Source organism: Oncorhynchus masou, chromosome 17, assembly GCF_036934945.1.
Source record: "Oncorhynchus masou masou isolate Uvic2021 chromosome 17, UVic_Omas_1.1, whole genome shotgun sequence".
Taxonomy (NCBI): domain Eukaryota; kingdom Metazoa; phylum Chordata; class Actinopteri; order Salmoniformes; family Salmonidae; genus Oncorhynchus; species Oncorhynchus masou.
Genome location: NC_088228.1, coordinates 7,520,682 through 7,642,577, shown reverse-complemented (window position 1 = coordinate 7,642,577; position 121,896 = coordinate 7,520,682). Strand labels below are relative to the sequence as shown.

General features: G+C 42.3%; 6 protein-coding genes and 2 long non-coding RNA genes across 8 annotated transcripts; 3 read left to right on the top strand and 5 right to left on the bottom strand.

Annotated features, from left to right (window-relative positions):
- Positions 1-19,471: 19,471 nt before the first annotated feature.
- Positions 19,472-27,512, bottom strand: LOC135558131 (uncharacterized). Its single transcript, XR_010458310.1, has 3 exons — positions 27,490-27,512; positions 26,829-27,100; positions 19,472-19,829 (listed from the first exon to the last, which is right to left on the bottom strand). It is a non-coding gene; the product is annotated as an uncharacterized LOC135558131 (long non-coding RNA).
- A 5,147-nt stretch (positions 27,513-32,659) lies between these two features.
- LOC135558130 (uncharacterized) lies at positions 32,660-51,928 on the bottom strand. Its single transcript, XR_010458309.1, has 4 exons — positions 51,783-51,928; positions 51,167-51,312; positions 50,958-51,061; positions 32,660-32,953 (listed from the first exon to the last, which is right to left on the bottom strand). It is a non-coding gene; the product is annotated as an uncharacterized LOC135558130 (long non-coding RNA).
- Positions 49,486-51,250, top strand: LOC135558129 (B-type lectin plumieribetin-like). Its single transcript, XM_064991868.1, has 3 exons — positions 49,486-49,601; positions 50,534-50,627; positions 50,984-51,250. The coding sequence occupies exons 2-3, from the start codon at positions 50,538-50,540 to the stop codon at positions 51,248-51,250; spliced, it is 357 nt and encodes a 118-aa protein (XP_064847940.1). The 5' UTR covers positions 49,486-49,601; positions 50,534-50,537.
- Positions 51,929-58,959: 7,031 nt separating the features above from the next.
- On the top strand, positions 58,960-71,363 carry LOC135558372 (chromodomain Y-like protein). Its single transcript, XM_064992124.1, has 7 exons — positions 58,960-61,003; positions 65,472-66,291; positions 66,952-67,217; positions 67,589-67,761; positions 68,397-68,607; positions 70,265-70,408; positions 70,925-71,363. The coding sequence occupies exons 1-7, from the start codon at positions 60,803-60,805 to the stop codon at positions 71,081-71,083; spliced, it is 1,974 nt and encodes a 657-aa protein (XP_064848196.1). The 5' UTR covers positions 58,960-60,802; the 3' UTR covers positions 71,084-71,363.
- Positions 71,364-79,840: 8,477 nt separating this feature from the next.
- On the bottom strand, positions 79,841-88,245 carry rpp40 (ribonuclease P/MRP 40 subunit). Its single transcript, XM_064992123.1, has 8 exons — positions 88,006-88,245; positions 87,624-87,768; positions 87,429-87,497; positions 85,454-85,549; positions 85,168-85,293; positions 84,707-84,905; positions 80,363-80,497; positions 79,841-80,244 (listed from the first exon to the last, which is right to left on the bottom strand). Exons 1-8 carry the CDS (start codon positions 88,120-88,122, stop codon positions 80,046-80,048), a joined length of 1,086 nt encoding a protein of 361 aa, XP_064848195.1. The 5' UTR covers positions 88,123-88,245; the 3' UTR covers positions 79,841-80,045.
- A 3,590-nt stretch (positions 88,246-91,835) lies between these two features.
- lyrm4 (LYR motif containing 4) lies at positions 91,836-93,561 on the bottom strand. The gene is made up of 3 exons (XM_064991867.1): positions 93,435-93,561; positions 92,592-92,712; positions 91,836-92,186 (listed from the first exon to the last, which is right to left on the bottom strand). Exons 1-3 carry the CDS (start codon positions 93,518-93,520, stop codon positions 92,115-92,117), a joined length of 279 nt encoding a protein of 92 aa, XP_064847939.1. The 5' UTR covers positions 93,521-93,561; the 3' UTR covers positions 91,836-92,114.
- A 4,399-nt stretch (positions 93,562-97,960) lies between these two features.
- Positions 97,961-108,555, top strand: riok1 (RIO kinase 1 (yeast)). The gene is made up of 17 exons (XM_064992121.1): positions 97,961-98,092; positions 99,012-99,219; positions 99,461-99,551; positions 100,243-100,312; positions 100,426-100,468; positions 102,242-102,334; positions 102,691-102,803; positions 103,271-103,351; positions 104,866-104,952; positions 105,422-105,559; positions 105,891-105,994; positions 106,503-106,609; positions 106,812-106,877; positions 106,983-107,102; positions 107,330-107,383; positions 107,670-107,783; positions 108,132-108,555. The coding sequence occupies exons 1-17, from the start codon at positions 98,037-98,039 to the stop codon at positions 108,240-108,242; spliced, it is 1,656 nt and encodes a 551-aa protein (XP_064848193.1). The 5' UTR covers positions 97,961-98,036; the 3' UTR covers positions 108,243-108,555.
- Positions 108,556-113,284: 4,729 nt separating this feature from the next.
- Positions 113,285-120,510, bottom strand: LOC135558369 (dnaJ homolog subfamily C member 1-like). Its single transcript, XM_064992120.1, has 12 exons — positions 120,193-120,510; positions 119,280-119,381; positions 118,468-118,514; positions 117,905-118,070; positions 117,255-117,352; positions 116,881-116,974; positions 116,535-116,634; positions 115,709-115,881; positions 115,197-115,316; positions 114,971-115,019; positions 114,116-114,582; positions 113,285-113,819 (listed from the first exon to the last, which is right to left on the bottom strand). The coding sequence occupies exons 1-12, from the start codon at positions 120,346-120,348 to the stop codon at positions 113,751-113,753; spliced, it is 1,641 nt and encodes a 546-aa protein (XP_064848192.1). The 5' UTR covers positions 120,349-120,510; the 3' UTR covers positions 113,285-113,750.
- Positions 120,511-121,896: the final 1,386 nt, after the last annotated feature.

Sequence of the window (121,896 nt, the reverse complement as noted above, 5' to 3'; positions counted from 1 at the left end):
GTAGGGGAGGTCTTTTGCCTTTTGATTGGCCGCCATTGTAAAAAAAAAAAAATTGTTCTTAAGCACGATTCATCACGACAGAGAACGCGTTTTTCCAATGCCGCAGAGTGCAATGGTGGAGAGCTTGACACCACTCCAGCCAACTCTTGGCATTGCTCATGGTGATCCGGACGAACAGTTTTCTTGTGCTGACGTTGCTTCCAGAGGCAGTTTGGAACTCGGTTGGGAGTGTTGCAAGTGAGTACAGACAATTTATATGCACTAGTTGTTGCTCCTATATGTTTTCCACTTCACAATAACAGCACTTACAGTTGACCGGGGCAGCTCTAGCAGGGCAGAAATTTGACAAACTGACTTGTTGGAAAATGGGGCATCCTATGACGGTGCCACGTTGAAAGTCACTGAGCTCTTCAGTAGGGCTATTCTACTGCCAATATTTGTCTATGTAGATTGCATGGATGTGTGCTCGATTGTATGCACCTGTCAGCAACGGGTGTGGCTGAAATAGCCGAATCCACTCATTTGAAGGGGTGGCTACATACCAAGTTTATGTACTTTTTACTCTTTATACATTTTCCCTGACACCAAAAAGTATTTGTTACATTTCAATTGCTCGGGCAGGACGGAATTATGGTCCAATTCATGCAATTATCAATTGTCATCGCTACTGCCACTGAATAGTGTGTTTGTAAATTATGTCTAAGTGTTGGAGTGCTGTCTGGTTTGCTTAATGTAAGGAATTTGATGTTTAGCATAAAATAAAATAAACTTTTACTCAAGTATGACAACTGGGTCCTTTTTTCCCCACCACTGTACTTAAGTATATTTAAAACCAGATACTCAATTAGTATTTTACTGGGTGACTTTTACTTGAGTAATTTTCTATGAAGGTATTTAAAAAATAATAATAATAATTAAATGTCACCTTTATTTAACCAGGTAGGCCAGTTGAGAACATGTTCTCATTTACAACTGCATCCTGGCCAAGATAAAGCAAAGCAGTGCAACACCCACTACAATTTACATACCGCCTCAACAGGTCCACAAACAACACAGTCGCCGTAGCACTGTACACTGCCCACCCTACCTCAACAAGAGGAATACCTACAGTGAGCTCCAAAAGTATTGGGGCAGTGATACATTTTTAAAATTTCTCTATACCACCTTTACCTTGTCACAACTGATTGGCTAAAACGCATTAAGAAATTCCACAAATTAGCTTTTAACAACGCACACCTGTTAATTGAAATGCATTCCAGGTGACTACCTTATGAAGCTGGTTGAGAGAATGCCAAGAGTGTGCAAAGCTGTCTTCAAGATGAAGGGTAGCTACTTTGAAAAATCTAAAATATATTTTGATTTGTTTAACACTTTTTTGGTTACTACATGATTCTATATGTGTTATTTCATAGTTTTGATCTCTTCACTATTATTAGACAATATATAAAATAGTACAAATAAAGAAAAACCCTGGAATGAGTAGGCGTGTCCAAACTTTTGACTGGCACTGTACAGTATGTTACACCGTGGCTGCCATGGCATTTCTCTTTAAAACCAAAATAGGGGGGAGCAGAGGAGTGTGTGTTGAGAAAGAACTGCAGCATGTAGCTGAGTCACGTGAGTGAGAGGACAGAGCAGAACCAACACATGTAGTGACATATATATATTTTTTTACCACAAATATAACAACGGGACGTTTCACTGGATGTATAAATGTGAAACATCCACTTGGCGTTTTCCCTCACTACCAAATATGGGAGAAGAAGGATTTTGGCCGAAATTCAGCATATGTTCTCATCGGTGAAACAATTTTTGTTCACAGTACAGTTTTCGGTTCCCAAAACTAGAATCTGTTATGAACAGAGTGGACTAAGTTTTGTAGACTTTGCCTTCCCAAAATGTTCTTATTATTTTTTGTAATCGCGTTGTTTAGAAGATGCGCAAAGGCGAATTGAGTTATTGCACACGCACACTTCAGAGTAGTCGATCCCTAACGGAAATAAGCAGATGACGCTAGAACACGCTAATGCTTGGCTCTGCCCACATCCTTGCTTGTTCTGCCCACTATGACAAATGTATACCCAGTTATAAATATCTTATAAGGTAAGCTATTTAGATTGTCATAATGGCGACAATTTCTTCCCCAACCCCCTTTTCTATAAAACATTAACACGCTATGAACTGATGCGCATAAATAAATAACTGCAGCAAAACACTGGAGAAAAAAAAGATGCGCATAGTAGAGCGCATTAGATACATCAACTCGGACGTGTTTAAAATCGATTCTAATCTCATGTCGACTTTGCTTCTGGAAAACGGTATCAAGCTACTGTAAGTGTTTTTTTTTTTTTTTACGCATGTTCAGTTCTTGGTTCTTGGGCTGCACGAGTGGAATTTTGATATGGATGTTATGGAAGTCCCTAGCGTGTTTCTGTTATGGGGAAAAGGCCTCAATGAAATTGACATTAAATGTAGTGGAATGAAACATTTGCATCTGTTGGCCATTATTAAGTAGCCTATTCATTTCCATACCATTGTAGGTTACTGTAGGCTACTATTTGATACAATAAATATGTTGACAGGACTATTTCACTGGAGTCATCGCAAATCACTTGTGTAGCCTACCTGGAACTGGCAAACGGATTTAATAAATAGCCTAAAACTTCAATGTATTGTTGGAGCCGTGTGTTACTTAAGCAATAAGGTCCGAGGAGGTGTGGTACATGGCCAATATACCATGGTTAAGGGCTGTTCTTAAGCACGACGAAACACAGAGTGCCTGGACACAGCCCTTAGCCGTGGTATATTGGCAATATACCACAAAACCCCCAAGGTGCCTTATTTCTATTATAAACTGGTTACCAACTTAATTAGAGCAGTAATAATGACGGTCTGATATACCACGGCTGTCAGCCAATTAGAATTCAGGGCTTGAACCACCCAGTTTATAATAAGCAATTATTAATGGCCATGTGTGTTAATTTGAACTAAGCAAGCTGCTAAATTGTTCGGTTCACATTTTGCCTAGGCTACTGTAGACTATCTGAAATGAGATGAAGGCCTATCAAGGGCTATAGGCTACCTGCATCTACAGTTGAAGTCGGAAGTTTACATTCAGTCAATTTGTATTTGGTAGCATTGCCTTTAATTTGTTCAACTTGGGTCAAACGTTTCGGGTAGCCTTCCACAAGCTTCCCCCAATAAGTTAGGTGAATTTTGGCCCATTCCTCCTGACAGAGCTGGTGCAACTGAGTCAGGTTTGAAGGCCTCCTTGCCCTCACAACTTTTTCGTGTCTGCCCACAAATGTTCTATAGGATTGAAGTCAGGGCTTTGTTATGGCCACTCCAATACCTTGACTTTGTTGTCCTTCCCTCATGTGTTATCTATTTTGTGAAGTGCACCAGTCCCTCCTGCTTGCAAGCCTCCCACTTTTTCCTCCAAACAAAACAATGGTCATTATGGCCAAACAGTTCTATTTTTGTTTCATCAGACCAGAGGACATTTCTCCAAAAAGTACAATCTTTGTCCCCATGTGCAGTTGCAAACCGTAGTCTGGCTTTTTTATTCTGGTTTTGGAGCAGTGGCTTCTTCCTTGCTGAGCGGCCTTTCAGGTTATGTAGATATAGGACTCGTTTTACTGTGGATATAGATACTTTTGTTTCTTCCAGCATCTTCACAAGGTCTTTTGCTGTTGTTCTGGGATTGATTTGCACTTTTTCACCAAAGTATGTTCATCTCTAGGAGACAGAACGTGTCTCCTTCCTGAGCGGTATGACGGCTGCTTGGTCCCATGGTGTTTATATTTGCATACTATTGTTTGTACAGATGAACGTGATACGTTCAGGCATTTGGAAATTGCTCCCAAGGATGAACCAGACTTGTGGAGGTCTACAATTTTTTTTCTGAGGTCTTGGTTGATTTCTTTTGATTTTCCCATGATTTTATGGAATTGTCCAAGCTGTTTAAAGGCACAGTCAACTTAGTGTATGTAATCTTCTGACCCACTGGAATTGTGATACAGTGAATTATAAGTGAAATAATCTGTCTGTAAACAATTTGTGTCATACACAAAGTAGATGTCCTAACCGACTTGCCAAAACTATAGTTTGTTAACAAGAAATGTGTGGAGTGGTTGAAAAACAAGTGTTAATGACTCCAACCTAAGTATGTAAACTTCCGACTTCAACTGTATCTTTCTAAGCAAACCATGTCATATTTGAATTACAATCATAAACCTAGATTTTAGTCTGTAGCTTATGCCTATTGAAATGCCAAGTTAATCTCGCAAATGGGCAATTTATACAAGTTTATAGTGTAATGACCTGGCTAGATCATAAAGGAACAATTGTACAGACAGAGGGTTGAGTTTACGAATTCACGATTTATTAACCCAACTCCACACAGGCTACTGTTTGGGCGTAGTCCACGCCAAATACATTTAGGATACCCGTATAAAACAACCATGAACATCTCTTGTGAAGACCAGACGTAAGAGAGAGAACAATGGCTAAACATGCCCTTAAACTTGCGATGGCGCCCACCCGCCCCGCTCCACCAACCACCAGAACATTCCAGGCATTCCCGTGGTTGGCAGATAGCAGGTTGATTGGCATGTCGAACCCCGCGAACACTGGCTACAGGTAAGTACAACACAACCAACGAACAGCATAACACACACGCTTGCAGTGCGGGTCTGGCACATTATAGGGACACAATTGCTAGAAATAACCCAACATTAGTTTTTTGAAGTTGGACAAAGTGTTTCTTGCTCAGAGATTTTGAGATCCTCTGTCCCACTTTCATCACTTAAACTCTCCTGTCGGTTTTATTTATAGGCTATGCTCATGCCCAAAATGGATTTGTTTATAAATATAAACCGGGTTTGAGCCCTGAATTGGCTGAAAGCCGTGGACTGATTGTATCCCAGGGTTCTGACAAAACATTTATTTTTAATATTCTAATTACGTTGGTAACCAGTTTATAATAGTAATAAGTCACCCAGGAGGTTTGCCTAATATGGTCAATAAACCACAGCTGTATCCAGGCAGTCCGCATTACTTACTCCATGCTTAAGAACAGCCCTTAGCCGTGGTATATTGCCAATAAACCATGCCCCCCCTTGTGCCTTATTGCTTAATCATAGCAGTCAAAACTAGTTTAATCGACATCCATTGATGGAAAATTATCTGGCGAGTTTAATAAGGGCACATTAACTTTTCTCTTGCGACATATTGAATATTTGTTACCTCATGTCATAGTTCGCAATGATTATAATTTTTTATGAAAACCTATTTTTTTCCCCTTCTTAATTACCTCGATAGCGTAATGGAACAAATGGTTTATTGTATAAATGTGGCAACTCCTCTCTTGCTGTGGGGGGGAACAAAAATGTGAGCTGATTTTCAGGCTTTTTGTGCGGCTTGAATGGTCATTGGACTATAATTTACCTGTTAGACCTGGCAACCCTGCTATCGGAACCCTGTGATGACAATTGTTCCATTCTTAAAACCATGGACTGACATGTGCATGTGGTGTCAGTGTTGTATTGGTTTTGATATTTACAGTGCATTCGAAAAGTATTCAGACCCCTTGACTTTTTCCACATTTACATGTAATGACACTACTGTTGAAAAGTTTGGGGTCACAAATAAATGTCCTTGTTTTTGAAAGAAAAGCAAATGTTTTGTCCATTAAATTAACATCAAATTGATCAGAAATACAGTGTAGACATGGTTAATGTTGTAAGTGACTATTGTAGCTGGAAATGGCAGATTTTTTTATGGAATATCTACATAGGTGTACAGAGGCCCATTATCAGCAACCATCACTCCTGTGTTCCAATGGCACATTGTGTTAGCTAATCCAAGTTGATTATTTTAAAAGGCTAATTGATCATTGTAAAACTATTTTGTAATTATATTAGCACAGCTGAAAACTATTGTTCTGATTAAAGAAGCAATAAACTTGCCTTCTTTAGACTAGTTGAGAATCTGGAGCATCTGCATTTGTGGGTTCGATTACAGGCTCAAAATGGCCAGAAACAAATAACTTTCTTCTGAAACTAATCAGTCTATTCTTGTTCTGAGAAAAGAAAGCTATGCCATGCGAAGAAATTGCCAAGAAACTGAAGATCTTGTACAACACTGTGTACTACACCCTTCACATTACAGCGCAAACTGTCTCTAACCAGAATAGAAAGAGTGGGAGGCACCGGTGCACAACTGAGCAAGAGGACAAGTATTTTAAAGTGAGAAACAGACACCTCACAAGTCTTCAACTGGCAGCTTCAATAAATAGTACCCGCTAAACACCAGTCTCAATGTAATCAGTTTACTTGTTGGTTATTGGGGCGGCAGGGTAGCCTAGTGGTTAGAGCGTTGGACCGGCAACCGAAAGGTTGCAAGTTCAAATCCCTGAGCTGACAAGGTACAAATCTGTCATTCTGCCCCTGAACAGGCAGTTAAAACCTCTTGGAACTCCCCATCCGGGATCGTGACTAAAGCCTCAGGCTCATTAGCATAACGCAACGTTAACGATTTCTGAAAATCGCAAATAAAATGAAAATAATGCGTCTGCTCTCAAGCTTAGCCTTTTCTTAACAACACTGTCATCTCAGATTTTCAAAATATGCTTTTGAACCATAGAAATTGACTAATTTGTGTAAGAGTATGCAAAGCTAGCATAGCATTTTGAGTAGCATTTAGCACGCAACATTTTCACAAAAACCAGATAACCAAATAAATAAAATCATTTACCTTTGAAGAGCTTCTGATGTTTTCAATGAGGAGACTCTCAGTTACATACCAAATGCGCAGTTTTTCCTGAAAGCGTCTGTGTGTAGGAGAAATCGTTCCGTTTTCTACATTGCGTCTGGCTACCGAAACGAACCGAAAATTCAGTCACCTACAACGTAAAACTTTTTCCGAATTAACTACATAATATCGACCGAAACATGGCAAACGTTGTTTGGAATCAATCCTCAAGGTGTTTTTTCACATATCTCTTCATTGATATGCAGTTCGTGGAAGCTTGCTTTCCTCTCTGTATCCCATGGAAAAATACTGGCAGCTGACTTTTGCGCACCAATTTCGGCGCAGGACACCGGGCGGACACCTGGTAAATGTGGTCTCTTATGGTCAATCTTCCAATGATCTGCCTACAAATACGTCACAATGCTGCAGACACCTTGGGAAAACGACAGAAAGGGCAGGCTCATTCCTCTCGCATTCACAGCCATATAAGGAGACAATGGAAAACAGAGCCTCAAAAATCCTGCTCATTTCCTGGATGCCGTCTCATCTTGGTTTTGCCTGAAGCTCACGTTCTAGGGCACGCACAGAAAATATCTTGGTAGTTCTGGACACGTCAGTCTTTTCTTTCGAAAGCTATCAATTATATGCATAGTCGAGCATCTTTTTGTGACAAAATATCTTGTTTAAAACGGGAACGTTTTTCATCCAAAAATGAAATAGCGCCCCCAGAGCATCAACAGGTTAACCCACTGTTCCCAGGCCATCATTGAAAATAAGAATTTGTTCTTAAAACTTGATGGGGCTCGGGGAAATACTGCCCCCTTTGGATGAATTGTGTGCCCAAAGTAAACTTTTAAAAAAACTGTCAAAAATTGCTAATATATGCATATAATAATTATTATTGAATAGAAAACACTCTAAAGCTTCTAAAACCGTTCGAATTATGTCTGTATGTAAAGCAGAACTCACAGGGCAGCCATTCTCCCAAACTCTCTCTCTCTCTCCTAAGAAAGTTGCTCCAACTTTGACCGTCATCGCCCCCACCCTTCCCAACCAGCTACGGATCTGGGAACAGTTTCTATTTCTTCAGCGGGCTCTCGTCTTTCAATGAGACGTGGAACGGAGAAAATAGCACGAGCTTTGACTGCTTGGCGGGCAAAATACTGAGGTGTCACGAGTTTTCAGGTGCACGCTCTGTGAAAAGGGTCTTTTTTTTCCAGCTTGGCTGAAGAGAGTTCGTTATGTTTGATTTAATCGCCAATTGTTTTGTACGTTAAAAACATCCTAAAGCTTGATTCTGCACTTAGTTTGACCAGTTTAGTCGACATATAATATGTAAATTTGAAGTTTTGATGCGCAATTTTCGTGATCAGAAGTCCTTTTTGGGGTAATTCACCTGAAGATGTTAGCTTTTGCTAATACAAAGACACACCAACAGCAACCAAACGTTATATTAGGTAAGTATAACTCCTTCCACGACATTCTTGTCGAAGACCATCAAAGGTAAGGGAATATTTATGTTATAAAATTGTATTTTTGTCGAATCCAACATAGAGAAATAATGCTAATGGCTGAGCGCCGTCTCAGATTATTGAATAGTGAATGAATTCTGTAACGTTAAAAATAAATGTAACACAGCGTTTGCATTAAGAAGAAGTGTATCTTTCTAAATATATGTAGAACATGTATATTTAGTCAAAGTTTATGATGTTTATTGCTGTTATCTGGCGTTAGCTGCCGGAGATATTTATAATTCCTCCGGTCATTTCTGCTGCATTTTTTGAACATGGCTCAATGTAAATGGAGATTTATGGATATAAATTGCATATTATTGAAAAAAACATAAATGTACTGTGTAACATGTGCTATTACTGTCATCTGATGAAGATTTTCAAAAGGTTAGTGAATTATTTTTCTTTTAATCCTGCATTTGTGATTGTGCTATTTTGCATAGCCATGTGGCTACATATTGTATGTTTTCCTAGTGGTGGTTTAACATAAATATGTGCTATGTTTTCACTGTAAAACATTTTAAAATTCTGACATGCTGGGTAGATGAACAAGGTGTTTATCTTTCATTTAAGCTATTGGACTTGTTAATGTGTGGAGGTTAAATATTTGTAAGAATATTTTTGCATTCCCTGCGCCACCGTTTGGGCTGAAGGGGGGGGGGTGTTCCCAGTTGGGAACCTGTAGTTAACTGACTTGCCTAGTAAAATAAAAAAAAAAAAATTGTCGGAACTAGAAGCACAAGCATTTCGCTACACTCGCATTAACATCTGCTAACCATGTGTATGTGACAAATAAAATTTGATTTGATGTCAACAGTGAAGAGGCAACTCCAGGCCTTCTAGCATAAACCAAAACTAAAGTATAAAGTACATCTCTTAACCTCTCCTTAAACCCCAAAATGCAAGGGACCTATTAAGGTATTATTAAGGATATGTTTTCTGATATCCTTGATATGCCCTTAAATTGAAAAATAAAGGGCACTGGACCAATAATTCAAATTAAGGTATGTTTAATGGGTCCCCCTTTTGCCTTTTAAAATTAAGGGACATTTAAGAGGCCAATTGTTTAATTTAAGGCTGATTTAATTCACATTCAGGGGTCTTGGCAGTCCTGTTTCTTTGTGAGTCATTGGGGTATGTTGTGGTGGACTGTCATTACAATTGCTTCACAGGAACCTGGCAAAATTACGTTTGTAGTGTAGCTAGCCACTGAATGGGCCTCAATTCACTGTCAGCATGCAGTTAAAGCTATAACCACTTTTGGTGATAACTAGTGCCCTCAACCACAGCAAGAACTGGCAAATCTGGTGCAGTCCATGAGGATGAGATACACTGCAGTACTTAATGCAGCTGGTGGCCACACCAGATACTGAATGTTACTTTTGATTTTCACCCCTCCCCCTTTGTTCAGGGACAAATTATTCAATTTCTGTGGAACTTGTTCAGTTTATGTCTCAGTTGTTGAATCTTGTTATGTTAACACACAAAAATAAATGCAGTTGACAGTGAGAAGGTGTTTATTTACTAGCTAGTAAGACTAAAGACATGAATACATTTTTTGGATACATTAGCAAGCCAGCATTTTAATAACAATAACATGTTTCTGGCTGTCATTAGCTAAATTATTGCTAATGTAGCTAGCTAGCTTGTTTGCTAGCTACCCAACTGTTCATGTGGTGAGTGCCTTATACAGTTACTGTTATCTGTGATTACATTACCTTGAATAATGCCTGGGTATAAAAGTAACGTTAAACCACTTAAAATGCAATGGTGTAGCTGTTACCTAGCGAGCTAACTTGTTCAATATGGAGGGCAGTGAAGTTGGCTAATGTTGTGGTGCAGTGAGTTTGTCCTTGGGAAAACTGTAGGTTGGAAATTAACATGAATTACTGTTGAATAAATTTAATTCCTCTGTTTTAATTCCCAATTAAAATTAAACACTGTCAATTCATAAGAATTTGTAAGACCTTTACTTTATAGGAAAGGACAGAGCCCGGTCTTAATGTCAAGTAACAGCCTTTATTCAAGAGAGTACTGAGTACACACACATTTTACCACAGGTTATAAAATGAAAATGACGTCAGCGTATTCTAAATGTTCTGTCTCTTCTTGACACTAGTAGAAAGGCTCTATAGCTCTCAAGCCTTCCCTCCTCGCCTAGAGCCAAGGTCAGTCAGTGTAGATAAGCATTCTAGTCAGTCTGGAGATATAGTTCATTCATTTGTACCAAGGAACAGACCGTCATTGTTCTAAACTCTTGACCACATTCACACACACATTATCTTCAGTACTGGGATCAAGAAAGAAAACTCATACATATATAGTATTCTGATTAGTACATATACAGTAACACACTAGTCAGTCCTGATTGAAATGTATACATAATAAGTCATTATAGGTAAAAAGTCCCTTAAAAATTACTAAGAGACACAAGACATTAGCTACTAGCTAACCTGTAGTTAGGCATAAATGTTATATTTAACCAAATGCTGATGTTAACAAAACTAGTAGCTAATAATATATCAAATACTATAAATACAAATGCAATCATTGCCTGGGGGAGAAGGCACCACAAGGAGCCAACTAGTCAGGGTTGCAATGTCTGCGGTTTTACGGGAATGGGCTACTTAGAAAACAATGTCGTGGGTGAAAATGCATTGGTCGTGGGTTGCTGATTCTTTTTCCAAGTTGCACCGCACCTGGCCAACATTTGTCCCAGCACACCAGATCTAAACACGTCTAGCAGCCGGATCCGGCCAGAGTCCGAAATTAATGACTGTACAGACTCGGTACGAGTCGGGAGTAATATTGCAGCTATCAACCGAACTATGAACAACTTAAACATAAAAAAAGACATGACATTTTCTCCTTTTAAAACTTTTATTTAAATAGATGCAATTGACTGTGGGTGTCCTCCCTCAACATGTACTACGTACACTATCGTTCAAAAGTTTTTTTATTGTAGCTGGAAACGGTAGATAAAAAATAAAAAAATATATCTCCATAGGCGTACAGAGGCCCATTATCCGCAACCATCACTCCTGTGTTCCAATGGCACGTTGTGTTAGCTAATCCAAGTTAATCATTTTAAAAGGCTAATTGATAATTAGTAAACCCTTTTTGCAATTATATTAGCACGGCTAAAAACTGTTGTGCTCATTAAAGAAGCAATACAACGCCTTCTTTAGACTAGTTGAGTATCTGGAGCATTTGTGGGTTCGGTTACAGCCTCAAAATGTCCAGAAAAAAATAACTTTCTTCTGAAATTGTCAGTCTACTCTTGTTCTGAGAAATGACGGCTATTCCATGCGAGAAATTGCCAAGAAACTGAAGATCTGGTACAAGGCTGTGTACTGCTCCCTTCACAGAACAGCGCAAACTGGCTCTAACCAGAATAGAAAGAGTGGGAGGCCCCGGTGCACAACTGAGCAAGGGGACAAGTGTATTAAAGTGTCTAGTTGAAGTCCTCAACTGGTAGCTCCATTAAATAGTACCCGCAAATCAGCCGTCTCAACATCAACAAGTGAAGAAGTGATTCTGGCAATCTAGGCAGAGTTCCTCTGTCCAGTGTCTGTGTTCTTTTGCCCATCTTAATTAATCTTTTATTTTTATTGGCCAGTCTGAGATATGGCTTTTTCTTTGCAACTCTGCCAAGAAAGCCAGCATCACAGAGTTGCATTTTCACTGTTGACATTGAGACTTTGATGATAATCAATGTCCCCCCACCAGACTTATCAAGCAAACGTAAGTTTCTTATATGTATCTATTACATATGTATCTATTACGGTTATGCTGTCACTTGTCATTGCACTCCTCAGTCATGTTAATAGTTTTTACTTGCCTCCAAAGATGGAAAAGCCTAGGTTCCGTTTTACGCCCTTACATGAGTTGATCCTCAGGCCCACACCCCAGGCAGTGAAAGTGGCCGCTGGCACTCCCCTGCATCGGGTGCTCAGGGCCCTTCTGTGAGGGCTAAGAATTGGGTGGATGCAGATGCTCGAGCTCACGTCATCTCCAACAAAGATGGTCGTCCTGAGCTTGGGGACGGTTCAGTTTGGCAAGTACCTGTGTCAGACCTTCAAGTGTGTGATGGAGAACAAAGTGGGCACCTGGTAACGGTGCATCAGAGGGAGAGGGAGCGAGAGCGCAGCATCCCCTAATGGCCAACAAGGACGCCATGACTCGATACTCATGCTATCCGGTCTTTGCAGCGATGGTCAGGTTAAACCGGGCGCACAAGGAAGCTAGAGTCCTGTCCACCAGGCCAGGTGAGTTTGTTTAATTCTCCTCATTTTATGTACGATGTAACTCTTTGTCTCTGAGGTAATTGGTTCCCATGCTGATTTCAGGCTAGGAGGGGCAAGGCTCTTGTTGGCATCGGGAAGTACAAGTGGGACACGCTGTAGGACCTATAGGAGACTAAGGATGCGGACATGATTCATAAGGGGAACGCGTCTTCTATGTTCATGTCAGTTAAATCTGAAAACTTTCCTCGTTGTCCTGGGCCAGTACATTCAGAGCAGAGACAAGGAGGGGGCAGCTGCTGTGGCCAGCCCCGCGGCAGCCAGCACCACCCTCGCCAGTAACACCCGGCCCAAAAGTGCAGCAAGGTAACTGTTACACATCATCTTACAGGAATTCTACTTGTTCCACACAGTTGCAAATGGCCACATGTGTGGTACGTTTTGTTGTCAAAGGCCTCTTGGTCTTGTGATCTCGACGTTCCTGTCAAGGCACTCTCTCGCTCCTGGTGAACTGCAGGCGAAGATGAAGAAGCTCATGGCTTCTCAGCCTGCAGGTCAAGGTGAGTGTCTAGGTAGCAAACACACACAAAAGGGTTTCCGGATTCCAAATTGAGCAGCAGCTGCTGAAAAAATTAGCTCCTACAAATATTGCAATTAACATGGTTTTTAGAGAAAACTGCAAGACTGAATTGGAGACAAAACAAGCAACAAACAAAGAAGATAGGCTTTGGAAAAAATAACTATTTTTCATAAAATTGTAGTTATCTTAGCTAGCTGAATTGTTTACCAGTTGCTAGGCAATTGCTAGGAACTCTCCTGAAAGAAGCTAGCTAACAAAGTATAACAATGAACATCTAGTTAACAGAAGAAAAGAAAGACAAAATAAGGACAAAGAAAAAGTGAAACTGTCCTCTAAAGACACAAGAGACAATAGTATAAGAAACAACGCATCTATTGTGTTTATATTCTATCGCTTCTTCAAGGTTTCCAAGATGGCGTAGCAGTCAGACGTCCTTTGTCCTCAACCGCAAGCTCTGGACATTTACACCTGGATCTTGCAGCTAACTAGCTGCTATCAGAGTGACTATTGGCTAACGTCGATTCCGGAGCAAACACCAATTATCCTGTAGCTAGCCAGCTGAAGAGTTCCATCAGCCACTCCTGGGCTACAATCACCTATCCGGACCCGTTTTTACCGCCGATGCGGAGCCCCACCGGGTCTTCACGACTGGAATACCGACGTTCTCTGCCCGAGGGAGTCATTCAACTGGCCCCTCCATCGCAACGTAACCTGAACGCCCATCTGCTAACTGCGGCCCGCTAATCGTTAGCTGTCTTGAGCATATCGGAACAGGTCTATCGAACAATCTTCTTGGGCCACTATAACTATTTTGACAATTGGATTGGTCCCCTCTACCACACGGAACCCACTAATCTACCGACGGAAACGCACGGGTGGGTAAAAACAGACCTCCATCTTCTGCGAGCTTGCAACCCATGGCTCGGTTAGCTGTCTGAATCGCCGTGACCCCAACCATCCTCACTACTCACTGGACCTTTATAATCACTCGGCTAAGCATGCCTCTCCTTAACCTCTCTGAGCACGGAATCCGGTAGCGGGCTAAAATTCCACAACATACGGTGATCGCTACATAAATCGTTATATTAAACATTGATGAAAATACAAGTGTCTCAGCTCCGGCGTAAAGAGAGTAATTCGCTATTGAAGTTTCATACCGGAAGGAGCAACACATATTACACACAGCGTTGTTTTGGTAAAGCGCATATTCAGCTGTTTATATATCAATCATTATGGCGACTAAGACAGGGAACGCTAAATCTAAGTCAAATATAGATGTACACACAATTTTAGAATAAATTGATTGGGAAAGTGAGACAGAGATTGTTGTAGGACGATTCATTTAGCGAATGTGGAGGAATATTTTTTGAACGGGAGAGGACATCGTTTTGGACTGGTAAGTTCTTCTCATGCTAATGCCCTTGTTTGAAATTAATAAAATAAGACATTATTTGTGATTTATTTATTTATTTTAGAAGCACTATATAAACATGTAATGTCATGAAATGTGAGATGCGTGTGTCTGCGCCCAACCCACATGAAATAGCCTATTTGAGGCTGTTGAGGGGTGGGCAGGCCCACAACAATGGCCAAAGTGAAATGGAGACAGTAGATACAGCTGGTCTGTTGTAATATAATATAATAAAGATAGTAGATCTAGCTGGTCTGTCATAATATATTCAACCTTATGTTCCCTGTACTCTATTTATGTATATATATATGTTTATTATACCTGTTGATACAGGGCTCATATGTGAAACTATTCTAACTGAACATTTTCTTTCACAGTGACACTGACTCCGAATGGCAGCACCCAGGGCCAAGGTGTCCATCCCCCACTGAAGCTGATTCATACAGCTCCTGCCACAAGTGGTGTTCATCTGCCCAAATGTATTTCTGCAGGCATGGATGTGCCTCAGGGCCAAAAGGGCACAGCATGGAGGCGTTGCTGTGTTCTTTGCAAAATTAAGTCCCCCATCACATGCGCCACATACTTGGTGACCCTCTGCTTTACAGCAGAAAGAGACCCGCTAACAGAGGGACAGGACAGAAGGGCGTTGGCACACCGTCCTAGAAGATGATATGGAGCCACCCCAGCCAGGACCTCAGGTGAACCCGACCGCAACTTACACCCCCCTTCAGCTTTTTCGGCTGTTTTTCACACAATCTGTTGTAGATTCGCTCATGGGAAGAAGAAGCAAGCAGGCAAAAAGGTAGCATGGAAGCCCATATCCAGGTCAGACTTTTTCTGCTACCTTTCACTGTTCATCTACATGGGACTGGTGAGGCTGAAAAGCCTGAAGGACTACTGAAAAACGTCATCTCTCTACCAACTGCCTTTCCCCATGACTGCTAAGTCCTGCAAAAGGTTTCTGGTTATTTCACAGGCGCTTCATATCAGTGACCCAAAGGTTGATGAAGAGAGGCACAGCAACGTTTGATAGACTGTGCAAAATCAAACCTGTCTACCACATTGTTGAGGCCTGCAAGACGTACTTTCAGCCAGCCCAGAACGTGTCAATCGATGTGAGGATGGTAGCCAGAATTGGCCTCAAACAATACATGAGAAACAAACCAAACCAAGTGGGGTGACAAGCTGTTTGTGTTGGCTGATTCTGTGTGTGCCTACACATGCAATTTCTTTGTCTACGAGGGGAAGAACAGTTTTGCTACCGGTAAGGGACTTAGCTATGACTCTGTAATGGAGTTATTGGATTTTGAACTACTAGGGAAGGGCTACACAAGCCCTACCCTGTTTGCAGACCTATGGAAGCTGGATGTGTGGGCTTGTGGCACCATTCGTACCAACAGGGTGGGCTTTCCGAAGATGAAGGTGAACGACATGCCTAAGCGGGCTGAGCGGGGGACCATGCGATGGATCTGTGAAGATGGCCTGCTGTTTGTAAAGTGGTTGGACACCAGAGAGGTGTTGATGTGCACAACAATCCACAAGTCCTTCAATGGGAATCATGTTGTCAGGCGTGTGAAGGACGGTGCCGGGGCATGGACCACCAAACTACTGCAATGTTCTACACAAGACAATGAAATGGTACAAAACCTTCTTCTATTTCATCGACATTGCTGTGGTGAATGAATTCATCCTACACAAGGAAATGGCTAAGAGCTGTGGAAAGCCCAACCTCTCACAGAAAGCAGCTCATCAAGGAGCTTGCTGGCTTCAGCACCACTGCACCAAGCCCTGTCCCTTCTGCTCCTGCCACAAGTGTTCATCTGCCCAAATATATTTGTGCAGGCATGGATGTGCCTAAGGGCCAAAAGGGCACAGCATGGAGGCATTGCTGTGTTGTTTGCAAGATGAAGTCTCCCATCGCATGCAGCACATGCTCAGTGACCCTCTGCTTTACATCAGAAAGAGACTGCTATGGCATCTGGCCTCAGCAGCAGAATATTGTCTAGAGTTTTGGCAAAGTTGGTGGGGTTATTTGGCAAAGTTGGTGGGGGCTAGGGTCAGTATGTTATATCTGGAGTACTTTTCCTGTCTTATCTGGTGTTTTGTGTGAATTTAAGTCTGCTCTCTCTTTCTCTCGGAGGACCTGAGCCCTTGGACCATGCTTCAGGCCTACCTGCCACGATGACTCCTTGCTGTCCCCAGTCCACCCGGCCTTGCTGCTGTTCCAGTTTCAACTGTTCTGCCTGCGGCTATGGAACCCTAAACTGTTCATTTTTACTCTCAAGTTGCTGTCCTGTTGCACCCTCTACAACCACTGTGATCTCCACCCGCCACAGCCAGAAGAGGACTGGACACCCCTCATAGCCTGGTTCCTCTCTAGGTTTCTTCCTCGGTTTTGTGTATAGTTATTTGTTTCAAAATGTATACCTTCACCAATTTGGTCACTTGGGTACTTTTGGGCTACTTGTGTGGGACACCTGGGTGACTTCATGATAAATGTAATGTAGCACACTCATTTTGCCATTAACACGGAAGCACCCATCTGCAGGTCCCTGCTGTTCCTAAAAGAAAGATTAAGGATAGATTTGAGTTATGGAGTGATCTTCCATGCGGCTCCGGCCCATGGAGGATGCAGAGCATCACATAAGCTCAAACGTTGATAAACAAGTACTTTACCAGCGTTTTATCAATAACTTTAAAGGACGAGGAGTTTTTGCCACTGAATTCATATCCAAAGGAGACTTTGTTGTGGAGTACCGAGGTGAACTGCTTACACAACAGGAGGGCGAGGTCCGAGCTGATCAGTACAATGATTCTGCAAAGGTGTTTATTTTCGATTTCCAATGGAAAGCATCTGAAGAAGACTCCTCTCTTGGGAGACTCGTTAATAATACTCACAGTTATCATTCACTAAACAAAATAGTTTAACTTGAAACATGTTACATTTTGACTAAATGTGTGATTTTCTAGTTAGGAACAGGGGTTCCGCTAGCGGAATGTTTTGACAAAATTGTAGATATTTAATTATTATAAATATTTAACTTTAATTAAATCAGAAGTGGAATATGCCAAATGAAACCTAAACCTCTTGTTAATCTAGCCACCATGTCAGATTTCAAAAAGTTTTTACTGCGAAAGCAAACCATGCGATTATCGATCAGCAGACAAAACATTACGTACAGTTACAGCCAAGTAGATTAGTCACGAAAGTCAGAAATAGCAATAAAATTCATCAATTACCTTTCAAGATCTTCTTTTGGCAATACTAAAGGTTACGATGAAACAATAAATTGTTGTTTTGTTCGATATAATTGATTTTTATAGCCTAACACGAAACATTTTGTAAACGGCTTCTGTCGTAAATTCCGTGCCCTTCAACTTTGGACATAACATTCAATGTAATTACTCACTCTAAACAGACATTTATCGAGCCATGTTTGGTTTCATTGCAATCCTCCGTTTGTTAGTAACACAGCCAAACGTCATGGTTCTTTTCCCAGGACATATTGACCGAAAGGAACTGATTTGAACACACCAAACAATGACCTCATTGCGCACCAATGATATGACCAGTTCTTCGTTGATTGACTGTATTTCGGACCAATGACCACGGATCATCTTGAAATCTAGCTTGGTAGATAGCCAATGAGCTGATGTAAAAGGGGTCCAGGCACCCTTCCCCCCCCTCCCCGATCACACGCCAGGCCATCCAACAAGGTTGGCTCGCCCACACACCCATTCTAACAGCCCACCTGGAGCAAAAACAGCCCCGCATTTCTGGGCCCCACCCAAGCCTTGCCAGCCCAAGGACCACCCCCGGCTTTCTCTTTACCTTCTCCGGATCCAAGGACAACAGCTTGGCGGAGGACAAGGATGGGACAGCCGGGAAGGGAAGGCAGCAGTACGTCTGCTCCAAATGCGGGTTGCCGAAGCGGCGGGTGACGGGGCACAGCTGCTTTGGTGGAGTGGCGTTCTGCTCTGTTGCTGCGGGGTGTAAGACTGTGGCCCATTGGTTGGCGGAAATTAAGGACGCTAAAGGGGCGAGGTGACGGAGACACTGAGCACATGGCTACTTAATATGCATTGTTGACCAATTGCTTCTGTCACCAAGAACCCCCCCCTCCCCTATTCCTGGGACGGAGAAGATTACGGGATCGAGAAATCGCCCAGAGGTTTAATCAGAATTTGAAATCTTGGAACACATCTTGGTGAATGATAGTGAAATTTAACCACGGGCGGCCAATCTGATCTTCAATTAGCTTTGCGAATCGTTTATGCTTCCTCAGCAAAGTCAGTTATAATAGCAAACTGACTATGCTGACTAGTCACCTCGCCTCAAAATGATCTGTGAAGACTTTTGCTACATCTTCCCCTTTAGTAGTACCATGCATGGGTTTTAGACCTAGCACCTCATGTACCTCTGAGTCACAGTATCTTGCAACAACTGCCAGACGTGAAATGTCATTCACATCCACACTCTCTCAAGAGCCACACTAAACAGGTGTATCTTAACGCTAAAGTTTGCCGTTCCTTTACATTTACAAACATCTTGGTAACGTGCCTTTCAACAGGTTCTGTCAGACGCATGCATGTCTTTTAGCTTTGTTAGGCAATGTCAGGACCCGGTTTCGAACCTGGGTCTCCGGAGTGAGAAACAGTCACTTAACCAACTGAGCCACGAATAGACAGCAGAACCCAGAAGATGAGGCAGACACAGCAGTACTTAAGACGGTGTATTTAATAAAGAAAAAATCCTAAAATACAAAAAATGGCAAATCCAAAAGGTGGTAGGAAAAACACAAAAAGACCTCAAAAGAAACTCACCAAAAATAAACAAAAACAAAAAACAGAATACCACAAGAACGTCACCCGGAATCGACAAGAGCACACAGAACACTAGGGCAGGGTGCTAACATACAAACACAGAGCACAGAACTGAGGGAAACAAAGGGTTTAAATACAATCAGGGGAAACGAGACACAGGTGCAAATAATAATGGGGATCAAGGGAAAAACATAGGGACAAAAAGCACAATGGGGACATCTACTGACCAAAACCCGGAACAACCCTGGCCAAATCCTGACAGAATCCCCCCTAGGAACGGCTCCTGACGTTCCTACCAGCTCTCTCAGGGTGGAGGACCCTGAACTGACGAATGAGGTCAGGGTCCAGGATGTCTTTGGCAGGAACCCAGGAGCGCTCCTCAGGACCGTAGCCTTCCCAGTCCACCAGATACTGCCAGGACCGCTGCACCCGGCGGGAATCCAGTATCCGGTGGACGGTATAAGCCGGCTGGCCTCCAATGACACGAGGCGGAGAGGGAGGTCTGTCTGCCGGGACAAGGGGAGAAAAAACAACAGGTTTTAACAATGACACATGAAATGTGGGATTAATCTTAAGGGATCTGGGTAAGTGTAGGCGATAAGAAACTGGGTTAACTCTCCTGGCAACCTTGAAGGGACCGATGTATTTTGGGACAGCTTGCGAGACTCCACCCGTAGAGGTAAGTCTCTTGTGGAAAGCCAGACTCTCTGGCCGGGCGCAGGGTAGGCCCGGACGGCGACGTCTGTTGGCTTGTTGTTGATACCTCTGTGAGGAACGCATCAGATTAAGACGGGTCTTCCTCCACATAAGCCGACAGCGTCTGACGAACCTCAAGGCTGAAGGCACTCTGACTTCTGCCTCCTGGTCCGGGAACAATGGAGGAGCATAGCCAAACTGACACTCGTGCGGGGACATACCAGTGGAGGAGGAGCGCAAGGTGTTGTGCGCGTATTCGGCCCAAACAATAAAGGATGACCATGTGGACGGGTTGTCACGAGTCATACATCGGAGGGTGGTTTCCAGCTCTTGATTCATCCTCTCTGTTTGGCCGTTGGACTCCGGATGGTACCCTGAAGATAGACTGGCAGAAGCCCCCATGAGTTGGCAGAAGGCCTTCCAAAACCTTGAGGCGAACTGGGGACCTCTGTCAGAAACCACATCTTGAGGAATGCCGAAGACTCGGAACACATGATTAATTACCAACTCAGCCGTTTCCTTGGCAGAAGGTAACTTAGTCAGAGGGACGAACCTGGCCGCCTTTGAAAACCTGTCGATTATGACTAGGATAGTAGTATTGCCATGGGATGGAGGAAGTCCAGTAATAAAGTCCAATGAGATATGGGACCAGGGTCTGTGGGGAACAGGTAATGGGTGAAGGAGTCCTTGAGGGCGGAGGTGAGAAGATTTGCCCTGGCAGCACACGGGGCAGGCATTGACGAAAGTGGCAACGTCTTCTCTTATGGTAAGCCACCAGAACTTACGCTGGATGAACTCCAAGGTGCGACCTACGCCCGGATGACAGGTGAGGCGAGAGGAGTGCCCCCACAGAAGGACCTGAGTCCTCACTGCCTTGGGGACAAACAACCGATTGGCAGGGCCTCCTTTAGGGTCCGGTTCGCTAGCTTGAGCACGTCTCACGGTATCCTCAACTTGCCACGAGATCGGAGCCACAATCTTAGCAGCAGGAAGGACAGGCATGTCCGTGTCATCTCGAATGGCAGGAGCGTAGACTCGGGACAGGGCATCCGGTTTGAGATTCTTCGACCCGGGCCGATAGGTGAGGATAAACTGGAATCGATTGAAGAAAAGAGACCATCTAGCTTGTCTAGAGTTCAATCGCTTCGCCTGCTGGATATACTCCAGATTTTTGTGGTCCGTAAGCACTTGAAACGGGTGAGAAGCCCCCTCGAGCCAGTGTCTCCATTCCTTCAATGCCATCTTAACCGCTAGGAGTTCACGATCCCCCACATCGTAGTTCCTCTCAGGAAAGCCGGTGTGAGAAGAAAGCGCACGGTGTGAGAAGAAAGCGCACGGATGAAGCTTCTTGTCTTCACCCCTCTGAGACAGGACAGCTCCAACACCAACCTCTGATGCGTCTACCTCCACCACAAATGGTTCATCCGTAGTCGGTAGTATCAGGATGGGAGCAGAGAGGACGCGCTGCTTGAGTCCTTGGAAGGCCGTCTCAGCTTCTCTTCCCCACAAAAACCTTGCATTGCCACCTTTGGTTAAAGCTGAGAGAGGAGCTGCCACCAAACTGAAGTTCTTGATGAACTTGCGGTAAAAGTTTGTGAAGCCCAGGAAACGCTGAACATCCTTAACGGATTTGGGGGTGGGCCAATCCGCTACCGCCCCTACCTTCCTAGGGTCCATTTGGACTCGACCGGGTTCCACTACAAATCCCAGGAATTGTACTCGGGATGAATGGATTCCGGCTTAACGTACAGATGGCTGTCCAGGAGGCGTTTGAGGACTTGTCTGACATGCTTAGTGTGTTCTTGAAGGGAGCTCGAAAAGATGAGGATGTCATCCAAGTAAACGAACACAAATATGTTAAGCATATCCCTAAGCACATCGTTTATGAGCGCTTGGAACACCGCTGGGGCGTTGGTCAGGCCGAAGGGCATCACCAAGTATTCATAGTGACCAGTAGGCGTGTTGAAAGCGGTCTTCCACTCGTCACCAGGTCTGATCCGCACAAGATGATATGCGTTCCGCAGGTCAAGCTTAGTGAAAACAACTGCTTCCTGGAGCAGCTCGAAGGCTGTGGCCATAAGGGGTAGCGGGTAACGGTTACGGACGGTTATGTCATTGAGTCCCCGGTAGTCGATGCAAGGACGTAATCCACCATCTTTCTTGGCCACAAAGAAAAACCCTGCTCCCGCCGGGGAGGTTGATGGACGCATGAGGCCTGCTTCCAGAGAGTCCTTGATGTAGGTATCCATAGCAGCTCGTTCGGGTGGAGATAGGGAAAAGATCCGACCCCTGGGGGCAAGTGCCCGGAAACAGGTCGATGGGGCAATCGTAAGATCTATGGGGTGGTAGCATGGTGGCCCTCTGTTTGCTAAACACCAGTTTGAGGTCATGGTAACACTCGGGAACTCGGGTCAGGTCGATGGATTCTAAAGACTCGGGAGTAGAACTCGGGAATTCTGGAAAATACAAGTAGCTTGGCACGTAGGACCCCACTGCTTGATAGTGCCCACAGACCAGTCGATGTGAGGGTTATGGCTGTGAAGCCAGGGGTATCCAAGGACGAGAGGGAACTCGGAACAGGAGATCAAATGAAAGTTCATCAATTCCTGGTGTTGTGAAACTGAAAGTCTCAAGGAGGTAGTGACATGAGTGACAAGTCCAGATCCCAAAGGGCTTCCATCCAATGTAGCAACCCTCATGGGGTCACTTAGAGGTTCAGAGGGAACGCCATTCTCCTTCGCCCAGACACCATCCATGAAGTTACCTGCGGCTCCAGAGTCTACCAAGGCTTGAAGGTGAAGCTTGTGGTTGTCCCAGGAGAGGGTGACTGGAATGAGCAGACGGGAGTTGGACGGATGGGAGGAGGTTATGTTTCCCGTTACAGTTCCCCCCGGTCTGTACGGGACAGAGCGTTTCCCTGGAGCCCGGGACACGTGGAACGGAAATGGCCCGGTTTGCCGCAATATAGACAGCGTCGCTCCCTCATCCGGCGGTCTCTCTCAGCCTGGGAGATGCGTCCAATCTGCATGGGTTCCGGTGGAGCCAGCGATGATAAAGGTGGGGACTCGGAGCTGGGACTGATAGGGGCTAGAGGTCTACGGTTGAGTTCTCTCTCTCAGACGCTGGTCAATGCGTGAGGCCAACTTGATCAGGGACTCGAGATTGTCCGGTGGTTCCAGAGTGGCCAGTTCATCTTGGATAGTGTCGGAAAGGCCTTTCAGAAAGCACACCGTGAGCGCCTCGTTGTTCCAGCCACTCGCTGCTGCCACCGTGCGGAACTGGATGGCATAGTCCGTCACGCTGCGCCAACCTTGATGGAGAGTCAGGAGCTGTTTGGCTGAGTCAGAACCACTGCTTGGGCCTTGAAACACTTGTTTGAATTCCTCAGCAAAGGCAGAGTAGCTGGCACAGCAGGAACTATGGGCATCCCACACAGCAGTAGCGCAGGCCAGGGCTTTTTCCGACAGCAGGGTGATGTATATGCGATCTTAGACCGGTCGGTGGGAAACGACGAGGGTTGCAGCTCAAAGGAGAGAGATCATTGAGTGAGAAAGCCTTTACAAGCACTTGGATCACCTGAGAACCGTTGGGGAGGTGGAAGACGAGGTTCAGCCAGGGGGTTAACTGCCATGGGTACGTGAACCTGAGGTACTGGGACGGAAACTGTTGCCGGGGTAAGTCGATCAGATATTTGCTTAATGGAAGTCAGCATCTCCGACAGAAGATGAGAATGTCTAGCCATTAAGGCCTCTTGCTGAACCAGGGCGGCTTCGTGGCGTTGGACAGTCTCCTGGTGGTGGGACAGCGTGGCAAAAAGGTCCTGGGAACTGGCTGCCTCTGGGTTCATTCTTGGCTCTGTGTTTCTGTCAGGACCCGGTTTCGAACCTGGGTCTCCGGAGTGAGAAACAGTCACTTAACCAACTGAGCCACGAATAGACAGCAGAACCCAGAAGATGAGGCAGACACAGCAGTACTTAAGACGGTGTATTTAATAAAGAAAAAATCCTAAAATACAAAAAATGGCAAATCCAAAAGGTGGTAGGAAAAACACAAAAAGACCTCAAAAGAAACTCACCAAAAATAAACAAAAAACAGAATACCACAAGAACGTCACCCAGAATCGACAAGAGCACACAGAACACTAGGGCAGGGTGCTAACATACAAACACAGAGCACAGAACTGAGGGAAACAAAGGGTTTAAATACAATCAGGGGAAACGAGACACAGGTGCAAATAATAATGGGGATCAAGGGAAAAACATAGGGACAAAAAGTACAATGGGGACATCTACTGACCAAAACCCGGAACAACCCTGGCCAAATCCTGACAGGCAGTCCATCAAATGAAACCTGCAAACTGAGGAAAGCCTCCTTGATATATTCCCCGTTAGTAAATGGTTTAGCACTGTGCAACTTTGTAGCTCCCCGCTGTAGCTTGATTTTTGTTGTTGTTTTAAACAGCATGTAAACGCACCGCTTTTGCTTTTCATACCTGGACACGGCCCTCTTGATTCCTTTAGTTTTATTCGCCTCATCCATGGAAGCTTTTCTCATGTGTCGTTTAAAACTTACGCTGTACACTTGACTTCCAACAAACAACCGTTTTTACCACAGAGAGCGCAAACAGCCCGGCTCTTCAGTCAAATGAATACATATTCCTTTGTCCAAGACGCAATAAATGAGCAGACATCTGTCTTATTTTATTTTTTTCTTGCTGATGACATTTTTGCACCCTGAACTTGTTTAAATAACAAAAGAAAGCTTGCTAGCCATGTAAAGATGTTTTGTTTCATCTTCAGTGCTGCCTTGGTTTTAAATTTGGCAGGAGAGGCGAGGAGGGTTGTCTTGCGCTTAATATGAAACTCCTGCAAAATCATGAAAGCCCATTGGCTAATCAGGATTGACGTACCTTGGGAACTACAACATTGCAGTGAATACCAATTCAATTTCAACTGGAAAAATGTAATTAGATAAACATCAAGCCAAGGCTTAGCACACCATGCAAAAAATTATAATAAAATAAATATCCAAACGTTTTTATTTATTTTTAGGGGGTGGCTTGCCAAGGCTGGTATGCCTGCCTTAATTTGCCGACTCATCTCACGGGGTAACTGACAATTCTTACCTTCACCTTATCGGGCAAAGAATCTGAATCAACACTCAGCATGACGTTTTCTCAGTTTTCCCACTAGATCTACGTCTCACCAAACGGTGGGCGCCAGTCACCTGGAATCTTCAATTTCAACTGCTCCTCCTTATCACTTAATGCCACCCCATTACCACTCCTTTCAACGGTGCCTTGCACTGGAGAGCAAAGAACGTCACAATTCATGTCCTTAAAGGCGTAATCAACAGTTAATTCATCCTCACTCTCATCACGTTCAACTTAGTCCTCAAGAAGCTCTTCCAAATGTTCTGTGACATATTCCACTTTTCTCTTCCAGAAGGCTAGTGAAATCCCCCACCCCATGTTTATTCATATGTTCAACTTTCTTCCTTGCCTGCCATCTTACCGTGTGTCTCAAGTTCATCCTGCCATGGAACGTCACCTCGTAACTTCATGGGAGTCATGTGGAAAGGTTATGTGTTATTTTGGGTGTTTTGAGTGATATTGTCAACATTTACAGAATATTCCTGTAATGTTTTCTCCTCGTCAGACAGCAGAACAGTGGCTTGCGTAAGTATTCACCCCCCTCGTTATTTTTCCTATTTTGTTGCTTTACAACCTGGAATTAAAATGGATTTTTGGGAGGTTTGTATCATTTGATTTACACAACATGCCTACCACTTTGAAGATGCAAACAATTTATTGTAAAACAAGAAATGAGACAAAAAAACTGAAAATATTCACCCCCACAAAGTCTATACTTTGTAGAGCCACCATTTGCAGCAATTACCGCTGCAAGTATCTTGGGGTATGTCTCTATAACCTTGGCACATCTAGCCAGTGGGATTTTTGACCATTCTTCCAAGGCAAAACTGCTCCAGCAAGTTGGATGGGTTCCGCTGGTGTACAGCAATCTTTATGTCATTCCACAGATTCTCAATTGGATTGAGATCTGGCCTTTGACTAGGTCATTCCAAGATATTTAAATGTTCCCCTTAAGCATTCAAAATGTAACAAGTACTATTGGGTGTCAGGGAAAACATATGGTGTAAGAAAAGTACACGATTTACTTTAGGAATATAGTAGAGTAAAAGTCAAAAATATAAAAATGTAAGTACAGATACCTCAAAAAAATGATACTACTAAAGTCGTCCTCTTAACGTATTTTTACCACATCGCTAGCTGCATCAAACTAATTAGCGACTGAGACGAAATGCACTACAAATAAAATAGCTATGATTACCTATGTTGAACATTTTGATATCTTCTCCGGCTGGCTTCGACTATTAACCAACTTGACTAACTCTCACAGCAACCATTGTAAATAAAGTCAGGCGCCAAGTCCGGTTCAAACTGCAAAACAGACAGCTCGAGCAGCAGAGGCCACCGATCCGGTGTTTCTGGTTCCTTTAGTGGTAATGCTGCTTTAATAATGCTTCCTTTAGAGGTAAACCCACCTATTAAGGATACTTCAGCAAGCGTTGATGTTGGCAATTGACGATGCTGCTATTTGCTATGTTGAAAATTACAATCACAGATTTGTAAAACAGACAGGAAATAGTAGCCTATTGTTGACTTGGTGATGTGAGGTCTCAATCTTGAATTAAACATTGTCTATGTTAGGGTTCAGCAAAAATGTAGCATGCAATTTTGGATTATGACAAAAACACAGTTGGTAATATAATTCATAATCGAACTTTACCCGATTTAGACACGCTTTTTATTTTGTTCCGTCTTCTCACAATGCGCAGGCAGCCCATAGCTACTGTCAAATATCCATGCAGGAACATTTGAGGTCTCACATGAGGTGTAGAAAAATAATAAAATGTGACAATATGAAGACTCTTATCCAAAGCGACAGTATGCATGTGTGGCAGTCTTTTATATGTAGCACAGAAGAACCCAGAGATGAAGTTCTACACCACGGCTGTCTTTATGAAAAGACAGGAATCAATCTCCATCTGACAAGTTGTTCTATAGAGGAGCATGAACAAAAAGATTTTAAAAAACATATCTTGTCTCACATCTCCAATACATTGCTAGGTGCTTTCAGCATTGAGAGTATAAAAAAAATAATACAACAACTCATGTACAAAAACACTAATACAAACAGGCTACAATGTGAAATCATATTTATCCCATTCAGACCTTAATGCAACGCTAACCATCTGTATTACAGAAAGACATACTATCTAGCAACAGCAATACTTTTTAGCACTAAACTATTTCAATAACAATGATAAAACTCTGAAAGTGACATGTTTCAATAGTCTCACACTCCCTTATAACAATACCTATAGTATTACCCTACGGATGCTTTATTTATTTAACGTTATGAACTTCTACACATCTGCGACACATACCTTTCTCTCTGCTTTTTCTCTCGGACTGAGGAGAACGGGAGCTACGGGTAGTACCAGGGTGTTAGTAGGTGACGTAAGCACCCAGATTAAATCAAATCAATTTAATTAAATAACAACCGAAGATGTTAATACCATCCAGTTAATGTAGCTCCCCCTTTAACATCAACAGGCAGTATTAGTAGCGCAACAAATGAAAATAGAAACCAAACTTAAAGTTCCTGGCGACGTGACTCCCCCCGTCTATCTGAACTTGGAACATTCCTGTTCGCGGGCTGGGGCCACTGACCCTTAACCTAGATGTTATGTTCTGCGATTTGTACTATTCTAATAATTTGAAGTTTGATGGTATAACCATTTTAAGTCTCCTACACATTAAGTCATTTTCTATTCGTGGCCCCAGGAATCAAACCCACAATCATGACGGTCCACTATTGATAACATAAAGCTCCCGAATGCGCTGTTGTCTATCTAAGGCACTGCATCTCAGGCTTGAGGCTTTACTACAGACACCCTAGTTTGAATCCAGACTCTATCACAACCAGCTGTGATTGGGAGTCCTGTAAAGGCGCACAATTGGCCCAACGTCAAATCAAATGTATTTATATAGCCCTTCTAACATCAGCTGATATATCAAAGTGCTGTACAGAAACCCAGCCGAAAACCCCAAACAGCAAGCAATGCAGGTGTAGAAGCAAGGTGGCACGGGTTTGTGGTGTAGGCCGCTGTTGTTGCAAATAAGAATGTGTTAACTGACTTGCGTGAAGAGTTCCGCCTGTATGGGGAACACACTGTGTTGACTGGGAGTAGTTAGATGTGATCCAACAACTTGTTCCTAAAGCATCCTTACCAGAATAATGAATACAACTAATTTGGTGGGTCCTATTTCATACATGTACAAGTGATGTCCACCGGCACGTTCTGATACTCGAAATAACTGCATCATCATGTAAAAGTGTGTCTGGACAATTACAGTGGTTCCTCCTTTTTTTATTTAACTAGGCAAGTCAGTTAAGAACAAATGCTTATTTTCAATGACGGCCTAGGAACAGTGGATTAACTGCCTGTTCAGGGGCAGAATGACAGATTTGTACCTTATCAGCTGGGGGGTTTGAACTTGCAACCTTTCAGTTACTAGTCCAACGCTCTAACCACGAGGCTACCCTGCTGCCCCATTTAAAGTTTCGAGCTTACACCAGAGGCCTAAGAGGTACCCAGAGCCACGGCTTCATTGCTCCAGACCCAGTGTTGCCAACTCCTCAGTACGGAAAGTGGCTGTCCTAAAAGTCGCTAGAAGTCACAAAATGACGTAGTCACCTATTTTGCATAATTGGCATTGTGCATGTAATTGTGATGGACGCTGTAGGAGAGAGGAATAGCATCGTGGGAGAGTCAAAAAGTGAGTAAAAAAACCACCCTAAATATGTTTAGAACTACAAATGAACTTTCTTCTGTCGATTCTTGTTTTTTTTAAATGTTACAATTCCAACCCTCCTCCTTTTTCCGGGCTTGGGACCAGCAAAAGTGACCCAAAAGAGACTCTGGCAGAGTTGTTTTTTATTTAATTTTTTTAGTTTAGTTTTCTCAATTTGGTTTGTTTTTTAACCTTATGGTCCACTTAGGAGCCTCCAACAAGTCACAGTAAAACAAACATTTTTAACCATAACATTTTTCCCTTTTTTTGTATATAATCTACATCAATCTAAATGGACCAAAAAGAGACAATAGAAAAAACTGTCAATAGCAACGTGAGAAAATTATGGTAACTAGTCTGGCCCTAATTCAGGTTAATTGTTTGTTTTTTCCAGACTCCCTGGCTGGCTCACAGAAAGAGTGGGTCATCGTCATTTTGGTCAAGGCTCTCTATGGCAGGTTCAGCAACTGAGGGAGCTGACTTAAATGAGTAAGCAGCTGTTGTTCCAAAAAGCTGCAAAACATTATCAGCCAGCTGGTGCTCATAGCAAGTCTCAACAGACAGCTTCAGTCCATATCGAATGTACAGGATGGAGTTAAGGGTCTGCAAGGACATCCTTGTGTGGCGAGGACAACACAGAACACAGCAGCCATGGCAAGTTCTCGAAACGGGTTGATATCAACTGCATCCCTGAACATCCAAATCTCACTCCAGAAGCCCAGTGTCTTTTTTGTCTCATTCCATTTACTAAGATGGATGGCATTGCCATTGCTAGACAATCTTGTCTATCTCAGCAGGGGAGTAGCCAAGAAGCTTGGCTATTTTTTTCTTCTTCTCCACATTGAAAACTGACATGTACTGCAATGCTTTGATGTTGTCCGGCAGTCTCACCCTCAACTCATTAGTGAGGGAGATGGTGAAGGCGATACACTGCTTTCGAACATTGTTTTCATCCTCACACGGAACCCAAACTGGCTACGCACATGCGCCATCATGCGCTATCATGCATAAATGTATTTTGTCCCCCTACACCAAACGCGATCATGACATGCAGGTTAAAATATCAAAACAAACTCTGAACCAATTACATTCATTTGGGGACAGGTCGAAAAGCATTAAACATGAATGGCAATTTAGCTAGTTAGCTTGCACTTGCTAGCTAATTTGTCCTATTTAGCTAGCTTGCTGCTGCTAGCTAATTTGCCCTGGGATATAAACATTGAGTTGTTCTTTTACTCGGACAATTAATCCACATAAAACGGCCAACCGAATTGTTTCTAGTCATCTCTCCCTCCTCCTTCCAGGCTTTTTCATCTTTGAATTTATATGGTGATCGGCATCTACACTTTTACCACGACAACCGGCAAAACATTTAGTCTTTCATTCACCCACGTGGGTAAAACCAATGAGGAGATGGCACCTGGGTACCTGCTTCTATAAAACAATGAGGAGTTGGGAGAGGCAGGATCTGCGTCAGAAATAGGAATGAATTCTATTTTAGCCCTTGGTTGGCAACGCAGACGATCGTTGGCGTGCGTATGTTTTTGAGTTGTCATGTGTTTTTTTACATCATCTCCAATAAACGGCTTCAACCAGCCTTTGAATTCAGGGTTTGATTCCCACTCCTTTCTGTATTTTTGAGTGTACAGTTTAGACTGAGACATGATGAGCTAGCCAGCTAGATATTTAGCTTATGTCATAGAAAGGCCCACCACAGTGGACAAGGTGAGTAAGTGACTGAGGGAGGCTGTGTGAGTCAAATGCAGTGATTTTTGTGAGGTGATTTATTTTTGACAAAGAACACTTCACATTTACATCCCGCCCTGAAAGTAAGCCAGGGCGGGATCAGCCAGCGGCGGCTTCACGCATGCATGATTCATTTGCACTCGGAGGGGTGAACATCTCCTGCTCTGACTGCAGCTGGGAGGGACTGCTGCACGAGGACTGGGCCGCCTGTGAGTGCTTTGGGACTGGGGTGGGGCCCACCAGTGCCCGCTGCTCGTTGAGAAGAGTAACAATGACACATGCCTTCACATCAGTCTCCAATAACACCAGAAAAAGTCGCTAGATTTCGCGCTAGTCAATTTTTTGAAAATGACGATTAAGAGATCTGAATGTGCATAATAATATATATATCTGAAGATGCTAAATATAGTGGCAAAGTCGCTAAGTTGGCAACACTGTCCAGGCCACCACAATTTTATTTTTTTATTTCACCTTTATTTAACCAGGTAGGCAAGTTGGGAACAAGTTCTCATTTACAATTGCGACCTGGCCAAGATAAAGCAAAGCAGTTCGACACATAAAACAACACAGAGTTACACATGGAGTAAAACAAACATACAGTCAATAATACAGTAGAAACAAGTCTATACGATGTGAGCAAATTAGGTGAGATAAGGGAGGTAAAGGCAAAAAAAGGACATGGTGGCAAAGTAAATACAATATAGCAAGTAAAACACTGGAATGGTAGATTTGCAGTGGAAGAATGTGCAAGTAGAAATAAAAAATAATGGGGTGCAAAGGAGCAAAATAAATAAATACAGTAGGGAAAGAGGTAGTTGTTTATTATAGATGGATGGGCTATGTACAGGTGCAGTAGTCTGTGAGCTGCTCTGACAGCTGGTGTTTAAAGCTAGTGAGGGAGATAAGTGTTTCCAGTTTCAGAGATTTTTGTAGTTTGTCCCCTTCCACAAGGGGGAGTTAGAGCTCTCATTATGCATTTGAGTCCCAAGGTTTTTACAGTTGAAGTTGGAAGTTTACATACACCTTAGCCAAATACATTTAAACTCAGTTTTTCACAATTTCTGACATTTCATCCTAGTAAAAATTCCCTGTCTTAGGTCAGTTAGGATCACCACTATTTTAAGAATGTGAAATGTCAGAATAATAGTAGAGAGAATGTTTATTTCAGCTTTTATTTCTTTCATCACATTCCCAGTGGATCAGAAGTTTACATACACTCAATTAGTATTTGGTAGCATTGCCTTTCATTTGGTTAACTTGGGTCAAATGTTTTGGGTAGCCTTCCGCAAGCTTCCCACAATAAGTTGGGTGAATTTTGGCCCATTCCTCCTGACAGAGCTGGTGTAACTGAGTCAGGTTTGTAGGCATCCTTGCTCGCACATGCTTTTTCAGTTCTGCCCACAAATTTTACATAGGATTGAGGTCAGGGCTTTGTGATAGCCACTCCAATACCTGGACTTTGTTGTCCTTAAGCCATTTTGCCACATCTTTGGAAGTATGCTTGGGGTCATTTTCAATTTGGAAGACCCATTTGTGACCAAGCTTTTGACTTCCTGACTGATGTCTTGAGATGTTGTTTCACATTATCCACATAATTTTCCTCCCTCGTGATGCCATCTATTTTGTGAAGTGCACCAGTCCCTCCTGCAGCAAAGCAAAGCACCCCCACAACATGATGCTGCCACCCCCGTGCTTCAGGGTTGGGATGTTGTTCTTCGGCTTGCATGCATCCCCCTTTTTCCTCCAAACATGACGATGGTCATTATGGCCAAACAGTTCTATTTTTGTTTCATCAGACCAGAGGACATTTCTCAAAATAGTATGATCTTTGTCCCCATGTGCAGTTGCAAACCGTAGTCTGGCTTTTTTATGGCGGTTTGGAGCAGTGGCTTCTTCCTTGCTGAGCAGCTTTTCAGGTTATGTTGATATAGGACTGGATTTACTGTGGATATAGATACTTTTGTACCGGTTTCCTAGCATGGATTGTGACTCCATCTCGTTCCTAGCCCTTTTCAACGCGTGAGTGAGTCAATGACTATTAAGGCCATTGACTCACTGATGAATGAAGATAATGAGCGATCGGCAAAGGCAATCTGTAAACTGCGGGCATCACGGCTCAGAAAGAAATGTTTTATACATTTTTTAATTCTCAGAACATTAACCATGTGTGTGTTCTCTTGTTTTGTAGTTTTGATCCAACGATTCATCTGACAAACAAATAACTTTGCGTCCTGCATGCCCAGGCATGGATCAAAGCTGGCGAGACATTCAATAACGTCATCTTCACCGTGGTCCTTGAGCAAATTTCTACAGGAAAAAACAGATGAAGATCAAGAAGATTAACGAAAGCATAAAGATGCTGGTGAAGAAATGCTGTTTTGAGTTAGATATGTAACACTTTAGAGTACTTAAGCATTGAATACGTTGGAAGTTGAGTTTTTTTTTACAACAGTAGCCAGGCTATACAAAATCTATTGTCCTGCTAATAGGAATCATTTGCATGATTGGATACATTCTTTATTGTAACCACAATGTAACACATAATTTGTATCTACCTTTCCAATTACTTGTAGAGTTTGGGAATTACAAATGTGTGCTTTCTTTTTTGTTACATTGTTTTAATTCGGTCTTGCAGATTTTCTTTTATTTAAATTATTGTTTTATGTAGGATGCTACATTTTTGACCAGTTGCAATTGTAAGTAGGCCTAATAAAAAAACTCCTACTTCTATTAGGCTGTTAAGCCTCATAGCCTACCTCAGCCAGTTAAGTTATTTTATATAGGTCGAGGCTTTGTGTTTAGATTGCTGAAGGGGAAAAAATGATTTTATCCATTTTAGAATAAGGCTGTAATGTAACAAAATGTGGAAAAAGTCAAAAGGTCTGAACACTTTCCAAATTCACTGCATTTTCTTCAAGAAATGTACCTTTCCTTTTCTTTGCAGTCTGACTAGCATCTATTTAGTTGCAATGTCCCACACATTGGCTGTCTAAATCAACTGGAAGTATCAACAAAACAAGTTTTGAAGCAACATAATCCAAAAGAAAAACAACATTCAATTTTTTTTCTGAACTTACTCACAAATCATTTTGATTCAATTCGTCGCAATTGAGCCAAATTCCAATTTATACAATGGCAAAGTGAATTGTTAATTTAGTCAAAAATAATCTAATTGAAATGTATCACATGAATCGTTCGAAGAAGTAAATAAACTTTGTCCGTCTTGAGTGTCGATGTAAAGTTTTTTGGGGACATGATGCAAACATTATTAAATGCTAATAATAGCTAAACAGTTAACTAAGAGGGTACAACATATGTTTTGATTCTGCTACCTAGTTATTAGTCTGTTCTCGATCATATTTTATAGGCTAGTTCTTCTGCCTTCTGCTGCAATGTCTGACTGTCTCTCTCCTTGAGCAAATGCCCACTCATATTGCACACATGCAAGTGAGGCACTCCAACACTCGCACTTGACAAAAGATTGAAGTGGATTTGAACAAGGTATGGTAGTAGGTGTCAGGCTCACTGGTTTGTGTGTGAAGAACTGCAACACTGCTGGCTTTTTTTCATGCTCAACAGTTTCCCCGTGTGTATCAAGAATGGTCCACGACCCAAAGCACATCTAGCTAACTTGACACAACTTTAGGAAGCACTGGAGTCAACATGGCTCAGCATCCCTGTGGAAAGCTTGACACCTTGTAGAGTCCATGCCTCGATGAATTGAGGCTGTTCTGAGGGCTAAAGGAGGTGTAACTAAATATTAGGAAGGTGTTCCTAATGTTTTTTATACAGTCTATACAGGCATATTTATTACTTTTCATGGTTGGGAGGACATTTTATAATCATATGGGGAGTGGGAAATATATATAGCATGCTTGCTCGTTGTACACCTGCACCTGTTGGGTAAAATTAAGTTAGACATTACACGTATAGGCCTGTCTAAGACACTATAAACCACATATGTCAGAGTCAAGGCCCGCGGGCCACATCCGGCCCGCGAGAAGGTTTTTTACGGCCCCTGGGATGATCTTGATTTATTATTAGAACCGGCCCGCAGACCGCAGCAAGCCGGCAGCCCGCAGATCTTTTACACGCACCAATACTACATTTCCCACAATGCAACGGTGACGCACCGAGCAGTAGGCTGCTTCATTTCAATATTTATTGGCACAGCAGTCGTCAGCATCACAGTAAAATTAACTTTCAGATACCCATCAAAAATGGCAAAACGGAAGGTGGACACTGAGAACCGGGGTTTCAAACAAGGTGGGAGTCGGAGTATATGTTCACGGAGGTAGCTGGAAAACCTGTGTGTCTTCTGTGTGGAGAAAGTGTGGCGGTACTGAAAGAGTATAATCTGAGACGACATTATGAAACGAAACACGCGGACAAAAACAAGAATATGGACATGGAACAAAGGCTACAAAAGGCAGAGGAATTAAAACGAGGCCTCAAATCTCGACAGGCTCTGTTCAAAAAAGCCAAATCACAAGGCCAGGCTGCTGTCAAGGCCAGTTTTATTTTGGCAGAAGAGATCGCTAAATCAGCCCGGCCATTTACGGAGGGGGATTTCATCAAAAACTGCATGATTAAAGTTTGTGACGAAGTTTGCCCAGAAAAAAGGCAACTCTTTTTAAATGTGAGTCTGAGCAGAAACACCATTGCCGAGAGAGTAGACCAGTTGTCCATCAATCTAAAAGAGCAGCTTGTGAAAAAGGGAAAAGATTTCATTGCATATTCCTTGGCTGTGGATGAGAGCACCGACATTTCTGACATTGCCCAGTTGTCAATTTTCATCCGCGGAGTGGACTCCAGCCTAAGCGTGACAGAGGAGTTTTTGGCTTTACGTCCTATGCATGGCACAACTACGGGGCATGATTTGTATGAAGAGGTGTCAAGATGTGTAAATGAGATGGAGCTGCCTTGGGAAAAACTCGTGGGTTTGACAACCGACGGAGCACCTGCGATGTGTGGACACAGGAGCGGACTGGTGGCGAAGATACGGGAAAAGATGCAAGAGGAAAACGCGACAGGTGAGCTGACAGCTTATCATTGTATCATACACCAGGAAGCGTTGTGCGGTAAAGCCTTGAAAATGGAGCATGTAATGAGCATCATCACGCGCACAGTTAACTTTATCAGAGCCAAAGGTTTGAATCACCGCCAGTTCAAGGCATTTCTGACGGAGTTAGAAACGGAGCATGGTGATTTGCCTTATCACACAGAGGTGCGATGGCTAAGCCAGGGAAAGGTGCTTCAAAGATGTTTCGAGCTTCGTGAGGAGATTTGTCTGTTCTTGGACAGCAAAGGGAAAGACACAACACAACTCCGAGACGAAATGTTTCTGTGTGAAATGGCTTTTCTGTGTGACATTACGAGTCATCTGAATGCAATGAACTTGCAGCTGCAGGGTCGGGATCATGTCATCTCTGATATGTACAGTACAGTGAAGGCATTTAAAACCAAACTGACTCTGTGGGAGACGCAGATGCGGAAAGAAAATTTGAGCCACTTTCCCAGCTGCCAGACCATGAAAGAGAAGCTCTCTACCAGTGCGTTCCCGAGCGCACAGTTGGCTGATAAAATAGGTATGCTTGCCGCTGACTTTCGACGCCGATTTGCTGACTTTGAAGCACAAAAAAGCAGGTTGGAACTGCTCGGTAACCCATTTGCTGTTGACGTGGAAAGCTCACCACCAAACCTCCAAATGGAGTTGATTGACCTCCAATGCAATGATGCACTGAGGGCAAAATATGCGGCAGTGGGTGCTGCGGAGTTCGCCCGTTTCCTCCCCGACACAATGCCCCAGCTGCGCATCCAGGCTGCTCAAACGTTGTCTATGTTTGGCAGCACATACCTGTGTGAACAACTTTTTTCTTTGATGAACCTGAACAAAACATCACACAGAAGTCGACTTACTGCTGAACACCTCCACTCAATTCTGAGGATTTCCTCAGCTCAGAGCCTTACCCCGAACATTGATGAACTTGTGGAAAAGATGGGACACCACCAAGTATCACCCTCAACCTCAAACAAGTGAACATTACTGTGCAATCACATATTTAGAGTTTTTACTCAGTTCAAGTTTAAAAGTTAAAGTTTAATATTTGTTTTCACTGCATGTTACTTCTCCTTAAACAAAGTGTTGTTTTTGATTAATAGATTTTTGCACTTTATTTTATTGTATTTCAATCCAATTATATTTTAAAAATATTTCAGTTGAGTGGATGATAGAAAATTGCTATTATTGTTTTTTTCTTTGAAGTAAATTTAGCCCACTTTTGCTAAAATAGAAAATATAGGCTACTGATGGTGCCTTGAATACTGGTTTCTTTCATTTAATGTTCATGTTATGGGGATTTTTATATAAAGGAAATTTGTCTTTTGTGTCTGTTGAAAATTAAAGATTACTGACAGAGCCATAAGAAAATATTGCTTTATTTATCTGATCATATTGGAATATATTTGTTAGGTTTTCAGTAGGTTCAATTAGGTTCACTAGACTATATGCGTCATTTAAAAATTTTTCAATGAACATTCGAACAGTCCGGCCCTCGGCTTGTAGCTAAATTTTTTATTTGGCCCTCCGTCCATTTGACTTTGACACCCCTGCTATAAACCAATGCTCTTATTCAAAGTGAATGGCATCACATGAACAAGGAGATTTGGTGCATTTTAATAATTGGAAAAACAACAAGGAACATAAACACAGGACATCACAATAAAACCTATGCTGCCGTGACAATTAGATGAAGCCGGGTCACTGCTATATAGTGTGTGATTGGGTTGTGAGGGCATCATTAATAATCTACTAGTCCTAAAATAAATAACATCATCGTTTTCATTTGACAGATGCTCCAGAAGCCGATTTGTTTCCTTAACTACATGTTTAGTGGTAGCATCGTCCTATGGCCAGGGGGCAGAATAGAGCAAACTGCAAACCTTACATCATACTGATACTCCCTAACGCTGAGGATCCGTTCCAGCATCCCCTTTAACTACGTTATTTATTATGTATTATTATGTTATCAATAGCAGTGGACCACTTGCGGTACGCAAATAATAAAACTGCTGGTTATGTTGCTTGCTCCAGGCGTGTGCCAGGGTGCATCAACAATGTGCATCAGGCAACGTATGCTCCACGTCTTTAAGCATTGAGTCTGTGAGGACACGAACATTAAGTCCTGTTGGGAAAAACAAAGTCATTCACAAGGAACAAGAGTTCGGCCAGGTTGAAATTTTATAAAACAAATATTAGGCTACAAACCTGCACCTCAAAGTAAAGTGGCTGGGCCAATCCTCTCTAAAGGCCATAGGGACGTGCGCGGTGTATCTTTGCTCTTTGCATGTTCATGCTTTTACTGTCGTTGGGAGGGTTGAAGTGTAAAGCCGACTGCTACCCTACTGTATACAAAACGAAGCAGGTACGCCACCTGTGGTTTGGTAAAAAGCTGAATAATGGGCCTGGGGTAATGTATCCACTCAAATCCATAGACAAGAGCCAATGATGCAAGGACTGGCCATGCATGATATCAACATTATAGTAGTCATATAATGATATTTAACCATGTTTTCGTTTACAAACATTGGTGTAAAACAAGCTTGTATTTTGGGTTCTTATAGGGTACAAGTTATATTATTCAAGAAACAATAGGTATTCGTCATTCATTTATAAGTCCAAAAATGGATGTATCAACTAAGGATTCTAGCTTAAACATACAGAATAAAACACACAGACGCAGGAAAAAAAGTTGTTTTTAATAAATATGGAGGCTCTCAAAAAAGCCTTGGCCTCTGCTGAGCTGTTTGCTGCCTGCAATGCCTGCCTGCTGTCAGGACCTGTGAATATTGAAAAGTCATTCATTCACAGCAGACTTTAAAGACATCGGGAGAGGCAGCTGATGAATAAAAGTATATTTATCTTGTTAATTCCAGGGATGTCTCAAACCTGCTCCATGCCGATTGCTGAACTTTTACACAGAGGTTACTAGATCCCACCCAGTTCAAACGTATTTATTAGACGTGTTCTGCCTTGCAATAATAAATACCATTAAGTATTTTAAAGAAAAACAGCAAATACTTATAGGTTTGATTAAAATAATAAATGCTATTTAGTACTATAATGGTATTTAGTAACATAATATTATTACTAAAATAATTGCTAAGTGTTGTAGGCAATCTGTACGTTACAGGGAAGACATTCCCCTCACTCATGTGGTACCCTTCCTGCAGGCTCAGGAGGATGAGGGCCAGTAAAACACCTCTTAAGGGTTTGCCACCTGCACCAGTTATCAGACCTCCAGAGGGCAGAAGAGAGACACCTGGGAATTCTGATAGGCCAACAAGGATTGAGCCAATCATTCAACAGCAGCAGCCAATGTGTGATTGTAAGTGTTACATGTCAGGTACATATTGTGGCCACCACCAACATCAAAGTTGCCCACCCCTGATCTATAATGTGATTGCGTTGTTTATATGTATCTTTATTATCCTTTATAAAACTTTAAACTACTGAAAGAATGTGAAGGATAAAACACAACTGTGTTCTGTTTTGTATTTTTACAGAAATTCTTTGTGAGATCTTAACCTTCATAGAAATGATTAAGCATTACACTGCAAAAAATTCCAGGCGAACAGATCAACCCTGGATGAGTTTCCAGATTTGACTTCCAGTATCCTCACTGTAAGACTTGAGGAGAGTCAAGGGCCAACTTTCAGATTAAGACTTAAAACAATAACCTGGTATGACAATATATCATTCTATAATTACATGTATTGCTGAAAAGTAATCAACCAAGCCACTATCTGACACAGAGTACCATTCCAGCTTTCTTCAAATTAGTATTATATTCATCATATACGCGTTTTTGTTTTTCAAGACCATATATTTGGGACTGTCTGGAAGGATGACCACCAAGGAGAATGTGTGAAGAATCCTCTCAAAACTCCTTACAAATGGCCTGGTAATGAAAATGAATTGGAGAGGGGCCAATGGGAAACAAGCTTTTGAACCTCTTGCCTTAAAAAGTGTTGTTATTGGTAAGTTTGCTTTCAAGGCCACTGCATGGGGCAGAGAGGCATAAAGTGATTAATTAAATATAACAGGCCAGCATGACAATTTGATTGTCAGCTGGGAAGTTCATTATTACAACACAGTTCAAGGCAGGAAGAATATAATAAACTGGAAATATTTCACAAAAAGCCATTGATTTAAACAATTTTGTGGGGATAGGGGAGTTGCATAAACTATGAGTCATTTCTGGAAGTATTTCAGTAAGTGTTCCATTTACTCTCTTTCTGATATTTGCAAAGGTACTGTGCGTCACAGCCATTCTGAAGTTCCTGATGGATACACAAAACGATGGATGCAGCTAGCCCCTGACAGAGATGGAGGGAGAAAAGGGAGAGAGTGAGTGAGAAGTGACCAGACCTTGGAGAAGTGATGGAGAAAACTGAATGCATACCAGAGCTTAAATTGAAAGAAAGCTTAAATAGACAAAATCAAACTACTTTTCATTGTTTCTGTGATGAAAAAAATAAAAAAAATTAACATTGAAATTAAATTATTTCAGTCTTTCCTGTTAAGTAGTATTTTGATACAAATCATACCCATCCACAAAGTATGTATAAAATATATAATAGTAATATTTATATGTATACATTTATTTTTTAAAACTGGCATTGGGCCACTTCTGAGGGGGATTCTGGTACACGGAAACAGCCTACTTGGGCCGATTCTGGGCAGTCATGCATGCCGATTCCGGGCCAATTCAATCAGTTCTGGCCCCAGGAAGAGGGCCGCTTCCTCATTGCTAGCTGGGTAGCTTTGATACTGGCTAGTTTGTTAGCCATATTGACAAATGCAGTGCTGCATTTGTACAATGCACATCTGGATCCTATACAATATATTGATAATTGTGGAATTACTATAGCTACTGACGGTTATTTTTTTGAATGTGCAATATCGAGGGATTATGCACCCTATTCCATTCTATAGTCTCCTGAATGAGTCACTGGCAAATTGGCGTGGCAATCTAATGTCCTCTTCTATGCTTACTCAGTAGGCTGGTTGACTGCAAAATCCCAGGCCTGAAGCAGTCAATTGCACAACAATTCTGAACGCAGTTGTGGGAATAAGACTTTTGAAAACAATTTTTATTATTGGACCATGCTGGTCATTTATGAACATTTGAACATCTTGGCCATGTTCTGTTATAATCTCCACCCGGCACAGCCAGAAGAGGACTGGCCACCCCACATAGCCTGGTTCCTCTCTAGGTTTCTTCCTAGGTTTTGGCCTTTCTAGGGAGTTTTCCCCACCGTGCTTCTACACCTGCATCGCTTGCTATTTGGGGTTTTGGGCTGGGTTTCTGTACAGCACTTTGAGATGTACAGCACAGCTGATGTACGAAGGGCTATATAAATTGATTTGATTTGATACATTTTTTTAATCTACATTTTTAGTAAAACAATGAATCATGTTAAACCATTTGAAATTTGAGTGGACTTCCTGGTTGGGGAAAGACACAAGGAGGCATCTTTGGACATCTGATCCACTAAATAAAGAGGAGATGAAAAGTGTGATGCAGTGAGTATAGACCTCACCCTTTAGTGCTATTATCAACTTTTACTATTGTTACACTGTCTGTTCCTCTTGTTTAAGTGTTGATCGTTGACCCAAAGCACTTTAGAAGCTCCCTGGATTACAAACCTAAGGAGAAACTTAATTGCAAGTGGGTCTTTGAGTTCCTCAGCTTTGAGATAAAAAAAAATAATAAAAGAAAACATTGAGGAAAGAGGAAAACTGTTGAATATTACTTAATTTTTTGGGGATAGATGGCCCAGTTTGGCACCTACAGTAATAGCACCAAACATCGTAAAAAAATATATATAAACATTTCAAAATTTATTGATTGGAGAGGGGGTAATCTTGTGTTAAAAGTGTTCCTGTAGAAAGTTGTATTCACACTCAAATTTCTATCTTGAGCCCAGAGACCATAGCATACCTCTACCACTTTAGGACAGGGTTCGTCACTACTGGTTGGCAGCTATAATAAGTACCCTGCATTTTTTTATGTGAGCACTGTGCTGTGGATTGTGGAGCAACAGGGCGGCTCAAGGACACACACGGCTTGGGGCCTCTGTTTTTATGGACCTGGTGGGAAGATACCGTAGATAGATATTGTACTTCCCCCCCACTCCTTTTTAACCTCTCCTGGCCCACAACACTTCAAACACATTTACAGTTGGAAGTTTACATACACCTTAGCCAAATCCATTTATACATTTTCACAAATCCTGACATTTAATACTCGTAAAAATTCCCTGTCTTAGGTCAGTTAAGATCACCACTGTATTTTAAGAATGTGAATAATGTCAGAATAATAGTAGAGAGAATGATTTATTTCAGCTTTTATTTTATTTCATCACATTCCCAGTGGGTCAGAAGTTTACATACAGTGGGGAGAACAAGTATTTGATACACTGCCGATTTTGCAGGTTTTCCAACTTACAAAGCATGTAGAGGTCAGGCAGGTAGAGATTTTCTATTGGGTTCAGGTCTGGAGACTGGCTAGGCCACTCCAGGACCTTGAGATGATTCTTACGGAGCCACTCCTTAGTTGCCCTGGCTGTGTGTTCCGGGTCATTGTCATGCTGGAAGATGCAGCCACGACCCATCTTCAATGCTCTTACTGAGGGAAGGAGGTTTTTGGCCAAGATCTCGCAATACATGGCCCCATCCATCCTCCCCTCAATACGACGCAGTCGTCCTGTCCCCTTTTCAGGAAAGCATCTCCAAAGAATGATGTTTCCACCTCCATGCTTCACGGTTGGGATGGTGTTCTTGGGGTTGTACTCATCCTTCTTCTTCCTCCAAACACGGCGAGTGGAGTTTAGACCAAAAAGCTCTATCTTTGTCTCATCAGACCACATGACCTTCTCCCATTCCTCCTCTGGATCATCCAGATGGTTTTGGCAAACTTCAGATGGGCCTGGACATGCCTTGGCTTGAGCAGGGGGACCTTGCGTGCGCTGCAGGATTTTAACCCATGACGGCGTAGTGTGTTACTAATGGTTTTCTTTGAGACTGTGGTCCCAGCTGTCTTCAGGTCATTGACCGTGTAGTTCTGGGCTGATCTAATTGAGTGTGTGGACAGGTGTCTTTTATACAGGTAACGAGTTCAAACAGGTGCAGTTAATACAGGTAATGAGTGGAGAACAGGAGGGCTTCTTAAAGAAAAACTAATAGGTCTGTGAGAGACAGAATTCTTACTGGTTGGTAGGTGATCAAATAGTTATGTCATGCAATAAAATGCAAATTAATTACTTAAAAATCATACAATGTGATTTTCTGGATTTTGTTTTAGATTCCCCCTCTCACAGTTGAAGTGTACCTATGATAGAAATGTCAGACCTCTACATGCTTTGTAAGTAGGAAAACCTGCAAAATTGGCAGTGTATCAAATACTTGTTCTCCCCACTGTACACTCAATTAGTATTTGGTAGCATTGCCTTTACATTGTTTAACTTGGGTCAAACGTTTTGGGTTGCCTTCCACAAGCTTCCCACAGTAAGTTGGGTGAATTTTGGCCCATTTTTCCTGACAGGGCTGTTGCAACTGAGTCAGGTTTGTAGGCCTCCTTGCTCACACACACTTTTTCAGTTCTGCCCACAAATGCTCTATAGGATAGAGGTCAGGACTTTCTGATGGCCACTCCAACACCTTGACTTTGTTGAAATAGCTTAAATAAATCATTCTCTACTATTATTCTGACATTTCACATTCTTGAAATAAAGTGGTGATCCTAACTGATCAAAGACAGGGAATTTTTTACGAGGATTAAATATCAGGAATTGTGAAAAACTGAGTTTAAATGTATTTGTCTAAGGTGTATGTAAACTTCCGACTTCAACTGTACATACATATTGGGAGGGGCAAGTTGTCTGGATGGGTAATGTAATTCATGTGTACTTATATAGTATATAGTATATGGTACATCAATGGAATTGTGTGTAATTAAATATATTGTGTTATTGATTAGTGTCTTATATAATCTTACAAATGTCATTTTATAGTACTTATATAGTACAAGCAAGTATCCCTTTAAGTATCCACTTCACTTTAAAGAACTTTGGCAATTTGGGCAAAACATTTTTTTATCTCAAGCTGGATCTCAAAGCATGCTTTTAGATCAATGGGTAGCTGTTCTCTGTTCGTGTTATTTTAGGAGCAGAGAACCGGTAAAACACTTTCACAGATAAAAAAAAACCTTGTGCGTGTTTGGATCTAATCATCCATGTTCACAAACAAGTCAGATGCCTCTCATAAATCTAATCAAATTATCTCAAATTACACCCTGAAAGAAGCTTGTCTGTTGGCCCCAAAGGACTGCTGACTTCGGCAGAAAAAACACCTGAATTTCTTAAGTAAAAGGAGAGCTAGAGTCATGATTTCATGTTAATCGTGGTACATAGAAGTGAATAATTGTATTGATGTTAATGGTTAAATCCTTACTCAGAAGGAAAGAATTTGAACAATTTAATCTTGGACTTGCTATTTTGTTCTTATAAATAAAAAATCATAATAATATTACAGTAGCTTTCAAATCTGACCCTTAATTTAGAGTTTATCGGTAATTGAAAATGTGTGCTCTTATTAGCTTGGTGATCATTCCACACATTATATTTTTTCAAAGAAGAGACGTGAAAGGAATTCGTTCCACGAAGAGTGCCTTTTGATATTTTAAGTCAAAATTGTGCAACCTTATTGAATTTTAAAAAGCTTCTTATATTAATGACGTGTCCTTTAATATAGACCGACATGGATAATTCAATAGCTCACATTTTTATTATGAATAAAGGCTTGCTACAGTGCCAAAATTCAGCATTTTGACATCCCCCTCTGTCAGCCATGTCACTTCTAGGAAGATTTTAACCCACTTAATCCCAAAATGTCTCCCAAGTTTTACATTTATTGTAAATAAAGTCCTAGTTATTTTCTCTCTTTGACAGTCATTTCTGAAGGTTATTATTTATTTAAAATGTGATTAGTGATTCATTTACGTCTGTCCCTCATTTTAAAGCCAACCCTGTTTCATGAACTTAACTATTTTTTATATATATATTTTTTTATATTTATATATATATCTGAAACTAATCCTTCTAAAATATTTTTGGGTCAAAAGAAACATTGAACAGCTAGCTAATAGTCAAATCATAGAGTAAAAGCAGGTGAGCCGGTTCTTCTCTTTTTTTGGTGGAAAAACGAGGGGGGGGGTCGAGCAATATACGTCAACCCTGTTACTCAAACAGGCTAGGGGGGGAGGGCTGAAGCTTGCATGCAATTGCCACTCTGTTGCACACAACAAGCTTCCATTCCCCGTCACAAGGGGGTTCATGGTTGATTTAACAAGAAATCATCAACCCTGTTACATTCCACAAGCTTTACTCGACACCCGCAATATCTGCAAGCGATTAATTTAATTTAATTTGATTATTTAGCACTTACTTTAGTCATTTCTTTATTTAACCTCTAGATGGGAAATCGTGCTTTCAATATTTTTTATTTAATTGTATTTAGAATTTACCTATTTTTCTCCCCAATTTCGTGGGATCCAAATTGGTAGTTAGTCTTGTCTCATCGCAAAACATCTATCATACATGTCAGATTTCAATACTGGCCGATGTCATAATACAGGAGGTTGTCTTCTTTCGAATTGACCGTTGATCATATTTTTTTACGATGTTCCTACCTCGAGAAATGTGTAATTTAACAGAGCGCTAGCACATTTCTCCTATTTGTCTGTCTCTTCGGTTCAGGGCGCATTGTCTCATGGTGCCGTTGCGAATGTCAGACTCCACTCTCGGAGACACACTGATCTGCAGGTTGAATATGGTGAGATTGTAGACGCCTACAGTAAATTGTTAGTACAGTTTGTTTAGGCGATTTTACAGCTATTTAGCTATTTCACATGCTGATATTATCTTCAATATAGTGCGTAGCTATGCCTGCCAGCCCATAGAGAGAGCATTGTATTGTGGGTTTTGTAGTCGACTTGAGCTACAACAGATTTCCATTATGATTTCCACGTTGATACCAACCTTATTAACGCTAAAATTAAACATTTGTTAAAAAAAAAAAACATTGTTCACATAGTGTTGTTTATTAAACACTGTAAATTATTTGAGAAGTTACACTTCTCAAAATGCACCAAGTTTGTGGAACGACAATTATTTATATCAGTGAAAACTGATTACACTTGCTTTTATTTGGTCTTCACCCAAATCAGAAATAAATACTTGTGATTATTCATTTTTGTCGGCTCCAACGCATGAATGTACTGTAAGGAAAGTACATCCTCATGATGTCAGGTTGAAGGGAAACTTTCCATCTCCCATGAAAGTGGTTTGAACAATTCAGGTTTCTTACTTTCTTTCTTTCAATACAAATTTGAAAAGACTGTAGATTAGTGTTCATTACTGTGTATTATCACTGTAAATAATGCGGTACAAGAAATATACTGTCTTCAAATGCTCCTTGGAATTGGGAAATACGAGTTTCCAGCTGGGAAATAACCACGTGGAACAACTCTCCCAAGTTGGAAAGTTAGAGATTTTTGTATTTATTTTTTCACCTTTATTTAACCAGGTAGGCCAGTTGAGAACAAGTTCTCATTTACAACTGCGACCTGGCCAAGAAAGCAAAGCGACATAAACACAGAGTTACACATGGAATAAACAAACGTCCAGTCAATAACAGTTGAAAAGTCTATATACAGTATGTGCAAATGCAGTAAGATAAGGGAGGTAAAGGCAATAAATAGGCCATAGTGTCACGGTCGTCCTCCTCTTCATCTGAAGAGGAGAGGCGAGAAGGATCGGAGGACCAAAATGTGGTGTGATATGTGTTCATCATTAATTTTAATAAAGAAAACACTGAACACTGAAACACTATACAAAAACAATAAACTAAATAACAACCGTGAAGCTAATGCGAACTGTGCTGAAACAAGCAATCAACATAGACAATCACCCACAAACAAACAGTGCAACCCAGGCTACCTAAGTATGATTCTCAATCAGAGACAACTAATGACACCTGCCTCTGATTGAGAACCATACTAGGCCGAAACATAGAAATACCCAAATCATAGAAAATCAAACATAGACTGCCCACCCCAACTCACGCCCTGACCATACTAAATAAAGACAAAGGAAATAAAGGTCAGAACGTGACACATAGTGAAGAAGTAATTACAATTTAGCAATTAAACACTGGAGTAATAGATGGGCAGAAGATGAATGTGCAGTAGAGATACTGGGGTGAAAAGGAGCAAAAAAAAACAATATGGGGATGAGGTAGTTGGGTGGGCTATGTACAGGTGCAATGATCTGACAGCTGATGCTTGAAGTTAGTGAGGGAGATATAAGTCTCCAGCTTCAGTGATTTTTGCAGTTCGTTCCAGTCATTGGCAGCAGAGAACTGGAAGGAAAGGCAGCAAAAGGAGGAATTGGCTTTGGGGGTGACCAGTGAAATATACCTGTTGGAGCTTGTGCTACGGGTGGGTGCTGCTATGGTGACCAGTGAGCTGAGATAAGGCGGGGCTTAACCTGGCAAAGACATATAGAAGACCTGGAGCCAGAGGGTTTGGCAACGAATATGAAGCGAGGGCCAGCCATCGAGAGCATACAGGTCTTAGTGGTATGTAGTATATGGGGCTTTGGTGACAAAACGGATGGCACTGTGATAGACTGCATCCAATATTTTGAGTAGGGTATTGGAGGCTATTTTGTAAATGGCATCTCTGAAGTCAAGGATCGGTAGGATAGTCAGTTTTACGGGGATATGTTAGGCAGCACGAGTGAAGGAGGCTTTGTTGCGAAATAGGAAGCCGAGTCTAGATTTAATTTTGGATTGGAGATTCTTAATGTGAGTCTGGAAGGAGAATTTACAGTCTAAACCAGACACCTAGGTATTTGCAGTTGTCCACATATTCTAAGTCAGAACCGTCCAGAGTAGTGATGCTGGACGGGCGGGCAGGTGCAGGCAGCGATCGGTTGAAGAGCATGCGTTTAGTTTTAATTGTATTTAAGAGCAGTTGGAGGCCACGGAAGGAGAGTTGAATGGTATTGAAGCTCGTCTAGAGGTTAGTTAACACAGTGTCCAAGGAGGGGCCAGAAGTATACAGAATGGTGTCATCTGCGTAGAGGTGGATCAGAGAATCACCAGCAGCAAGAGCGGCATCATTGATGTATACAGAGAAGAAAGTCGGCCTGAGAATTGAACCCTGTGGCACCCCCTTAGAGACTGCCATAGACTGCCCTGTGGCACCCCCATAGAGTCATTTGAGAAGCCAAGGCTGTTGAATCTGCCGATAAGAATGCGGTGATTGACGAAAAGCCTTGGCCAGGTTGATGAAGACTACTGTCACAGTACTGTCTTTTATCGATGGCGGTTATAATATTGTTTAGAACCTTGAGCATGGTTGAGGTGCACCCATGACCAGCTCGGAAACCAGATTCCATAGCGGAGAAGGTATGGTGGGATTCGAAATGGTCGGTGATCTGTCCTAGACAGGTTAACTTGGCTTTCGAAGACCTTAGAAAGCCAGGGTAGGACAGATATAGGTCTGTAACAGTTTGGGTCTAGGGTGTCTCCCCCTTTGAAGAGGGGGATGACTGCGACAGCTTTCCAATCTTTGGGGATTTCAGACGATACGAAAAAGAGGTTGAACAGGCTATTAATAGGGGTGATGTTGATACCCGAGTTTGAGTTGTGACATTTCATCACTGACCTTTCACCTTTTCAACCAAAAGATGATCAAGCAAATATATTTTTGACAACGTCAAACTTATCTATATGGATAATGTAGCTAGCTGGACCAATTGGAGCAATGTTAAGTTAGCTAAATGTATCATTAGTAATGTTAGCTAGCTAATCTACCAAGCTAAAATTGCCATGGTTGAAGAATTGTTAAGATTTGAACAAGATCATGTTGAAATTTCAAGTTACGATGAGCATTTGCTTGCTGAAGGGAACAACAGTGTTATTCTTCATACTTAAAAAGAAACTCACCAGTCACACAAACACTCAGCATTCAAGAACAATTTATCTGAAACGACGGAAAGGTTGTAGTCCAAAAGGCACAATCTTATGCACATGAGCAGTACTGGTTCTTGGAAAACCTATATAGATCACTTAAAAGTAACAATATAATTATTGCCTAAAAAAGGTAGATAGTGTTGAAACAATGATTTTTAAACAAGATTCAATACTTATCTATGTAGAATGCTTCTTAAAAGCTATGCTTAACAGCTAACTCGTTTCCATTAGCTAAATCATTTACAATGAATTTAAGGGCTAATTAGTCGTTAATACGTACTCAATGCAGAGGAACACTTAACCATAAAAAATTTGTAACTTTAAACTCTTTGAACTTTAAAACAAAATTCAATACTTATCTATGTAGAATGCTTCTTAAAAGCTATGCTTAACAGCTAACTCGTTTCCATTAGCTAAATCATTTACAATGAATTTAAGGGCTAATTAGTCGCTAATACATACGCAATGCAGAGGAACATTTAATCATCAAAAATGTGTAACTTTAAACTCTTTGAACTTTAAAATGATCACAAGGCCAGATCAGTATTTAGCACTGTCAATGTGTCCAGCCAGATACACCAGATAAAAGTTAACTCTAATCTAGGCAATCTAATCCAAACTGTAAAAGCATTTTATTTTTCAAGATTCCAGTCAAATTAACTACCACGTGTTTTAAGGTTGTCTTGTGCATCTCAGTGTCCATTCAGCCCCAGTCTCCTCCTCCAATCACACCCCCCGTCTTTACCCTCTCCTCAGTGGGTATAAAAGAGCATGTTTATTTACCAACTTCACTTCATTTGGAACCTCCAGCCTCATCAATCTGATCCACTGAACTACTGAACCACACGGACTGTGAGTATCAAAGTGGGAGTTTAGCAACTTGAGTTTCTGGGTATAGCATGTCTCCTGCTGTATGTTGTGTAGCATGTCTCCTGCTGTATGTTGTGTAGCCTTGGCAACAACCGTATTGTCTGTCTGGTGTTCAGGGATACAGCCATTTTAAACCTAGCTTTCTTTTACGCTGAAAACGGATGTGGGAACTCTTACGCCTGCTACGTTAAGTTATGTTTTGTGTTACAGGTGATAACGCCAAGTAGTGATTTGAATTTGCTAAAAACTGAAATGTATTTTGGGGCCACTTAAACTCTTGCCAACAGTCAGGATGCCTCAATTGAGTGGAAGAGTGCTAGTCAGGCCTTCCGAGTGGCGCAGTGGTCTAAGGCTGTGCCACTCGAGATTCTGGGTTCGAGTCCCGGCTGCGACCGAGAGACCCATGGGGCAGCTCACAATTGGCCCAGTGTTGTCTGGGTTAGGGGAGGGTTTGGCCGCCAGGGATGTCCTTGACCCATCATGCACTAGTGACTCCTGTGGCAGGCCGGGCGCAGTGCACTCTGACATGGTCGCCAGGTGTACGATGTTTCCTCCGACACATTGGTGTGGCTGGCTTCCTGGTTAAATGGGCTTTGTGTCAAGAAGCAGTGCGGCTTTTGGCTGGGTTGTGTTTCAGAGGACGCATGGTTCTTGACCTTCGCCTCTCCCGAGTCCGTACGGGAGTTGCAGCGACAAGATTAACTACCAATTGGATGCCATGAAATTGGGGAGGAAATAAAAAATTAAGAGTGCTATTCACCATTTGATAGGTGAATAGGCCATTAAATTACTATTTCAAAAGTGATTAAATTACAGATTTTTGCCATGGGAATATTTGCTTTAGGAATTTAGAAAAGGCTAGCTATATGTATTTTTTTTTAAGCAGAGTTTTATTTATGTATTCTTTATTTCAGAATCATGAGCAGGAACTACATGTCCAAGTATGATGAGATGCGTAAGGGAGACTACATGTGGTCCAATAACAAGGAATACAAGGCAGTTTTCCAGGTAGGTACATTTACAGATACAGACCATGGGGCGGCAGGGTAGCCTAGTGATTAGAGCGTTGGACTAGTAACTGGAAGGTTGCAAGTTCAAACCACTGAGCTGACAAGGTACAAATCTGTCGTTCTGCCCCTGAACAGGCATTTAACCCACTGTTCCTAGGCTGTCATTGAAAATAAGAATTTGTTCTTAACTGACTTGCCTGGTTAAATCAAGGTAAAAAAAATAAATATGTAATCTGAAGTCAGCTATTGCTGAACCAGGACAGTGGCTCCCAAACTGTGTGATGAAACTTCTTATTTTTTAATGGTTATTCGCATACACCATCCTTACCACAACCCTTTATGTCATCTGCACAGGAGGACGGTAACTTTGTCATCTATGGCTGGAGGCAGATGTGGTCCTCTGACACCGCGGGACAGCGCGACGCCTACCGCCTGTGCATGCAAGATGACAGCAACTTTGTCATGTACAAGAGGGATAACAAGATGATGTGGCAAACCAAGAGCCAGGCTCAAGGGTTCAAGATGTGCCGCATGTACCTGCGTAACGACGGCAACCTGGTCGTTGAGAAGGACGGAGAAGAAATGTGGAACTCTTCTTCCTCCAAGGGTCACAAGCAGTAAACGTCCTGACTCGGTCCAAACGGGCATCAAAGAAGATGACCTCTGTACCGTCAGTCAAATGCCTGTGTTCAAACATCCACATTAATATACCACTTAGAAATCAAGCGATGTGCTTTGCATGCTTTGCGTAAGTGTTATGCTAGTTATGTGGTTATTGGAACATAGCCTTGATGTATCTGATTCACAGTGAAATGATTATACAATAAACCTTTTAAAAATGCCCCAAAACTGTCTTGTGAAGCATGTTTTTTTAGTTTCTGATGGTGGTCTGTTTGATTTGATGGGCCCGATGAGAAATGCCTTCTTTCCATGAAGCAATTACTGATCTCATAAAGTTGGCAAGAGGAAAGCATTAGGTTAACTTTGTTATACTTTATTTTGATAGTTCCCTACAGATGATCTACAGATACTATCAACATGTTGAGATATATATATGTAAATAATAGCCTGCAAGGGTAACGGTTAATGTTAGGGCTATAAAACTTACATTTCAGATAGTCACAAATACAGTCACCAGGGAAAGTCTACTCACCCCTGCAGTTCACATTTTTCCTTCCTTAAAATAAAATAAAAATGCATTAAATTTTGTTTCACTGATCGACACAACCTACTCCACACTTTCAAAGTGGAAGAATTGTTTTTTTGACTGAGAAATCTGGACTTGTCTTCATACCCTTTGTCAAGGGCAAACCTAAACGAGTCACTTACACAACATGTCTTTAAAGATGCACTGTGCAGGAATTGCGCTGCCATTTCCTGTTTGCAAAAGCACAAATAGTTCCCCTAATTTCAGTTTGTGACAAAACAAGCAAGGATACAGTAGAGAATCATCGTACCATCTAAAACACGGTGAAATATATATTTCCCATTACCAAAAATACTGTTTTTTCAGCTGGTGTACCAAAAGTTTTTAAAACACGTAAGAATGGGAAGCATAGAAATAACGCACATAGAACAGATCTACCACTTCTTAGACTTGCTTTCAATAAGAATGATAGATCTATAACGTAAATATCTACGTGAATTTTGACGGGTCACCCAAAAAGTTACATATTGCAGCTTTAAGAAGACTCTTCCTGTGTCCAATCACAGTGGTTCAAAATGTTTAAATACACCAATGAGAAGATCTTTGCTGGAAATTCACTTAATGAAATGGGGACCATAGAGAGAACTTCTCTATGGTCCCCATTTCATTAAGTGAATTTCCAGCAAAGATCAAAATATGAGGAAGAAACTGCCAAAAGAACTCAGATAAGGTTGTTGAAGGCAAAGATTAGGAGAAAGACAAGGAAATGTATTACTCATTGAATATTCCTTTGGGCACTGTCAGGGACATTATTGTGAAGTGGAAAAAGTTTACACCACCCACACATTACCTAGATTGGACTGTCCATCCCGAATGCCAAGAGACTGGAGGCATGTGCAGCCTGTGTGGAGGTGAAGGCCTCACCTTCTTCCATTGTCAAGTGTCTTACATAGCAATAAGAGATCCAGCTTCTAACCCAAAGCCTGACGAAGAGAGAGCCCACAGCATTTAACCCAGCACCCCGGACAGTCAGCGAGACCACTACCGTGATGTCACCGCTGCTGGTCCAGGGACTGTGAGAGAGTGATCCCAGCACAGAGAGATGGAACCAGGAATGTTGACCACCAGAGAGAGCTCCAAAGCAGATGTCTCCCACCAGCCCTCGAGCTGTGATATGAAAGAAAGTGACAGCGAGACCGACAGTGAAGATGAGAGATGAAGACGACACCTACGAAAAAGTGCAGACAGTGAGTACACCGACCACTCCCCACAGTCCAACTGCAAGTGGGAAGAAGATGACCCTGCCCTTCCCTGATTATGTCCCCTCCACCCCTACCTCCCAATGATGACCAGACCACCAGCATTCCCATTGTAGAAAAAGTGTGAAAACAAGTAAACTGAATTATTTATTACAAAACACATTTCAATATTTTTCTGCAATGTCACTATTCAAAGAAGAGGTATAATCTCTGGAAGACTGAATGATTGACATTCCTTTGTCAAGTCAGTAATTACTATGGTTAAAAATGATAAGAGTTTTGGAAATTTCATGTGAAATGTCTGGAAAACAAAGATTTAAATGAATTGAAGTTTGAAAGACAGAACATATGTGAACTGAAAATATTAACAAAATCTGTCTGAGTTTATCCAGAAACAACAGAAATAAAGCATAAACAACTTTGAAGATGAATTATATTGAATTGAAAAATGAAAGATGCTTTTAATGACTAATCTCTTTTCAACATTGACATTTAAGCGGGTTTTGCCAGATTACATGCACCGGATGCCATAACGATGTGTAACAAGAGAAGATAATGAAAATAAGATGGGAAACTGTTACTGATGAGAAAGGGAAAAGAAAAGCTGTATAATAAACATGCTCTGTATAATAAAATGGTCTGATGAAACAAAAATGAATGAATATCAAAACAAAAAAAAAAACTCTTCAGCCATTAGGAGGGAAATAAATTATCTTTTGGTGAAATTACCAGAGAGGTTTTTCATGCAATTATTAAGCAACCTAACGTGGAAAGTCTCCTGGCCCTAATGGTCTACCTGCCAAATTGTATGTCATTTATCAATGGATGTGATTGACTAACATCTGCTTTTAATCCAGGTGTAACACAAGGCAATCTACAGTATGTAAATCATTTTACTGTGGGGTGATTACATTGCAGGATAGTAAACAAAGTAATATCCAGTCACACCTCACGTTTTATTTTTGCACACACAGAATTAGCATGATCTAGCACACAAACTCAAGAAATTGACAATTATTAAATGTCTTTTAATTTGTATAATATGGAATGCCTTTCCTCTTGATTAGAGTTTCACATAACATGTATTTGTGCAATCACGATTAATAAAATCTCTTTAAAAAGCACAAGGCATCTGCCAACTCTAGGCATTGTTGCTACAAAATCCTTTAGCAAGGGGGAGGCATTTCTCACGTTGGAGCCTTGATTGTCCTCCTGGAAATGGACATATTCTTGGGACTAGCCCCCAGAGAATGGGCAGTTTGCCTTGCTATTGTGGCTCTGTTTCCATTCCCACTACCTGGAGGATTTCATGGCAGAAGTTAGGAAGGTATTTGATTCTCCGATATCCGGGTAGAGAGGCGGCCAGCGGCACGTTGAACAGTGATTCTAAGCACCACCCTCCTTTTGAAGCTTCCAGTCTGTCATACGAACTCAACCAGCATGACAGAGTAATCTCCAGCCTTGGCCTCATCAACACTCACACCTTTGTTAACGAGAGAATCACTGACATGTCAGCTGGTCCTTTTGTGGCAGGGCTGAAATGCAGTGGAAATGTTTTTTTTGGAAATCAGTTCATTTGCATGGCAAAGAGGGACTTTGCAATTAGTTGCAATTAATCTGATCACTCTTCATAACATTCTGGAGTATATGCAAATTGCCATCATACAAACTGAGGCAGCAGACTTTTGGCCACGACTGTACAACTATTTAAGGAAAAGAGTACCAGTCAAACCGGTCATTGTTGGCCATTTCAGGTGACGTGTCTGTGTCCCCCATCTCCCTCTCTTGCTGGTGAGAAGCCGACACCATGACGGCGTAGCCGGCATTGTGGCATAGCAGCCACTTGAAGGTTTGACCACGGTATTTGCCGAACTTCATGGCACTCTCACTTGTCCACCAGTCGGCTATCATACACCCCCTCTGGCGACCACACAAGCCTTTGCCTTCGCTTTCACTTGCCGTTGCTTCAGCACCCAGACGACACCTCTACACTCTTTCTCCTGGATGGTCCTGGCAACCCTGGCAGCCTCTTCAGATGCCCTCAGGGTGAGGGCTCCAAGTGGAAAGCAGGGGTGTGATCGTAATCCATTCTTCCTTTCATTAAGAGAGGTTATTCACACATATACACATACGTTGTTATTTATTGACAGCAATACACAGTCGACCACATAGCTGCTTACAGTAGAGACCATACAACGTTAAAGGGCAATTTGATTCTACATATAACATTAGCTAGCTGACAAGTGTGTGTTGTATATATAGTACACTGTAAGTGAACTACATTGGCTGAATATCTAAATATATAATAACGTTAACTAGTTAGCCAGCTAACTATCAATTATTACTGCCATTTATTACACGTTTTTAGCTAGCGACAAGAATTGCTTTCAATTAACTCAACGAATGAAACTCGCCTTAATTGACCTAAATACACCACTGTGTTCCGAAAACCTGGGATGAAATATAGCTAATGTTACATTTACGACCATCTTTCTCACAACTACTTGGAATGATTGAGAACTGTCCAGAATTTCTCCGTGGATTTCGAGGGGAGGCGGGACATGAATGACAGATAAGAATCTCGTTGGTGGCATAATTTGCAACATGACCAATCTGTCTCTGCACCCCAAAAATGCAACAAAGTTAACTAGCCAATGAGGTTAGCCAAAGATTGCAACCAAAAAGCAACCGATAGCAACGAAGATTCCCTGGTTCAGAGCGGCCATCTTGTACAGGCCCCTGGGGGCTCCCCGGGGCTTGTGGAGCACCTTAACAGACTTTAGAGGGCCCCCCAAAGATGGATCAAATGAACTTGATGTAAACATGTTAAGGTATTGAATTAATTCTGTAATATTCATGTCAAAACATTTTAAATAAGCACACTGGGCCTTTAAGAAACGTATAACAGAGGATGACACGCAAAATTCGTGAAGCGTTCCTGACCCTTTTTGCCCCTATATATAATGTTTTTTGGAGGGGGACATCTATTTTCCCGCTAATATTACCCATAAAAAAATATTTGTTTTTTAAATCCCATTGACTTCAATATCAAGTCAGTTGTTGAGGAAATTGCACCATAATGGCAGTTTATCTGTATTTTTTTCCCATATTTTCCCCAAAATATATCCAAAATAACCCCTAGATATTATTTTTTAAATTCTTCCTTTGACTTCTTGTTAATTTTGTTCCAATACCGCCATCTGGTGGCCATATAGCGCTATTGCATCCACTGGCTTTAGCGCTAGTCTCTATCACTGACACTGTCAGCCAATCCGATGACTAGCTTGTCTCGAATACCTAAAAGCTACCAAAAGCCACCAACAGGGATGCGAATGTGTCTCGATTAACTCGAACCAACCAACGCCGCCGATTTGACTTCTGGTCCAATCATATTCGGGGGGGGGGGGGCAGCTGGTGGCTCATGGAGCCTGGGTCGAGGGAGGCCGGGTCATGGATCCCAGGTCGAGGGAGGCCGGGTCATGGATCCCAGGTCGAGGGAGGCCGGGTCATGGATCCCGGGTCTAGGGAGGCTGGGTCATTGATCCCAGGTCGAGGGAGGCCGGGTTATGGATCCCGGGTCTAGGGAGGCTGGGTCATTGAGTGTGGTTCGAGGGAGGCCGGGCCATGGATCCCGGGTCTAGGGAGGCCGGGTCATGGATCCCGGGTCTAGGGAGGCTGGGTCATTGATACCAGGTCTAGGGAGGCCGGGTCATGGATCCCAGGTCGAGGGAGGCCGGGTCATGGATCCCGGGTCTAGGGAGGCTGGGTCATTGATACCAGGTCTAGGGAGGCCGGGTCATGGATCCCGGGTCTAGGGAGACTGGGTCATTGAGCGTGAGTCGGGGGAGGCCGGGTCATGGATCCCGGGTCTAGGGAGGCTGGGTCATCGAACGTGGGTCGGGGGAGGCCGGGTCAAGGATTCCGGGTCTAGGGAGGCTGGGTCATTGAGTGTGGGTCGAGGGAGGCCGGGTCATGGATCCCGGGTCTAGGGAGGCTGGGTCATTGATCCCAGGTCGAGGGAGGCCGGGTTATGGATCCCGGGTCTAGGGAGGCTGGGTCATTGAGTGTGGGTCGAGGGAGGCCGGGTCATGGATCCCGGGTCTAGGGAGGCTGGGTCATTGATCCCAGGTCGAGGGAGGCCGGGTTATGGATCCCGGGTCTAGGGAGGCTGGGTCATTGAGTGTGGGTCGAGGGAGGCCGGGCCATGGATCCCGGGTCTAGGGAGGCCGGGTCATGGATCCCGGGTCTAGGGAGGCTGGGTCATGGATCCCGGGTCTAGGGAGGCTGGGTCATGGATCCCGGGTCTAGGGAGGCTGGGTCATTGAGCGTGGGTCTAGGGAGGCTGGGTCTTTGAGCGTGGGTCTAGGGAGGCTGGGTCATTGAGCGTGGGTCTAGGGAGGCTGGGTCATTGAGCGTGGGTCGGGGGAGGCTGGGTCATGGATCCCGGGTCTAGGGAGGCTGGGTCATTGAGCGTGTGTCGAGGGAGGCTGGGTCATTGAGCGTGTGTCTAGGTAGGCCAGGTCATTGAGCGTGGGTCGGGGGAGGCAGGTTTGACCACCACCGACACACCAACCAACTCTTTGATTTCTCTGAATGGTCCTGCTCCATAATAATCCCCTAAAATGAATTGACGTTCACATGTATGCAAATCTTGCCCCTTTACACCCCCAAATCGCTCCTAAATAACCCCTAGATTTTTAAAGAAATTCTTCTATTGACGTCATGTTAATGGTTTTCTGATTTTGCCATTGGCGTCAATGTAATTTTATTGATAGCACTACTTTCTATCCACGAGTCTGCTAGAGAGTCTAGTAGATGCTGTTGGTTCATTGATTGTGCAGGGTGGCTACAGAGTTAGCCTGAAATTATAGTGAATGTGTATTTGATTTTGAATAGCCTAGTACAGTGGTCACCAAGCATTTCTGAATGTAGATCACAATGAGTTAATTTGCAAGCCGAGATGTACATCTCAGATTTTTTTTGAAATGAACATGACTTAATTAACATAACTCTACGCAACATTAACCAATTAAAAACAGTTATGTAGCAATGAGGTTTTTGCAGTAGGCTATAGGCCCAATACATAATCACTACGCTTGAATTGCCCTGCCAGTGTTGTTCTGAGACCATTTTGAAATTATATTTCAACATGTTAGGTATATGATCACACAGGTAATAGATAATTTGTTGTATTACTTGTGAGGCACAGGTGAGTGAGCATAATAATTGGCTTTTCTTACTGGACTGATGACCTGCATCTGATGGTCATGTCTGTGGGGAGGGAGCAGCGGTAAGGTGACCTCTCACCCATCTCACTGTCCTTCCTCTCTCCCTCCCTCCGCTGAGAAAAGAGGACATGGTCTTCCAGCTAATGGCGAAACTTCATGCACCAATTTGTGTTTTATACAATGACAAGAGAAAGTGAAATATTGAACGGCAGCCTTGGGTAAACTCAATAGGGGGAGATGTGTCTTTTATTAACAACAGCTGGTGCATGATCTCTGATATTAAAGGAAGTCTCGAGGCTCTGCTCACCTGAGGTAGAATACCTCATGATAAGCTAGTGTAGACCATATTTTTTTTACCAAGACAGGTTTAATCTATATTTTTTTTGTAGCTGTCTATTTACCAGCACAAAATGATGTTGGTACTAAGACCGCACTTAAAATTCTTTATAGAGCCATAAGCAAACAAGAAAATGCGCATCCAGAGGCAGTGCTCCTAGTGGCTGGTCATTTTAATTCAGGGAAACTGAAATCTGTTTTATCTCATTACGAGATCACCTTTAATCTACACAGAAGCTCATATAAAGCTCTCCCTCGCCCTCCATTTGGCAAATCTGACTATAACTCTAACTTCCTGATTCCTGCTTACGAGCAAAAACAGGAAGTACCAGTGATAGTTCAAACAGAAGTGGTTTGATGAAGCGGATGCTAAGCTACAGAATGGAATATGTTTTCCGGCATTCGTCCAATGGCATTGAGGATTTTACCACATCAGCTTCATTTAATAAGTGCATCAACGACATCGTCCCCACAACGGCCGTATGTACATATCCCAACCAGAAGCAATGGATTACAGGCAATTTCTACACTGATCTAAAGGCTAGAGCTGCCACTTTCAAGGAGTGCAACACTAATCCGGACACAAATCCCGCTACGACTTCTGACAAGCCATCAAACAGGCAAAGCCCCACTAAGATCAAATCCTACTACCCTGGCTTTGACGCTCGTCAGATTTGGCTGGGCTTGTAAACTATCATGGATTACAAAGGGAAACCCAGCCGCAAGCTGCCCAGTGACATGAGCCTACCAAATGAGCTAAATGCCTTCTATGCTTGCTTTGAGGCAAGCGACACTGAACCATGCATGATAGCACCAGCTGTTCCAGACGAATGTGTGATCACGCTCTTCGTAGCTGATGTAAGACCTTTAAACAGGTTAACAGATGGATTACCAGGACTCAGAGCATTGGCTGACCAGCTGGCAAGTGTCTTCATTGATATTTTTAACCTCTCCCTGACCCCGTCTAAAATAACTACATGTTTCAAGCAGACCACCATAGTCCCTGTGCCCAAGAACGCCAAGGTAACCTGTCTAAATGACTATCGCCCCGTAGCACTCAGATCTGTAGCCAGGAAATGCTTTGAAAGGTTGGTCATGGCTCACATCAACATCATCATCCACTCCAATTTGCATACCGCCCCAACAGATCCACAGATAACGCAATCTATATTGCACTCCACACTGCCCTCTCTCACCCGGACAAGAGGAACACCAATGTGAGAATGCTGTTCATTGACTACAGCTGAGCGTTCAGCACCAAATCATAAAATAAAATGTTATTGGTCACATACACATGGTTAGCAGATGCTAATGCGAGTGTAGCGAAATGCTTGTGCTTCTAGTTCCGACAATGCAGTAATATCTAACAAGTAATATAACAAATTCACAACAACTACCTTATTCACACAAATACACACAAATGTAAAGGGATTAATAGGAATATGTTCATATAAATAAATGGATGAGTGAGGGCCGTGCAGCATAGACAAGTGGCAGTAGATGGTATATAGCAGTATATACATATGAGATGTAAACATTATTTAAAGTGACTAATGATAGGCATAGCCAAGATGTAGTAGATGGTATAGTGATTTTCTGGATTTTTTCTCTTCTCATTTTGTCTGTCATAGTTGAAGTGTACCTATGATGAAAATTACAGGCCATCATCTTTTTAAGTGGGAGAACTTGCACAATTGGTGGCTGACTAAATACTTTTTTGCCCCTCTGTATGTGCCTTTTGTATGAAGGATTTCAGGTCCCAAAGCCTCCATGTAAGATGTATACGTGTAATGTAATAATGTAATGTATATAGGCCTGTGTAACTACAACATGAAAGGTTTAAGTCAAGTAATGAAAATGGCTTTAATGCATAAGTCTATACAGTCAAAGACATCACTGATACAGCGCAGAGCATATGAAAAAGCAAGAAAGGAAAGGATGTCATGTGTGATCCCCCAACAATTGTAAAGGGCAATATCAAACAGTCGATTAGGAAGGCTAATGTATTGAACATTGACTCCCATATATACACACCGAAGCGAGAGAATAATTTTTTTATATATATATATTGTGCATCAGTGAGCAACCAGCAGTCTGTCTCGGTTCCCCCAAAAAACGCATCCTTATGCGCAAAATATGCGCAGCTGTGAGAGCGCAAAAATAACTAGTTCGGGGACACAGACCCCCAGACAAAAAAGTTCACATGCTGGGCTGGACAGCAAAGTACAGCACACCGAGGACCAAGATAGCTGTAACGTTACGAGGATTGGGCGTAGTCCAAAGAAACCTAAATTGGGCTTCATTACATCTTGAGGAGAAGAAGGTGCCTTCAAACCAAAAATACGTTTTGATAGCCAAACGGCGAGATAAATTGCTCATAATGGCCTCGGAAGAGCTTTATGAGGTGAGTTAGCTAGCTACTATCGACTGCTAGCTAGCGTTATCTGAAATGTTTTGTTTTTTTGTTGGTTTGTGTATTTAGCTAGCAAGCTACTTGCCTTGAAAGCCACTTAACATTAGCTTCATATAAAATGTCAGCCCAGGACTCGTTGCCTACTTAGAGTAGTACTGTAGGTCGAAGTCCATATTTTATTAGCATGAGGAGCTGCTGTGTGATTAGCTAGATATGTAGTTGTTGTTGTGATTAGATGCGGGCAGCGATAGTCACGGGGTCTGTTGTCTTCTTGGCCAGTTTTAAGTTTGTTGTCTAGTGAGCTTTTTGTACTTTCCACTCTGTTACAAGTTGCACACAGATTGTGTAACTTACTCCTAATAATGATTCACCTACAATTGTGGCCAGGTTTTTTAGTTTTTACATGGCAATCCAACATTTTTAGGCGTATTCTTTCAGACCTACTATTCCATTACTATTCTATATGCAATTCTGTGAATGCTTTCCATCTTTAGTTAGTAGGCTAATTATTATAGGTAGCCAAGTCTAGCCCTATCCTTTATCTAGAACGTGTGATATAAAGTTAGTTTCAAACTCAACATGCTCATTGTCTTTCTATCACGTTCAGGTTTGCCATATACTGGTAGTTAAATTGCCTACATTGGAAATCTTACCCACAGAGTTCTCACATTATATACAGCAAGACAGTTAACATAGGCTGACACACAGCCACAGAAATCTGATATACATATTAGTACCATCAAAAGTTGACACACCTACTCAAGGGTTTTTATTTGTACTATTTCCTACATTGTAGAATAATAGTGAAGCCATAACATTATTAAACAACACATTATGGAATCATGTAGTAACCAAAAAAGTGTTAAAACAAATCAAAATATATTCTATATTTGAGATTCTTCAAAGTAGCCACCCTTTGCCTTGATGACAGCTTTGCACACTCTTGGTATTCTCTCAAACAGCTTCATGAGGTAGTCACCTGGAATGCATTTCAATTAACAGGTGTGCCTTGTTCAAATGTAATTTGTGGAATATCTTCCCTTCTTAATGCATTTGAGCCAATCAGTTGTTGTGAAAAGGTAGGGGTGGTATACAGAAGATTGACCAAGTCCATATTATGGCAAGAACAGTTCAAATAAGCAAAGAGAAATGACAGTCCATCATTACTTTAAGACATGAAGGTCAGTCAATACGGAAAATTTCAAGAACTTCTAATGTTTCTTAAAGTGCAGACACAAAAACCATCAAGCGCTATGATGAAACTGGCTCTCATGAGGACCGCCACAGGAAAGGAAGACACAGGGTTATCTCTGCTGCAGAGGAAAAGTTCATTAGTGTTACCAGCCTCAGAAATTGCAGCCCAAGTAAATGCTTCAGAGTTCAAGTAACTTCAAGGCTTTCATGTTCAAATTGCCGCTAAGAAACCACTACTAAAGGACACTAATAATAAGAAGAGACTTGCCTGAGCCAATAAACACGAGCAATAGACATTTGACTGGTGGAAATCTGTCCTTTGGTGTGATGAGTCCAAATTTTAGATTTGGACTCAAGTGCTCAGCATATGTGGGAAATCCTTCAAGACTGTTGGAAGCTGGTTGAGAGAATGCCAAGAGTGTGCAAGCTGTCAAGGCAAAGGGTGGCTACTTTGAAGAATCTCAAATATATTTTGATTTGTTAAATGCTTTTTTTGGTTACTACATGATTCCACCGTTTTAATTAATACAATGTAGAAAATAGTTTTTTTTTTAATAAAGAATCCCTGGAATGAGTAGGTGTCCAAACTTTTGACGGTACTGTGTGTATATATACACACTACTGTTCAAAGGTTTGGGGTCACTTAGACTTTTCTTTCAAAAACAAGGATATTTCTATTAAAATAACATCAAATTATATTAATTTTTTTTTTATCAGAAATACAGTGTAGACATTGTTAATGTTGTAAATAACTATTGTAGCTGATTTTGCAATGATGTTAGCACAGCTGAAACCTGTTGTTTGGATTTAAAGAAGCAATAAATATGGCCTTCTTTAGACCAGTTGAGTATCTGGAGCATCAGCATTTGTGGGTTCGATTACAGGCTCAAAAATAGCCAGAAACAAAACTTATCAGTCTATTCTTGTTCTGAGAAATGAAGGCTATACCATGTGAGAAATTGCCAAGAAACTGAAGATCTCAGCGCAAACTGGTTCTAACCAGAATAGAAAGAGGAGTGGGAGGCCCCCGTGCACAACTGAGCAAGATGTCAAGTACATTAGTGTCTAGTTTGAGAAACAGATGCCTCAAGTCCTCAACTGGCAGCTTCATTAAATAGTACCCGCAAAACACCAGTCTCAATGTCAACCGTGAGGAGGCGACTCTGGGATGCTGGCCTTCTAGGCAGAGTTGCAAAGAAAAAGCCATATCTCAGACTGGCCAATAAAAAGAGTAAGATGGGCAAAAGTACACACACTGGGCAGAGGAAGAAGTGTTATGGACAGACACATCTAAGTTTGAGGTGTTCGGATCACAAAGAAGAACATTTGTGAGACGCTGAAAAAATTAAGATGCTGGAGGAGTGCTTGACGCCATCTGTCAAGCAAGATTTGTACAGGGTAAAAGGGATCTTGAAGAAGGAAGGCTATCACTCCCTTTTGCAACGCCATGCCATACCCTGTGGACGGCTCTAAATTGGAGCCAATTTCCTCCTACAACAGGACAATGACCCAAAGCACAACTCCAAACTATGCAATAACTATTTAGTAAAATGGCAGTCAGCTGGTATTCTGTCTATAATGGAGTGGCCAGTACAGTCGCCTTATCTCAACCCTATTGAGCTGTTGTGGGAGCAGCTTGACCATATGGTGATGGAAGGGCCCATCAAGCCAATCCAATCTGTGGGAGGTGCTTCAGGAAGCATGGGGTGAAATCTCTTCATATTACCTCAACACATTGACAACAACAATGCCAAAGAGCTGTAATTGCTGCAAATGGAGGATTTTTTGACGAAAGCAAAGTTTGAAGGACACAATTATTTCAATTAAATCATTATTTATAACCTTGTCGATGTCTTGACTATATTTCTTATTAATTTTGTAACTCATTTCATGTATGTTTTCATGGAAAACAAGGATATTTCTAAGTGACCCCAAACTTTTGAACGGTAGTGTGTGTGTGTGTGTGTGTGTGTGTGTGTACACACACACACACAGTTAAATAAATAAAGGTTACACACACGATAGGAGGAATATCAAAAAGTAGGATAATGCAATAAACAGGCCCAATCAGCCATGAAGTCATCTATTCAGTAGTCACACTACTTGCCTGTTGGGTAGAGTAACTGCCTTTTAATGAACCCAGTGTTTTACTGAATACATCTCTGATGTCTCACATGTAGCCCAGTGTGAACCAGGGGTGGTAATGGTGTTGGTATCCTGTGTCTCTAAAGAGTTAAAGGAGCGTTGTGGCTCGTGAAATGATCAACATATGAAGTGGACAGCTTTTATTTTCGACGCAGGGCACCGGTAAAAGTTGTTCTTTGGTGTCCCGTTTGGACATTTTGATAATCCCCCAAAAATATTCTGTATAAGAGAATAGGAAAAAGGAGCAAAGTTAATCTGTATTATTGATGTTTAGTATTTACCACCTTATGTAATGTTTGGGATATATAAGATACGCCGTAAGAGCGTTCGTGCAAAACCCGATGCAACTCAAGAAGTGTAAAAAGTTTGTTTCAAGTGTTTGCAGACGGAAGGAATATGTTTCGGAGAGTCTGTGAATGTAAAATGTTGCAACTGTGGTAGGGATCTTATTTTCCGAATACCCAGAGTGCCCTGTTAGGGTGATAAAGGTTGAGGTGTCAAGGATCACGATTGTGATCCTTGACACCTATAGTGGAGGAGTTGAAGGGGGAAAAAGCCACCGTGCTGAAGAAGATATGGCAGTAGATGCATCTCAACCAGTTGCAAAATGTTCTACGTCAATCAAGTGATCTGGATACACTTATTGTGAAGAAGGTGGATCTTGTAACATTTTATAGCAGTTAGTAATTGTACTGCACAAGAAGTTGGACATCCATTATATCTGCAGTTGGAAGTTGTTGTTTTTTTGCCCACGACAGCAGCTACGGCCGTCTCCAATAGTTACGGCAGAAGCACTACATTGACTACTGTCGCCAGGAAATGTCCCACCATCGCAGGATTCTGAGCCTGTGTGGGGACCTGATTTTAAAAACAGAAAAGCAGGCTGATTTTAGCTTAACATTTCGTTATTGATAGTTTGTATGGATTTTTTTTTTTTTTTAAATACCCCCGCATTTCTTTCCTTTTTAGTAGGTAGCGGAATGCACATATAAATTGTTGCTAACGCCATTATACCGAAGAAACATTTGCCCAGTGTGGGCTATAGCCTAGACGTTTCAGTCTCATTGATCGTGACTTAGTGACTAGTCACTGCCAACTATTTTGTTTAATTCTGTCACAGGTTGAGAAAATTGTGGACAAACGGAAGAACAAGAAGGGAAAGATGGAGTACCTGGTCCGCTGGAGGGGGTACGGATATGAGGGGGACACCTGGGAGCCCGAGTCGCACCTCTCCGCCTGCATGGAGTTCATTCACCATTTTAATCAGTCACACGGCAAAAGACCGAGAGACGGCAGTTTACTGCGCTCCACTCAAAGCTCTCCCAGCACGGCCCACAGCCACAGTTCGAGCAACAACGCCCGCAAACAGATCTGCAGGCCTCAGCCACTCTGCGGCAATAGTGGAGCAGGAGGCCACGCTCTAGTGAAACCCACCTCTTCGCCCACCACAGCAGCTACGGCCGTCTCCAAACGGCCGCAGCAACCACCATTGCCACCACTTGTCTCTAGCCTGGCAAATTCCAAAACGGACACACAGCAGCTTATCTTGGGCCAAAAGTACAGTGATTGCACTACCTGTGCCATTTCTAGTCCAAGCTTCGCAGGTGGACTCACTGCTTCTCCAGTGGGCACGGCGCGTCGGAGTATGGACCTGGCCAAGTCCGGGATCAAAATCCTGGTTCCCAAAAGCCCCATGAGCAGCTGGGTGGACTCTGAAGAGTCGCCCAGCGAGGCGGCCCACAGTCTGGAACAGGGGGGTCAGGAGCAGGACTCTGTGCCCCCAGAGGTGGCCCTGTTGGAAAAGCCCCTGGGGTTGCTGCTGGGGCCCGGGGAAGAAAGGGCACGCATGGGGACTCGGCCCAGGACTCAAAGCCAAATCCCATTGATCCTTCAGCAAGTCCCCGTAACACCCACATCCATACGCACCCTCAATGGGAAAGGTAAGGCTTTTTCAATAGACTGCAATAACTGTTGTTGTGCTGTTTACTGAACCCAGGTCTTGTAGTTGTACGTTCAAAAGTCATCAAATGTTATGTCAAATGCGCCAAATACAACAGGTGTAGACCTTTGTGAAATGCTTACTTACAAGCCCATAACCAACAATGCAGTTAAGAAATATAAAAAATAAAAGTAAAAACTTATTTTAGAGCAGCAGTAAATGGCAGAAGCCATTGTTGTGTTGCCTCTGATTGTACCTGTTTTATCATTGGACCAGATGCTGCTGGAAGTAGCGTTGGAGGACTTATGAGGGTACAGACTTCTCATTCTGGTCCATGTAGACCACAATGCCCGAGGGGAGTGATTGGGGACACTACCATGCAAATCTTTACTCCAGTCCAATTCCGTTTCTCCCCTTTCATCTCAGTGTTCACTCATTCGTTATCAATGAACTCAAATTTGGTGCACTGTTCGTCTACTGTTGAGTAGAACAGAAGGGAAGCCCGGAAAAGCACCGAGACCTACTCATGACATGCAGTAAACTATTCAGCCTGTTCCAGATAGTTAATCGAGCTGATTATTACAACAGACAATATTAAGAAAGGCAGAAATGCTTCCCATTTCCATCCCCTTGTATCTTATGTGTTTTTTTTAACCACCAGGTACATCGACACTCATGGAGGCTCTGGCAAGCAACGGGACGGCTAACCTGCAGAGTACCGTGGCGCGAGTAACCGCTGTCTCCGGAGTGGCGGGGAAACGGCGCTTCGAAGAGCAGCGCTCGGTCTTCGACAAGCGCCTTCGGTTCAGCGTACGGCAGACGGAGAGTGCCTATCGCTACAGGGACCTCGTCGTCAAGAAGCAGGACGGCTTCACCCACATCCTGCTCTCCACCAAGACCTCGGAGAACAACTCACTGAACCCCAACGTGAGTCATACGCCTGCTTGTCTTTCTGACTGCCCGTCTTTGCCCTGACAAAACAATTGTTTTACAACGTGACAGTTTTTTTAATAGTTTTGTTATACCAACATTTCCAAAACATTTGGTAGTCAAATATAATTGATGAATGTAAACAAAATGTCTTCAAAGACAGTCAAATACTGGTCCTTCAAAAATATATTGGGTTGGTTTCCTGGACACAGAGATTAAGCCTTAGACTAAAAAAAGAATATTTCCAGTGATCATTCTCCATCGAAAGGGCTTCTTAGTCCAAGATTAGGCTTCATCTGTGTCTGGGAAACTGGCCCATGAAAATGTATAATATTTTTGAATTCCTCTCCCTCTCTTGGCTGCCTCAGGTGATGAAGGAGATACAGAGTGCCATGGCCACAGCGGCATCAGACGACAGTAAGCTGGTCCTACTGAGCGCCGTAGGCAGCTTCTTTTGCTTCGGCCTGGACTTCATCTACTTCATCAGGCGGCTCACCGACGACCGTAAGAAAGAGAGCATCAAGATGGCCGAGACCATTAGGTATTTTTTTTATGTGGATGATTTTCAAAAAGGGAGAAAAATATATATATTTTTTAAAAGGTCGGCAGGATAACTCAACTTCCTCATTTCTCGATTGTCCAAAAATCTGTCCTCATCCTCCTTGTCCCCCTTATCTTCATCTGCACTGATTAAAGAAAACAAATTGGTGGAAGCTCATCATTAGGCTGTCTTTTCATCTCTGGTCAGTTCTTTCAGGTCAGTGCAAATGACAGATTGTCTAGATATCATCGGTTGTTTTTGAAACTGGTGATAAAGATGATTAGAATGCTGTGTTGTGGTGTCAGTCGTTGTGATACAACACCTCTTTCCCCCCACACACACACCTCTTCCCCCCCCACACACACACACACCTCCCCCCCCCCACACACACACACCTCTTCCCCCCCCACACACACACCTCTTCCCCCCCCCCCCACACACACACACACCTCTTCCCCCCCCCACACCCTTCCCCACACACCTCTTCCCCCCCCCCACACACACACACACACCCTCTTCCCCCCCCCCCCCACACACACACACCTCTTCCCCCCCCCACACACACACACACACCTCTTCCCCCCACACACAGAAGATGGTGATTCAGGCCCAGTCTGTTGTTCTCATCCTCTCAGGACATTCGTGAACACTTTCATCCAATTCAAGAAGCCTATCATCGTAGCCGTGAATGGACCGGCGGTGGGCCTCGGAGCCTCCATCCTCCCGCTGTGTGATGTGGTCTGGGCCAACGAGAGAGCCTGGTTCCAGACGCCTTACACCACCTACGGACAGACACCCGACGCCTGCGCCTCAGTCACCTTCCCTCGCATCATGGGCGTGGCCTCGGTGAGTTGATGCTGAAAATCCTCCACGTTCTCAGAGGGGGGAGTTGTTTTGCACAGCAATACAGATATTGTTTGGGGGAACTGGTTTTTAAGTGTAGCACTCACCATCTTTTAGCTGCTTTTTGCTCCAGGACTAGGTTTAATCTGTGTCAGTGATTTGGGGGTGGGCTGGCGGTTTCTAGATCACATTGTACTGCTGCGGTCGTGGGTTTGAATCAAAGTATCCGTGCTTCACAACGGGTAAATGAAGGTTGGGTTTTGATTTGAGGATGTCCATTTTCCCCACACTAATGCCGGGTGGTACAGTACACCACTTTCAAAGATCCTAAACATCGCTGAGCCTCTCACGTTAAACGACCGTCTATCTTGTATTGTTTTGTCTTTCCCGAACGTAGTGGTGTGCACCCTAAACGGTTCGGCTCAGACTACAAGATGCCTCACTTGGTCGTGACGATTCTCCATACCAAAGCTGTCTCGTGAAAACAATGATGTGATTTAGGTTGTTAATGTAGCTAGAACGATCTATGGCTCCAAAGCAGTCTCGTGAACGTTTTCAGTCAGAGATATTCACGCCTGCCATTACAGAGTTGAAATATCTAGCCTAGCATTTTGAATTGAATAACATTTCTTGTGAATATCAGAGCTGTAACGATTTGACGCTTTGGTTAAAGGCAAGTACAGACTCATACCAGTAGTAATCATGGCTCCAGAGTCTACACATCCATACCAGTAGTAATCATGGCTCCAGAGTCTACACATCCATACCAGTAGTAATCATGGCTCCAGAGTCTACACATCCATACCAGTAGTAATCATGGCTCCAGAGTCTACACATCCATACCAGTAGTAATCATGGCTCCAGAGTCTACACATCCATACCAGTAGTAATCATGGCTCCAGAGTCTACACATCCATACCAGTAGTAATCATGGCTCCAGAGTCTACACATCCTGGGTGATGTCATTATCTTACTGGCTTTTTCTCTGGCGAGCTCTCATTGGCTACTGCTGATCACCGTTCTCAAAACTTGTCGTTGCAATATATATATATATATATATTAAAACCAAAGACTGGATCGGACCTCAGATTGCCCTGATTCACATGAATCGAGTGTCGGTGACGTCCGCAACGACATGGGGATTTTCTCTCCGATCTCAAACTTGTCTGGAACAGCCCACATGGGGGCGAAAATCGTGTAGTGTACACCTGACTTAACATGGGGAGAACAGCTGCGGTGATTGGCTCTCTAATCCAATAGCATAGACAGTGAGACAGACAGGCCCATCCAGACTTTGTTTACATAAGACGCATTAAAACACATTTTCTTTACTTCAGAAATACTGCACCAAACACCTTAGCTAGATGTCAAATTGCTTAACTAAAACATCCTCTGCAAAAATGTCAACATTTTATTACAGATTTATTTATCTTAGATTCATTCTGGGGATTTTGAGGAAGTGAAATAGGCTTCCTACAGTGTCTCCTAAGGGACAATCATCATTAAACCAAACTGAATCGGTCAGGAAACACACCTCCAAGACGGAAATCTAGTTTGGCAAGAGTTTTTCTGTTACTCATTTGACAATTGTTGTGTTCAGTGGCTCGTTAACCTCCATCCACTTCCCTCTCTCTCCCTCCCCTTTCCCCTCGTCTCTCAGGCCAATGAGATGCTGCTGAGTGGGAGGAAGCTGACGGCCCAGGAGGCTTGTGCTAAAGGGCTTGTCTCCCAGGTGCTGTGGCCCGGGACTTTCACTCAGGAGGTGATGGTTCGCATTAGGGAGCTAGTCTCTTGTAATTCAGTTGTAAGTCATCCTCTTTCATTTGATTTTTGAAGATTTAAAAAAAATATATATTTCTACACAGTCACAGTACGGCCCCTCCCCAGCCCTCGTTGTCCTTCCTCTTTTTGTTCACGTTTTGTCTCATCAAAACCATAAACATCACGTCACTGACAGTCATATATATGTATACACACACATACACTCTCTCCTAGCCACAACAGTGGCCACTTGAATTGTTAGCTTTTCAATGTCTCCCAACCCAAAATGGAACCAAGAGTGTGTTTAAAAATAAATAATAATAATTATATAATGCATTTAGGAATACATTGAATTGAGATCAAGTCACAATGTCTGGATGTTGCAAAATTTCTCATGAATCGTCTGTGCAGACATTGTTGACATAAGAGTGACCTCATGTCCCACAAGGAATGGTTAAGCGAGTCTATGCCAATAACCTTTCAATGCATCCATATCCATCAGTCATTTTCCTTTCCTGTTTTCCCGCCGGGTGGGGTGGGGGCCTCTGCTGCACTGTAGGTCCTGCGGGAGTCCAAAGCACTGGTCCGAAATGCAAACCGGGCCGCCCTGGAGCAGGCCAACGAACGCGAGTGTGAGGCACTGAAGAGAGTTTGGGGCTCCTCGCAGGGGATGGACTCCATCCTCCAATATCTGCAGAAGAAGATAGATGAGTTTTAAGGAAAGCATGTATCCCCCATGTTCCCGAGCCCCATTCAGTGGGGGAACCAGGCAAACAGCACTGGGAGTGCAACCGGTTCAATCTGCAATCTGTGTGATTCATTTTATGTTTGTGTGTGTGCCCATTGAGACGTTGATGCTGGACCTTTAAATCGTCCGAGCATCTTGGTGACCATATGTTGACCCTTTACCCAATAACCCCCGGCCTTCGACCCTTTTACCCCAGTGTTTCCCAACCCTGGTCCTCCAGTAGCCCCAACTGCCCAACCCTGGTCCTCCAGTAGCCCCAACTGCCCAACCCTGGTCCTCCAGTAGCCCCAACAGCCCAACCCTGGTCCTCCAGGGGCTACAGGAGAACCAGGGTTGGGCAACAATGTTGTGGCTACTGGAGGACCAGGGTTGGGCAACAATGTTGTGGCTACTGGAGGACCAGGGTTGGGCAACAATGTTGGGGGGTACTGGAGGACTAGGGTTGGGCAACAATGTTGGGGGGTACTGGAGGACCAGGGTTGGGCAACAATGTTGGGGGGTACTGGAGGACCAGGGTTGGGCTGTTGGGGCTACTGGAAAACCAGGATTGGGCTGTTGGGGCTACTGGAGAACCAGGGTTGGGCTTTTGGGGCTACTGGAGGACCAGGGTTGGGCAACAATGTTGGGGGGTACTGGAGGACCAGGGTTGGGCTGTTGAAGGTACTGGAGGACCAGGGTTGGGAAACACTGCTCTACCCAATAGCCCTGGCCCGCCCGAAATACCATTCCACATTACAGGTTCAACTAAACGTGGCCTAGATTGAAAGGGATGGAGGGATTGGAGGAGGTGAAGAAATTGATGAATACAAAGTTTCTTGCATAGTGGGGTGTTTGTCCTACTCACCTCAGGATTGATTTGGATGGGATGTTGTATCAACATGGATCAGAATTTATGACACAACAAAAGTTCACATTGAAAACTTTGACAAAAACCTAGGCGACTTTCCATTGTGGAGCCTGCAATAAGATGTAACTCTGAACTCTTGGGAAAACACCGCCGCCCAGTGGATGGGAGGCTTATTGGATTCTCCACATTGACCCCTGTCAAGCTTTCCATTCAAAACAGGACTTATTGCTATTTGAACTGAATGGAGGCCGGGATTAAATTTAAAAGGTGCGTTGTCGAGAAGAGTACTGCACTTGACTTGAAAAGGTCATTTTAAGCTTGAGCCGTCATCTGTAGCGTTCACCATGAATGCCATATTGGAACGTCGCGGTAACGGCCTTTTAAAAGACTCATTGACAACAGTGCAGTGCCTTATGAACAGCACGCCTTTGATTGAATCCAGGACAGAGTATGTCAGATTAATTTTTAACACAGCTCCTGACTGTATTTTTTTTACTTTTTGTCTAACTGATATCATCTGTAGATGATATTTCACCCAGGTCATCTTTTTGTTGTTTTATTTGGCTTGGGGGACTGGATTTTCCACCAAACAGTTTCTATAGTAAGCAGAATTTTTGTTTGTTTTAAGTTAAGACTTTATTACAATTTAATTTAATATTCTGCAACTCCTGATTTATTCCATCCATGAAACATACACGCAAAGGAGAGACAATTACAAGATTCTGATACAATGAATGCAGTTGTGACGAGGCTAGGGTACACGGTTCAAGGCTCAGTTGTGACGAGGCCAGGGTACACGGTTCAAGGCTCAGTTGTGACGAGGCCAAGGTACACGGTTCAAGGCTCAGTTGTGACGAGGCTAGGGCACACGGTTCAAGGCTCAGTTGTGACGAGGCCAAGGTAAACAGTTCAAGGCTCAGTTGTGACGAGGCTAGGGCACACGGTTCAAGGCTCAGTTGTGACGAGGCCAGGGTACACGGTTCAAGGCTCAGTTGTGACGAGGCCAAGGTACACGGTTCAAGGCTCAGTTGTGACGAGGCCAGGGCACACGGTTCAAGGCTCAGTTGTGACGAGGCCAGGGTACACGGTTCAAGGCTCAGTTGTGACGAGGCCAGGGTACACGGTTCAAGGCTCAGTTGTGACGAGGCCAGGGCACACGGTTCAAGGCTCAGTTGTGACGAGGCTAGGGTACACGGTTCAAGGCTCAGTTGTGACGAGGCTAGGGTACACGGTTCAAGGCTCAGTTGTGACGAGGCTAGGGTACACGGTTCAAGGCTCAGTTGTGACGAGGCCAGGGTACACGGTTCAAGGCTCAGTTGTGACGAGGCCAGGGTACACGGTTCAAGGCTCAGTTGTGACGAGGCTAGGGTACACGGTTCAAGGCTCAGTTGTGACGAGGCCAGGGTACACGGTTCAAGGCTCAGTTGTGACGAGGCCAGGGTACACGGTTCAAGGCTCAGTTGTGACGAGGCCAGGGTACACGGTTCAAGGCTCAGTTGTGACGAGGCCAGGGTACACGGTTCAAGGCTCAGTTGTGACGAGGCTAGGGTACACGGTTCAAGGCTCAGTTGTGACGAGGCCAGGGTACACGGTTCAAGGCTCAGTTGTGACGAGGCCAGGGTACACGGTTCAAGGCTCAGTTGTGACGAGGCCAGGGCACACGGTTCAAGGCTCAGTTGTGACGAGGCTAGGGTACACGGTTCAAGGCTCAGTTGTGACGAGGCTAGGGTACACGGTTCAAGGCTCAGTTGTGACGAGGCTAGGGTACACGATTCAAGGCTCAGTTGTGACGAGGCCAGGGTACACGGTTCAAGGCTCAGTTGTGACGAGGCCAGGGTACACGGTTCAAGGCTCAGTTGTGACGAGGCTAGGGTACACGGTTCAAGGCTCAGTTGTGACGAGGCCAGGGTACACGGTTCAAGGCTCAGTTGTGACGAGGCCAGGGTACACGGTTCAAGGCTCAGTTGTGACGAGGCCAGGGTACACGGTTCAAGGCTCAGTTGTGACGAGGCCAGGGTACACGGTTCAAGGCTCAGTTGTGACGAGGCTAGGGTACACGGTTCAAGGCTCAGTTGTGACGAGGCCAGGGTACACGGTTCAAGGCTCAGTTGTGACGAGGCCAGGGTACACGGTTCAAGGCTCAGTTGTGACGAGGCCAGGGTACTAGCCAAGAGCAGTGCCTTGTTCTTAACTCCATCTTCTAATGTCAAAATGTGTGTTCTGATCTGAAGCGATTATCATTGAGAATAGCCTTTAATCTCACCACTCAGTACCATGGATGTAGGATTTTTGCAGCTTCAGCATATCTCACCTTGTTTTTTTGTTGTTGTATTGAGGATACTTCTGAAATGCTGTGGAGGCATTCTATTTACATTAGTCAAAGACCTGGGGGGGGGGGGAAGATGTACAGCTTTTTGAGTTTGTAAAACAAAAACGTTATTCGCCTACAGTTTTGTTTTGTATTTGTCTTTTTATATATTAATTCTGACTTGGCCAATGTTTTGTGGCCTCACCAATCATTTGGCCATATTCCTTGTTTCACTGGATTTATAAAAGTAGCAGAGCTCGGGGTAACAGATGTCATCGCAATATCCCAATATCTGGACAACTGCTGTTACCTTCAACCTATTTCGATAAAGAATTATGGAAAATGTCATTATTTATATTGCCTATGAATATTTAAATATTTAAAGTGGAGATGGTTTGGACAAAAGTAGTGTCTGTTTTGAGTCATTGTTCATGGTTTCACAGTTGATTTTATTTTATTGAAAAGTGAAGTATCTTCTCGGGGCAGTCTACTCGTGGACATAGTATGATTTTAGTTATCACTTTCAGTTTTGGCCTTCGCGCATAGATGTATAAAATTGTTAACGCCACAACTGCACCAGTCGGCTTGTTTTATTAGCATATTTTTTTCTTCTAGAAGGGATAGAAGTCAGTATTTCGGTTGAGATTTTCTGTAAGCAAAGGTGAAGAGGTATTGTGTATCAATAACGCGATGCTCTTTGTAAAAACATGTCCTTTTGCTTAGTTTTCCCAAATTATGCCTGAGAAGCATGTCATACCTCGAGTGCTCCAGAGTGGCGCAGGGGTCTAAGGCACTGCATCTCAGTGCTGGAGGCGTCACTACAGACCCCTGGTTTGATTCCAGGCTGTATCACAACCGGCCATGATTGGAGTCCCATAGGGCGGCGCAGAATTGGCCCAGCGTCGTCCGGGTTTGGCCGGGTTAGGCTGTCATTGTAAATAAGAATTTGTTCTTAACTGACTTGCCTAGTTAAATAAAGATGTTTATTTTTTTACGTACTTCATGTTTCACTGAATGCTGATTTAGAAATATTAGCAGGCGCCTTCTACACTTGGACCACAGTTCAATGTAATGTCCTCAACACGTTTTTCTCATTGAAGAAATTTACTGTCTTTAAAAAATATAATTTGTAGTGTGTTAACACAGCATGATGATGAGGCTTGTCTAGTGTACACAGAATTCACTCATTCTGTTGAAAGATTCCAAGAAGCGTTGTTGAAATTGACTGCATTTTTGTACAGCAACGAAATCATTTTAAAGTACGAAATCCCATAATCCTCACCCTTCTGAAGAACTGTGTGAACTGCCTTGACTCAAATCCTGGTACAGCATTTTTGCATACATGTGACCTATTTTGTAGTTGAACTTATATAAATATACATGCTGTACAATCTGAACGTGTGTTTTTTTTATATATAGATTAATGAAATCTATACTTGCTGTGAAAATAAATGGTCTGAACCTGTTAAAGTAATGTGTTGGTTAGGTTCTACATTCAGAAAGTTTTCAGACCCCTTGACTTTGTCCACATTTTGTTAGGTTACAGCCTTATTCTAAAATGTATTAAATCGTTCCCCCCCTCATCAATCTATACACATAATGAAAAGGTAAAGTTTTAAATTTTTTATGTTTGCACATTTATAAAAAATAAACTTACATTTACATAAGTATTCAGACCCTTTACTCAGTACATTGTATAAGCACCTTTAGCAGCAAATACAGAGTCTTCTTGACACACCTGTATTTGGGGAGTTTCTCCCATTCTTCTCTGCAGATTCTCTCAAGCTCTGTCAGATTGGATGGGGGAGCGTTGCTGCACAGATATTTTCTGGTCTCTCCAGAGATGTTAGATCGGGTTCAAGTCCGGGCTCTGTCTGGGCCACTCCAGGACATTCAGAGACTTGTACCGAAGCCATTCTTTGCATTGTCTTGGCTGTGTGCTTAGGGTCGTTGTCCTGTTGGAAGGTGAACCTTCACCCCAGTCTGGGGTCCTGAGTGCTCTAGAGCAGGTTTTCATTAAGGATCTCTATATTTTTCTCTGTTCATATTTCCCTCTATCCTGACTAGTCTCCCTGCCACTGAAAAACATCTCCACAGCATGATGCTGCCACCACCATGCTTCATTGTAGGGATGGTGCCAGGTTTCCTCCCACATGGTTTCATCAGACCAGAGAATCTTGTTTCTCATGGTCTTGACTCTTGTGAGTCCTTTAAAGTGCCTTTTGGCAAACTTCAAGTGGGCTGTCATGCCTTTTACTGAGGAGTGGTTTCCATCTGGCCACTCTACCATAAAGGCCTGATTTGGTGCACTGCAGAGATGGTTGTCCTTCTGGAAGGTGCTCCCATATCCACAGAGAAGCTCTGTCAGAGTGACCATTGGGTTCTTGGTCACCTCCCTGACCAAAGGCCCTTCTCCCCCATTTGGCCAGTCGGCCAGCTCTAGTAAGAGGTGTCTCCAAACTTCTTCCATTTTAAGAATGATGGTCACTATGTTCTTGGGGACCTTCAATGCTGAGAAATGTTTTGGTACCCTTCCACAGATTTGTGCCTCGACACAATCCTGGCTCGGAGCTCTAAGGACAATTCCTTTGACCTTATGGCTTGGTTTTTGCTCTGATGTGAACTGTGGAACCTTTCCAAATCATGTCCAATCAATTGAATTTACCACAGGTGGACTCCAATCAACTTGTAGACACAGCTCAAGGATGATCAATGGAAACAGGATACACCGGAGCTCAATTTCGAGTCTCATAGCAAAGGGTCTGAATATTTACATAAGCAGTGGGGATTTTAGCATGTAAATCTCAGTGAGTCAAAAAATATATAAATAATATGTTGATTCATGCCAGCAAACCCACTACACAACACTAAATAATACACGAATTGCACTATAAAAGTGACAAACGGTGCCCAAATAAAGCTGTCCCAACACCTGAATAATCAGCAGAGGCTTGTCTGGCAGTGAAACAGTTCATTCAGCCTCATTTACTGAATAACAGCTGACTTGCTTAAAATTTGTTTTTTAATGACAATTGAGACGTACAAACTATGGCATAAGGGGACAACGAGCGGATAAGAGGCAATCTGAAATTTTGATTAAGACATTATGAGCGAACTAGGACGGACATAGTCAATATAACTATTTGTTCAGCAATTTTGAAATGTACAGCGACAATTCAGAACATGGGCCGTTCTTACAGTGTTCTCCCTGTACACCAAGTCAGAACCGTAGAATAAATTAAAGCAGACAATGAAAGCTCTTACAATATTCAATGATTAAATTTCTCTAAAACAGGCTATAGGTGTGCACCACCAAGTCAGAACTGTAGGTGAAATTAGGAGGGGACACTATATAAACGAGTCATCCCGCAGTGTTTGATTATACCCTGCTTGGCTGTCGAAACGTTGGTATTAAATTTTTGCATCTGAGCTCCTAGAGTGTGCGGCTCTCTTTTATTTTGAAATTAGGAGGGGAAACAGGAGCAAATTATTAGGGTGAGGCACATGGGCCACTAACAGCTTACTACACAACATACACTTAGTATTACTTTCTTAGCTACAGTATACATATCTCCCTGGCATATTACATCATCTATACAGCAGCATACAAGACATTGTTGGACTCACCTTGTGCTGTGCTCACTTGAACAGGTGGCGCGGCGGTCCTTCGTGGGCAAATGTTGTCATCAAAGTTGTCATTTTCTGGATTTATGGTGCTTTCAAGACAACTGGTAACTCGGAAAAAAACAAGGTAGAATCATGACGATGTCAGTGATCTTCAGGTCGTAGCTCGAGAAAGAGTTCCCGAGTTGGATGACCGTTCAGAACGTATTTTCTCAGTCGGAGCTTGTTTTTTCTTCTCCAGAGTTCCTGGTTGATATTACTGAAATCAGAAATTCCAGTTTTGAGCATTGCAGAAGCCATGCTGGATTGACACCATGGCCAATGTTGAATGTTTATCCTTTTAAGCTTGGAAGAGAGACCCTTAAACCCAGACTTGGGACCACACATCCACTCCACTGAAGAGCAGGCTAGTGCAATGCTTGCAGTTAGCCACTGATTCCTTCCAAACCACTCAGTTGAATTTGTGATTTCCAACTTGTGTAATGTTTCTGTCCAATGGCCGATGAGCACCAAATACATTTGATCTATTATTTCTCTTCTTATGACAAGGACTTGCCAGTAGATAGTCGACTTGATTCATGACTGCTAGCTAAAGTTTTGAAAGTATGAAAGTTCTTTAAATTTTCCTTATTGACTGACCTTCATGTCTTTTAAAGTAATGATGGACTATTTTCTCTTTGCTTATTTGAGCTGTTCTTGACATAATTTGGACTTTGTAGTTTTACCAAATAGGGCTATCTTCTGTATACCCCCCCTACCTTGTCACAACAACTGATTGGCTTAAACACATTAAGAAAAAAATCCAGAAATGTACTTTTAACAAGGCACACCTGTTAATTGAAATGCATTCCAGGTGACTACCTCATGAATCTGGTTGAGAGAATGCCAAGAGTGTGCTAAGCTGTCATCAAGGAAAAGGGTGGCTACTTTGAAGCATCTCAAATAGATTTAGATTTAACACTTTTTTTGGTTACATGATTCCATGTGTGTTATTTCATTGTCAAATAAAGAAAAACCCTTGAATGAGTAAGTCTCCATACTTTTGAATGGTACTGTATGCTGAAAATAAATGCAATAATTTGTAATATGTTACTAAGTTACAGTTCGAGTAAATCAGTCAATTGAAATAAATTCTTTAGGCCCTAATCTATGGATTTCACATAACTGGGAATACAGATATGCATCTGTTGGTCATAGATACCTTAAGAAATGGGCCTCAAGATCTCGTCACGGTATTTCTGTGCATTAAAATGGTCATTGATACAATGCAATTGTGTGTTGTCCGTAGCTTAAGCCTGCCCATACCATAACCGCCACCATGGGGCACTCTGTTCACAATGTTGACATCAGCAAACGGCTAACACAGCATGACATCATACACGTGGTCCTCGGTTGTGAGTTCGGTAGGACATACTGCCAAATTCTCTAATACAATGGAGGCAGCTTATGGTAGAGAAATGAACATTCAATTCTCTGGCAACAGCTCTGGTGGACATTCCTGCAGTCAGCATGCCAATTGCAAGCTCCCTCAAAACTTGAGACATCTGTGGCATTGTGTTGTGAGACCAAATTACACATTCTTGATTGGTTTAATCAGCTTCTTAATTAATATGCCACACCTGTCAAGTAGATGGGATTATTTTAGCAAAGGAGAAATGCTCACTAGCAAGGATGTAAACAAAACATGTTTGAGAAATAAGCTTTTTGTGCTTATGTTACATTTGTGGGATCTTTTATTTCAGCTCATGACACGAGACCAACACTTTTTACACGTTGCGTTTATATTTATGCTCAGTGTATTATGGAAATGTTTTGAAATGACAATGCACTTTTCTTTTATGCAGATTTTAAAAAATTAAAATGTATCCTGTGTAGCACCTTCACTTGAAATGATTGGACGAAATCAATTTCATGTTTCCTGAAATGTATAAAAACAACCAAGAACAACTTACTATGAGCACTTCAGTTGGACTCAATTATTTTATTGAAGACGGCAAAGCCAAAAATTAAGATTAAGCAAATTAGTAGATTTCTTTAGATCACAATTGATAAGCAGTAAATCTTGTGAACAGTTTTGTACACATAATACCTTATTTTCCAAAAAAAAAAACAAGCTGAACAAAAAAAAAAAAAAATCTTTCGTTTTGTGGTCATCATGGGGGACATCTATCATGGGAGCCAGTGCCCATGTGCAACCAGTAGTCCTGGTTCTTGAAGAGGACGAGGTTGTAGAAGTTTTCGCCACCCTTGTGAAACCCGTGTTCTGCATCTCCCCAGGAAACGGGACTGTCCATGAAGCCGTGTACAGTCAGTGACAGCCAGGACGTGATTTTGGGTTCGTCAAAGTACCGCCTGGGTTTAAGAGAAGACCACATAGTAAATGAGTATATATATTTAAGACTTGATTTTTTTATATAACTTATTTCATGAGTGAACCGATACAGTCATGTGTTGCAGAAGGTGAACTTACTGCAGTTCCTGCAGCAGAGAGTAGATGTCTTCGGGCAGCAGCAGGCCGGACACTGTGCAATGCAGGGCTTGGCTCACCAGTGTTTGGGGCTCTGGACAGACGTATGTTGAAAGGAAGCTGGCTGCTGTATTGTCACTAAACAACGAACAACATATTCACTAGCTTTCTGCATGAGTGTGTTTGTGTTATGAGAGAGAGAGAGGTCAGCCACAAGGGAGAAGTTAATAATACCATGACAGATTTCCCTCTCTCTTACACAATTACCCAGTGCCACATACAGTGCCTTCAGAAAGTATTCATACCCCTTGACTTGTTCCACATTTTGTTGTGTTACAGCCTGATAAAAAAATACATATTAAATATTTTTTTTTTCTCACCCAGCTACACACAATACCCCATAGCAGCTGATGCGCCATGTCTAATATTTAAAAAGTCTAGAGTTATTGCTCGCCTGAGGTACAGTACCTTATAAGCTGTAGACCACACTATCTACCAAGAGAGTTCTTATCTATATTATTCATAGCCGTCTATTTACCACCACAGAACAATGCTGGCACTAAGATCGCACTCAACCAACTCTAAGGCCATAAGCAAACAAGAAAATGCTCACCCAGAAGTGGCACTCCTAGGGGCCGGGGACTTTAATGCAGGCAAACTTAAACCAGTTTTACCACATTTTTTTACCAGCATGTCACATGTGCAACCAGAGGAGAAAAAAAAACTTGAGACCACCTTTACTCCACACACAGAGATGCATACAAAGCTCTCCCCTGCCCTCCATTTTGGCAAATCTGACCATTAATCTATCCTCCTGATTCCTGCTTACAAGCAAAAACTAAAGCAGGAAGTACCAGTGACTTGCTCAATACGGTCAGATGGTGCGGATGCTACGCTACAGGACTGTTATGTGAGAATGCTATTTATTGACTACAGCTCAGCGTTCAACACCATAGTGCCCACGAAGCTCCTCACTAAGCTAAGGACCCTGGGACTAAACACCTCCCTCTGTTACTGGATCCTGGACTTCCTGATGGGCCACCCCCAGGTGGTAAAGGTATGCAAAAACATGTCTGCCACACTGGTCCTCAACACTGGGGCCCCTCAGGGGTGTGTACTTAGTCCCCTCCTGTACTACCTGTTCACCCACGATTGCGTGGCCAAACACGACTCCAACACCATCATTAAGTTTGCTGGCGACACAACAGTGGTAGACCTGATCACCGACAACAATGAGACAGCCAATAGGGAGGAGGTCAGAGAACTGGCAGTGTGGTGCCAGGACAACAACCTCTCCCTCAATGTAAGCAAGACAAAGGAGCTGATCGTGGACTACAGGAAGAGGCGAGCCGAACAGGCCCCCATTAACATCAACAGGGCTGTAGTGGAGTGGGTTGACAGCTTTAAGTTCCTTGGTCTCAACATCAACTATATATCATGTTCCAAACACACCAAGACAGTCGTGAAGGCACGACAACACCTTTTCCCCCTCAGGAGACTGAAAAGATTTGGCATGGGTCCCCAGATCCTCAAAACGTTCTACAGCTGCACCATCGAGAGCATCCTGACCGGTTGCATCACCACCTGGTATGGCAACTGCTCGGCATCTGACCGTAAGGCGCTACAGAGAGTAGTAGTGCGTATGGCCCAGTACGTCACTGGGGCAAAGCTTCCTGCAATCCAGGACCTATATAATAGGCAGTGTTAGAGGGAAGCCCATAAAATTGTCAGAGACTCCAGTCACCCAAGTCCTCGACTGTTTTCTCTGCTACCGCAAGGCAAGCAGTACCGGAGCGCCAAGTCTAGGACCAAGAGGCTCCTCAACAGCTTCTACCCCCAAGATATCAGACTGCTGAACAATTAATCAAATGGCCACTGAACTATTACATTGACCCCATTTGTTTTGTACACTGCTGCTACTCCCTGTTTATTATCTATGCATAGTCACTTCACCCCTACCTACATGTACACTGCTGCTACTCCCTGTTTATTATCTATGCATAGTCACTTCACCCCTACCTACATGTACAGTGCTGCTACTCCCTGTTTATTATCTATGCATAGTCACTTCACCCCTACCTACATGTACACTGCTGCAACTCCCTGTTTATTATCTATGCATAGTCACTTCACCCCTACCTACATGTACACTGCTGCTACTCCCTGTTTATTATCTATGCATAGTCACTTCACCCCTACCTACATGTACACTGCTGCTACTCCCTGTTTATTATCTATGCATAGTCACTTCACCCCTACCTACATGTACAGTGCTGCTACTCCCTGTTTATTATCTATGCATAGTCACTTCACCCCTACCAACATGTACAAATGACCTCTAACCTGTATTCCTGCACACTGACTCTGTACTGGTACCCCCTGTATATAGCCTCCACACTGACTCTGTACCGGTACCCCCTGTATATAGCCTCCACACTGACTCTGTACCGGTACCCCCTGTATATAGCCTCCACACTGACTCTGTACTGGTACCCCCTATATATAGCCTCCACACTGACTCTGTACCGGTACCCCCTGTATATAGCCTCCACACTGACTCTGTACCGGTACCCCCTGTATATAGCCTCCACACTGACTCTGTACCGGTACCCCCTGTATATAGCCTCCACACTGACTCTGTACCGGTACCCCCTGTATATAGCCTCCACATTGACTCTGTACCGGTACCCCCTGTATATAGCCTCCACACTGACTCTGTACCGGTACCCCCTGTATATAGCCTCCACACTGACTCTGTACCGGTACCCCCTGTATATAGCCTCCACACTGACTCTGTACCGGTACCCCCTGTATATAGCCTCCACACTGACTCTGTACCGGTACCCCCTGTATATAGCCTCCACACTCGTTCTGTACCGGTACCCCCTGTATATAACATCCACACTGACTCGGTACCGGTGCCCCCTGTATATAGCCTCCACACTGACTCGGTACTGGTACCCCCTGTATATAGCCTCCGCATTGACTCGGTACTGGTACCCCCTGTATATAGCCTCCACATTGACTCGGTCGGTACTGGTACCCCCTGTATATAGCCTCCGCATTGACTCGGTACTGGTACCCCCTGTATATAGCCTCCACACTGACTCGGTACTGGTACCCCCTTCTTCTACAAGAAAAATCTCATTTACATAAGTATTCCCACCCCTGAGTCAATGCTTTGTAGAAGCACCTTTGACAGCGATTGATTTGAGTCTTTCTCGGTAAGTCTCTGAGAGCTTTCCACACGTGGATTGTGCAACATTTGCCCATTATTCTTTAAAAAATAATTCAAATTGGTTGATCATTGCTAGAAAACCATTTTCAGGTCTTGCTATAGATTTTCAAGTAGATTTACGTCAAAACTGTAACTCGGGAACATTCACTGTCTTCTTGGAAAGCAACTGCAGTGCAGATTGGTCTTGTGTTTTAGGTTATTGTCCTGCTGAAAGGTGAATTCATATCCCAGTGTGTGGGGAAAGCAGACTGAACCAGGTTTTTCTCTAGGATTTTGCCTGTGCTTAGCTCCATTTAATTTATTTATTTTTATTCTGAAAAACTCCTCAGTCCTTAACAATTACAAGCATACCCATAACATGATGCAGCCACCACTATGCTTGAAAATATGGAGAGTGGTTCTCAGTAATGTGTTGTATTTGCCCCAAACATGACACTTTGTAGTCAGGACAAAAAGTTAATTTCTTTGCCACATTTTTTGCAGTATTACTTTAGTGCCATTTTGCAAAAAGGATGCATGTTTTGGAATATTTCTGTTCTTTATTTTCATTCTGTCAATTAGGTTAGTATTGTGGAGGAACTACAATGTTGTTGATCCATCCCCAGTTTTCTCCTAACACAGCCATTAAAATCAAACTGTTTTAAAGTCACCATTGGTCTCATGGCGAAATCCCTGAGTGGTTTTCTTCCTCTCTGGCAACTGAGTTAGGAAGGACGCTTGGATCTTTGTAGTCACTGGGTGTATTGATACACCATCCATAGTGTAATTAATAACTTCACCATGCTCAAAGGGATATTCAATGTTATTTTCATTTAATTTTTTTTACCCATCTACCAATATGTGCCCATATTGGAAAACCTCCCTGGTCTTTGTGGTTGAATCTGTGTTTGAAATTGAGTGTCCGTTTGAGGGACCTTACAGATAATTGTATGTGTGAGGTACAGCGATTTAAGGTAGTCATTCAAAAATCATGTTAAACACTTATTGCACACAGTGAGTGCATGCAACCTATTATTTAACCCATTTTAAATTCAGGCTCAAAGGACGTGAGAATACTTCCTGAAAGCACTGTATTTATATCCATTAGAACTATATGGTTGTGTACGTACCAACTGACACCAGCGCTCACTGCTCCAAGCCACTCCAGGAAGCTGTGGGGATCACAAGACCGCTGGTCCCCGCGCAGGTCCAAAGCGTTCAGGGATGGACATGGCAGATCCTTCAGGGTGTGGCTACTGACCACTGGTCTGTGCTCTTTCCACTGGTAATGGGACAGGAGACTCTGCAGCGCTCTATCCCCATCCGCACCTTGAAGTCGACAGATGCAATTTTAGAAATGCTTTGAAAGAAACCAGTGGTCAGCTTACGGAAGTTCAAGGTCGTATTCATAAGAGCATACTGTAGCTAACAAAAAACGAGAGTTTCTTATTGGACAAATTCAGATGGGTCCCCTCTCTGTTTCCTCTGTTTTCTTCCATTTAGTCTAGTGAAAACAACCCAGGACTTGGACAGACTAGACATTACATGCCTCAGACTCAACAGTGCAAACAAACACAAAAGGTTCTCCTACCCGAATTGTGCCGTCCTAGCAGGAAGTCGCTTTTCAGAGGCACCCTTTCTTTAAGGCTGGAGAGAACTCGCTGGTAGCGCTTCCCTTCCGGCGCCATGGTTTTGTCCGTCAGGTCAATGGTCACGACTGCAGAACATCCTCATTGTTATTAAATTCAACCAAGTTAGATTTCTTGTCGAACATCACAACAACAAATTGCGAGTAAGAAACCAGGTGAGGTGTGGCGCAAAGAAATATCAATTAAATGTCAATACATAATATGAAAAGATACATTATCCTTTCTCACCATATCTCATGGGCTGTCTGTGATTGTACTGTGATGGCTTTCCCTCCAGACCCAGCTGTTCATACGTGTCCTTATCCACAGAGAGGATCAGCTGACCTTGGATTCAGACAGAGGTTTATTTACAGGACCAGTCAATGTAACGTCGGGCCTCCTTTCTTGTAGTACATTGTGCTCGTATTGAAAGTCAAAATACAACCAGTTTCGATGGTGGTGGAGTTAGTTTAATAGAACTAGCATCGACTCCAAGCTGTATCACAACCGACCGTGATTGAGAGTCCCATAGGGCGGCGCACAATTGGCCCAGCGTCGCCCGGGGTTGGCCGTCATTGTAAATAAGAATTTGTTCTTAACTGACTTGCCTAGTTAAAGGTTAAATAAAATAAATCATCTCCACTGACCCATGTGGCAGCCTGGCAGGGGAGCTCTGGGGTGTATTCATTAGTGCACACTGCAGCAAAACATTTGCAACATAAAATGAGCGTTTCTTATTGGACAAATTTAGATTAGTCCCGCCCCGTTTCAGGCCATTTGCTTCCTTGTGAATACATGCCTGGCAAATTCCATTGGTTCTATTGCCCAGGACAACGTGACTGCAATTTTGTGATGTCTTCTAGTCCCAATATTATACACTACCAGTCAAAGGTTTTATAACACCTACTCATTCAGGGGTTTTTCTTTATTTTTACTATTTTCTACATTAGAATAGTGAAGACAAAACTATTAAATAACACATAGAATCATGTAGTAACCAAAAATGTGTTAAACAAATCTACATTTACTTTATATTTGAGATTCTTCAAAGTAGCCACCCTTTGCCTTGATGACAGCTTTGCACACTATTGGCATTCTCTCAACCAGCTTCATGAGGTAGTCACCTGGAATGCATTTCAATTAACAGGTGTGTCTTCTTAAAAGTTAAGAAATTGCAGCCCAAATAAATGCTTCACAGAGTTCAAGTAACAGACGCATCTCAACATCAACTGCTCAGAGGAGACCGTGTGAATCAGGCCTTCGTGGTCAAATTTCTGCAAAGAAACCACTACTAAAGGACACCAATAAGAAGAGACTTGCTTGGGCCAAGAAACATGAGCAATGGACATTAGACCGGTGGAAATTTGTCCTTTGGTCTAGAGTCCAAATTTGAGATTTTTGGTTCCAACTGACACGCGATGTGGGTGAACGGATGATCTCCGCATGTGTGGTTCCCACTGTGAAGCATGGAGGAAGTGGTGTTATGGTGCTTTTCTGGTGACACTGATTTATTTAGAATTCAAGACACGCTTAACCAGCATGGCTACCACAGCATTTTGCCGTGATATGCCATCTCATCTGGTTTGCGCTTAATGGGACTATCATTTGTTTTTTAACAGGACAAAGACCCAACACACCTCCAGGCTGTGTAAGAGCTATTTTACAAAGAAGGAGAGTGATGGAGTGCTGCATCAGATGACCTGGCCTCCACAATCCCCCAACCTCAACCAAATTGAGATGGTTTGGGATGAGTCGGACCACAGAATGAAGGAAAAGCAGCCAACAAGTGCTCAGCATATACGGGAACTCCTTCAAGACTGCTGGAAAAAGCATTCCTCGTGAAGCTGGTTGAGAGAATGCCAAGAGTGTGCAAAGCTGACATCAAGGCAAAGGGTGGCTATTTGAAGAATCTCAAATATAAAATATATTTTGATATGTTTAACACTTTTTTGGTTACGACATGTATTATTTAATAGTTTTATGTCTTAACTATTATTCTACAATGTAGAAAACAGTCAAAAATAATAAATTAAAACACTTGAATGAGTAGGTGTTCTAAAACGTTTGACCAGTAGTGTACTTTCTAGCCTGTTTTAGACCATGGCTACTACTCTACACACAGGCTTAAAATTGCCAGTGGTCTTTTATTAAGTCTACAGCGATAGGACTACAGTGTGAGTCATGTCCTGTAATAAGATGATAATAGGTAGAACAGGGAACTCACCGCTAGGGAGAAGTGCAATGGTGTTATCCTGGTCAATGCTTGTCTTGTAGGAAAGAGCATAGAGAGCACCTGAGAAAACAAATAGGCATGCTTTAAACTAGCATGAAAATAACACCTTTTTCTTACTGAAAGGTAGTTGTTTCATTTACCCAATTTAATAGTGCATGCAATAGTGTTATCCTACTATGCACTTACCATTCCACACAACATTCTTCAAGAAGTCTTTATCCAAAAACTCATAGACTGGTACATTTTTAACCAGAAAATACTTGCTGAAATTGTTTATGACACTGGCCAGCCGGGAAGAAAGGGCACCACATCCCGGTATTACAACCGACACCTGAGAGGATGAATTAATTACCTAATGTTTTTAGTTCACATCACATGCATCTATAGTGTCACACATTATTACATTGGTAATTTGCTTAATCCACAGACTGGCTAGTTAGCAAACAGTGTTGTTTAGATTTAACACGTAGGTGAAACAAGTGGCAAAACAAACTGAGTGGCAGCAGGTTCCGTGCAGATAATCTAAACCATCTAACGTTAGCTACCACAGAACCATAAAATTGCTTACCTTGTGGTTAAAATAATGTTTTGACACGTGAGTGTCGTGTCTAGACTTTTCATGCTCAAAATTCGATTTCTCGCAAACAAGTAAACTTCTTGGACACTTGTCTAGCTCCGGGTACATTTTATTAGACTTGTATCAACAACAACAAAACTAAACACATTTAAACCAAAGACATTTAGCTATACACACACTTGTGAATCAAACATGTGAAATACAGTACGTTCCTCTCTGAACGTGTAAACTACTTCCGGCTAGAGAGCCAGCGTGCTTGCGTGTCACGTGTTTAATGTAGCCAATCGCGTTTAAAGTAGCCAATAGCGACCATAGCAAAACTCTAAACCACAGTTCAGAAACCTGTAGTCTTTGTCCAGACCATCAAATATGCCTTTTGCTCGTTCAGAAGGACGCGACGTTTTGGATCGTTCAGATAGAAATTTGCTATGTAGAACAAACATACCTCTCTTACATGTAGTATAAGGAATCACATAATCTCTATTGACAGCATTTCTATCTGCAACGTTCGAGAATGTCAGGCAACCAAACGTGGCCCTGGCCTGCCAACAGAAATGTGCATTACATGAGATGTCCCATACGTAAGATCTGCAGTGGTCAAGGAATTACATTTCATGACATTTATTTTGAAACATCAGTTTCAAGTTTTATTAGTCGTACGTACAAAATACACATGGCTGTCCAACCAAATGCTTACTTGCAGGTTCCTTCTCGAGAATGCAACAACAATAACAAATAATAAAAGATAAGAATACGAACGTAAAGTAAATAGAATACATATTTACGCATAAGTATAATACAGGAAGGCACAATTTATAGTCCAATATTTACATATTTTGTGGAAGGGGGGATTGGGGATGCAAGTTTTTAAATTGTGCAGTATTTAGCAATAATAAATAAGAGTTTTGCAGCAGCAGTTGTGATGTGTGTGTGTGTGTGTGTGTGTGTGTGCGTGAGTGCATGTGTTCTAGGTGTGGAGACTGTGCAGTTTAAGTTACACATTTGTTTAAAAGCTTCTTTAAAAAAAAATAATAACAATTAATTAAACTAAGCAAGTCAGTTAATAACATATTCTTATTTACAATGATGGCCTACCCCGGCCAAACCCGGACGATGCTTGGTCAATTGTGCGCTGCCCTATGGAACTCCCAATCATGGCCAGATGTGATACAGCCTGAAATTGAACCTGGGTGGCTGTAGTGACGCCTTTTGCACTGGTAAAAATACACATAAAGAAATACCAATCAATGGATCCACATTAATAAAATATGAAGGAGCTTCAATTACATTGAGAAATAAATCTAAACACATGTTGTGTTGGTCCCATGTTTCATGAGCTGAAATAAAAGATCCCAGAAATGTTCCATACACACAAATGGCTTGTTTCTCTCAAATGTTGTGCACAAATTTGTTTACATCCCTATTAGTGAGCATTTCTCATTTGCCAAGATAATTAATCTACCTGATAGGTGTGGCATATTAAGAAGCTGATTAAACAGCATGATCATTACACAGGTGCACCTTGTGCTGGGGACAATAAAAGGCCACTATAAAATGTGCTGTTTGGTCACACAACACAATGCCACAGACGTCTCAAGTTTTGAGGGAGCATGTAATCGGCATGCTGACTGCAGTAATGTCCACCAGAGCTGTTGCCAAATAATTTAATGTTCATTTCTCTATCATAAGCCGCATTCAACGTCATTATAGAGAATTTGGCACCACGTCCAACCGTCTTCAAAGCCGCAGACCACGTGTATGGCGTTGTGTGGGTTTGCAGTTTGCTGATGTCAACGTTGCGAACACGATTGCATTTTATCGATTGCAATTTGAATGCACAAAAATACTGGGAGTCCCATTTCTTTAAGGTATCTGTGACCAAAAGATGCATATATGTATTCCCAGTCATGTGAAATCCATAGATTATGGCCTGATGAATTTATTTCAATTGACTGATTTCCTCATATGAACTGTAACTTAGTAAAATCAATGAAATTGTTAAATGTTCCATTTATATTTTTGCTCAGCATAGTTGAAATGACCAATGAGCAGCAGAAAATCTTACAGATTGCACCTTTAGGGAAGACCCTTGTGAGTTCGACATGATATAAGCTTGAATTTCCACTGCCTGGTATATCTGCTGAAAGATCATGACGTATGAAATGGACATTAGTACTGCATGCTGATGAAGCCACGAGTAGTCATTTATAGCAGACATTTAAATCACAGGAGTTTGGTGGCACCTTAATTGGGGAGGATGGGCGTGTGGTAATGGCTGGAGTGGTATAAGTGGAAAGGTAACAATGCCATTCCATTCGTGCCGTCCTCCCCTCAGCAGCCCCCACTGCTTGTGACGGAAAGGGAAAATGTATCTGGTAGGAGGGGGTTCACATTCATTATGTGCCTTACCTGACTCTCTCATCAGAGCACTCTCCCATTTATTTGTATTAGATTGTGGTCATTTCTGTGAGAACAAAACAATAAGACCGACGAATACTGCAAGAGTAGAGCAATTTACGGCAGTTCTTGTCAGAGAGTCTATCAGTTCCATATTTATCATTTGTCATGTTAAAATGTATTATTAAAGGAGCAATCAGCAAGTGACTTTCCCTACTGTATTTAATTAATTTATTTTGCTCCTTTGCACCCCATTATTTTTATTTCTACTTTGCACATTCTTCCACTGCAAATCTACCATTCCAGTGTTTTACTTGCTATATTGTATTTACTTTGCCACCATGGCCTTTTTTTGCCTTCACCTCCCTTCTCACATCGTATATAGACTTGTTTATACTGTATTATTGACTGTATGTTTGTTTTACTCCATGTGTAACTCTGTGTTGTTATGTGTCAAACTGCTTTGCTTTATCTTGGCCAGGTCGCAATTGTAAATGAGAAATTGTTCTCAACTTGCCTACCTGGTCAAATAAAGGTGAAATAAGACTACTTACTGTTGCCATTGATTCTTGAAGAATATTTATAAATGCCCAATGAGTTTAGTTCAACCGTCTTACCACATGTTTTGAAGCTATACCATGTCTGTTTACAAACTTTCATTTTATGAATGGGCAGTCCTTGCCTCCATAACCCAGTCTATGAATTTGAGAGTTGTTCGATTTCTCCAGCCCCATCCCTCAGCTGTTCATCTAAAAAAAAAATGTGGCGGTGTGACGCATCAGTGTTTGAAACGTAGATTACCCCTTTAAGCTTTAGTTACTGTATTTCATTAGAGACAAAGCTAATAATACATTTTATATTCATTGATATCCGCTTAATTTACGGAAACTTGGCCAGATTGCGCTCATGTTTATCACATATTCAGTCGTGAATTAGTTTTTCTAATCTGAGTTTCTGTAACAGTATAACTTTAGACCGTCCCCTCGCCCATACCCGGGTGCGAACCAGGGACCCTCTGCACACATCAACAACAGTCACCCACGAAGCATCGTTACCCATCGCTCCACAAAAGCCGCGGCCCTTGCAGAGCAAGGGGCACTACTACTTCAAGGTCTCAGAGCAAGTGACGTCACCGATTGAAACGCTATTTAGCGCGCACCGCTAACTAAGCTAGCCGTTTCACATCCGTTACACTTCCACAAACAGCGGTTTGGAGAAAGCTTTTCAGCACAAGTTAAACATCTGCATAGTACATACACAAACGGTGTCTTCTGTGATCGTCAAGGCTTGACTCAACAAGCAGAGCATGAATTTATAATAATCTGTGGCTTAGACACCAGAAGTAGTGAAATTTAAACATTGAGAGTAAATCATGTGAAATTATTAAATAGCACTATAAAAACATCCAGCCAAACCACATACTGCATATATTACTGTTTAATTGAGATGCTGCAGTCATTGCAACAAATGGGTATTACATAACACTACAAGCTGTTAGAAATGATAACATGAGTTAAGAGTTTTAAAAAGAGATCATACATTTCAATACATGAGAGAAATGTTGTCTGGTGTAAGTGCTTTCTGGGACTAAAGCCTTTCCTCAGTGCTGTTACCATAGCAAAACATGACTTTAACTGTCCAAAATGTGGTCCAAGACATCCTATGATAACAACAATCACAACAACACCACTACTACTACAAACTCAGAGGTCCCTGTGCACTCCAGTTTCCTCCACAATGGTCCTCTGAGCAGTGTACATCTGGCCAATGGACACCTGCAATCGAAATTTTGAGAACAATCAATAAGTGTTTACATGACAATGCACAGATGTTTTCTGACTTTTTATAGCCTGTAGTAGGTTGTATGGACTGGAGTATATGGATTTGTATAAGGTCTGCCCTCAAATTTGACTTTCAAAGTTTTTATGCTATTTGTTTTAGAGGCAACAAGAGCAACACTTGGCCGTTGGGCCTTCGTCAGGTAGAGATATGTGTTTGTACTCACTGAACCCTTGCGTTTGAGACAAATATTTCTGAATATTGATAAGCTACTATTTATTTCACAAGGCATTGCCTAACTCATGTACAAAGTCTCACTGAATATTTGAATAGGCTATTCTACTAACAATTAACATCCATAATATGCACATCTAAATCAACACTACTGAAGAGTCACTCACCTGTCTCTTGATGACAGCGAGATTCTCTCTGGCCTGGTTGAGCAGCATGTCCAGACTTTTTGGGTTGTCAACATGGAGATTCTCCCTGAAACTATCCTTTACCCTGCGCAGGGCATATGTTCTGAAAGGCAGGAGCAAAAAGTAAATACATCTCAAATCTGGTGGAGAAAAACATGTTATAAGTTGCGTTACTTGCATTGTCATTCAACAAACATTTCAGACGGTAATTTAAAAAAAAAAGCCTACTGTATGCTCGCCTTGCAGGCTTGATTTTGTTCAGTATTAAAAAAAATCATGCGACTCATACCTACATTTGATTGTAGCCTAGCGAGGGCGCTAGCGGACGCTGTTGTTCCTGTCTTGACTTAGGCAAGTGGAAAATATAGGAAAAACTGCGACCACTAGCAGTTTATCGAGGTTAGTTTAATTGCTTCGTCCACGTAGCTAGATCCTGTCAGGGTAACCACTAGATAGTTAGTTAACTATCATATAATTGGAGTCAGATCTTTGCAAAGCCCAAATTGTTTTGATTGAATACGTTCACTACTTTCGCCAGCGTGAGCTAGCTAGCAACGTTACACCTCATAAAAAAAACAAGTTATCTAAGCTACCTGTAACGTTACAGCACAATACATATTTTTTTAAGTAAATATATATTAAAAGATGGTACTAGAAACTCACACTAAGAAGTTGTGCTTTCCACTATTTCTAGCAATGGAAACGTTAACGACTGTCTAACGACGTTGTGAAATGCAGTTTAAACTTACTGTAAAGCTAGTTATATCAACATTAGATTGAAAACATGTCTAATTCTAACCAGTGTAGCTACATTCAATCCCTTACCTGTAATTGTAAGAGTGGAATTTTTTGCTCTCTTTTATAAGCATCCTGTATAAGGAGATCACCTGCGATCTGCTGCATGACGCCATGTTGGTTCATGTAAACACTACGATCGCGTTTCCTTGCCTCCTTCTCAAAAACCCCATTGGATAAGAAAGTCAGATGTCCTGCCCCTCTGACTTTCTCCTCCAATCGGTTTTGAGAAGTACCATGCGGTGACACAGCCCGACAGGATGTTTCTCAACAGAGAAATGAATGAACTAGTTTGTCTTTCACCAATTAAAAATTATAAAAGGCTTAAAATGACTCATAGAAATCTCAAAATGTATCGTATCAGTTTCACTTACTGTCAAAGAGGAGTGACAACTATGCCACATAAAATTCGAGATAGTTGAAAACAGATTTTTGATGTCCTAATACCATGGCATCGGGTTGATGAACTTATTTTTTTAAATACAATTGATGCATCAATTCGTTCGTTTTATTTTATGCTATTAAATAACATTCTCACTACAAAAAGAATGCTCAGTATATGGGGTCTTCAACAGTCAGACCAGTGCAGTCTCTGGAGAATACAGAAACAGAATCAATAGAGCATCTCTTTTGGTACTGTCCATCGGTGGCTTGTTTTTGGAGTCTGGTCCAGGAATGGTTGTTATGCCATAATGTCAGGGTGCTGTTGGACCTGCAAACTGTATTGCTGGGGGATTTGAAGGACCACAGTCAGTCAATAGGAAATACCATTGTGCTCTTGGGTAAAATGTTGCAGATGGGTAGGTTCAAGTCCCTAGGGTGACACCATGGGATAATGGAGGGATGAATTGTGAGAGGTTCAAGTCCCTAGTGAGACACCATGGGATAATGGAGGGATGAATTGTGAGAGGTTCAAGTCCCTAGTGTGACACCATGGGATAATGGAGGGATGAATTGGGAGAGGTTCAAGTCCCTAGTGTGACACCATGGGAGAATGGAGGGATGAATTGGGAGAGGTTCAAGTCCCTAGTGTGACACCATGGGATAATGGAGGGATGAATTGTGAGAGGTTCAAGTCCCTAGTGTGACACCATGGGATAATGGAGGGATGAATTGTGAGAGGTTCAAGTCCCTAGTGTGACACCATGGGATAATGGAGGGATGAATTGGGAGAGGTTCAAGTCCCTAGTGTGACACCATGGGAAAATGGAGGGATGAATTGGGAGAGGTTGAAGTCCCTAGTGAGACACCATGGGAGAATGGAGGGATGAATTGCAATAGGTAATTGTAGAATGATAACATGTGCGAGAGAGAGAGAGGTCATGAGCAGATGAGCTCCCACATTTTTCAGCATGTTTTAAAAATATATAGATTTAGAGTTAGACAAACATAGATTTTTTGGGGATGGACATATACAGGATGCTACCCTAAACAACATAACCTTCACTATGTCACCAGGACATATACAGGATGCTACCCTCTCCAACACAACCTTCACTGTGTCACCAGGACATATACAGGATGCTACCCTAAACAACATAACCTTCACTATGTCACCAGGACATATACAGGATGCTACCTTCTACAACACAACCTTCACTGTGTCACCAGGACATATACAGGATGCTACCCTAAACAACATAACTTTCACTCCAAATTGAAACTACAAACCTACAACCTGATTTTGGATGGAATTACTTGAAAGGCTTCCTACATTCAAGGATTATAAATAGAATTATAAATAGAATTATTATTAGAAGAATGCCCCTCCTCCCACAGGTGTTATTACTACCTCTGAGGGTTTAGAGCTTCAGGTAGTCACCTCATACAAGTACTTGGGAGTATGGCTAGACAGAACACTGTCCTTCTCTCAGCACATATCAAAGCTACAGGATAAAGTTAAATCTAGACTTGGTTTCCTCTATCGTAATTGCTCCTCTTTCACCCCAGCTGCCAAACTAACCCTGATTCAGATGACCATCCTACCCATGCTAGATTACGGAGACATCATTTATAGATCGGCAGGTAAGGGTGCTCTCGAGCGGCTAGATGTTCTTTACCATTAAGCCATCAGATTTGCCACCAATGCTCCTTATAGGATACATCACTGCACTCTATACTCCTCTGTAAACTGGTAATCTCTGTATACTCATAGCAAGACCCACTGGTTGATGCTTATTTATAAAACCCTCTTAGGCCTCACTCCCCCCTATCTGAGATATCTACAGCAGCCCTCATCCTCCACATACAACACCTGTTCTGCCAGTCACATTCTGTTAAAGGTCCCCAAAGCACACACATCCCTGGGTCGCTCGTCTTTTCAGTTCACTGCAGCTAGCGACTGGAACGAGCTGCAACAAACACTCATGCTGGACAGTTTTATCTCAATCTCTTCAATAAAAGACTCAATCATGGACACTCTTACTGACAGTTGTGGCTGCGTTGCGTGATGTATTGTTGTTTTCTACCTTACATTTACATTTACATTTAAGTCATTTGGCAGATGCTCTTATCCAGAGCGACTTCTTGCCCTTTGTGCTGTTGTCTGTGCCCAATAATGTTTGTACCATGTTTTGTGCTGCTACCATGTTGTGTTGCTACCATGCTGTGTGGTCATGTGTTGCTGCCTTGCTATGTTGTTGTCTTAGGTCTCTCTTTATGTGGTGTGGTGTTGTCTCTCTTGTCATGATGTGTGTTTTGTCCTATATTTATGTTATTTATTTATTTTAATCCCAGCCTCCATCCCCGCAGGAGACTTTCGGTAGGCCGTCATTGTAAATAAGAATTTGTTCTTAAACTGACTTGCCTAGTTAAATAAAGGTGAAATAAAATAAAAATAAAAATTATGATTAATTGGGAAAGATGGGTTAAATATATATATATATACAGTACCATTCAAAGGTTTGGACACACCTACTCATTCATTAGGTTTTCTTTCTTTAAAAAAATATTTTCTACATTGTAAAATAATAGTGAAGACATCAAAACAACGAAATAACACATATGGAATCATGTAGTAACCAAAAAAGTGTTAAACATATTCTTCTAAGTAGTCACCCTTTGCCTTGATGACAGCTTTGCACACACTTGGCATTCTCTCAACCAGCTTCACCTGGAATGCTGTTCCAACAGTCTTGAAGGAGTTCCCACATATGCTGAGCACTTGTTGGCTGCTTTTCCTTCACTCTGCGGTCCAACTCATCCCAACCCATCTCAATTGGGTTGAGGTCGGGTGATTGTGGAGGCCAGGTCATCTGATGCAGCACTCCATCACTCTCCTTCTTGTTCAAATAGCCCTTATACAGCTTTGAGGTGTGTCGGGTCATTGTGGGTGCTATGGGTCCCCACTATCGTCTGGGCTTGTGCATAGCCGGTAATACACTAGTGTCCCCCAGTGACCAGTTCTTACATAAAACATCCTCCATTCAGGCTGCCATCACTTTCCTCCTTAACTAGCTTTAATGGCGTGCCGCCCAACAACAACAACAAAGAAAAAATATGCATACTGTCTTAATAAAACACAATTTTCCACCACCATGCTACAGTGGCTAATGCTACTTCCTGATGTTGCACCCTGCATTCAACCAGGGATAATGCCACATTCACGTGCTAGTCCAAACTAGGAAACTCTGACATTTTATCTACCTGTACATGACCATCTGATCATTTATCACTCCAGTGTTAATCTGCAAAATTGTAATTATTTGCCTACCTCCTCATGCCTTTTGCACACAATGTATATAGACACTCTTTTTTTCTACTGTGTTATTGACTTGTTTTTTGTTTACTCCATGTGTAACTCTGTGTTGTCTGTTCACACTGCTATGCTTTATCTTGGCCAGGTCGCAGTTGCAAATGAGAACTTGTTCTCAACTAGCCTACCTGGTTAAATAAAGGTGAACTAAAAAGATAAATGAAAATGTTTTGGGACATATTTAAAAATATATATAATTTTGGTTTGTAGGCAGACTACACTCATAAGGTGTATCGCCACCACCTACTGTGTGAGGTAGTAAAAAACAAACATCCCAAAAAACAAAAGCTGTTTTGGTTGAAAAAATTCATACTAATTACCAAAAACAAGACACACTAACCAAAATTCCCTCTAAAAACCTGAACTCCTTCAGTTGGATTTAAATGTCTACATGTCCGACTTGCTAACTGGTTGCAGTTATATGCATAATGCCTTCCACTTTCAATGAGTTTGCAAGTCAGAAATGTCAGAGTTCCGAAAATAGTTGCAGAATATTGAGGTTGTGGTGGCAGCTGCAGAGAGTATTTTGGGTGTGCGAGACTTGAAGAGTCACAGGGTGTGTTAAGGGGTGGTGTCCCATCCTTTCGGGTTGTTGGATTGAGGTAGGACTAAAATATTTGAATAGTGGAGTAGGGTGTTGTTATTTTTTTGTGTGTGTGGGTGTAGTGTTCGACGGTAGGGTAGTTTAAAAAAAAAAAAGTCAAGCAAAGTATAAGGTAGTTATACCCCAGTCCAGCAGGTGGCGGTAATGCAGCATTTATTGGATGTCAACTCGCTGTTAAACCTCTTCGAAGAAGAAAAATAGAAGGAAGTGTGTAGAAACAGACGAGCTTCTTACACGAGTTCTAACTCACATTGGAGTGAAATACAGAATTGAAATGTCCATGGCCCAGATTGTACCAGGGCAGTTTGATGATGCGGACGAATCAAACAGGTGTCGACAAGTATCCTTTATTTGTAGCCTTTTACTGCTAGTCGTACTTATATCCTTGTTTGTTGTTGCTAGCATGCGTGGCATTGGCATGAACGTTATCTAGCTAACGTTAGGGACTAACCACTGTCATATAACTAGTTATAGCTAAGTATTTAGCTATTTCATTGTTTGAACAACTTATTGGATACGAATAAAAAATAAAGCCTGTTGAATTTATATTTCACAACATGAGTTTTGACTAAATGATCTAGCTAGCTACTTTAACCAGCTAACTGTATTACGGCAGGCGGTGATTAGGAGTCCCACAGGGCGGCGCATAATTGGCCGGGGTCGGCCGGCGTTGGCGAATTTGTTCTTAACTGACTTGCTTAGTTAAATAAATGTATGAAAACGCTGGTAGAGTTGTGTCCGTGTCCTGTGCCTACTCAAGTGTTAGCTCGTATCCAAAAGGCCGGCAGATGGCGATATTGTTTGTACGCAGCCAGTTTATACATTCATATCCACCGGTGGACCGGTTCGTACATAACATTCTCCATTCAGGTTACAAATTGCGTTGATTTCCTCCCTAACTCAATTTAATGGCGAGAAAACTGGGAAAAGATGTATACTTTCCTTATGAAAAACAATTTCCCACAATCATGCGCCAGAATATCGCCATCTGCCGGTCTTTGGGCTGGCTAGGTAGTATGAAACGTTATCTATAAAACAAGGTAGCCAATGTCTCTTTACATTGCATTGCAAATCTAGCAGAGTTTATTCAAGGAACGTATGTAATGACTCAAGACAAACAGCAGAATGCATGTCATGTATTGCCCCTCTCCCTTTGTTCATGTAGCTAGCTAAGTCAATTATTTGTTTTCTTTCTGTCAGTGTTTCAATGTACAGAGCCTGACCACTAGCTATGTTTTTTTTTAAATAGTGTTGCCATCACCCAACCAGCTGAGGAGATGCTTGCAATAGAGGGCCAGGTCAGTGGAGTTAGCCTGGAAACACCATATCATGATTTGTGTGAATATGATGATGAGGAGGAGGAGGAAGAAGAAGAGGAGGATGATGATTGGGACTGGAATGAGACTGGGGACTTGACAAAACGCTACATGGCCAATAGAACGGGAATGAATCACCAGGTAAGTTCAGAACCTCAACATGGATCTCCACATTGTCCTATTCTGGGCCATGTACCAGGCTGATGGGGAGTTGTGTCCCAGACAGTCTATAAAGTTCAGTTTTGGACTATCAGCAAATAAATCATTATTTCAAAATGTACATGTACTAGTGGAGTTTGATAATCATCTGCTCCCATAGCAGGAGCCAATATTGGGTATATGAGACAATGAAGCAAATTGATATCATGTGTTTTTTTTGCAGGCAAATAAACAAAATCTTAGTAACAAATCACAGAAACTGTCAACCCCCACTGACAAGGCTCTGAGGAAGTTTGAACACAAAATTAATTTAGGTGAGTTCAAGTAGAATTTTTAGTGCTGAGCAATTAACTGAAATTTTGGCAATTTTTCATTTTTAAAACAACTAATTGACCACTGTTCAATTATTTTAGTTCAATTTCGTTCTGTTTTCTTTTTGAGCTCAATGAGCACATTTCAGTTTCTCTAGAGATAAATCAAGATCCACCCTGAACTGTGTGCCGTAGAAGGGATTTGTAGTTTCCAACAGGCCAATATTCTACATATTTTAGTGCATAAAATGTGGTAATTAACTACAATGACCATAATCCATTGCACATCTACTTGTACAGTCTGTTTCTTTTACGCCTGAGAGACAAGCATGCATGATTGTGAGGTCATATAGAGAGCAGCAGTTGCTTAGCAACGTCTACCTGAAATGATGAAAGGGATTGATGGTGTTCAGCATGCCTTATTTACTACAAAATAGTGATTTTTGTCAGACAGCATAGGCAGTAGCTCCATAGAGATGACTTGGAGTAAAATAATCAAAGCAATCAAGTAATATAAACAAGAACTGAAATATTTTCTTAAAGTAATGTGGATAAATTATGGTTAATACTGTCATGGGACTTTTATTCATTGTTTTATTTGGGGTACAGCAACTAAGTATTTTAGCTGTGTAGATGGACAATACAATGTGAGAAGTAACTGTATAGAGCGCTGAATGTGTTTGTTTTACTGTAGATAAGCTCAACTATGCTGACTCTGTGATCAACAAAGTGACCGTGATGCAGAAACAACAAAATGCTGACACGTATGTAACCTGTCACTGAACATGACATTGCACTGCTTGGAGTAAAGAGTACTTTATATTTCTGTCATTGTATAAAAAATAATTTTGTTGGCTGTTGTGGTTACTTCCGCTAGGTTTCGAGTGAAAGACAAATCTGACCGGGCTACAGTTGAGCAGGTGTGCTTTTAAAAATAGTTTTATTCCCGTTGAGTTTTATAGTGTATATATGTATGTATATGTGTATTTTTTTTAAATAATCTGTGTGTGTATATATATGTGTGTGTGTGTGTATATTTATTTATTTTACACATACATACATAAATGCATTCAGTGCCTTTGGGAAGTATTCTGACCCATTTACTTTTTCCACATTTTGTTACGTCAATCTTACTCAAAAATTGATAAAAATCATTTCCCCCCTCATCAATCTACACAAAATACCCCATAATGACAAAGTGAAAACAAATATTTAGAATTTTTTTCAAATGTATTAAAATTAACAGATACCTTTATTTACATAAGTATTCAGAACATTTGTTAAGAGACTCAAACTTAAGCTCAGGAGCATCCTGTTTCCATTGATCATCCTTGAGCTGTTTATTCAACTTGATTGGAGTCCACCTGTGGTAAATTCAATTGATTGGACATGATTTGGAAAGGCACTCGCCAGTCTCTATAAGGTCCCACAGATGACAGGGCATGTCAGAGCAGAAACTAAGCCATGAGGACGAAGGAATTGTTCGTGGAGCTCCAATACACGATTGTATCGAGGCACAGATCTGGGGAAGGGTACCAAAACATTTCTGCAGCATTGAAGGCCCCCAAGAACATAGTGACCTCCATTATTATTAAATGGAAGAATTAGACTCTTAGAGCTGGCCACCCAGCCAAACTGAGCAATCTGGTGAGAATGGTCTTGGTCAGGGAGGTGACCAAGAAGCCAATGGTCACTTTTGACAGAGCTCTAGAGTTCCTCTGTGGAGATGGGAGAACCTTCCAGAAGGACAACCACCTCTGCAGGACTCCACCAATCAGGGCTTAATGGTAGAGTGGCCAGACGGAAGCCACTCCTCAGTAAATGGCACATGGCAGCCCGCTTGGAGTTTGCCAAAAGGCACCTAAAGGACTCGTACAATGAGAAACAATATTCTCTGTTCTGATGAAACCAAGATTGAACTCTTTGACCTGAATGCCAAGCGTCACATCTGGAAGAAACCTGGCACCATGTGAAGCATGGTGGTGGCAGAAACCATGCTGTGGGAGTGTTCTTCAGCGGTAGGGACTGGGAGACTAGTCAGGATCGAGGCAAAGATGAATGGAGCCACGTACAGAGAGACCCTTGATGAAAACCTGCTACAGAGCACTCAGGACCTCAGACTGGGGTGAAGGTTCACCTTCCAACAGGACAATGACCCTAAGCATAGCCAAGACAACACAGGAGTGGCTTCGGGACAGGTCTCTGAATGTCCTTGAGTGGCCCAGCCAGAACCTGGACTTGAACACAATCTAATATCTCTGGAGAGACCTGAAAATAGCTGTGCAGCAACGCTCCCTATCCAACCTGACAGAGCTTGAGAGGATCTGCAAAGAAGAATGATAGAAACTCCCCAAATACATGTGTCGAGCTTGTAGCGTCATACCCAAGAAGACTTGATTGTATTTGCTGCCAAAGGTGCTTCAACAAAGTCCTGAGTAAAGGGTCTGAATACTTATGTAAATGTGATATTTCTGTTTTTTTTTTAGGAAACATTTCTTAACCTGTTTTTTGTTTTGTAACTATGGGGTATTGTGTGTAGATTGATGTGGGGGAAAAAACAATTGAATCAATAGTACTAAATCAGAGATGAAAATGATGTTATTTTATGTGGTGATGGCATTCTGTTTGGATTTCATGCCTGAGTAACAGAAAATCAACAGTGAATTGATTTCCTTATATTGTTTGTTTGAAAGGTGTTGGACCCGCGGACGCGAATGATTCTGTTTAAGATGCTCAGCAGGGGTGTCATTTCAGAGATCAATGGATGTATCAGCACAGGCAAAGAGGCAAGTTGATCCCACAACGTCATGAGGCAAATGTATCCACCACTGTGGAACACTTGGGCCTCCCCGAGTAGCGCTGCAGTCTAAGGCACTGCATCTCATTGCCAGAGGCATCACTACAGACCCTGTTTCGATCCCGGGCTGTATCACATACCGGCTGTGATCAGGAGTCCCCACAGGGTGGCGCACAATTGGCCCAGCGTCGTCAGGGTTTGGCCGGGGTAGGCCGTCATTGTAAAAAAGAATTTGTTCTTTTCTGACTTGCCTATTTGTTATATAAAAAAAACAATTGTGGGCAACTTATCGTCCTACGAATGGCATATTCAGTTTCATTATTTCAAAGTGCTTTTTACCAACAGGCAAATGTTTACCACGCAACCACTGCCAATGGTGAGAGCAGAGCCATCAAGATCTACAAGACCTCCATCTTACTGTTCAAGGACCGTGACAAATATGTTAGTGGAGAATTCAGGTGAACAGCATTTCCTGGCTTGTCTAAGATGGTGTTATAAAACCAAGACCTTTAAGTAACCGTGTTTCAGAAGGGGTTGATGTGGAACTAACTATTTGGTGCAGTCTGTTGTGTACCGTAGGAATGGGCATTTGAAAGATTCTGTGTTGGATATACTCGCATTGAAAAATATTTGAGTACTCGCATGTTTGCGTTTCTTAAATGTGAAATAGGGCTGAAAGAGATTTTTTTTAAACATTTTTTTTTACTGCACTTTACCTACTCTAGAAACAAATGCATGTTAGTTGATTTTGTCAGTGCTTAGAAATGTAACCTGCTAAATAATTGCAATTTTATATTGAGTACCTGCATGCGATTATTAATCCGATATAAACTAATCGAGTACTCACGCCCATCCCTAGCGTACAGTAGTCTCGGATTGCATCAGCCATGTTTAAAGCTGATGACGTCTGTCGTCTGCCCTCCAGGTTCCGCCATGGCTACTGTAAAGGAAACCCCAGGAAGATGGTGCGAACCTGGGCCGAGAAGGAGATGAGAAACCTCATCAGGTGAGCATCCCCAAGATGAGCCATGGTAAAAGTAACCCTTGGTTACGCTCTATTTTACGCCTGGTTTTAAGGTGGTATTTACCCCGTTACACTCATACCCGTATACTGGTTGCACATTGCAGATTTGGGCAATGATAAGCGCCTAAATCGGAACGCAGTGGCTGTACAGTGACATGCTATACAGTGACGTCATAGCTCAGACTGCTCTTCACAGCTCTGTATGGGTTTTGACTGACGAGACAATCTGAACTTGAGCATTGCACGCGACAAGAAGTTGTGCCGTCCCTCCCGCAATAATTGGGCAACTTTTGCAAATGGTTTGTCTGAGTGAGGGAAATGCTGTGAAATTAAGAGAACTTTATGTATTTTGAAAGGTTTTTGTTTTGTTTTTATGCATATGGACTTTCTGCCAGCTTTTATTCCAGCTCATGAAGCTGGGATCAACACTTATTTATTTTACATGTTGATCCTATATTGTTGTTCAATATACTTAGGAAAAAATGCACACTTTGGAGAGGTGTGTGTGTGTGTCCACTTGGAGACACCAGTTAGTCCTCTGCCTCAACCCCTTGTCATTCTCTTATGTTGCTCCTACAACACGTTGTCCAGGAATATTGTCATCATGTTACTGAAAGTATCCAGAGGATTGTCAGATGTGGTGAATGTGGCACTAAATGTAAAATACAGATCAAATCAACAGTGGAATGTTTGGATTCAGTCTCATCAGGTGAACTCTTGTCCTCAAATTTGGTCTAATAATTTTCCCATAATTGCCAAACTTTTCCCTTTCAATTGCTACCGTGCTTATGCATGTACTTTTCATCTTCCTTCTGTAAGAAACATTTCAAGTTAGTGTAAATGGTTAGGAACCTATACCAGATTCCAGAAGGTAAGTCAAATAAATCAACGCCATTGGGTGACTGCCTGGCACCATTGGGTGACTTCCTGGCACCATTGGGTGACTGCCTGACTGCCTGGCACCACTGGGTGACACCATTGGGTGACTGCCTCACCACTGGGTGACTGCCTGGCACCATTGGGTGACTTCCTGGCACCATTGGGTGACTGCCTGGCACCACTGGGTGACTGCCTGGCACCATTGGGTGACTTCCTGGCACCATTGGGTGACTGCCTGGCACCACTGGGTGACTGCCTGGCACCATTGGGTGACTTCCTGGCACCATTGGGTGACTGCCTGGCACCATTGGGTGACTGCCTGGCACCACTGGGTGACTGCCTGGCACCACTGGGAGACTGCCTGGCACCACTGGGTGACTGCCTGGCACCACTGGGTGACTGCCTGGCACCCAATGGTACAAGCCTACGCTTGTGTCAATGAATCACCTTTGACCCTAAACTCACTCGTTTTGAAAATCGACTGAAAAAGGGAGGGACTACTTGGACTTGTCCAATAAGAAACGCCGGTTTTCCGTTCCACTTGCAACACACTGTGGTGTACCTGAAAGAATAGGACCCTGCGTTTTTGCTTGTCTCTTCGTACTGCCTGTCTCCAGGTTGCAGACGGCAGGCATCCCGAGTCCGGAGCCAATCATGCTGCGTAGCCACGTGCTCCTCATGAGTTTCATCGGCAAGGATGACATGTAAGTATGATCAGGCTTCGTTTCCGTTTTGACATGTCAATATTATATACCGGTTACTATGTCTGGCTTAAAGGTTGTTTCCTAGTTCTATGTGTAAGTTCTGGTTTTATCTAGCCTGTATGTAGTGAAGCTGTGGTCCAAATCAATTCTCTCAAAAAGGACAAACAATTCACTTATTCAACTGTCGTCATTGCTAATGTGATGATTTGAGAGCAAAAACGTTTAATGGGGGTTTTGTTCTGGAACTTCTGGTAACTACTGTTAAGGCTGTTATGTTTTTCTATACTTTAACTATGTCAATGTTGAACGCTGTTGTTTTTGCTGCTGCGTTATAGCAGTGTGTGTGGTGTTTGAGATGCATTCTACGCAGGTCTGCATACACGTCTACGTTTACTATATAGCAAACTGATAAACGTGGATGCTTCTCCTGGCTTTGAAGGTCTGTTTTAATCTGTATCTCTGGTCCCAGGCCTGCTCCTCTGTTGAAGAACGCTTCCCTGTCTGAATCCAAAGCACGTGAGCTGTATCTCCAGGTGATACACAACATGAGGGTTATGTACCAGGAGGCCCGGCTGGTCCATTCAGACCTCAGTGAGTTCAACATGCTGTAAGTTCCCTCTTGTTATCGTGTGTGTGTGTGTGTGTGTGTGTGTAAACTACGCTTATTAGTTATATTCATAAGGCGTTTCTTCTTCGTTTAGATATTCATAGAGAGTCAATGGTGTTGTATTGTACATTGAATTGAACAACAGGAAATATTACTGATTGTGCCTTTAAGTAAAAACCCTTCCAGTGATGCAGGTGCAATTTTGTCAGATACTGGGGTTGACTAAATTGATTCATTCAATTGTTTTTATATATGTATATTTTTTTTCAAAACCCCCCATTAAACGTTTTTGCTCTCAAATCTTTTTTTCAATTATTGCTTATCTTTCAAGGTACAACGACGGTGCCGCCTACATCATCGACGTGTCCCAGTCTGTGGAGCACGACCACCCCCACGCTCTGGAGTTCCTCCGCAAAGACTGTACCAATGTCAATGGTATGTGTGGCCCAGGCCCGTATTCACACAGTCTCTAGAGAAAGAGTTCTGATACCGGATCAGTTTAGCCTTTCACCATCATCATACATATGACTAGGGGGAGACCTGATCCTAGATCAGCGCTCTGTGACATTGTCAACCAGCCACAGCCTTAATGCTTGTGGGTAATAGAATATTGCATTTCTAAAGCGCAGATTGTTTCTTTATTATTTGACAAAGCGTCCTTTAGCCATAGCATTCTAATATTCTAAAAGGTTTTTCGAAACAAAACGTGTATGATAGTTCTGTTTTGTTTAATATCGTCAAATGTAGCTACATTTCATCTGCGATTGCCGTAACTCCAACCCGACATGCACGTAATATGTGAAACACAAGAGGTTAATGTAGACAAGAGGTTATAGGACAATGGGCAGTGCATATACTAGGAGTGTCCAGTGGTTTCTGTTGGAAGTATGAGGCTCTGAGTTTGGATGAAAGGCTCGATGAGATTTGGTCCCGTGTCCCGCAGACTTTTTCCTGAAGAGAGGGGTAGCGGCGATGACTTTGCGTGAGCTCTTTGAGTTCGTCACCGATCCCTCCATCACCAGCAGCAACATCAACCTCTACTTGGAAAAGGTAGGGGGGCGGCATGTTTCATTTGATGTGAAGTTTGCTTATCTACACGATTGAATCATAACCGTATGTTTTTTTTGTATTTGTTTTGTCAAGTGAAAAGTTGCACTGTGGGATGCTCCGTGCGTTTCTGTACACGCTCAGTACTCAGCGAGCATGGCATTTTGATATGCCTGTGTTCATGGTGGCTCTCTTCTCATTGTAGGCGATGGACATTGCTTCCGAGAGGACGGCAGAGGAGAGGTCCAATCAGGATAGTGTGAATGAGGAGGTAGTCCTTTTATTTTTTTAGATCTGATAACCATGTTTTTTTGGGGGGTTCCTCCACGATGTTCTAACGTTCTCTCTGTTTTGGTTTATTGTTGAACTGTGACAGGTGTTTAAGAACGCGTACATCCCGCGCACACTTACAGAAGTGAGCCACTACGAACGTGACGTGGATGCCATGACAAACATGAAAGACGACGAGTCCTCGCACAACATGCAGAATGACAACGTGAGTTGACGAAAACCCGGACGTAACCGCTCAAACACACCATTCTGATACCAAAGTAGTCGACTTTGTCAACAACCCCCTAACTCATGGTTCACTTTACAGGTTTCTCTACTTCCTGATATTTACTGTTACTTTTTTTCCAGTAGCAATGTGATTGAGCCAACCCCCACACTGTGATTTATTAATCTGGCTCTTCTGTGTTAATGCCTGTGATCTCTTTGATATAGATCCTCTACCAGACAGTGACGGGCCTGAAGAAGGATCTGTCTGGAGTTCAGACAGTAAGTCATACTCAATGCCACCCTTTTCCCTTGTGAATTGGCAGCAAAGGTTGCGTGTCAATTAAAGAGAGGTTGATAAAAACATTTTTTAGACGTATGGCTTTGTGGCGACTGTCAACTGAAATAAACAGATTTTAATCATGGGTTCTAATTGAGAATAAAGTCATGTGTGATTCTGAATATTTTTACCATGACCCTGCATGAGTTGAGGAAATGGTAAGTATATGATTGTTTGACTGTTGTAAATGTTTAATTGTTGACTGTTATTTCATCCCTCCGTTTGTAGGTACCTGCCCTGCTCCAGGACTGTGGTGTAGAGGAGAGCTCAAGTTCAGAGGATGAAGATGAGGATGGTGGCAAACATGAGTCTGTGGGAGAAGAGTCTCAGATTGACAAGAAGGTATGTTTCTATTAAAACTGTGAAGGTGAATTTGTCAAGTAATCTTGCAATATTTAACTGCTATCAGCACATTTAGAAAACAAACATCTTATTGCCTTGGAGGTATGAATAAAAAATAAATAAGGAAATTACACAAGACCACCAGAGGGAGTGAGCACCTTGTGGTTATTGTAACCCTGCAACTGTGCCCACTACTTTTAGGTTATTACATGGCCTATACAAAACTAAATCTGGAGCATGTTCTGCAAATATCCCAAACTATTTCGTTTTCTTTCAGTCTGAATTTAAGTCACCTGAAATTACATCAATGTTTCATTCTATACCCAAACCTGTTTCTGCATTTCTTAGGAGATAAAGAAACTGGCCAAGGAGGCCCAGAGGGAAAAGAGAAAAAACAAAACACCGAAACACGTGAAGAAGAGAAAGGAGAGGGTTTCAAAGATGAAGAAAGGCAAATGAGTGGACCCAGTAATCAAGAATACACCAGACCGATACATGAACTTTTATCCCAGTGACTTCATGAACTGCTGTAAACCTCCGTGCTCAACACACACAGGCCTTCAGTAACACTAGTGAAACTGGTGAAGAGTTGTGCAGTATTAGGCCACACTAACAGACAGTGACAAAATATGACATGTTTATTATATAAGAAGTATGTGGGCAAAATATTGTTAACCATGTCAGGTGTCATGCACAATGCTTTAGTGTTTTATGATAATCGCTATAGAAAAGCAGTTCAATTAAATGTAAAAAAAATATTATAAATACACAAGTCTAAATGAAGTTGTACTTTACCTTGAAACATTTTACCAAAGAGGTTTCAAGGCTCTTCTATGTACTGCAGCAGCTCCTAATGGTCTGGACTAAAGCTAGTCATTTGGAAACCAAAATAACCACATGAAAATTGTGGCTTGCAGCCAGCCAGTCCTCACATTGTATAGGGATGGAAATAATTAAACATTATTTACCATGAAATACTGAATTTCACTTTTTCTGATTGTATTGTCCCCATAGGGAAATGAGGTAAGGCAATAAATAGGCCATAGTGGCAAAATAATTACAATTTAGCAATTAAACACTGGAGTGGTAGATGTGCAGAAGATGAATGTGCAAGTAGAGATACTGGGGTACAAAGGAGCAACAACAAAAAAATAACAGTATGGGGATGAGGTATTTGGATGGGCTATTTACAGATGCACTGATCTGTCACCTGCTCTGACAGCTGGTACTTAAAGTTGGTGAGGGAGATATGAGTCTCCACCTTCAGTGATTTTTTGCAATTTGTTCGTCATTGGCAGCAGAGAACTGGAAAGAAAGGCGGCCAAAAGAGGAATTGGCTTTGGGTGTGACCAGTGAAATATACCTGCTGGTGCGTGTGCTACGGGTGGGTGTTGCTATGATGACCAGTGAGCTGAGATAAGGCGGGGCTTTACCTAGCAAAGACTTATAGATGACCTGGAGCCAGTGGGTTTGGCGACGAATATGAAGCAAGGGCCAGCCAACAAGAGCATACAGGTTGCAGTGGTGGGTAGTATATGGGGCTTTGGTGACAAAACGGATGGCACTGTGACAGACTGCATCCAATTTGCTGAGTAGTGCTGAAGGCTATTTTGTAAATGACATCGCCGAAGTCAAGGATTGGTAGGATAGTCAGTTTTATGAGGGTATGTTTGGCAGCATGAGTGAAGGATGCTTTGTTGTGAAATAAGAAGCCAAGTCTAGATATAACTTTGGATTGGAGATGTTTTATGTGAGTCTGGAAGGAGAGTTTACAGTCTAACCAGATACCTCGGTATGTGTAGATGTCCACATATTCTAAGTCAGAACCATCAAGTAGTGATGCTAGACGGGCAGGCAGGGGCTGGTAGTGATCGGTTGAAGAGCATGCACTTAGTTTTACTTGCATTTAAGAGCAGTTGGAGGCCACGGAAGGAGAGTTGTATGGCATTGAAGCTCGTCTGGAGGTTAGGTAACACAGTGTCCAAAGAAGGACCAGAAATATACAGAATGGTGTCGTCTGCGTAGAGGTGGATCAGAGAATCACCAGCGGCAAGAGCGACATCATTGATGTATACAGAGAAAAGAGTCGGCCCGAGAATTGAATCCTGTGACACCCCCTTAGACTGCCAGAGGTCCGGACAACAGGCCCTCCGATTTGACACACTGAACTCTGTCTGAGAAGTAGTTGGTGAACCAGGCGAGGCAGTCATTTGAGAAACCAAGTCTGCCGATAAGAATGTGGTGAGTGACAGAGTCGAAAGCCTTGGTCAGGGCTATTTAATTTTTTTTTTTTAATTTTACCTTTATTTAACCAGGCAAGTCAGTTAAGAACAAATTCTTATTTTCAATGACGGCCTGGGAACAGTGGGTTAACTGCCTGTTCAGGGGCAGAACGACAGATTTGTACCTTGTCAGCTCGGGGGTTTGAGCTCGCAACCTTCCGGTTACTAGTCCAACGCTCTAACCACTAGGCTACCCTGCCGCTATGAATACAGCTGCACAGTATTGTCTCTTATCGATGGAGGTAATGATATTGTTTAGGACCTTGAGCGTGGCTGAGGTGCACCTATGACCAGCTCGGAAACGAGATTGCATAGCGGAGAAGGTACGGTGGGATTCAAAATGGTCGGTGATCTGTTTGTTATAACTTGGCTTTCAAAGACCTTAGAAAGGCAGGGTAGGATAGATATGTCTGTAGTAGTTTGGGTCTAGAGTGTCTCCCCCTTTGAAGAGGGGGATGACCGCAGCAGCTTTCCAATCTTTGAGGATCTCAGACGTTAGGAAAGAGAAGTTGAACAGGCTAGTAATAGGGGTTGCAACAATTTTAGAGAGGGTCCAGATTGTCGATGAGCCCAGCGGGTTTGTAGCGGTCCAGATTTTGCAGCTCCTTCAGAACATCAGCTATCTGGATTTGGGTGAAGGAGAAATGGGGGAGGCTTAGGCAAATTGCTGTGGGGGTGCAGGGCTGTTGACCAGGGTAGGGGTGGCCAGGTGGAAAGCATGGCCAGCCATAGAAAAATGCTTCTTGAAATTCTCAACTATTGTGGATTTATCGGTGGTGACAGTGTTTCCTAACCTCGGTGCAGTGGGCAGCTGGGAGGAGGTGCTCTTATTCTCCATGGACTTTACTGTGTCCCAGAACTTTTGGGGGTTTGTGCTGCAGGATGCACATTTCTGTTTCAAAAAGCTAGCCTTTGCTTTCCTACTGCCTGTGTATATTGGTTCCTAACTTACCTGAAAAGTTGCATATCGCGGGGGCTATTCGATGCTTAACCATTGTGGGGTGTCGCCAATGCTTCGAGCAATTACTTTTGCGCAGACAAACTGTTGTGCAAAATGTGTTGTATTGAGCTGTGAAAATGTATTTGCCCCTCTTCTGATTTCTCTTTTTGATACTGAATGTTAACCGATCTTCAAGCAAAACCTGCTATTAGATAAAGGGAAGCTGAGTTTATAAATTATACTAATTTAAAGTTATGTAACACCCAATTCCCCTGTGTGGAAAAAGTAATTGCCCCCTTACACTGAGTTTTTTTTGTATTTAACATTGACTAGGCAAGTCAGTTAACAAATACTTACAATGACTGCCTAGAAACAGTGGGTTAACTGCCTTGTTCAGGGGCAGAACGACAGATGTTTTACCTTGTCAACTCGGGGATCCAATCTAGCAACCTTTCGGTTACTGGCCCAACGTTCTAACCACTAGGCTACCTGCCGTCAATAACTGCCACCAAAAGCTTCCTGTAGTTGTCGATTGGTCTCTCACATCGCTGTGGAGGAATTTTGGCCCATTCTCCAATGCAGAACTACTTTAACCCAGTGACATTTTTGGGAGTTTTCAAGCATGAACCACTCCTTTCAAGGTCTGCCACATCTCAAAACTTCAAATTTGTTGCTTTTTAACAATTTTCATGTAGACTTGTTTTGCTGCATGACTCAGCTGCGCTTCAGCGCACAGACGAATGGCCTGACATTCTCCTGTAGAATTATCTGATACAGAGCAGAATTCGCGGTTCCTTCTATTAAGGCAAGTGGTCCAGGTCCAGATGGCAGTACACTTTCACCACCATGGTACGAGGTTCTTTCTGTGGAAAGCAGTAATTGGTTTTCTCTGGACATAATGGAACCCATCTCATCCAAAAAGTTGACTTGAGTTTGACATAAAGCACGGAGATAGTCATCAAGACTCTTGGAAGAATGTTCTAGGGACAGACGAGTAAAAAAAAAAAGTAACTTTTTGGACGACAGCTCCCAGGAGGCCACCTCCACTATGTACTGGTGACACCAGGAGGCCACCTCCACTATGTACTGGTGACACCAGGAGGCCACCTCCACTATGTACTGGTGACACCAGGAGGCCACCTCCACTATGTACTGGTGACACCAGGAGGCCACCTCCACTATGTACTGGTGACACCAGGAGGCCACCTCCACTATGTACTGGTGACACCAGGAGGCCACCTCCACTATGTACACTTGTGCCCTGTATTTTCTGTTTGGGAGTAGTTAAGGCGTACCAACACCCTGTGACCCCTTCACCTCCAGTCCTTGTGGTATTTCACCTGCTATCAATCTGAGGAAAGAACTTTTAACCAAGGTTATTTGAAACTATTTTAATATGAAAGTCAGATCTAAATATGCACTTTAATTCAGGGTTTTCTGAAGGGAACACTGTCTAAACATGTTTGATTTCCTTATGTAGACAAAAGTAAAGCTTTTTAAAATTGAGTCAACCTTATTGATTAAAATGGTCTGTTCGTCAGCACCTGAGGCTAAAATGTTTCTCAACACTGTTACATGCAGCTCTGTCTCCAAACGAGTACCACAGTATGACCTAGCGATCAAACAAAAAATGGTTCCAATTGTTTTTCCACCATTAATATCCCCCACCGAGAAAAATGACAAACACTTCAAATAAAGGGATGTGTTTTGTAGGCTTACCCTGGCGTGACGTTTTTGATAACTGTAAATCTCTCTCAGACAAGGCAAATTAATATATTCGCATGTATTTACCCCCCCCCCCCAAAACAAAATAAATACAAATGCCATGATAACCTGGACAAGACTGCCACAGAGGAAAAAGTCAATCTCTCTAGTTCTTGCAACGTTATCTAAATTTAGTAATGAATAAATTGGCTACATTTTTTTTTATATATACTTCTGTGAACTGTCTTGTGCACATTTTAAATTGATACAATACCTGTTAGCAAAGGTGTCAGCTAGAGATGAGGTGCAGGAGCTTGCAGGGATTTGTAGTCTTGCATGATGTCTACTTTGATGCTGAGTAGCATTTTCAAATCAGTAAATAAAGCTTAATATATTGATGTTGTCAAAACGTCATGCCAGGGTAAACCTACACAATCAGCCCTTAAATTTTCCAACATAAGTGTTTCTAAAATTCCCTAAATTGGAAAAACAATTGGAACCATTTCCCTGTTTGACCGCTAGTTTATATTTTTTGGGGGGCTGAAATTGAAATTTCAAAACAGTGCATCAATGGATCCATGTAAATAAATAAAACCATTTATTTCCTTATCTCAAACAAGTTATATTCAGTACATGTGCGATTTAAAATGACACAGCAAAAAAAGTTGATATTTTTTTGTTTGTTGGTGTGCTGAACACTCCTCACATGGCAGTCCATAGAGAGGAGGCTGGATGGCATACTTTGGGCGGAGCTAAGGCACATGACAGACATAAGACGATGGGCCCTCGTCCCTTCTCCCAGGTCCTCTTCTGTCCTTTTAAAGATAAAATAACCAGACAGCTTGAAGCAACCATATGGTATGTGTATTTTTCATTATATTTCCTTCCATCCTTTTAAATCACATTGAAAGGGTAGCCAGGAAAAGGGGCTAGATTAGGCAATAAACTGGGGTCTGCCAAATGTTTTGACACACCCTGCAATGTTGCATTGTGGGGGATCCAAAAGAAAACTGATTTCAAGATGGCGGTCTTTGGGGGGAGTCAGCTCTTGGCCTGCTTCCTTTTCAGCACCAGCTCAGCCAAAAGTTTGTAGCGGATCATACACTCCTCCTGAAAAAGAGGTCCATCACCATCCAAAATTAAATCATGTTTACCATCTCAGCTATTCATGACAATTTAAGTTTGGTTATTTCCATATTCTACCTACCTACATCTAACACTCATCGAAATTGCTTCAGGTTTCAGGAAAGTATTTCAATTATAAATAAGTGGACAAGAAAGTTGACGGATCATGTCAATTACCACAGACAATATAGATTAAAATCAACTGTACACAGGACTTAAACTGGGACCGGCCAAACATTTTGACACACTCTGCAATGTTATATTGTGGCGGGTAATCTCACCTTTCTCTTCCCCGGGACCACCTTGGCGATCCAGTCCCAGCGTTCTGTGGTTCCTCGCGGGTACTGCTGTAGGGCCAGCTCCAGAAGCTTCTGCTGGTTCTGGGTCCAGACGTCGTCAGTCTCCGCAGTGGCCTTCTCCTTGGACGGTTGTGGGACTGAAGAGGGGGGCAGCTCCTCTCCGCTGTCCTTCTCGGCTGCAGCTGTGTAGTCAAAGTCCCTCTGTCTGTGTCCCTTAGCCTCAACCCCAGTCTTTTTACCTCTCCTCCTGACACCACCGGATTGGATGCCCTCTTCTTCGTCCCCTCCACCGCTGTTTTCTGTCCCCTCTGTCATGGCTGCTGCCGGAGGCTGGGGGTCTTCACGCTGGGTCATTAAGCTGTCAGGTACGGCTCCGGCCCCAGCTATGGAGCCCTTTCCTGGGAAAGCGTTGCTGCCCTGGGCCTTGAGCTCAGAGAGTTTCACCAGCCCTGCATCAAAGAGGTACAAGTTAAGATGCTGTCTCTGCTGATAAAAAAAAATGGAATACTTTATTCAAGGGGACATTTTTCTAAACACAACAAAAATGGTGCAGTTGTCAGCACTCATTTCAGAACAAGTTTAAACTGGAATGGCTATATTCCAAACATCATAGTCCCTAGTCTCCTCATGGACATTAAATACAAATGCTGCTTCAGTATTGGGAGTAACATCATGGATTCAGCTGTATACATTACATTTTCATCTCCTATTAAACATTGCATGATTGTAGAAGAAATACAAAAAATGTGCCATGCATGATAAGACAAAAAGTGAACAATAAAGTGGTCCATCACAGATTACTGCAAAGGTCAAACAAAAAGTTTTAAACTGACTTACCTGATGTGTTGGTTTGACCATCTTTGACTTGTTTGACTTTTGCAGTAACCTGCAAAGGATCACAAAATTTCGACATTTTTCTTTGACAAGCAACTATTCTCCTAAATTTCTTAAACACAAAATGTTAATTATGCTGTATATTTTTCTAAGACTGACAAAACATTCACATTCCCTCTATTTAAGTCCAGAGTTTTCCATGCACCACCCATTCCCAATGTATACTCACATCGGTCACCGATCTTCCTAGTTCGTGGGCGATTTTCTCCCAGCGTCCAGGTGTTCCCCCAGGGAACTTGGCCATACTCCTTGTCAGAAGAGTGATGTCCTCTTCTGACCATTCCGGAGCCTGAAGAAACAAACAAGATTAGACCAAAGACCAGGCCATTTTGGCTTAGGACTGCAAAATTCCAGAGACGTTCCCAAAATTCCCAGGTTTTACGCAAATCCTTGTTGTGGAAAAAAAGCAGGAATTTCAGGTATTTTGGTGAACATAACGCTATAATGACCATCCAAAATCTATTCCATCTTGCTTGTAAATTTCATGAATCTGAGGCAACCTTACTTGATCCTAGAATAGAATCTATTAGACAGATTAAACTCTGGTAACTGTCCAACTATACCTACAAATGGCAAATAAAACTAACTTTATAATCCAATATTTGGCTGAATTAAAAGAGCAGAGCTTTACTAATGTCATGGAACAAACCTTTCCACAGAGGGAAAATATTGTGGACCCACCTTTTTCTTCTGAGGCTTCTTATCCTCGAGCCAGTCATCCAGCTGGTTTTCGATCTCCTCGATAGACGTTCCCTGGTCATATACTGATGAGTTTGCGCTGTCTGCGACCGTAAGGGAAGGCTCATAAACGGGGAACTCAAACTTTGGCTTCTTCACTTTGGATCGTTTCTCTTCTGTGGGAAGTGAGGAATGGGATGAGACAAGAGCACACGGCTGGGGACAATACAACTGATGCTCCTGGGAAGCACAGCGGTCGAAGACACTGCATGAGGTGTCACTACAGACACAGCCTGGATTCGAACCAGGCTGTATCACAACCAGCCGTTGATTGGGAGTCCCATAAGGCGACGTCATCTGGGTTGGGAGTCCCATAAGGCGACGTCATCTGGTTAAGGCCGGTGTAGGTAGTCATTGTAAATAAGAATTTGTTCTTAACTGTCTTGCCTAGTTAAATCAAGGTAAAATGATTTTAAATCAACTTAATTATCTGCCTGGATCAAACAAGAAAATAGGACATCATAATACATTTTATTTGTAGAGCAAAATTGTTTTTTTTTTCTGAAATAATTCAGTAACTGTTTGAATGTAAAAACAAAAAAATAGTATTTAACTAAAAACTGAATTCAGAAAAAAAAACGATTTTGCTCTACAAATAAAATGTATTATGATGTCCTATTTTCTTGTTTGATCCAGCTATCCTTTATTTATCCAGGCAGGTTAATAAAATAAAATCTTACTTTTAAATAAAAAACAGGCAAAAGTGAACAATCAGTCATAATCAGGCAGATAATTAAGTTGTCTACTTCAATCTTCTACAAGTCCTTACTTATTGTAGTAGCATCCTGTTCTGCCAGTGCCATGGCTTCCACTTCCTCTTTCTCTCTGATCTTCATCTCCTTATATTCTTTGTAATACTGTTTGGCGTCCTGTAGCACAGACAAAATTAAAGATAAATTGTCGCTCGCTGAGGATGCTGATAGGATCTTATCAATTGCCATTAAAGAAATGATAATAATAATAATTGTACACCAATACAGTGATAGAAAATGTGCAATGAGAGGGAATACGTTCACTAGGCTCTGTATATGTTGGTCAATATACCACAGCAAAGGGCTGCTCCTAGACTGTGAAGGTAAGCGAACTCGGTTTGGGTAAATTAGTTGGAGGACTACCTGTATGACATGGGGGAGGGACTTGACAGAGAGATAAAGCCAGGTGCTCAGCTTGAGTGGCAGGATATCCTGCCAATGAGGTTTGTCATGTGACCTGAAAGGAAAAGGACATGTGACCATGCTGAAGTGTACATACAACACACATGAATAAACTACACACTACATGCTAAACAAACAAAGGAGCAATATTCCAATGCGTTTTCCATGACATTTTCACATGCAGCGAGCACTTCAAATGTTCTACTAATATACAGTTTGACCGCTTGAGAAGTTGGGCATGAAGCGTCAAATTTTGCCCCAAAAAAAACGTGCTGTATTATTATAATTCAATATGATATTTACTTGTGAAATTAGGAACCCCTTGTGACACTCACCTCTCTATTTGTTCCTGTCCGATAAAACGCGGTTCTTCGGCACTCTTGCTACTCGTCTTTTTCTTCTTCTCTTTTTTCTTCTTGCTCAGAAGTTCATCCTAGTAGGAGAAGCACCATGTGGAAGGAAGACGTCAAGCAGGTTATTAGAAATCTATGGGCTTCACTTTGCTCACACACACACACACAAAAACAACTTTTTATTTGCAGAATCTACTTGGTTCAAGGGGAAACATTTTACTGCAAATCAATTACATTTATTTATATGACAGAGGGAGAAATGTGACATCTCTTACATATTTAGTTTGAATAATTCAATAAGTTACGTTTTGGACTATTTAATTGAACATTGTTAAATGAGAGTAATTGGTTATTATAAAAATCCTGAATATGCTGAGGCTGAGAAACCCAGTGTTAAATTGCACCAGTGTATTTATACTTTCCATACACAGACAAATGCTTTTTAATCCCACTTTTTCAGCACAGCAATAACTGCCCATTGGGGGGGGGGGCGACTAAGTTAATAGAATTGAAGCTGTGGAACGGATATCAGCAAACTTGGATTACAGCAAACTTGGATTACAGCAAACTTGGATTACAGTTTGGCAGTTAAAAAAAACAGACAGGTGAAAGGTCATGCACGGTCCCCTCACCAGCTGCTTCTCCAGGTAGACAGACCAGATGACTACATAGTGGCACACGGTCAGGATGAGGAAGAGCAGGAAACCCAGCTCTCCATTGCTCATCTTCCTCACCCGCCTGTAATAAAACACTGGCTGCCTCCAGTCCGGTAGCCCGTTGACCAGGACATCATTGTACCTGTAGTTGAGAGGAACCAAAACGAAAGGGTGGTTCGAGGATTTCTCTGATGGCAAATTTTAAGGGTGGTTCACACTACCTACCGCGTCATACTGTGATGGATAGTTTTTCAAGCAGTGATAAGCGGCAGAACAGCTTGGCTCAGCCCAGCAGTGTGAAAATGGTATTTGTTTTTTTTTTTAAATGCTTTCCTGATTTTCTCCCCCCACTGCTGTGTTGGGTAACATAGGAAATACATACTAAAATTATACACTGGTGAATAACATGGTGAGAATATAATATACCTAATAATGACAGAATACTGTAATCTCCACAAAATTGTGTACGAAATTGTGAATGTGACAGACTCCTCCCGCTTTCAGAAGAAAGTAGTGAGAGAAGGTGGGGGTGGGCTGACCTCTGTCTCCTCTCTTCATCTTTCAGTACTTCATAGATGCCCACCAACTATGGGAGAGAGAAAAATGATCAGTGAGGCAATAGACAGAAATGGCAATCAATACTTCAACTAATCAGATAGATCGCGGTGTATGAAAATGACTATACCTCACAAACTACTTTTACTGCCACAAAAAACTGCATATAAACAGTGTTTCACTTAAACGTTACCTTTTCTATTTGTTGCTGGAATTTCTCTGTAAGGTGTCCATAGACTACTTGTAAGATGGAGATCAAACAAGACGAAGTTGGGCTTAAAACCCCCGTAGGGAGTAGGTAGGGAGTGTTACACCCCATGGGGAGTAGGGACTGATATTGCAAACTACTTTAATGACTTTTTCATTGGCAAGATAAGCAAACTTAAGGATGACATGCCCGCAACAAACGCTGACACTACACATCCAAGTATATCGGACCAAATTGTACTTTTTAATTCTGTAAAGTCAGTGTGGAAGAGGTGAAAAAATTATTGTTGTCTATCAACAATGACAAGCCACCAGGGTCTGACAATCTGGATATAAATACCTGAGGAAAATAGCAGACGATATTGCCACTCCTATTTGCCACATCTTCAATCTAAGCCTACTGGAATGTGTGTGCCCTCAGACCTGGAGGGAAGCTAAAGTCCTTCCGCTACCCAAGAAAAGTAAAGCCCCCTTTACTGGCTCAAATTGCCGACCAATCAGCCTGTTACAAAGTAAACTTCTGGGAAAAAATTGATTGACCAGATACAATGCTATTTTCAGGTAAACAAATTGAAGTGAGTGGGCTGACCTGTCTGAATTGGGTTTCAGCATTTACATCTTTGTTCTTGTCGGGGTGCAGCGTGAGCGACAGCCTGCGATAGGCCTTTCTGATGTCCGTCGACGAGGCATCCTGCACTCAGGAGAGAGAGGTGAGCAGGAAAACAACATGTACATGACATTTCAGAGAGTATTGTGTGTGGTGATATATCACACATGGTTAATCACAAGCATAATAACTAGTCTATGGCACTAAATCAGTCTGTACGCTCTCATTCTACCTGACATGTCCTACAGTATCGGGGGCCTATCCTTCCCCATCCTATCCAGAGGACAGTAACTAAACCAAGGGTATCGGGGCCTATCCTTCCCCATCCTATCCAGAGGACAGTAATCACCTCCAAGGTTAACAGAGTCCCACAAAGACATGGCACTCGGATGACTCCATTGCAGGACAGCACTGTATTCAACACTACCCTGTACTCAGTTTGTCCATATGGTGGCCAACCCTCCTCCTGGAGAGCTGACGGGCGTGCAGGCTTTTGTTCCAGCCCTATTTCAACAAACCTCATTCAGCTGCTCATGGTCCTGATGCGTTGCTGAATCAGATGAGTAAAAATCCTATGCGTTCGAGTAGGACTGGAGCAAAAGCCTGCCCCAGACCAGTAAACTTTGGCTGGTGAAGCAACAGTGCAAGATGACCAACTAGTTAACGATATTTAACTACCTACCTTAACTTTCATCAGGGGTTATAATACAAAATAAGGGGAAGCAACCTGACACGTCATGGTTTGCTCCTCTCCCGTTAGTCTAGGTACACGTAGCTAGTTAAAAAAAACTACAACAGGCCTCATCATGGGAACAGATCTCTATTTAGGACTTCAAAAAGAAAATGCTAGTTAGTAAACGTTTACAGGTTAAAAAAAAAACTAGTTATGACTTACCTGCTCAACAGACAGGAATTCGTAAAAGTTTTGTTGAATTTCCTCCACTAGATCGTAGAGCTCAATGTCTGAATCCCAGGAATGAGAGGGTCTTGGGCAGGCAATAAGAATACTGACGGCGGCAATAAACGAGAGGCTCCATGAAGCTGAGGTCATTATCAGGCTATGATAATGTTGGCGGTAATATTGTACCGCGATTTTTTTTTATCCTGCTGATATACACCTAGCGCTGCTAGAGACGCTTACAGCAGGCTGCTTGCGCTAAAGATTTGCTACATTTCCCACAATCCTGTGTTTGTCACCTCTTCCGGTTTCCACACGTGTCACACCGGTTTGTAGAGTTTTTGCCTTCAACATAAAAGCACCAATTGATGCGCATGATATCCCCCCCGAGTCCGATTTCAATCCAGCGTATCCTCGATTTGAACCCAGTGAAATTACTTTGTTGATTAGATGTTTTTATAATAGGCTATTTTCTCAGGAACCATGTGGTCTGTCCACTAGAGCTCATGGACAACACCAGACACAGATATAAATAATCTGAAAAATATATAATTTTTATAAAGTAATAATTAAATTATAAATTCCCCAAATGTACGCATTAATTAACATGGTTTATGAAAAAAATCGTGGAACTTTGTTAAATAACCAGAAAGTTTGCAACCGGAGAGAAAGGCAACACTTCAAACTCAGCAGCCTCCAAGCTAAAGAATGGACCATGACGTAACATTTGGGCAGGTCACTTTTTGCTATAAAGCAACATGAATTAATAAATGAAGTACCCCCCCTCCCCCCACATTGACTATATCATTTTTAGATTATAGATTGTATGTGTTTAGCACCACCGAAGAAAAATACTTCCAACCACAAGGCCGGAAAAGTGTGATGGTTTTCGATTGTCACCATTTGGGATTAAAGCACTACTCAAAAAGGCACTAGTATGTGTAGTCCTACAACATACTAACGTGAACATCTCTTCACAGTAACCAGCTTTCATCCAACCATTTCATGCAGATTAATCTTATTTACTTTTTTTTAAGCAGGAAGTCACCATTGAGACTAGGGTCTCTTTTCCAAAGGGATGCCTGCATATACAATATATACAAATCAAATACAATATAAAACCAGTAAAATACAGCACAACACAAATATTCAATAAAAAAAACATTGCATTCCTCAATAAGTGGCACTTATAACTAGGTGCTTTATAACTAAAAGCGTATTCACCTAGTTCGGTGGAGACCCGAGGAACCTCAAGAGTTAACCAACCTTGTGAACAGGTTTGGTTTGTCATGTTTTTTATATTTTAAACAGAAAAGTTGGATAAGTCAGAAACTCGTACAGTAGAGATTTGTAAACAAAAAAGGAATAATGAAGTGATATACAGGACAATGAACTGATGCATAAACATTTTTTTTTAAGTCACGACAGGCCTTTTGAAAACCGCTAATGTGTCCGTAAAACTTCATAATGTCAACTAAACTAAATACGCTAGACAAGGTGGGATTTTTTTTTTTTTTGGTCGATTAAAATAGATCACGCAACAATTGCGGTGAAAAAAACCCCACCATGTCGTGCATTAAACTTTCAAGTCACACAATGACGTTGTAGCCTACTACCGCGACATGGAAAAAAAAACATTCTGTGTATTGGCAGACGGAATAAGTTATGGTGGTTAAGTGCACGGTGATGAGTTTCATGCCA

Bases quoted from the DNA above. Each gene is read 5' to 3' on its own strand.
- LOC135558129 (XM_064991868.1), top strand. From the start codon at position 50,538: ATGAGCAGGAACTACATGTCCAAGTATGATGAGATGCGTAAGGGAGAC. The intron at 50,628-50,983 runs GTAGGTACATTT...TCATCTGCACAG, and splicing joins AATACAAGGCAGTTTTCCAG to GAGGACGGTAACTTTGTCAT.
- LOC135558372 (XM_064992124.1), top strand. From the start codon at position 60,803: ATGCTGGGCTGGACAGCAAAGTACAGCACACCGAGGACCAAGATAGCT. The intron at 67,218-67,588 runs GTGAGTCATACG...TGGCTGCCTCAG, and splicing joins ACAACTCACTGAACCCCAAC to GTGATGAAGGAGATACAGAG. The intron at 68,608-70,264 runs GTGAGTTGATGC...CTCGTCTCTCAG, and splicing joins GCATCATGGGCGTGGCCTCG to GCCAATGAGATGCTGCTGAG.
- rpp40 (XM_064992123.1), bottom strand. From the start codon at position 88,122: ATGTACCCGGAGCTAGACAAGTGTCCAAGAAGTTTACTTGTTTGCGAG. The intron at 85,294-85,453 runs GTGAGAAAGGAT...GATGTTCTGCAG, and splicing joins CAGACAGCCCATGAGATATG to TCGTGACCATTGACCTGACG. The intron at 80,498-84,706 runs GTACGTACACAA...TTCGTTGTTTAG, and splicing joins GTGAGCGCTGGTGTCAGTTG to TGACAATACAGCAGCCAGCT.
- lyrm4 (XM_064991867.1), bottom strand. From the start codon at position 93,520: ATGGCGTCATGCAGCAGATCGCAGGTGATCTCCTTATACAGGATGCTT. The intron at 92,713-93,434 runs GTAAGGGATTGA...CCTGCCTTTCAG, and splicing joins TTCCACTCTTACAATTACAG to AACATATGCCCTGCGCAGGG. The intron at 92,187-92,591 runs GTGAGTGACTCT...TTTCGATTGCAG, and splicing joins TCGCTGTCATCAAGAGACAG to GTGTCCATTGGCCAGATGTA.
- riok1 (XM_064992121.1), top strand. From the start codon at position 98,037: ATGTCCATGGCCCAGATTGTACCAGGGCAGTTTGATGATGCGGACGAA. The intron at 103,352-104,865 runs GTGAGCATCCCC...GCCTGTCTCCAG, and splicing joins GAGATGAGAAACCTCATCAG to GTTGCAGACGGCAGGCATCC. The intron at 106,878-106,982 runs GTAGTCCTTTTA...GAACTGTGACAG, and splicing joins AGGATAGTGTGAATGAGGAG to GTGTTTAAGAACGCGTACAT.
- LOC135558369 (XM_064992120.1), bottom strand. From the start codon at position 120,348: ATGACCTCAGCTTCATGGAGCCTCTCGTTTATTGCCGCCGTCAGTATT. The intron at 115,020-115,196 runs GTGAGTATACAT...GATCCTTTGCAG, and splicing joins TAGGAAGATCGGTGACCGAT to GTTACTGCAAAAGTCAAACA. The intron at 113,820-114,115 runs GTGAGATTACCC...CCTCTTTTTCAG, and splicing joins TGGTCCCGGGGAAGAGAAAG to GAGGAGTGTATGATCCGCTA.